The 110,384-nt window shown below is 40.5% G+C and overlaps 6 protein-coding genes across 7 annotated transcripts in view; 3 read left to right on the top strand and 3 right to left on the bottom strand.

The window, feature by feature from the left end:
- Window positions 1–6,821: 6,821 nt before the first annotated feature.
- On the bottom strand, window positions 6,822–12,322 carry ccna2 (cyclin A2). The gene is made up of 8 exons (XM_034182036.1): window positions 11,700–12,322; window positions 10,848–11,103; window positions 10,382–10,488; window positions 10,083–10,306; window positions 9,775–9,979; window positions 9,568–9,681; window positions 7,315–7,448; window positions 6,822–7,237 (listed from the first exon to the last, which is right to left on the bottom strand). Exons 1-8 carry the CDS (start codon window positions 11,907–11,909, stop codon window positions 7,186–7,188), a joined length of 1,302 nt encoding a protein of 433 aa, XP_034037927.1. The 5' UTR covers window positions 11,910–12,322; the 3' UTR covers window positions 6,822–7,185.
- A 1,364-nt stretch (window positions 12,323–13,686) lies between these two features.
- bbs7 (Bardet-Biedl syndrome 7) lies at window positions 13,687–45,319 on the bottom strand. Its single transcript, XM_034182034.1, has 19 exons — window positions 45,101–45,319; window positions 43,513–43,578; window positions 41,841–41,903; window positions 41,570–41,745; window positions 38,647–38,833; window positions 38,434–38,506; window positions 35,515–35,619; window positions 35,291–35,421; window positions 34,954–35,038; window positions 34,657–34,759; window positions 27,239–27,431; window positions 27,050–27,124; window positions 26,895–26,963; window positions 26,493–26,632; window positions 25,622–25,786; window positions 21,157–21,266; window positions 20,400–20,503; window positions 19,157–19,280; window positions 13,687–13,898 (listed from the first exon to the last, which is right to left on the bottom strand). The coding sequence occupies exons 1-19, from the start codon at window positions 45,134–45,136 to the stop codon at window positions 13,765–13,767; spliced, it is 2,139 nt and encodes a 712-aa protein (XP_034037925.1). The 5' UTR covers window positions 45,137–45,319; the 3' UTR covers window positions 13,687–13,764.
- A 1,305-nt stretch (window positions 45,320–46,624) lies between these two features.
- On the bottom strand, window positions 46,625–65,762 carry tmem33 (transmembrane protein 33). 2 transcript variants are annotated; one of them, XM_034182032.1, is made up of 8 exons: window positions 65,683–65,762; window positions 62,290–62,355; window positions 60,239–60,333; window positions 59,202–59,389; window positions 57,456–57,523; window positions 53,980–54,113; window positions 51,371–51,454; window positions 46,625–46,917 (listed from the first exon to the last, which is right to left on the bottom strand). In XM_034182032.1, exons 2-8 carry the CDS (start codon window positions 62,335–62,337, stop codon window positions 46,788–46,790), a joined length of 747 nt encoding a protein of 248 aa, XP_034037923.1. In that variant the 5' UTR covers window positions 62,338–62,355; window positions 65,683–65,762; the 3' UTR covers window positions 46,625–46,787. The 2 variants fall into 2 exon arrangements, with proteins under 2 accessions (XP_034037923.1, XP_034037924.1); XM_034182033.1 differs by lacking the exon at window positions 65,683–65,762 and adding an exon at window positions 65,607–65,611 and having other exon boundaries at window positions 62,290–62,353.
- A 13,422-nt stretch (window positions 65,763–79,184) lies between these two features.
- gar1 (GAR1 homolog, ribonucleoprotein) lies at window positions 79,185–83,091 on the top strand. Its single transcript, XM_034182031.1, has 6 exons — window positions 79,185–79,392; window positions 81,022–81,176; window positions 81,294–81,353; window positions 81,472–81,586; window positions 82,375–82,491; window positions 82,605–83,091. Exons 1-6 carry the CDS (start codon window positions 79,185–79,187, stop codon window positions 82,613–82,615), a joined length of 666 nt encoding a protein of 221 aa, XP_034037922.1. The 3' UTR covers window positions 82,616–83,091.
- A 2,179-nt stretch (window positions 83,092–85,270) lies between these two features.
- On the top strand, window positions 85,271–99,609 carry adh5 (alcohol dehydrogenase 5). Its single transcript, XM_034182029.1, has 9 exons — window positions 85,271–85,330; window positions 86,979–87,080; window positions 87,568–87,709; window positions 87,829–87,916; window positions 88,169–88,388; window positions 90,387–90,647; window positions 91,069–91,204; window positions 98,446–98,584; window positions 98,731–99,609. The coding sequence occupies exons 1-9, from the start codon at window positions 85,313–85,315 to the stop codon at window positions 98,753–98,755; spliced, it is 1,131 nt and encodes a 376-aa protein (XP_034037920.1). The 5' UTR covers window positions 85,271–85,312; the 3' UTR covers window positions 98,756–99,609.
- A 2,766-nt stretch (window positions 99,610–102,375) lies between these two features.
- The window catches only part of LOC117520728 (eukaryotic translation initiation factor 4E-1A-like), a 15,951-nt gene continuing 7,942 nt past the window's right edge, over window positions 102,376–110,384 (top strand). The window contains exons 1-4 of the mRNA XM_034182028.1: window positions 102,376–102,416; window positions 102,869–102,972; window positions 105,414–105,509; window positions 109,486–109,549. Of these exons, the coding sequence (XP_034037919.1) occupies window positions 102,399–102,416; window positions 102,869–102,972; window positions 105,414–105,509; window positions 109,486–109,549 (282 nt within the window). The 5' untranslated portion in view covers window positions 102,376–102,398. The remainder of the gene's footprint in view (window positions 102,417–102,868; window positions 102,973–105,413; window positions 105,510–109,485; window positions 109,550–110,384) is intronic.

Genomic DNA, 110,384 nt, shown 5'->3' with positions numbered 1-110,384 from the left:
GTTATAGCAGTTTCCAGTTCATGGCAGGCCAGAGCCTTGGTGGTTCCTGGGTTGTTCCTGAACATCCGAACCAATTTCCTCTCATCTAAGGGTGACAGTTTGGCTCTTCTTCCAGATCTTGGCAAAGTGGTGACACATCCGAGTAACTTATACTTACGTACAGTTGTTTGAACAGATCATCTTGGAATCTGCAGTTGTTTAGAAATGGCTCCAAGAAACCTTCCCAACTTGTGTAAATCTACAGTGCATTTGAAAAGTATTCACAGCGCTTCACTTTTTCCACATTTTGTTATGTTACAGCCTTATTCTAAAATGGATGAAATTAATTTTTTCATCAACATTCTGCACACAATACCCTATAATAACAATGTGAAGTTTTTTTTTTAGATTTTTGCAAATTTATTTAAAAAAAAAAAACCCTGAAGAAATCACATGTACACAGTAAAATCACCAGTGTTAAATTAACACTGACAGTGAACATAATGTCCCACTCTGACTAGAGTAGGACCATATGTACACTAGCAGTGTTAATTCAGCACTGTCAGTGTTTTTTACACTGGTGATTTTACTGTGTACATAAGTATTCAGAACCTTTGCCATGAAGCTCAAAATTGAGCTCAGGTGCATCCTGTTTCCACTGACCATCCTTGAGATGTTCTACAGCTTAAATGGAGTCCACCTGGGGTAAATTCAGTTGATTTGACATGATTTGGAAAAGCACATACCTGTCTACATAAAAGGTCCCACAGTTGACAGTGCACGTCAGAGCACAAACCAAGCATGAAGTCTAATGAATTGTCTGTAGACCTCAGAGACAGGACTGTCTCGAGCCAAAAATCTGGGGAGGGGTACAGAAACATTTATGCTGCTTTGAAGGTCCCAATGAGCACAGTGGCCTCAATCACCCTTAAATGATAGGAATTTGGATCCACCAGAACTCTTCCTAGACCTGGCCGCCCGTCTAAACTGAGCCATTGGAGGAGAAGGGTCTTAGTCAGGAAGGTGACCAAGAACCCGATGGTCACTCTGTCAGAGCTCTTGCATTCCTCTGTGATGAGAGGAGAACCTTCCAGAACAACAACCATCTCTGCAGCAATCCACCAATCAGACCTGTATGGTAGAGTGGCCAGACAGAAGCCACTCCTTAGTAAAAGGCACATGGCAGCCCACCTGGAGTTTGCCAAAAGGCACCTGAAGGACTCTGAGACCATGAGAGACAAAATTCTCTGGTCTGATGAGACAAAGATTAAACTGTCTGGTGTGAATGCCAGGCATCATGTTTGGCAGAAACCGGGCACCATCCCTACAGTGAAGCATGCTGGTGGCAGCATCATGCTGTGAGGATGTTTTTCAGCAGCAGGAACTAGGAGGCTAGTCAGGATTGAGGGAAAGATGAATGCAGCAATGTACAGAGACATCCTGGATGAAAACCTGCTCCAGAGCGCTCTTGACCTCAGACTGGGGCAATGAATCATCTTTCAGCAGGACAATGACAATAAACACACATCCAAGATATCAAAGGAGTGGCTTCAAGACAACTCGGTGAATGTCCTTGAGTGACCCAGCCAGAGTCCAGACCTGAAGCCAATTGAACATCTCTAGAGAGATCTGAAAATGGCTGTGCACTGACACTCCCCATCCAACTTGATTGAGCTCTAGAGGTGCTGCAAAGGAGGGCAAAACTGCCCAAGGATAGGTGCACCAAGCTTGTGCCATCATATTCAAGAAGACTTGAAGCTGTAATTGCTGCTAAACATGCATCAACAAAGTATTGAACAAAGACTGTGAATAATTATGTATGTTAATTTCTATTTTTTATTTTTAATCAAGTTGCAAAAAAACAAAACAAAAACAACTTTTTTTTCATTTTGTCATTATGGGTTATTGTGTGTAGAATTGAGGGGAAAAAATTAATCTACTCCATTTTGGAATAAGGCTGTAACATAAAATGTGTAAAACGTGAAGCGCTGTGAATACTTTCCGGATGCACCGTATACTTCTCCTTCTTAGATCTTCACCGAGATCCTTGGACTTTCCTATTTCTGAGTATTTGTTAGTCCAAGGAGTGCTGTCAAGCACATCTTTTTTTAAGCTGGCACAGAGAAACTATCAGTTGCAATCAATCATGATCACTAATAATCAGTTCATATTGGCCTTGACCTCGTCACGTCAAAAGACATTGTAGAACCTTCAGCACCACTTATTAAAAGCTTGAGAGCCAGTATGTATAATTTTGACTGTGTGGATTGGAGAAGATCCAAAATAAATTCAAACTTGGGCAGCCAGTTCTTCAAGCTGTTAATGATGTATGCTGTAGTCAATCCACCCTGGCAAAAGAACAGGTCAAAAACATCATTAAAAGCCCAAAATTACCAAGATACTCCTGCCCATGATGGGTGTATGTAAACGTCTGATCACAACTGTAGTTGCATTACTTTGACATTTTTTTGAAGAAAAACATTGTTTAAAGGAAGCCTATATATTGTGTAAATGGCATAATATGTGGAATTTCAGGCTACAACAGCATTTTGTAAAGAAGGCACAGCATAACTGTTACCTGCCTTCAAAAAAACCCTAGTAAAGGTGTGGCTCCAGCTGGGGAGCCCTCCTGAGTCCCCCCTTTGTTGACTGTTTTCAGTTTTATTGCCAAGTGTGTTGAGTAGAACATTCCGAAAAACACTGCAAACGCATGAAACACAAAAAGCATCAGAGGACACCATTTAAATAAATGCTCCAAACAGCCTTCGTAACAAGATCCAACATCACAAAATTAGTTCCTTCTTCCCTTTCTGGCAGGCATAGTTTAAGTTTTATCATCACCAAGCAACCAAGCAAAAACGCAATCAGGAACCGGATTCAGCAAATTAGGAGGGCTCCACAGTTCTGTAACAATATTTTCTTCTCTCCGCAGCCCAGCGGCTCTTTAATCTTCTCCTCGTCCCACAGGGCCTCTCTGCAGTCAGCACAAACACTGTTAGTCTTAATTGCAACGTCTTTACTCATCGCTTTTGTTTTCGGTTTCTGCTGTGGAGGTTAGGTGTGTCATCACTGGTGTTTTTTGTTTGCAGTATTATGCCAAAGATTTTTAGATGATCTCAACCACACCTGATGGAATCATGAATATTGTTATTGCTGCTGATCAGGAATCTATGGAAGCCCGTTTGTGCCACTTGAAAAACAGGTTTTTTGATTAATTGCGAGATAGTATCTCGCAATTCTGACTTATTATCTCACAGTTCTGACTTATTATCTCACAATTCTGACTTATCTCACAATTCTGAGTTACTATCTCGCAATTCTGACTTATTATCTCACAATTCTGAGATACTATCTCGCAATTCTGACTTATTATCTCGCAATTCTGAGTTACTATCTTGCAATTCTGAGATACTTTACGTTACGAAATGCATTGCCCCTACCCCACATGGTTATGGAAACCCGTTTGTGCCACTTAAAAAAAAAGGTTTTTTGATTAATTGCGAGATAGTATGTCGCAATTCTAAGATAGTATTATTTCGCCTGCACCAGAGATGGTTCCTTGCCAAAGTTCTTTGTAAAGTTCGGAGGCTTATTTCAATGTCATGCTCCTCATGTAATAGCATCCGAATCTCACTGTTTGTGAAACCATGCTGAAAATAGCTTTCAATGATCGAATCCATGGAATGACCATGTGGGGTAGGGGGCAATGCATTTTGTAATGTAAAGTATCTCAGAATTGCAAGATAGTAACTCAGAATTGTGAGATAATAAGTCAGAATTGCGAGATAGTATCTCAGAATTGTGAGATAATAAGTCAGAATTGCGAGATAGTAACTCAGAATTGCGAGATAGTAACTCAGAATTGTGAGATAATAAGTCAGAATTGTGAGATAATAAGTCAGAATTGCGAGATAGTAACTCAGAATTGTGAGATAAGTCAGAATTGTGAGATAGTAACTCAGAAATGCGAGATAAGTCAGAATTGTGAGATAATAAGTCAGAACTGTGAGATAGTAACTCAGAATTGCGAGATAGTAACTCAGAATTGTGAGATAAAAAGTCAGAATTGCGAGATAGTATCTCAGAATTGTAAGATAATAAGTCAGAATTGCGAGATAGTAACTCAGAATTGTGAGATAATAAGTCAGAATTACGAGATACTATCACGCAATTAATCAAAAAACCTTTTTTCAAGTGGCACAAACGGGCTTCCATAGGAATCAGATGCAAAATCTGGATTTTTTTTTTTTACCGACTGAAATTTTTATGATTTTGTTAAATTTCTCAAAACCCTTTCAGATGTTATTCACAAAATGATGGAATATTATAGATTGAGAAAACAGGATGTATCTTGTTGACTTTTACACAGTAAAATGGGACATTTGTGCAGATCAGTTGAGAAGAAAACAAAACACTGATCTTCATGAAAAATCATTCATTCACATCCCAGGACATCAAGACTGATGAAATTTTATGCAAATCCAGGTAAAATCTGGATAGGCCTGGAATTTGATAAGGTTCAACTGATATCAATTCCACTACCCATTTTCTGCAAGTTATCAGCATCAGTGCAGTGGTATTGGTTTTTGATGCAGTGTTCCCATCATGGAACTGTTAGAAAAACTCCACTGAATTCTGGAGATGATCTGGATTCTATAGATCAAGATTTCACTTTATATAGGCTTTGAAAGATTACGTCAAAACTACTTCATGGATTCTCACCACAGACAGATATTAGGACATGGAAGACTCCAATGAATTCTGGATGTGATCCAGATTGGCGGATGTCAGCTATCTCTGATTACTCTTGCTCTACATAGTGAGGTGGGTAGCTTTCCAGGATTTTGCAAAATTAAAAATACTGACATCTGAGGAAGCATTTCATTCATTCTGTGCAAATCCATATGAAGATCTGAGTGCTGCAGGGCCACATTGCTAATAGCTATAAACCTGTAATAATAAAGCTAATGCAGTATGGCAGATATACTCTCAGGGTGCCCTATTTTTTCCTGTATTAAGACATAATTGGACAGTGTTCATAGGTGGATGCTGAAGATGATACTGAGGTCAAAAGATCACACAACAGTGCTGAAGGGTATGTCAAAGCTCAATGATGGTGGCAACATCTATGCTTTTGCTGGGATTGAGCTTCAGCACCAGATGTCATTAAGACAGTCCTGTTGCTGAAGGCAACAGTCTGAAATAACCTGTGTGCAGATATGAGAATCCTAAGACAGTCTGGTTAGCAGCAAATAGTTTTCAGACAAAACAGCACCCGGTCAACCTCATTTCAATGCCTCAATTAAAGGCAATTTGTTCTTTAATGGTAAATGGCATGCAGTCAGACAAAAGTACTTTAAACCATAGATATGTGGCCATTTAAGATAATTAACACTCCCCTCAGGAGTTAAATACTGATCTACTCCCAGCCTTCAATCATAAACTCACCATCTTCAAGAATATTAAAGCAGTTTAATTAGCACACCAGCTCAGGAGCAGCACAACGGTCTCACATCTGTAGCAGATGGCTGAGCATTAAATAGCTTCCAGTGGCCCCTTTGGCCTCATGTCATTTACTTTGTCCCTTAACATTGACCAGAGAAACCAAATGGCAAAGATTTTATTGGCGGCTCATACGCTCAATAACTCTGCCGCCAATTACCCAGCGAGATAAGAGCGTAAATTGCTCCCCTGAATATATTGGTTTAATCAGCTTCATGATGATGCAGACTTATTCTTGTACCAGTTTTGCATTTTAGGCACCAGAGCTTGATAAATTCAGAGATTAAAGTCAAGACTTGTGCCTCACAAATACAACCATTTTAGTTAACATTACATTTTTGAGGAATCTCATACACAAGCACAGAGGTTTCACTCATGAGACTGCCTTTATTCACAGAGGACACGTTCTTACACAAATCTGCAAAAGGTACGGTCAAGCAACCCTTAATCCTAAAGGATGTCCCATTTCACAGCACATGCCGGCAGCTCTGGTGTAAACACGGCTGTCTGAAGGAGCGTGCAGGCTGCAGCGTCGATTTGAACAGAGAGTTCCTCAGCTGCTTCAGGAGCACATAGAGGAGCAACATCATGAGCAGCAGGAGCAAGATCAGCAGCCCCACATACAAGCCCAGGTTCCAGCCCCAGCTGAGTGCCAGCGGTAGCGAGGTGGACGCCACCAGAAACCTCCTGGGGGCAGGCATGGACCCAGGCACCAACCTGCCCTCCCCAACGCTACTGGAAAACTGCTGCTTCCAAGATGGGCTCACCTCAGGGGTAAGAGGACTGCAGGGCTGGAGCTAAAGTCTCACCATCCAAGCTGTGCCGCTTTCTCACTGAACTTCCACTTGTTCCCATTGTTTAATCCTCATTAGGGTCCAACCGAGCAAACCTGTTGATGTGCACGCTGCTCTCCCATCATCCTGGGATGAAACTGAAATCTGCCTGCAGATAAATTTGTTGTGCGCACTCTCTCCAGACGAGAGCAAAGCCAGCCTCCCAATTTAATCAGACAGACCAGCAACGCTATTGGCTGTTTTCACGTTGACAAAAATGAAGCCACCCATGAACGGAAGCAGAGATCACAACCATTTAAAGTCAATTTAGAGGGAGCACTTTACTGGCATTGAAATGAAGCACTGTCAAGCTTTAGACAAGAGGAATGTGACAAAGTACAGAACTGAGCATCCTTACTGTACCACATGGAGAACCTTATGTAAATTTAAGATATCCAGTACCAGTTTGCCAGACTATTTTGCTGCTGTAAAATCTCCCCATTGGCTTGATTTAAACTAGTCTTCTGCTGCCCCCATGTGTTAGCCATGAAGAACAACAAAAAAAGATTCTTAAAAGTTTTATTTACAAGAGCCATATTTTACAGTGCAGGGGACAATTTAAGCAGTCATCTTAGTTTAATTTACATCCCCCAAAGGCTGTGTAATTCAGATGTTACACCAGCAGAGATTAACTGAGAACATCTGCTCAACCTGTGCAGGGGAAGGTGAAAGAACTGAAAGAAGCCTCATGTCATGAAACCATGTTCTGCCTGATTATTCAACTTGTCACTATAGCACTTGGCATGAGTATAAAAATAGTTTAAAACTAGCCACTTAATGCCCACTCCAACAAGAGCAGCTCTCAAAATTGAGAGATGACCATTTATAAAAAAAAAAAAAAAAAAAAAAAGTGGGAAGACATCTAAACAATTCACTTCAGCAGCAGTTTTGTTGGGGCATTGATGAGGGAAACCTCATGGTATCTGAAGGACAAAACAGTAAGTTAGAAAACAATTCCATAAATTTACAGTGCATCCAGTCTGATTTACAGGCTTCTTACTTGCTGCTTTTGTACTTTTCCCGAACAGACTGCTGAGCATGCTGAGGAGCGTTCAGATGGGCTTGGTGCAGATCCTCAACGCAGGGCATCAAGTCCTCCAGGGAGTAGCCAGTCATTTCTGATAATGACATAGGCTGAGGAGATAGTGTTACTGTATAAGTATAGCTGCAACATGAACCTTTGTGTCCAGAACAGGTGCATGTCAGTCTTGTCAAGCTATAAACTGAGCCCAGTTAAATATGCCATGTTAGTGGAGTGATGTTTTATACCTGCACTTCTATAAATTTACAGCCATCACCATTCATGTAAGACACGCTTTGTAGACAGTTGAATGTCAGCCTTTCAGACTCATTACTGCTTTGAGGTTCACAACCAATAACAGTATTCAGAACTTTTCTTTAATGAAACAAAGGCATTGATGTCCAACACTTCAGGAAACAAGTTGACTATATGGAGTTCCTCTATCCTTTGACAGGTCTTGTTTTTGTCCTGCCACCTTCCTTAAAAATTGAAGTGCAAGTGGGTGAGCCAGTTTAGAGTCCAGCAACCCATCCATGCTGTTGTACTGCATTACCAGCATCAATGCTGAGTTGACACTGATTGTGTAGTATGTCACTGAAACAGTTCACTTAGGATTTGTGCTAAAATTGATTACCATTTTGGCTTCAGTAGGGACAAGACTGTCAGAAAACAATGGGTTTCAAATTTTAAGATTGCTGCCCCCTTCAAAGAAGGGGGCAAAGTTAGTACAAGTGGAAATTTGTAATCGAGTCAAATTGTGTTTTAATGTACACCAATATGTTAGTCTCCTTTTAAGAAGGAGAGAGGCCAGCTATCACCTTTTGTTTTTCTTGTTACTCAATGCTGACATCTATAATGCATGTTGTCTTTCTGATGTTCAATTCTGCTTTTTCTTCTGAGGGGTGGCTCTATCCAGAGATGGGTGTGATGTCTGCCTTGGAAACCCTCCTGTCCACTGACAACGTTTCCTTTATTTTTTTTATTGTTTTGCAATTTTTGTTGGTAGCATGGCCCAAGCAGAGGGTCACTGCATTGAGTCTGGTCTTCCTGAGGTTTCTTCCTCAAATCAGAGGGTGTTTTCCCTTACCACTGGCCTGTGCACTTGCTCTGGGGGTTAGTAAGGTTAGACCTTACTTGGGTAAAGTGCCTTGAAGCAACTTTGTGGTTTAGCCTTGGATAAATGAAAATAGATAGAAATTGACAAGTATATTTGCCTAGATTCCAAACTTTAAAGTGATATAGCCCCATAATGGTTCAAGATCCTGGGGTAAAATTTCCCCAAAACAAGTTTGATGAAACTGGTGACAAGTTATGTTGTCTCAGGATCCAAAAATGTACCATTGTAGTGTGTGGCACTTGGTTGGAAAAGAGGCAAAGTGTATTAAGGGTCTACAGGGGTCACCAAGACTCTGGATAGTTTACATCACCAAATCTGTTGAAATGTGTTTTCTGCTATTTGATGACCATGAACCTTTAAAGCCCTATGCCTGTGTAACTATTGGTCAGAACCTAGACAACCTATACCTTATTTTAATCCTCAAGACTGACATGACATTTGCATCCATTTGAACTTCCATTGTCAGTTTACCCCTGTACTAATGCTTCCCCCTTGCAGAAGCAGGGGTCTGAAAATTTGAACCCCAGAATTTTGATAGTCTAGGCCCCATTGAAACCCAAACAGAAGAAAAAAATTGATATCCTATTGGAGTACAGACCATATCACGCGTTTCTCTACTCATGACCCAGCACATGGGTGGGTAATCATGAGCCACAATGGGCCGAGACACTGCAAGTTTTCCTTGTAACCAGTCACCTCAGGTGATTTCATTGACGATCAGGTGTTTATATTCAGGGGAGAAGCTCATCAGCAACCCACCGGCTGAGGTGATTGGTTGCAAGGAAAACATGGTGTCTCAGCCCTTGCTGCCCACCCGACCTAGCATGTAGGTGCTGAGTGTGACTTCAGTAGCTGAAGGCCAAGTATAACAGCATTTTAATTAAACAGTCGGATTCCCCTTGTCCACACCAGTGCCAAGTCAGCTGCTAGACACCTAGCTGCTGACTTGGAACTGGTGTGTTGCTGCAGTGAACAGCACATGATCGTTTCACACTGAAAATATGCCCCAACTTTTACACAACTCAGAAACACACCCAACACGTCTGAGAATAAGCGCTTGCGCATTACAGGTTTGCCAGACATCCTCGATTAGCAATTTCAAGTCATAGCATTACCCATGAGCCACCAGTGGTGGTATTGTTTGCCAGGATGAATGCTGCAGCAGCCATCTGAGATGGCAGGTACTTCAAGAAGGGATCTGAATCCACTAGACTGAGCTCACTTAGGTACTGAAAGAAGGCAGATGTGAAACAAGTTAGATAACCCTGCAGTTGTGATTTGTTTCCAAAATGATAAACATCCAGCTGTAAGATACCACTCACCATTGCCAGGCTCTCAACCTGTTTGCTCACTGAGTGAGTGAGGAAGTACTGAGTCAGAAACTGGTTGATTGTTGGTGCTGCCAGATCAAATGACAGCACTTTGAGCACCAGATGCTCCATCTTCAACACCTGCTTCTTTGTGTAGGTGTCATCTGTAATGTAGACAAACTCTGCCACTTCTGGAGGGTAGATTTCTTCAAATTTCCTACAATTTAGATCTGAATGAGCAACTTCACAAGCCTGCTTACAGTGAGAACTGCAGTCTAATGACCCAGTGAAAGTTAACTGCAATGAAGTTGGATACATACGATGCAAGCAACATGGCAGCAGTCCCAACAAGCTGAAGCTTTCCTCTCAAGACTGACATTGATGAAAGGAAGCGATCAATATAGTTGACAGCCAAATATAGAGTCTCATTTTGGAGCTTGTACTCTTCTCCAACCTCAACCAGCCAGTCCACCAGGATAGCCCTCATGCTGTTTGTGATGTCAGGTTGCTTCTTCATATAACCTGTTTTAGGCCGAGTTTTCACCTGTCACAATATAATAAAAGTAAACATTCTGATGTTCATCATATTAAGTATCACTTTCTAAGGAAGATTCCTCACCTCCACACCCCTTAGATAGGAATGGATCTCAGCAGCATATTCTGGGGCCTCATTTACATCAACAGTTTTCTCTTCACACTCAACCACAGACATATCCATGGGAGAGTCTGGAAAGAAACAAAATATATTGTAAAAGTAAAGTCCAAAAATCAGATGACAAAATCAAAACCCAGCAATAGGAGTGAATTTAACATTTTTCATGTAGTACAGAGGTCTGAAAACTGTTTCACATAATGAATACAAGTCCACTTAAGTTTCTGAACGTGATTGAAAGAAATACCATCCACAACTCTTCAATAAATTAATTTTGCTTTAATTTGGAAAGGCTGTTGGTCAGGAATTAGTTTAAGGTCACATCTTCCACCCTCACATTACAGATCAAGAATTTACATTAAATAACCATCAATTCCCTCCATGAACTCCTAGTTGCCCCCACAAAGGAGTGCTTTTGATGGCAGAAACTTACCAAAACTAACATCCATCACAGATGGCATCTCGATAGTAGCAAGAGGCTGTCGAAGTCGTGCCACAGCACTGCTGACCTTCACAGCAGAGTCTTCAGCTGCAGGCTTCACTTTAACAGCTTCTGCCACAGATTGCTTCTTGCTGCCGGCACCATCTGGCTTGTCAATGTGAATTTGGAAAGGTGGCTGCTTGGACGTAGCCTTTTCATAACCGCTTTTAGTGGGCTCTTCATTTTTACAGCAGAGGCCTTGCAGTTCCTGGAATTACAATACATTTGAACATACAACAGCGATTAGTGCAGACTATACAGACAATCCAACTGCTAGGATCAGTGGGAAGCCAAACAAGAACATGAGGTCTTAGACAAGTAGTCGGGACCATGACTTTAACATGCAAACTCAAAGTAACAGCTGTGAATTCGACCCAGAACCTCATGTAGTTTTGTTAAAACTAAGGCTCAAGTCTACCCTTCTTTCATCTTGCATGTGCACGATGAAAGGGTGAAATGGCAGATAAGAGTGTTCATCTGTGAATGCAAAGGTCTTCAGAAAATATTTACACAGTCTTTGGCAGTAGTTACCCCCTTCACTTGAAATTGTAGATTAACTGATGCAGTTTTAAAGTAATCAGTAAACTCAACTGCGATTGAAATGGCGGACTGTGGTTACAGTTGAAGTTCCACGCAAGTATACTTAAATGCATGCAAAAGTGAGCCACAGCGCAACTTCCATATAAAAGTACGCAGGAGACAAACTGTTGCTACACGTTATTGAGACTCGATTTTAGCACCAACCAGCTGCAGCATCTAGCTAAGAGGCTAGGCTAATGATTTAGCATCATTACGCGAACCAACCTGCTTAGTGCCGCGCTGGTTCTGGGTCTTGCACCGTTGAACGTTCTGCAGGACTCCCAGAACGGTTCTGGTGGTCGCTTTGGGGGGCAGGTTCTCCTGGTTTTCGGCTGGAGGAACTCTGGCTTTAAGCGCCACGTTACTCCTCAGTCTGGACAACATGTTCTCCTGGTTGTGTCGCTCATTAGCCGCGTTGTTAGCTGCTGCTGACATGGTTCCTTTCAAACAAACTAGCCTCCCTCGGCTGTCGCCGCTTGTTCACCAGATGTGAAAGCGGTTACGCGTCGTTGTACGCGTGGGGAGGAAAATAAATAAATACGAGGTCACGTACAGACACCAGATGAGGCTAACATTAACTACGACTCCAATAAGGAAACTTAACGTTACCAGTATCACAAAAAGCAGCAGCGAGCGGAATCACGGCTCGAAAAAGAATCATTCGAGCATTAAAAAGAAAAATAATAATGACTGAGCGTAACGTTTATAGAGAACTGTGTTTTCAAGATGCCATTGTTCGAAAAATCTTTCCTTACCGACCAGTTACCCTTTAGCTAACACCAGAGCACAAACGCTCAGCTGTTACGTTCAATCAGTTCAAGTAGCCCGCGACTACTTCAACAACCAATCACAAGCCGACAAAGCCAGTGACGTCGGCACGTAAGGCGGCGCAATACTCACGTGATTACAAATTCAAAACCGGTTCGGCATTGTGCGCCAAACTGCAGCGTCAAATCCGATTTCATTGTTAATAAGACATCATTACAAATCCACCTTCAACACCGGTTAATATTATTTGATTATTACACATTTCACATTAGTTTATGCTGTAAATTCACATATTTGTTATATACTGACAAATGACTGAACAAAATAAATTTTTTAAATAATCCAAAAAATCTGTGGGTTAACTAAAGAATGAGCCTGAATTGCATGGGATATGCAACTAATACTGTCCCATATGGTTCATGGTAGAGTGGATTTCTTTTCATTCATAACCTGAGATCTCTAAATAAGATCACAAAGACGCACATATTCATGTGTTATATAATAGTGATAACAAATATTTTGTGAAGAAATACATGAATCAACTATCAATCAATCAATCAATCAATTTTTTTTATATAGCGCCAAATCACAACAAACAGTTGCCCCAAGGCGCTAGAAGGTACTCAGAGTGCATACCTCCACCAGTGCCACATACTTCCTCTGGATCTTAGCTCCAGAAATGATTCCAGCTCACCTCCAAAATGTAATAAATGATTTCACCATATATCATCTACTCACCAAAATTAATTGAAATACCTTCATCAGTGTTTGAGTTATCCTGCTAACAGAGAAACAAACCAGTATGTCTGGTATTTATATTTGTGTATTTATATATGCAAACTTTTTTTTCTTTTTGACTTTCACTTCTAATACTGTGTGCTTCTTACCCTGTGTGCTGCTATACAATGCTGCTGGAACATCAATTTCCCTGAAGGAGTCTTCCCAAGGGATCAATAAAGTTCTATCTAATCTAAACAAAGACAAATATAATGTATGAGCACAACAACAAAGTCCAGTAATTGCCCCATGAAAGCATCAGAAGTATTTGTCTTCCTGCAGTGTTTATGTGAAGTTTCATAAAAAGCAACAATTACGTTTTGCTTACAAGGTGAGCAGATGCACAGAAAACCAGACAAGTCAATTCTTAATACCTCCCCCCAAAAAATATAATACAAGTTTCTCCCATAAGAAGAATTACAGTTTCAAATATTTTATTTAAACAATAAAAATCTTAGAAACTATCAAGTGGAGGATGAACTGTATTTTGCTTTAAACTGGCTGACATTTGCTAACACTAAAAAAAAAATAAAAAAAATAAAATCAGACTAAACAAGAATTTTGAGACTTGCTGACAATCATTTTGAAATGTTATCAGTGACGCACAATTTCTTATCAGACATCACAATTTGGACAAACTATATGACAACATTGAGAAACCTATATATATAACATACATTGTATTTACATTACAAAAAATAAGTAACTGCAAAAATACAAAGAATGTGTTCTAATCTATTTGACTTTAGGCCTCGTTGAAAAAAGCTAACAAAGAATTCAGGTCGTAGTTATCCAGCATTTCCAGCAACAAGGACACCTTTGTTTTGACATTGTGGCCTTTAAACTTGAATTTGTCAATGAAGAGGTCTGTGATCATACCTGTGAGGGTAAAAAAAAGAACAAATAACAATATATATTATTCGTGAACAAGATCAACTTTATACCTAAAGGTTGATAAAGTAGGAAGGATAAAGTAGCTGCAAATTTGAATATAAAGTATCAGCAGATGTACATATCCTGTTGTTTCCATAAAACCTGCTGCATCATTGTAAAAATGTTGCAATTATGCCCCATTTCTACATGCACGGCTCACATCCACACATACACGCACACGCGCGCACACACACACGCATGCACACACAACCCAACCTGGCAACAAATGAGATCTGACATTCCCACCAGTTTGACTGATGTCAGATTTCTAGATTCGTCTGTTCGCAGATGTTTGGATACAGTTTTTAGAAATAATGAGAGAGGTTAATGGATACTAGATTAACGTAGTTTTGTCAACCTGTCTAATAATGCATGTGTTTGTTATCTGTCATCGTTGCTTCATGCTGCCAGTTTTTACAAGAGCATTAAGCTCATCAATTCATTATTCAATGATTATTATCCTGTTGTTGTCTCTGTGGAATCATGCACTGGGCTTCAAACAAAACAAAGAAAACCCTCAGGATTTAATTTAATCAATTTACTCAGGTTGGTGTACTGGGTACATGCTGAGGTTTTTCCAAAGCAAATGAAAAACTTCAAAACCCACTTGTAGACATAAACACTCAAAATTTTGCAATAAGAATATTTCACAGCTTTCTTTCACTCTGTCTCTCTCTCTCTGTCTCTCTCTCTCTCTATATATATATATGCATATATATATATATATATATATATATATATATATATATATATATATATTTACATGTGAATGCCGCGTAGCACTCTCATGGATGTTGAGAATCGCTGGATGATGACACATTTGTGCACACAGTGCTGAGGATGGATGTGGACTATTACTTTGTTATTATGTGAAAGAGGCTGTGAAAATCCTCCCAACTTTAGGCAAAAAAAAAAAGCACTGAAAATGACAGTAAGTCCCGTCAGCTGCTCCCTTGTTTTCACTTGGGGTCACCACAGCAGATCCAAGGTGGATCTGAATGTTAATTTAGCACAAGTTTTATACCTTATGCCCTTCCTGACGCAATTCCATATTGCATGGAGAAATGTAGCAGGGTGGACTTTGAACCTGGTACCGTCTGCACCAAAACCAAGTGCAGTCACCACTTGTAATAATAATAAAAAACAAAACAAGAAAAGAAGTGTCAACAACCACTCACAGACTTACAGAATGATGTCCAGGAGCTGTATCTGTCATCCTCGACTGACGTCCTCACAGACAATGACAATAAAAATAATAAACCCTGAATGCATTGACCAAATTCTCCACACAGGGGCAGCCCACTGTCCCTGCATGCACGGGGGGTCGTTGCAGGCCGGGCAACATTAGATTTCTTTCCATTGCGGTCCTCAGAAAAATAAATAAATAAATAAATAAAATGGGGAAGAAAAAAACAAAATACAGCAAATGCAGTTGGTGCGACTCCTCTGTGTCTGGATAGGACACATCCAGCATGCGTGCACAGCCGAACTGTGCATTCACAGCCGGGCCATGCATAAAACGTAGCTCCACTGGATGGCGTGGCTCCTCCTTAGCAGAACAGGATGTCTCCAGCATGCTCTCACAGCCGGGCTGTGTGTGGACAGCTGGGCCATGCATAAAACTTAGTTCCATTGGATGGCACGGCTCCTCCTTGGCAGAACAGGATGTGTTCAGTGTGTGTACGCACACCCGGGCCATGCATAAAACTTAGTTCCAATGAATGGTGCTGCTCTTCCGGGACTGAACAGGATGCATTCAGCATGTTTACACAGCCAGACTGTGCGCGCACAGCCGGTCCATGCATAAAACATAGTTCCATTAGATGGGGCCATTCCTCCATGGCTAGACAGGATGCACGGGCACCATGATCTTTTCGAAGTGCTCTGATAAAAATTCAGTTTAATCCATAATGTAGGGTATCGTTAATGCTCACAAACTGAGGGCATAACACCACTCTTAACAGTCAACAAAAGCAGCTGAATGGTGAAGCTTCATATCACAATCAACAGTCTAAAAACACCCCTGCCTTTTTTTAAAAATTCTCATTGGATCTGCATTGATCTCATATATGTCCTTTTGGCAACCAAAGTGATGGAAGTCCATCGTAGCGATGGAGAACTTTTATCTCTGCATTTATATTTTCGTCTTTTTCCATGAACTTTTTACCTCTTTAGTCGTGCCCTAACGGTTCTCTGGAATCTGGGATATGTGGGAGGTGATAGCTTTGTTGGTGAAGATTAAGTTTTCATTTCACTCCTTGAATCAAACCTGCCCTGGGGCGGGTAAAACTGCAAGTTCAAAACCACTACGTAATATTAAGTACATTAAGTGGATTTAAAGGGGGCTACGTTGTGCAAACGTGGTCACCTTAATAGGGGCGTTATTAGCCCCGCAACTCTATTTCTATGCATGTAGAACCGGCCTTCCAAGAAACAAATTTTGGTCCTGACATTTCATTTAAACTTTCTGTGAAGCACCAAACAGAAGTGTGTATCAACTCTGAGCCACGTCAGCTGAGCCAGTCTGTGCTGTGCATAGCTCGCCCACACCATCTGTGAGCGAGCAAGAGACAAATTGATGATCCTTCTCCAAAGGGTGATGGGACATAGTGAGCAGCTGTGCCTTTCAATTTAAAGTGACTAGCACAGAAACAGGTAATTTCTTAGAAACCTGAATTTATTTTACTTTTGGGATGCTTCACTTCATTGTCTACATGGTATTTTTGGCTACAAACAGTTCAAAAAATTGAACATGTATGGACAACTATTTCGCAACACATTTTTGTTAATTTATTTGCTGCAATTAGCATGCTACTCGCTGTGACACTGTGGAAAAATGTCCATTTTGGTGCCGGTCTGGTTAAAATCTATGTGCTTTAAGTTAGGAGTTAGCTGTGGAGCTCTTAACTTAGTTTAGCGTTCATTTCGTCAGACGAAACAAGACGAAATATGTTCGTCAACAAGCCTTTTTCCCATGACTAAGACGAGATGGTGACGAGACGGCACCAATGTTGTAAAAACACTGACTAAAACTGTGTAAATGTGTGTTATTGTTGACAAATAAAAACGAGATGAGAATGTTTTGCCAGAAACAAAAAATGAACAAAAACTCCCTCTCGTTTTCATCTACTACACAGGAAGTAACGCAACATCCAGTCCAGCTGTCATGTTATGTATCCTTGGCTGCGCCCACTGATAGTTTTAGTTTACCATATTATGGCTAAGATACAGGGTTCTCACCAGCATTAGAACAGCGTAATGTCCGTTATGCTGTTACAAAAAAAAAAAAAAAAAATGACACTGCAGTTGGGCCGATACATTGTTTTTGAGGGTGTGTAACGGGAAAATAATCATTTCTCTACATTGATTGTGGACCCGCTGGTTCTGATTAGAAGCACCGTGTCCACAATTAAAGATGTCAGTCATGACTCACCTTTTCTGCTGATTAAAGTCTCTAAACTGGACTCTTTTTCTGTAAGAATCATCAACCGCTTCACACGGATAGTTTTTATTCGTTCGTCATTAACATGCCTTTTTTGTGGGGCAGCCAATGACGTGGTTCTCTGCCGTGGACTGGAATGTTGATGTCTCCTGCTTCTCTGGTTCGTAAACTAAAGTTAGTGTCCCTCATGAAAATAATAATAATAATGATAATATCATCCACTCCGTGTGTGTGTTATGGGATTTGCTGCAGCTCTCTGCCTAGTAAAGGTGGAAAGACTGATCATTCCGCAATCTGTAACTTGAAAGCGAATTGCCATTTTAAATCAAAATTACATCTCTTTCCAAACGTTGTAAAACAGACAGCATACTACAATTGACCGAAGCCATTTTTACCCAAAACGAGACGTCCTCCGTTCCATCGGGGAGAATTTATCCCAGTGTCAAAGTCTCAGCACTCCAGGCTGACCACAGCAGCGCTGCAGATGTGAGTATTGTAGGGGAGATCGGGGCCAAAGTAACATTTACATTTATATCCCTCTGAATCTGCTCGGCTATAAGGTTCTAGCTCTAAGAATCATATTATTTAACACCAGTTTTTATTTTATTTTATTTTGTTGGTGTTTCTAGTAAATATAACACATCAGAACAAATGCATCATTTGTAAATGTGTATTGAATCATCAAACAAGACACTTTTAGCAAAGTTGCATTGAAGTTTCATTCATTCATTCAGTTCAATTCAATTCATTCAAGATATTTGTTATTCCAGACATTTAATCAATATTTCAGCTGTGGAACACAAGTCAACTGGAATGAATAAACAAAAATGATCTCTGAAATAAATAGAAAAAGACTAAAATGCTTTGACTAAAACTCAACTAAAATACCTTGAGTTCTCGTTTGACTAAAACTTGATTAAAATGTTGAGACTTTTAGTCGACTAAAACAAAAATGATGTGTGAATGACTAAATGTGACTAAGAATGAACTCTGACACAAGACTAAATTGAAAAATGGGCGACAAAATTAACACTAATTTCGTTGAGATCTCAGTTGGAGTGTAAGGAAGAGAGAAGCTTGATGTCACTTTAGAAAGGTCTGGTGTCATTTCTGTGTGTTTTCAGAGACTGTTTGCCTTTTTCTTCTTTTAATTGGGGTGTGTTTCAGTGAACATTTGCCGTCGCCTTTGCTTTAATTGTTGACCGTCTTCCTTCAAAGACAACTTTTTAAAAAATTTATACCATTTTCAGTGACAAAAATGAACACAAACTAAACATGCTGTGAACTCTCCACCAGCCACTGTCTTCAAATTAGCAGTGTTTAATACCCAAATGCCAAAGTAAAAAAAGCGCAGAGGGATTTCCCACTTTGACATGTTTGCAATGCAATAGGCCATAATTGCAAAACTCCAGAGACATCAACACATTAGCGTAAAATTGAGTTGGTCAGCAGCAAGGGCATCTGTCACTGGTGTGAGCTGACACACACGTGACGTTTTGCATCTTGCATCTAATCATGTGATCACAACATCGCAAGGAACGTGTACTCCCTTTACATATTTAATTTTTTGATATAGAACTCTAAATGGTGCAATTTAACAATGGGTGTTGAGCGTGAACTATTCATTTAATATATATTCTGAAAATACCTGGTGACCAGTATTTTCTTACTAAAATGGTGTATTGCGTAATCTCCACAATTCAATTGTCTCCATCATGTTGCTGAAATTCGCTAAAAGTATAAAAATGCAGCGATGACATACCATAAAGTCGCTCGAGGTGCGCCGGCTGCTTCTTGTACTCCTCCAGGAGATTAGAGGACTCATCCAAAATGTTGCGGTACTCTGGGATGAGAAAGTCTGCATTTCCCTCATGAAGTTGAAGCTCCTATAGAGAGAGTGGGCGAAGATACAGTGTATCCAGAAAGTATTCACAGCGCTTCACTTTTTCTCCATTTTATGTTACAGCCTTATTCCAAAATGGATGAGAAAAAAAAAAAAAAAAAAACTTTTTTGATGTTGTCATTATGTGGTGTTGTTTTAAACCTGTCTTTTAAGAAACAAAGTCATTTTCAGATGTACAGACATCATCAACAGGTACGATGATTGAAAGTGATGTGATCAAATTAATGCTCAGCTGAATGAGACACTGACTACGTTTACATGCCGTTAATATTCAGATTAAGGTCAATATTCCGGTTTCTGAATCATTAGGAATAACCCGTTTACATGCTAAGCAGACAGAGTTACTCCTGTATACATGGTCATTGGTATAATTTGGAATATCCCCATCTAAACAGCGATGCACGTCTTCCACCGGTGCTTGATTTGGTCTGGCGTTCGTGCAAATCCTGCTTCGTGTAATCCTGCCTCGTGTAAAACCCCTCACTACACACTTTTCTCAAACAGCCATTAACATTTTCTCATTTTTCTCTCCTGCGGGCTGCCTCCGCATCAAAACAGTGAGTGTAGTCTCTGGACCCGTTGCCAGATTTGGCGCAGCTCCACACAACAGCGAGGAGGGCGGTGTGAGTGGCCCGCTGCGGCGTTTACCGAGCCCGCAGACTCAGTAAGCGCATCGGAGGCAGAGCAATCATGGTGATGCCGGTGCTGCGACAGCCCACCTGATAAGGACACAGAACACAACGCGTTGTTTATCTCTGCTTCTGTGGTGTCCGGTGGGTTGCACGCGCTGCATACAAGTAGTTGCCGTACTCAAAAGACCAAGATTCCTTGCGGATAGGACATGCGCAGAACACAAAATAATGTTCCTTTCTATGGGGAAATCCCGATGCGCGTTGATATGACCTGATATTCGGGTTAGAAAAGGAGTAACCCAGGGGTCTTATTTGGGTTTTTAAAAACCGGAATATGAGCATATTCGGGTTTTTGTGGGTGTTTACATGGCCGTGCGCAACCGGGTTATTGCTAATATTCCGGTTATGAAAGGGTTATTGGCTGCATGTAAACGTAGTCACTGTGTGTGTTTCTCATCGTTATTACTTACTTTAAGTGCATCTATGAGCTGAACCTTTTTAGCCAGCAACAACTGGTACTCAAGCTTTGGATGGATCATCTTCAGAGTGTGACTCACAGATTCGTCATTGATGTCTGTGAAATTAATGAAAATCCAAACAAATTAAGTCAACTGAAAAGAGCTTAACAACAAAGAAATGTCTCGTCTCATACTATAATAACAATCTTGCTTTTTGTGGCGATGTAAGGGGCAGATGTTTGTGATGATCCATGGTAAATTTGAGGGGGGGCATTGAAGACCTCCACATTGCAGCTGAAGAGACTCATGCTTTGAAGCTGTAAAAACAGATATACTTGCTCTATTCTGTCCATATGAACATGACTGTGCAATACTTACCATATGAAATGTTCAAATTAATGTTATGATATTCTCTGGGCTCCCCCCCGTCTCCAGCTCCAGCTCTTGTTTCTTATTTCTGCACTATCCAGTATTTTAGTATCTCCCTGTCTTGTCACCTTTGTTGGATTGTTGTTTTCCATGTGTTCCCAGTGTCTTTTGTCATGCTATAAGATACTGCTGTCCTGTTATTGACCTTTGCTGATGACCCATGTTCCTGATTTTTTTTTTTTGCCTGCTGTTTTAGATTGATAGTTGCTGAACCTTTGCCCATTTCTGAATAACCCTTTGGTGCTTCCCTTCAAAAGGCTGTCACCTATTTGGACTGATAACCTGTTATATATATAGTTGGTCTATTCTGTCCATATAAACTTGACTGTCCAGTACTTACCATATGAAATGTTCAAATTAATTTTCCTTTTGGTAGCTTCTTTTGACAGGACATCACTCAGAATGGAGATAGTAGAGATATTGTCTGACTTGAAATGGCCCTCCCCTTTACTAAAATAACCAAAAAGACATGAAATACAACTTAAATCCATGCACATTTTCTTATAAATTAACAAGTTAGTGGGTAATATAAACAATTTCTTCTATGAATAAAGTACATAATGAGAAAAAAATTACACAGAATCTAAAATTTTCATAACTACTTCACTCGTGATGACTAAGGGCAGTCTCCCATTGCCAACTTTTAGTCCAATTTTCAACCCTATTTCAAAATTGAAGAAACTGAGCCAGATTCTTTAAAATAGCAGGCAAACATCCTATTACCTACCATTTTATATCCGCTAACATACAAGTGTAACTGATTATTGGCAAATACATTAGAGTATGTATGATTCTCATAATAAGTTTTTCCCAGACACTTTTCCAAAAAGGTAAAAATGTCTCTCTTAACATCTTAAAACTGTCTTCGATTGAGGACAGTTTAAAACTGTCCCAATTACTCATATTGTTCTATAATACTACTTTTACCACCAATTACACCAAATGTCAGGCTCCAGTTGGGTATCCAATTGTTTTGCACCAAAAATGGGCCCCGCACCCCAAGGCGCTGGATGATCCCCAGCCTGCAGCACAAATGACTGCGTGGTCATCTCAATAATTGCACTTTGTTTTTGATGCTACTCTGGGTTTATCTGTTTCTTCAGCTTGGTAAAAACTTTGTAAAAACCTTGTAACTGTTATACCCCCGTCACACATAGCCAGAATGAGTGAATGAATCCGAAAAGTGTCCAGTTGCAGTTCGAAAACGTTCTGACAGCCATTTGTGAGAGTCCACACAGTTGGTCCCAATCAGCTGGCGGCCCTGAGTGTGTTACACATGTTCAAAACCCTCCGGGTCCATGTGCAATATGAGCACCATCTGACCGCAATTTACGTATTCTGATGGTAGCCAAACAGGAACAGTGTCTACCTCCAATGTCTCCCTCAAACACCACGCTGGAAAGTGTATGGAGCTAAATCCAGGCCAAAAGTTTTGTAATCTGAAAATAAAAAAAAGATTGAAAAAAATAAATTTTGAAACTGAAAATTCAATGTTTGGTCTTGAATTTTATAATCATTTAAAATGTATTATCAAAATAAAAATAAGTGTAAGATATATATTTTTCAGTTTAAATAAATTTTTGATTCAGCTCTGTAATTTTTTTTGATCAAATAATTTATTTTCATTCATATTTCTTTTTTTCACTTTCAGATCTTATTTTTTCAGTTTCAAACTTTTGGCCCTGTTCTGGCATGAGAGGGCGTGGCTTCAATTGAGAGGGGCGTGGAAATGTGAGTGACAGGAGAGCAAACAGTCCTCACATGATGTTGCTTTTAGGAAACGTGGGTACTTTGATAGATAATGACTTAACACTTTCTCTCCACTGTATTCTCTTGATACCTGTAAATAAAGTGATGCTAAAGATGTCTATTGCAAGTAATTCTAGACCACTCTTGGTCATTTTTGATGTTTAAAAACTGGAAAATATGCAAGATTGTAAAGTTTAACGCCTATATCAAAAAAAAAAATGATGTGTCCCAAAGCCACACAAGACCGTGAACGCAGCGCAGCATCGCCGCATCGCCGCAAGAAAATGAGGCAGGTCGCTCATTTTACGAGGCTGCAGTGGAGTGTTACGAGCTTTCTAAGTGACACACAGAGAGACCTGGCTCAGCAGATCTGAAGAAAGCTTTAATATGGCCAGAACCAAACAGACCGCCAGTAAATCCAAAGCTGCCCGGAAGAGCGCTCTGGCTACAGGCGGTGTGAAGAAGCCTCGCCGTTACAGGCACGGACTCCGCTGCTATCAGAAATCCACTGAGCTGCTGATCCACAAGCTGCCCTTCCAGCACCTGCTGAGAAAAATTGCTCAGGACTTCAAGACCGACCTCCGCTTTCAGAGCTCCGCTGTGATGCTCTGCAGGAGGCCAGCGAGGCTGACCTGGTCGGCAGTTTGTGGATCAGCAGCTCGGTGGATTTCTGGTAGCGGTGGATCTCTCTCAGCGCTTCAGTGCCGGGCCTGTAACGGTGAGGCTTCTAAACACCGTGTTATCTTATATTTACGAGGTCTGTATCGGACCTTTTTATTTTTTTCAAAAACTATATGGATTTGAATCACGTGCGATTACATCAGACAAGCTTGAACCCTCGTGGGCATGCGAGAGTTTTTTCACGCCTGTCGGTTACGTCATTCGCCTGTGGGCTGGCTTTGAGTGAGAAGTGGTCCACCCCTCCCGTTGGAATCTCTTTGTCTGAGAACTTCCTGAGACACTGACGCTTTGCTTGATCAAAATTTTTTCAAAAACTGTGAGGCACATCGAAGTGGACACCATTCAAGAAATTCAGCTGGTTTTCTGTGAAAATTTTAACGGCTGATGAGAGATTATGGACTGTTGCTGTCGCTTTAAGGACTGCCCACGGAGCGGGACGTCGCGACGCACCCTGAGCCGCTGTCGTCAGCCTGTTTCGAGCTGAAAGCTTCCAAATTTAAGCCTCTGTTGACCCAGGATGTCATGACAGAACAGAGAACTTTCAGAAGAGGTCGGGATCAGCAGTTTATCCGGACATTCCACTGTTAAAGGAGATTTTGTAATGAAAGAAAGTGCGGACGGGTTCGCGCGTCGGGACGCAGCCGGCGCCGCCACAGGAAAAACACCTCCGTTGGAAGCCTTAAGGACAAGTTGGAACATGTCCAGCTGTTAAACAATTTCTCAGATACTCACTCAACTGAAAGCCATCAAAAGCCGCCTGGTTTTTACAAATGGTTATCAACACGGAGGTGTTTTTCCTGTGCCGCCGCACCGCGCCGGCTGCGTCCTGAAAAAATTTTGATCAAGCAAAGCGCCAGTCTCTCAGCAAGTTGTTAGACAAAGGAATTCCGACGGGAGGGGTGGACCACTCCTCACTCAAAGCCTGCCCACAGGCGAATGACGCAACCGACAGGCGTGAAAAAACTCACGCATGCGCACGAGGGTTCCAGGTTGTCTGATGTAATCGCACGTGATTCAAATCCATATAGTTTTTGAAAAAAATAAAAAGGTACGTTAGTTTTATCACAGACCTCGTAGTGTTTTCATTGTTATTGTTGTGTTTGACTAACATGGACGCCCTTTTCTGTTTGCTGCAAGTCAAATCTACCTACGGGTATGAATAAAGTAACCTGAACCTGAACCGCCGGTAGCCGGAGCGCTCTTCCGGCTTGGGATTTGGATTTACCGGTGGTCTGCTTGGTTACACTGTGAAACTGCCAGCCACTTTGTTACATCGTCATTAAATTCACTATCCGCCTCGTAATAGGCTTTATTTCTCTCTAATTTCTTTCACGCGCCAGCCACGTAGTAAATAAACGATGGAGACGGCAGCAGAGTCATTATCTATAAAAGGACCCACGTTTCCTGAATGAATCATGTGAGAACTGATTGCTCTGCTGTCACTCACAATTCCACGACCCTCTCAATCGAAGTCACGCCCTCCCACGCCAGAACAGGGCCAAAAGTTTGAAACTGAAATAATAAGAACTGAAAGTGAAAAAAATATCTGAAGGTGAAAAAAAGAAATATGAATGAAAATAAATTATTTAATCAAAATAATTCCAGAGCTGAATCAAAAATTTATTTAAACTGAAAAATATATATCTTACACTTATTTTTATTTTAATAATACTTAAATGATTATAAAATTCAAGAACAAACATTGAATTTTCAGTTTCAAAATTTTATTTTTTCAATCTTTTTTTATTTTCAGATTATAAAACTTTTGGCCTTGATTTACCTCCATAAACACAGGAGGAGGAACACAGCGCTCCCTCCCACTCTGTCCCGTGACATCAGGCAGTCTTCAATGCCTTTTATGGCTGTCTGACTACAGTCTGTGTCATCTAACTGTTGTCTACATATGCTTTGGATGCCATCATGCAGATATGGATGAGGTAGCCTGGATGTGTTCTGACACTGCCGACCACGCCTCTTTTGTTCCAGACTGCGTCCGAATTATGCCAATATTTGCTGTGTCGGCCTGGTTCCTGCACATTCTTGCTATGTGTGAGGGGGGCTTTAGAATGGCCTAAGCAGTGGGTCACCCATCTGAGTCTCTTCTGCTTGAGGTTTCTTCCTCAGCATCATCAGAGGGAGTTTTTCATTACCACTGTCGCCTGTGTGCTTGTTCTAGGGGTTGGTAATGTTCGACCTTAGTCGTGTGAATGCCTTGAGGGAGCTTTGTTGTGATTTGGTAGTGTATAAATGAAATAAATTTAATTAAAATAGAAAATGTAGACAATCGGGTATCACATTCTGGCAATGGGAGAGTATCCTAACTCGCAGATATCCATGAAAATGTAAGAGCTTTGCTGCTATGTGTTTACATTTACCAATAGGTGGCTTCCAGCTGTGTGCCAAGGAAAGTGTTTTGGAAATAGAAAGTGATGCGTTCCCCTGCTGGGGTTTTCTCAGGAACCTCTGGCAAACAGAAAACCACCCAGGAGTGAATCTCTGCAAAACTGAACTGTCCCACCAGACTGAGTCTGTTCATGGGCCTAAATAACAGACAAGAAGATAAGATTAGTCTGATTACAATGAGTAACTCTGTCAAGGCACAAATACTCTGTCTCATTAAGTTAAATCATTAAAAAAAAAATCAACATATTGTTTCTTTGTCCAGATACTCAAAACAGTTTTATGGTTACTAATCTTGTCAATGTGATTTGTTAAAATCATGTCATTAGTTTGTGAATACCGCTGTTGACAAATCAAGTGGACATGAGCAAAAAGACACCTTTAATTTGCACAATGTCTGAAAAAAAATTGTACGCAAAGTCAATGATTTGAAAAGAATTCTTGACCATCTACTTTCATTAACGCCAAGAAGATTATACCACAGTTTGTCAGCCGATCACTCAAACAGTTATGTCAATGTGAAAGCTGCTTATCTCTAATCTCTAATCAGAGCTCCTGGAATTAGAAAAAAAATAAAATTATTTGGCAAAGTCTTAAAAGAACAGCTAGTTAACAATGAGTCTGGAACTGTTTTTGAAAGTTTTTTTTTTTTTAGATGAGAGATTCAAGGTAGAAGCAAGACTGTGGAGTAAAAAGCCCAGTCAAAATGATGAGACTATCAGTGATCTGTTTCATTAACCCAGTCAAAATCAAATCAGGTTCATAAGGTTCCTTGTCATTCCTTCCTACCTTCTAGGAAATAAACATTAGAATAGATTACAAATAAGTGGTATCTGCAGTTCTTACCTCTGTTGGTCGATGCTGTGTGTGCGTTGGTGGAGGGACAGAGGTTTGATCGGGTACTGGCGGACTTGGCATGTCTTTGGTTGTAGTCTGGGAGTAATGTAAGCCTGCAGGGTGCCGTACTGTCCCTCGATGGACCTCACCTAGTTTATTCCAGATTAAACTTTATTATTACAGCAACTCTTACAATAAATAGTTTGAAACAAACAAAATAGGTTCCCATATTTTAAAATCTAACATACCCGATATTCTACGCGGTGATCTGTAGTGCTAAAACAATGACCTGACTGCAGCAATTTTAAGGACTCTCAAGGACCCTACTTTCAGAATTACTGCTTTATGCTATTATAAGTTTATAAAGTAAACAACACAGACTTGATCAATTAAACTTTTGTTGGAAGTCACCTTAAGCTCTAGTCTGGTGGTGTTGGCCTGGCATCTGTACGTAGCCAAGAGGAAGTTTCCATTCGGTTGCTGGAAACAGTGCAACAGAGTAAAATGTGAAAAATCACTGATATATTTGTGTATGTATGTGTTCTACAAGAGTTTACACTGCTCACCTCTGAATCACATTCACTGAAACTGACCACAGCAGAGTTCTTATCCACATCCAGCAAGTCTATAGGAACATCACTCTGCACAGGAAAACATCTGTCTTTCAAAACTGCACATTTATAGGTGCAACACCAGTGTTTAACATCCACTGTAATCAGGGCCCAGAACACTTTTTTATTTTTTACTGGAGTTACCTGGAGCAGCAGATTGTCAATGGCTGTCTGCACCTCCAGTGTGAGGCTGTAGCTGGCGTCGTCCTGGCAGAGCGTGAACTTATCATTGATGCTGAAAATGGGCAGAGCTGACACAGCAGTGTTTGACTGGGAGGTCTGCTGGTACTGCTCACGGCCCTGGGCAACTTTAGCCTGCAGCTGCTCCAGTTCTGTCCTGGAAGGAAGCCAGACAGAGTTAAACTTAATGACTTAAAAAGAGTAAAGAAAAACATGTTGGTTATGCTGTTTACTCCAACTCTGTACTACAATTAGTACTAGAAAAACACCAGTGTTTTGCATCACTGAAACACAAGAACTATGAACGTTTTGAAGATATTGTTCTGTCCCAAGGAACCAGCAACCATTTTTCAATTCAATTCAATTTATTCAACTTATAGAGCGCCAATGTTGTGTGGGCTGCTGAAGAGGAGGTACTGCTGGCCCACCACCAGAAGGCGTTCTGCCATGCGGGCACCTTTTGCCCAGAAGAGGGCGCACTGGCTTTGTGGCACCACCAGGTGCGCACCGCTAGGCTGTCATCAGCTGCACTTCATCACCTCATCACTGTGTCCATAAAAGCCTGGGAAAGACATCATAACTCTGCCGAGTTATCAGCTTACCACACAGGTAAACTATCTCAGCCGTTTTGTGCCTTTCACACATTCATTGTAACTGAAGTCTTTGCAGTTGTGACTTATACTTGCAGCTTGTAGCCGAGTTTGTGGGAGTTGGAAGAGTTGGCGTCTCCACTCCTCACTTCTGATTTACTGAGTATAACCTTTGACACTGCACGTCCTCCAGTTTTTCCTCTGCACTCTGGGAGTATCTGGATTTATTCCTCCAAGAGGATAACTGTGAGTTGCTGACTGTTTGCTGCGTGTACACACACCCACCTTAACTTGTTTTTGCTCCTGCCAGCAGTACCGGTCTGACAGCCTCGAGCGGTGGCCACCTGGGGGTACCAGGTCTTGGCGGCTCTGGTGTGTTGCAGGCCTCCGGCTGGCGGTGGAACTTCGTGGGTCCCGGCTCTTCTCTGGATAGGCGTCTCCTACCCTCGGGCCTGCCCACGTGTCACCATTATTATTAATTGGACTCAGCATATTTGGAATCTGTTTTGCACCTTTTGCATAATAAATTGTGATTTATTGGAATTCCTATTGACCGCTCATTTACGCCCCCTAACGTGGGTCCGTGCATTCACTTTCACAACAGGATTAACTCGGCCACGTCATGGACTCCGAGGGGCATTTCCCACCTAATGATCGATCAATGGAAGTGCAAGGTGCGCAGGATCCACCAGGAGGATCGCTGGGTGAGCTGCAGCACATTCTGTCTAACCTCACTGCTCAGTTGGATTTGTTAACTGAGCAGGACGCTCACCTCAGCCGTAGGATGGAGGCTCTCACCGTGCAGGTAGACACGTGCGCGTCAGGTGCGGCTGCAACCGCTCCCCCTCCAGTGGATCTGCCGCCAAACAGAGTTAATCCAGTGGTCGTTCAGGGATCCCCCCCTCGTCTCCCGAAGCTTACAGAAGTCCCCCGGAACTGTACGGTGGTTGTGTTGAAACGTGCGTGGACTTTCTGATGCAGTGCGCGCTCGTTTTTTCACAACGGCCCGTTAGTACGCGTCAGAGCACAGCCGGGTGGCTTACGTAATTAACTTACTTCAGGGCAAAGCACGCGCCTGGGCTACGGCGTTCTGGGAACGAGATTCACGGGTCCTCTCTACTTATACTGAGTTTATAAGGGAGTTTCGACTGGTGTTCGATCATCCCAACAGAGGCGAGGCCGCTTCTAATATGCTGCTGTCAATGAGACAGGGACGACGGAGTGTAGCTGATTACGCAATCGACTTCCGCATCGCGGCAGTCGAATGCAGTCTCACTCCACGCCGCCTTTGTAAACGGGCTGTCTCCGGCCCTAAAGGAGCATCTGGTGGCTAAGGATCAGCTGCGGGATTTAGATGGGCTTATTGATCTGGTTATTCGTTTAGACAATCGGCTTGAGGAATTCAAGCGGGAATGAGACGAAGGGCGTGGCCGGGTGCGCGCTGTCCCTCTCCCCTCCAGATCCGAATTAGTGCCGTCCTCTTCCCGCTCCAAAGCCAGGGCTCTCCACGCTGCACCAGCTCCCCATGCTGACGAAGCTATGGACAGGAGCAGGGCGAAAGTGAAAGTAAAACAAAGGAGGCTGGCATGTGGAGAGTGTGTTTACTGTGGCTCAAATGAGCATGCGCAGAATAAGGGGCCCCAGGCGGTTAAACACCAACGCTCAACCTTAGAGACTGGGCTAAGAGTGAGCCATACAAACCACACGGGTGTCCCACGCAAATGCACACGACTCCCAGTCACAATCCTCTGTGGGGATTTAACCCTTACCGCTCCTGCACTGATTGACACGGGATCGGAAGGGAACCTACTGGATAGTAGGTGGGCTAAGGCTGTAGGGCTCCCTCTGGTGGCCGTTCCTTCACCATTAAAGGTGCGGGCGCTAGATGGCACCCTACTACCAGAAATCACACACCAGACACAACCTTTAACTTGGTTGTCTCTGGGAATCACAGGGAGGAGACTGTGTTCTTTGTAACACCTTCTACCTCCAGGATTATTTTGGGATTTCCATGGATGGTAAAGCACAATCCCCGGATTGATTGGCAGTCTGGGGTTGTGGCTCAATGGAGTGAAACCTGCCACCGGGAGTGTTTAAGATCCTCGGTGCCACCTGGCGATGAAGTTCAAGAGGAGGTCAGAGTCCCCCCCAATCTCACGGAGGTGCCGGCTGAGTATCATGACCTTGCTGACGTCTTCAGCAAGGATCTGGCACTCACCCTGCCCCTGCATCGACCGTATGATTGTGCCATTGATTTGGTTCTAGGCGCTGAGTATCCGTCCAGCAGATTGTACAACCTCTCACGTCCTGAATGCGAATCAATGGAGACCTACATCTGGGACTCTTTAGCTGCCGGGCTAATCCGAAATTCTTCATCCCCATTAGGTGCAGGTTTCTTTTTTGTGGGCAAGAAGGACGGCGGTCTCCGTCCATGCATTGACTATAGAGGGCTGAATGAGATTACGGTTCGCAACCGATACCCACTACCGCTCTTAGATTCAGTGTTCACGCCCCTGCATGAAGCCAAAATATTCACAAAGTTGGATCTTAGGAATGCTTACCACCTAATTCGGACAAGGAAGGGAGACGAGTGGAAGACGGCATTTAACACCCCCTTAGAGCACTTTGAGTACCTGGTCATGTCGTTCGGCCTCACTAACGCCCCCGCTACATTCCAGGCTTTGGTTAATGACGTACTGCAGGATTTCCTGCACCGGTTCATCTTCGTATACCTGGATGATATTCTCATCTTCTCCCAGGACTTTGAAACTCATGTTAAGCATGTCCGTCAGGTCCTTCGGTTATTGGAGAACTGGCTGTTTGTGAAGGCCGAGAAGTGTGAGTTCCATCGCACTTCTTTGTCCTTCCTGGGGTTTATTATCTCCTCCAACTCCGTCGCACCCGATCCGGCTAAGGTAGCTGAGGTGAGAGATTGGCCCCAACCGTTAAATTGTAGGAAGCTGCAACAGTTCCTGGGGTTCGCCAATTTTTACAGGAGGTTCATTAAGGGCTATATTCAGGTAGTTAGCCCCCTTACAGCCCTGACCTCCACCAAAGTCCCCTGCACCTGGTCGGATCTGTGCGAAGCCGTGTTTAGGGAGTTGAAACTCCGGTTTTCGACTGCACCAGTTCTGGTGCAGCCCGATCCTAGTCACCAGTTTATCATTAAAGTGGATGCCTCTGACTCAGGGATAGGAGCCGTGTTGTGTTCCCAGAGCAGGGAGTCCGATAGTGTTCTCCACCCTTGTGCTTATTTCTCCCGCAGATTAACCCCCGCCGAATGGAACTATGACGTTGGCAATCGGGAACTCCTGGCTGTGAAAGAGTCCCTCGAGGAGTGGAGACATCTGTTGGAGGGAGCTGTGGTCCCATTCGTGGTTCTTACTGACCACCGGAACCTGGAATACATCCAGACTGCCAAGCGACTGAATCCCAGGCAGGCCCGGTGGTCACTTTTTTTTGGTCGATTCAACTTTAAGATCACCTATCGCCCCGGGACTAAGAACGTCCGGTCCGACGCATTGTCCCGGGTGCACGAAGAGGAAACAAAGACCAGGCTGTTGGACCCACCGGACACCATCTTGCCAGAGTCCACTATCGTCGGTACCCTCACGTGGGACGTGGAGAGAGTCGTCAGGGAGGCCCTGACCCGACACCCGGATCCGGGAGGTGGACCACCGAACCGACTGTATGTGCCACCAGACGCTCGGACTGGACGGTTCCTAGCTCTCCTGCCATCCAGGGGTGCGAAGGACCGTGGCAGTGGTCCAGCAGCGGTTCTGGTGGCCGTCAGTGGAAGCGGACACACGGGACTACATCCGGGCATGCACCACCTGCGCCAGGGGCAAGGCAGTACACCAGCCGGAGAAGGGGCTCCTCCAACCATTGCCTGTGCCTCGTCGCCCCTGGTCCCACATCGTACTGGATTTTGTCACGGGCCTCCCTGCGCCCCAGGGGAAGACAGTCATCCTGACGATAGTGAACCGGTTCTTGAAGGCGGCCCACTTCATGGCACTCCCAAAGCTCCCGACTGCCCAGGAGACTGCAGACCTCCTGGTCTACCACGTCGTGCGTCTGCATGGTATCCCCATGGACATTGTATCTGACCGTGGTCCTCAGTTCTCCTCGCAGGTCTGGAGGAGTTTTTGTAAGGAGCTGGGGGCCATGGTGAGCCTGTCGTCCGGGTATCACCCACAGACAAACGATCAAGCAGAGCGGGCTAACCAGGACCTGGAGCAAGCATTACGGTGTGTCACGTCTGCGCAACCCAATGGCCTGGAGTCAACACCTGGCCTGGATCGAGTACGCACACAACAGTCAAGTATCGTCCTCCACTGGCCTCTCCCCGTTTGAGGTCTGCTTGGGGTATCAACCCCCATTGTTTCCAGCCATCGAGGGAGAGGTCAAGGTGCCCTTGGTCCAGCCCCACCTCAGGAGATGCCGTCGGGTGTGGAAGAAAGCCCACTCTGCTTTCCTGAAGGCCCGGACGTGGGCTAAGGACCATGCGGACCGCCGACGAGCCCCGACCCCAGCTTACCAGCCCGGCAGGAGGTTTGGCTCTCCACAAGGAACATCCCTCTGCAAACGGACTCCCCAAAACTGACTGACCATTTCATCGGACCCTATAAGATCGTCAAAGTGATCAGCCCCGCCGCAGTGAAGCTTCAACTCCCGGCTTCACTGCGGATTCACCTGGTCTTCCATGTTTCCCGCATCAAACCGTATCACACTTCAGCCCTCTGCTCCCCCGGACCGGTGCCACCTCCTGCCTGGATCATCGATGGAGAACCAGCTTGGACAGTGAGGACACTCCTCGATGTTTGTCGGAGGGGTCGAGGGTACCAATATCTGGTAGACTGGGAGGGTTATGGCCCGGAAGAACGCTCCTGGGTGAAGAGGAGCTTCATTCTGGACCCCACCCTCCTGGCGGATTTCTACCGGAGGCACCCAGACAAGCCGGGGCGGGCACCAGGAGGCACCCGTTGAGGTGGGGGTCCTGTTGTGTGGGCCGCTGAAGAGGAGGTACTGCTGGCCCACCACCATATGGCGTTCTGCCATGTGGGCACCTTTTGCCCAGAAGAGGGCACACTGGCCTTGTGGCACCACCAGGTGCGCACCACTAGGCTGTCATCAGCTGCACTTCATCACCTCATCACTGTGTCCATAAAAGCCTGGGAAAGACATCATAACTCTGCAGAGTTATCAGCTTACCACACAGGTAAACTATCTCAGCCGTTTTGTGCCGTTCGCACATTCATTGTAACTGAAGTCTTTGCAGTTGTGACTTATACTTGCAGCTTGTAGCCGAGTTTGTGGGAGTTGGAGGAGTTGGCGTCTCCACTCCTCACTTCTGACTTACTAAGTATAACCTTTGACACTGCATGTCCTCCAGTTTTTCCTCTGCACTGTGGGAGTATCTGGATTTATTCCTCCAAGAGGATAACTGTGAGTTGCTGACTGTTTGCTGGGTGTACACACACCCACCTTAACTTGTTTTTGCTCCTGCCAGCAGTACCGGTCCGACAGCCTCGAGCGGTGGCCACCTGGGGGTACCAGGTCTTGGCGGCTCTGGTGTGTTGCAGGCCTCCGGCTGGCGGTGGAACTTCGTGGGTCCCGGCTCTTCTCTGGATAGGCGTCTCCTACCCTCGGGCCTGCCCACGTGTCACCATTATTATTAATTGGACTCAGCATATTTGGAATTTGTTTTGCACCTTTTGCATAATAAATTGTGATTTATTGGAATTCCTATTGACCGCTCATTTACGCCCCCTAACGTAGGTCCGTGCATTCACTTTCACAACAGCCAAATCACTACAGCGTCGCCTCAAGGCACTTCACAGAAAACAACTAAAAAAAATTTTTTTTTAGTTCCTAAACCAATTTTTGGTTGGGGTAAAGCACTCTCCAATGATACAGGAACTGGTGGGTGGCACTTACAAGAGTTACTAATCATTGATAGGTCAGACAGTTTCCCAGTCAAAGGCAGATATTTGCGCTCAACCACAAAACAGCATAACAGAAACCGGAAAATGACAGATAAAACTGAAGACGAGCATGACGGAGCAAACTGTCATGGTTCATATTTTGGTATTCAGGTCCGATCTCCATATTATTCTGTTTCTGGTGTTATTCTCAATTTTATTCTGTCTGTGGCATATTCCTGTGCTTCAATATTCTCTGGACTCCAATCCTTTTCCCACTCTCTCTCTGGTCTCTGGCTCCCTTGTGTGTCTTATTTCTGCACCATCCTGTATTTTAGTACCTCCGTTTTGTCACCATTACTGGATTGTTAAATGTTTTTCACATATTCCAAGCTACTACCTCTCCTGTTACTGACTTTTTGATGATGATTTTGATGTTTGTGATTTTTTTTTTTTTTTTGCCAGCTGTTTCGATTGATATGAAAACTCTTAGTTGCTGAACCTTTGCCTGTTTTTGGATAATCCTCTGCTGCCTTCCTTTGAAAGACTATCACCTATTTGTTCTGATAACCTGTTCTTGATCTTGGACTGATCCTGCCACTGTTATAAAAAAAAACTCTGAACTTAATAATCTGGTCCCAAACTCGTTGTAGAAACCATATGTTTTTGTTAGGCAAACGTACAGTATACCTAATTTAATTTTGAACTGCTAATATGAAATAGCTATTTTTAAATTCCTGGTGTTGTTCCTGTCAGTCATTTTACCATTGAGATTACTGTCTGCTGGGTTTTTTTATTTTATTTTATACTTCAGATGTTATACAGACATTCAAATCAAAAACATGAAAATAAAAGACCATTATTTTAGTACCTCAGTGCTTCTATTTTTGATTGGGTCTCCTTACTCATCCTGATCACATCCCCAGGGCCGGCCTCCACCTTCTGGGGCTCAGTGGTCAAACCAGTCACCCATCCTGAAACAGTTATTACCACTGATTCATAATCAATTGTATGTGCATATCATGTGATAATAACTCAGTTTTTGTCACTGAAGAATGCTGCACTTTAAGGACAGACTGATGGATGGTTAAACAGATGGAGAAACAACACTTTTAAACATTGAAGGAAAATACAAAGAGACTCAAACTTTGTGAAAGATACTTCTAACCTGTGTAAGTGGTGGTGAGGACCTCATCATAGGAGTCTTTCCCCACACAGCCACCCTGAATGGAAGTCACACTCTCAGACAATACCTGAAGCCAGGGAGGACACACCAGGTGATTAGAACCAATCAATTAAAACTATGAGACTATGGACTTTGAACACCAAGGAAAACTCAAGCTACAAGACTAAGGGGTTAACTATATTAACATACCACTGTAATCATCAAACTGTTTTCTTATTATTATCATGTCAACAAATCTGCATTATGGCTAAAACAACATTTATTCTAATTATTCTGAAAACTACAGTAGACATTGATATTACAGTTTGTGCAAACTCACCTGCTCAAAGCGTAATGCTGGCTCACCAGCATGGTCAAAACCATAAACCTCCACTGTCCCATCATCCCTTCCCACTAGAATGTCACTCACTCCATCACCAATAATGTCATGAGTGTCAATGCAAAGAATACCTGATGGGAGATGACACAGTGTAACTGCATGTTAATCTGAACTGAAGGTTATTGGTTATGATGGTAATAAATGTGCTCTTATGACCAAAATACCTCCTTTCTTTTTGTCATTGTCCAGCTCCCATTTGGGAACAGCTGAGTGTTCACCAATCTGGACCAAACCTATTTTGCCATCTGTAGTTCCATAGAGGAGTTCTTCTGTGGATAAATCAGTGACAATATGTCAGTGTTAAATGCAAAAATAAATCAACACTGGCTGTTATTTTGTCTGTAATGCTTTCATGGTTTTTTTTCTTTCCTACACAACACAAATATCAGACTGATTCACCCAAACTGTCTGATGGAGCAGTACTGGAGGTCCTTCCTTCCTGCTTTTTTCAGACTGTACAATCTGTACTGCTCTAAGTAAGTGTATATACTTACACTCAACAAAAATATAAACGCAACACTTTTGGTTTTGCTCCCATTTTGTATGAGATGAACTCAAAGATGTAAAACTTTTTCCACATACACAATATCACCATTTCCCTCAAATATTGTTCACAAACCAGTCTAAATCTGTGATAGTGAGCACTTCTCCTTTGCTGAGATAATCCATCCCACCTCACAGGTGTGCCATATCAAGATGCTGATTAGACACCATGATTAGTGCACAGGTGTGCCTTAGACTGTCCACAATAAAAGGCCACTCTGAAAGGTGCAGTTTTATCACACAGCACAATGCCACAGATGTTGCAAGATTTGAGGGAGCGTGCAATTGGCATGCTGACAGCAGGAATGTCAACCAGAGCTGTTGCTCGTGTATTGAATGTTCATTTCTCTACCATAAGCCGTCTCCAAAGGCGTTTCAGAGAATTTGGCAGTACATCCAACCAGCCTCACAACCGCAGACCACGTGTAACCACACCAGCCCATGACCTCCACATCCAGCATGTTCACCTCCAAGATCGTCTGAGACCAGCCACTCGGACAGCTGCTGGAACAATCGGTGTGCATAACCAAAGAATTTCTGCACAAACTGTCAGAAACCGTCTCAGGGAAGCTCATCTGCATGCTCGTCGTCCTCATCAGGGTCTCGACCTGACTCCAGTTCGTCGTCGTAACCGACTTGAGTGGGCAAATGCTCACATTCGCTGGCGTTTGGCACATTGGAGAGGTGTTCTCTTCACAGATGAATCCCGGTTCACACTGTCCAGGGCAGATGGCAGACAGCGTGTGTGGCGTCATGTGGGTGAGTGGTTTTCTGATGTCAATGTTGTGGATCGAGTGGCCCATGGTGGCGGTGGGGTTATGGTATGGGCAGGCATCTGTTATGGACGAAAAACACAGGTGCATTTTATTGATGGCATTTTGAATGCACAGAGATACTGTGACAAGATCCTGAGGCCCATTGTTGTGCCATACATCCAAGAACATCCTGAGGCCCATTGTTGTGCCATACATCCAAGAACATCACCTCATGTTGCAGCAGGATAATGCATGGCCCCATGTTGCAAGGATCAGTACACAATTCTTGGAAGCTGTAAATGTCCCAGTTCTTGCATGGCCGGCATACTCACCGGACATGTCACCCATTGAGCATGTTTGGGATGCTCTGGACCGGCGTATATGACAGCGTGTACCAGTTCCTGCCAATATCCAGCAACTTCGCACAGCCATTGAAGAGGAGTGGACCAACATTCCACAGACCACAATTGACAACCTGATCAACTCTATGCGAAGATGTGTTGCACTGCATGAGGCAAATGGTGTTCACACCAGATACTGACTGGTATCCCCCCCTAATAAAACAAAACTGCACCTTTCAGAGGGGCCTTTTATTGTGGGCAGTCTAAGGCACACCTGTGCACTAATCATGGTGTCTAATCAGCATCTTGATATGGCACACCTGTGAGGTGGGATGGATTATCTCAGCAAAGGAGAAGTGCTCACTATCACAGATTTAGACTGGTTTGTGAACAATATTTGAGGGAAATGGTGATATTGTGTATGTGGAAAAAGTTTTAGATCTTTGAGTTCATCTCATACAAAATGGGAGTAAAACCAAAAGTGTTGCGTTTATATTTTTGTTGAGTGTACTTATGTCTATACCAGGTCACCAAATGGTGCAATACTTTTGTTAAATGTTTTAATGTATGCACACTGGACCTACGCTACACACTCCATACAAAGGGTTTAGATGCAAAACCCAACAGATCCAATTTTTAATAGAGAAAAAGACAGATTAAATGGAAATTTATAGGAAAACATAGAAAATACACATATTTCCATAATTAAAATAAAAATGATATGCTCAAGTTCTTCAATATTTTGAACACTGGCCATTACCTAAACAGCTACTTATTGGGTTTTACATCTGAACCTTTCATACACTGTGTTTACAATAGAATAGAATCTTTATTGTCATTGTACATATACATACAAACAATTCTGCATTTAACCCATCCCCGGGCGCCTAAAGGCGACTTCTGCTCCTAACTGGCAATTAGGATGGGTTAAATGCAGTAAACACATTTCATTGTGCAGGGAACATTTTCCTTTCTGCATATGACAATAAAATTCTTTTGAATCCTTTGAATCCTAATTACAGTTAAACACAATCCAACCACGAGGAGCAGCGGGCAGCCACAGTCCAGCGCCCAGAGACCAACTCCAGATGTAGAGATGCTGCCTTGGTCAGGGGCAGAGAAAGGAGCAGAGCCTAAATAAGCATGTTTTTGACTGTGGGAGGAAACCCACAGAGACATGAGGAGAACATGCAAACTCCACACAGAAAGGGCGGGAATCGATCCCACAACCTTCATGCTGTGAGGCACTAGTAATAACCACTAAGCCAATGTATTTGAGTCCTACTTATAATGTACACTGTATTGTATTTTTTGATTCTGTTGATTTACCATGCCAAGAAATTTGTGTTTGCCATCTATTTGCACATTTTACTCTGTGACACTGCAGATTTCCCCAGGCTGGATTAATAAAGAAGTATCTTATCTTAATCATAGACTAACATGCCTCCATCTTTGGTGTACAGCTCCAGGACAGATGGAGGACCAGGGACTTCAATGTCATATGAAAGCTCAGACCCCTATAGAAGAGTTAAAACACACACACACACACACACACACACACACACACACACACACACACACACAATTATCAAATCTAATTCTGTGGAGATCTTGTTACTGTATCAAAATTAAAACACAACAAATGAGCTTGGCCCACCTGCAAGATTCTGAGAACTCGATCTTGGCATGCAAGGACCGGGACAAGATGAGTTAATTTTTCTGAGGACAAACAGGTGACGTCATTGATTTTGTCTCCAGACAAGTAATAATCTTGATCCTTGCAGTCACAGTAGTGGTTGTAGATGTAGCTTGCACACACAAAAAGGTCAGCACCTGACACATGCCTGAAAAGAAAAACCAACAGCAGCCATAATATTAACTTCATGTATAGTACAAGCAAAAAAGGAAAAGTTCTCCACGCTTCTGCCAAGCACAATAATTCGGTGCAACCAGGTCAGGACAAGCTTGAAGAGAAGGAAAAATGCCAGTGCAACACAGAAGTCTATGGAAAAAATTTATTGAAGGTGCAAAAAACAAAAGGGGTTAATGTTTCGAAACATTAGTCGATGTAGCGATTACGAGTACGAGGTCTATTAGAAAAGTATCCGACCTTATTATTTTTTTCAAAAACCATATGGATCTGAATCACGTGTGATTACATCAGACATGCTTGAACCCTCGTGGGCATGCGAGAGTTTTTTCACGCCTGTCGGTTACGTCATTCGCCTGTTGGCAGTCTTTGAGTGAGGAGTCGCCCACCCTCTCGTCGTTTTTTCATTGTTTAGGAATGGCTCAGAGACTGCTGCTTTGTTTGATAAAATTTTTTTCAAAAACTGTAAGGCACAACTGAGTGGACACCATTCGATAAATTCAGCTGGTTTTCGGTAAAAATTTTAACGGCTGATGAGAGATTTTGGTCTGGTAGTGTCGCCGTAAGGACGGCCCACGGAGCCTGACGGCGATCTGCGCTTCGAGGCGGCAGCGTCTCGCTGTTTCAAGTTGAAAACTTCCACATTTCAGGCTCTGTTGACCCAGTAAGTCGTCAGAGAACGGAGAACTTTCAGAAGAAGTCGGCATGAGGAGTTTATTCGGACATTCCATTGTTAACGGATATTTTGTAATGAAAGAACGTGCGGGCAGAGTCGCATGTCAGGCCGGACCCGACCGCGGGGGGTCGCGACAGGAAAAACACCTCCGTTAGAAACCTTAACGGGCAAGTTGGAACATGCCCAAGCTGTTAAACAATTTCTCAGTTACTCACTTGTTGAAAGCCATCAAAAGCTGCCTGAATTTTACAAATGGTTTTCAACACGGAGGTGTTTTTCCTGTCGCGGCGCACAGATTTGCCGAGTCGTCACGGAAACGACTTGGCGAATTTGCGCGCACGTCTTTCATTACAAAATGTCCTTAAACAGTGGAATGTCCGCATAAAGTCCTCATGCCGGCCTCTTCTGAATCTTCTCTGTTCTCTCACGACGTCCTGGGTGAATTAAGCCTTAAATTAGGATGTTTTCAGGTCGAAACAGGCCGCCGACGGTGCCTGGAAGCGATGCACGACGTCCCGCTCCGTGCGAAGTCCTTACACCGACAGAAACACCCCCTAATCTCTCATCAGCCGTTAAACTTTTCACCAAAAACCAGCTTAATTTCTCGAATAGTGTCCATTCGGATATTCCTCACAGGTCCAGAAAAAATGTTGATAAAGCAACGCGCGCCGTCTCGAGCAGCGTGTGAAACAAAGGAATTCAGCCGAGAGGGCGGGACCACATCTCACTCAAGGCCTGCCCACAGGGAAATGACGTCACCGACGCATGAAAAAACTCACGCATGCGCACGAGGGTTCAAGCATGATTGGTGTAATTGCATGTCATTCAAATCCATATAGCTAAAAAAAATAAATAAAAGGGTCGGTTTATTGTCTAATAGACCTCGTATATCGAAACTCTAGCTACGTTTCGATGTAATCGCTACATCGAAATGTAGCCAGCATTTCGATGCAGAGATTACAAGATGTAATCTCTACATTGAAATGCTGGCTACGTTTCAATGTAGGGATTACAAGATGTATTCTCAACATCGAAACGTTAGTCCCTTTAGTCTTTTGCACCTTTAATACATTTTTTGCACAGACTTCTGTGTTGCACTGGCATTTTTCCTTCTCTTGATGTATAGTACCTCAACACGGGTCAACAAGAGTTAAACCAAGTTGGGTCTTCTTTTCTCTCAGCTGTTTCTGTTAGGGGTTGCCACAGCAGATCATTCGTTTCCATCCCACCCTTTCCTCTGTATCTTCCTCTGTCACAACAACCACCTGCATGTCCTCTCTCAGCACATCCATAAACCTCCTCTTTGGCCTCCCTCTTCTCTTCCTGCCTGGTGGCTCCATCCTCAGCACCCTTCTCCCTATATAACCTGGGTCCCTCACCTGCACATGTCGAAACCATCTCAATCTCAACTCTCTGAATTTGTTTCCAAACCATCCCACCTGGGCTGTCCTTCTGATATGTTCATTCCTAATCCTGTCCATTCTCATCACTCCCAAAGAGAATCCTATCATCTTCAGCTCTGCCTCATGTCTTTTTGTTAGTGCCACCGTCTCTAAGCTGTACAACATAGCTGGTCTAACTACTGTCTTGTAAACTTAACCCTTCACTCTTGCTGACATTCTTCGGTCACAAATCACTCCTGCCACCTTTTGCCACCCACTCCACCCTGCCTGCACTCTCTTCTTCATCTCTCTACCATACTCTCCATTACTTTGGACAGTTGACCCCAAGTATTTAAACTCAACTACTTTCACCACCTCTTCTCCTTGTAACTGCACTATTCCACTGGGCTCAATCCCTTTCACACACACACACTCAGTCTTACTCCTACTGACTTTCATTCCCCTGCTCTCCAGAGCATATATCAACCTCTCCAGGCTAGGTTCAATTTGCTCTCTACCCTCACTACAGATCACAGTGTCATCTGCAAACATCATAGTCCATGGAGACTCCTGTCTGACCTCATCAGTCAACCTGTCCAACCTGTGAAACAAAGTTGGGTCTTGATTTCATTTTGCTACACATGATGCGTACATAGCATTAATGTTCTCCGTCAGGTTGGCTTCGAAGGTGAGGAACTGTTTGCCCTTCTTGGTGAACCCTCGGACTTGAGAACCAGAACAAACAAAGATCTTCTCCTGAGGGGTTCCTGTAGCCCCTCCAAGATCCATTCTGGTTATTTTTGGTCCTGGAAGTGTTTTGAACACTGGCTGAAAAAGAAAAGTCAAATTTCTTGCTCACACTAAGGCTCAAAATTCAACACACAGAACTGCAAGAAAGTCAATGAAAAAATATGATTACCCACCACAGCCTCTCCCTTCTTCATCCCAAAGCATGTAAGTATACCGTCATGATCAGCAATGGCAACCTGAAACAGTCATCAAATACTGGAATGTGAAACTGTTGAATGTAGACTTTAAATGATTAATCAACTGACTGAATATTACTTAAATATACCAGTTAATCATTCATTTCACTGCTGCTCAATGTGGCACTATATTTATTTTATATTTTCCATTTTTCCATGGTCTACCTTCACCTGATTAGCTCAGTCAGATGTTTTAAGCCAATTGAGAGCTGACTAATCAAATAGATACAGCCCATTTCACTCATCACATGTCACTAATGCGGGAAGAAATGGAAAAATAGGCCAACTGTGGTTCTGTGAAGCAAAACGGAGGGCTACTAGTTTAAGTCAGTGGTTTCCAACTAAGGTAGAAGTACCACCTGTGGTACTTGAACCACCAATGGCAGTGCTCTGACTTTTGGAAAATGTCCCCCAAGATTATCACTCTCAGAAAATGCTCCTTCAAGGAATGATGGTTGGTCCAAGGCGTTCTTCCATTACCAATCCAATTGCTTCCATTTATATAGAAGCATATATCTATAAAGTAAGTAATACAAATTTGCCTATTGTTTTAAAAAAAAAGTCATGATTTCCTCTATTTTGACATCAGGAAGGCAATGGGAAACACCCGGAAAGGCAGGTGCCCGAAACACTTTCTAAGGCAAATGGTGGCAATACATTAGGAGAACTAGTAGAACCTGGTGTGCAGGCTTTGTTTTTCTACTTTTGCAAGGTATAATGTCCATTATTCACACTGCAAAATTTAGATTAGATTAGACAGAACTTGAATGATCCCTTGGGAAGACTTCCTCAGAGAAACTGAGGTTCCAGCAGCATTGTATAGCAGCACACAGGGTAAGAAGCACACAGAGGATCAAAAGTGAAAGTAAAAAAGAATAACAGTTTACAATATAAATACGCAATATAAATAGCAGACATACTGATCAATACTGGTTTCCTTGCTACCACTGTTTCCCTCATTCCTGTTCCTTGTCTTCCTGTTACTCCTCCTCCTCTCTGAGTAAAGAGTTGCACAGTCTGATGCCCTGAGGGACAAAGGAGTTCTTAAGTCTGTTGGTCCTGCACTTGGGAAGGAGCAGTCTGTGGCTGAAGAGGCTCCTCTGATTGCTGATGACTGTGTGCAGAGAATGACTGGTATCATCCATAATGTCCAGCAGTTTGTCCAGTGTTCTCTTCTCTGCCACCATCACCAGAGTTCAGCTTCATGCCAACCACAGAGCCAGCCCGCCTGATCAGTATAACCAGCCTGGATGTGTCCTTCTGCCCCCCAGCACACCACGGTGTAAAAGAGGACGCCGGCTACTACGGACTGGTAGAACATCCACAGGCGTTTCCTACAGATGTTAAACAACCACAACCTCCTCAGAAAGTACAGCATGCTCTGTCCCTTCCTGTACATATGGTTGGTGCGGGTTGTCCAGTCCAGTTTGCTGTCCAGCCACAGCCCAAGGTACTTGTAGGAATCCACAGCCTCCACCTCAGCAGAGTTTTAGAAGAGGTGGTTGCTTTTAGAAGAATTTTGTCATTTTATCATGGAAATAATCTTTGGTTGAAGTCCCATGATTAATACAAAGCAACAGAAAACAAAATTAGCCACTGATTAACAAACCTTTTGGGTTGCCTTTTTTCCCAGAGGTGGAAGCAGTCTCATTGTTTTCTGAGATGTCACACCAACCTGAGGACAGTGGAGATGGAACACCATTATTTACCATTATTTGTGCCATGTTTCTCAGGAGGGGTGGTACAATTTTCCAGGGGACTTTCAGAGAATTTTGAAAACCGCTAAAACCCTCAGAGACGTTTTAAGGGGGAGGTGGGGAGGAATGGGATGTGTACTGCACACTAGACATAAGAAAATTAACAGAAAAAGCAATGGATGAACAGTATTCACATGACAAGCTAAAATGCCCTGAATCTGACTTTTTGTGAGCTCTGACACCCCCAGTCTTGATGGATCACATTTATTTTTGCAGCTATCCTCTATCTGGTCTCACCATTCATACTGCAGAAATCCGATGGCCAATACATACTTTTTTAATGAGTGTGTTTGATAACAGCAGCGCCTTTGTATTCAACTTCCCAACATGTTCAAAATGCAATTAAATCTGAACCCCTTGTTGAACCTTTATCGCAGCACAGCATTGGAGCACCAAGCATTTTGTGGGTTCATGTCATATTGGGATTTTCATCCCATCAGCAGTAAAGCCAGAAGGGGATACACTAATTTACTTTGTCAGTGCAGCATTGATATTTTTATACTGATATGCTTTTTTTGGTTTGTTGCCAAATTTAAAATGGACATTCCAGTGTATCTTGGAAGCCTTTGAATTTGAATATGCTCAGGTTTCACCAATAGGTTCTAAGGACCATCCACTTTCCTGAACCATGTTTTGATAACACACACACTAATATATATATATAGAGAGAGAGAGAGAGAGAGAGAGAGAGAGAGAGAGAGAGAGAGAGAGAGAGAGAGAGAGAGAGAGAGAGAGAGTGCACATTAAAATATTTGGATAACAACAAAGTGTCAACTTATTTCCACCTTGGTCCATAAAATCAGACAAAATAGGGTTAAATGACTTTGAAATAAAATGCAAGAAAAAATTACTTATGACAAACTAACTGTAATAACTGTAGTGATAATAAATGTAGTTAAGTGTAAATTATATACATATAGTTGTACAAGACAAACAGCACCAGCAGATGGCAGCTTTACACCTTGTACATTGTAAAACCACTAATCCGTATTACAAATGCCTGAGGAAAATTAGCTGCAAAATACGTCCGTTTTCCCAGAGAAAAGAACAGAAAATATCACTTTCCAGGACCAGAAAAGTCACACATTGCTTGGCATGACTGAGGGATCAAATTGGTTTTAAGGACAGACAGACACAAAAGTTAAAACAATCAATATATTTTGCAAAAGGCTTTTACGGGCATATCATGTAAGGGGCGCTATTCAATCACAGATAACACTTAATTTCGCAGGAAAAAATACTGAAAAGTGCTCAACGATGGAGGAAAAAGTACATTTATCTATGAGAGAAACGTCCTGACGTTGACAATATTCAGCAGCAAAACACAATGCTGAGACAATATATACAATGTATATATAGCATCTGATATATATTATACAATGTATAATCAGCACAATCCTAATAATCGTGAGTCAAATTTACTGTAGCCTGTTACACTACCTGAATATAATCAACTCGATTTAGGTGGATCTCCATCTTCTTTCTCTCTTGTGAAGGATTAACTAAAGCAAATTAGCTGGCGAGCACACCGACACCACATGCTAATGTTAGCGAGCGACCTAAGTATCCAACACGCTTCATGCGGACATCAACTACCGTCAGACAATAAACTCGATTCACACGCGAAATAAATTAATACACAAGTATCCTGGAATCCCCAAATAAGTCTGGGAAAATTCGTAATAACCGTTGCCAATGGTAACGCTATAGCCAGTAACAAGCATGTAATAAGCTGCGTTACCATTGGACAAAATCGGATTTAAGACATGCACCGATTGGTTAACTCCCGGAAATTTAGATTTTTTTTTTCCCAATTACACAAAATTTACTTATATTATGAACCAGCGTTAAACCATTAGGAGGATACAATCAACCACACGAAAAATAAAGCACATCATTTTTTGTTTTACTGGTTTATTTAAGAGATCATTTTATTCTTGTCATAAAAAACATGGCATTTCTGACAGCAAATAAACATTTTACATGGCATAAATCTCAACATGCGATAAGAAAGAAAACTACAGCACTAAGTAATGATGCCAAGTCAAACCGGCTTTGAAACTGGGAAACTAGAATGCACTGAAAAGCAGTATGTTTCAACATTCCTGCGTAACATGCAAAGTGCAAACCTTTTCAATTACGAATCATACAGAAAAACTTATGACAGCAGAATATATATATATGGGTTCCCATGATGCACTGTTTCTCTTTCTCTTTTTGCTCTGTATGCACTACTCTGCATTTAACCATTAGTGATTGATCTCTGCTCCCCTCCACAGCATGTCTTTTTCCTGGTTCTCTCCCTCAGCCCCAACCAGTCCCAGCAGAAGACTGCCCCTCCCTGAGCCTGGTTCTGCTGGAGGTTTCTTCCTGTTAAAAGGGAGTTTTTCCTTCCCACTGTCGCCAAGTGCTTGCTCACAGGGGGTCGTTTTGGCCATTGGGGTTTTTACGTAATTATTGTATGGCCTTGCCTTACAATATAAAGCGCCTTGGGGCAACTGTTTGTTGTGATTTGGCGCTATATAAATAAAATTGATTGATTGATTGATATATACAGTTTCCCACTTTAACGCCATTGCTGACATCATACCTGTGGACAGTTTGCATGTCTGATCAACAGTTACTGGCGTTGATAAAAAAAAATAAAATAAAAATACAGACAAATCAGAATCTAATGCTTTGCACAAGCATTTGACATGGCAGAAGCAAGACACGCACACAAAATCAATTTTCCATCCATATAAACACAGAGTTAAGATTATGTTAAAGCATACTGTAATTTAAATTAGCAATCTGAGAATTCATTTTTCACAAAAGCATACATTTTTTTATAAATAAATATGGTCAACAAAGAAAAGAGTAGATGAGATAAGCACTGTAGAGTCGCTGTGTGCCTTTCATTGAACGCAAAGTAAGGGGTGTTCACCTGTTAAGCAGGTCACAAAACAGGAAGAAAAAAAATAAGGATGGGTGTTACTGGTCGTCTTCTGTATTCAAATATAGGATGAAGAAGATACACAGATTCAGTGGTTGACAGTCAAAATGCCATTCTTTCTGATGACTGTCAGTCCATATCACAGTTTATGTCGCTCCTCAATCAGTGCCCCCACCTCCCAAAAAAGTGAACTCAGACTTCTGTGGGTGCAAGGCGGCTGATGAAGGCAATACTGCTGAGGCACATTCTCCGAAAAAAGTCAGGACAGGCAGGCCTCATGATGAAGTGCTCCAGAAGAATTCGAAGTTCTGTGAAAAGGGTGCTGGGGCAGAACGGAAAGGGGTTAATTTTCCAACTATGATGACACACTAGAACATTTATAAAGTTGGTGATTATCTGCAAATAGATGACAACAGTCACATGACCAAAAAGTTTGGTACGAGCTGAAATTATGTGATGACAATATAGGACAATACTGTGCAAAACCAGTGTGTTCACAATGTGTGTTTGAATAATTTATTGTTCAAGTTTTGTGCACAGAAGAATAGCATAAAAACACAGCGATTAAACACCACATAAGCAAGGGAGTCAGGGGTCTGTGGCAGAAAGCAAGTTTAGCAAACTTTGAGCCTAAATCTGGAACTGACCTGATGAACCCTGAGATGGGAGAGTCTGAGTTACAGTGAGGAAAATAAGTATTTGAACACTCTGCTGTTTTGCAAGTTCTCCCACTTAGAAATCATGGAGGGGTCTGAAATTTTCATCTTAGGTGCACGTCCACTGTGAGAGACATGATCTAAAAAAAAAAAAAAAAAAAAAAAATATGGAAATCACAATGTATGATTTTTTTAATAATTTATTTGTATGTTACTGCTGCAAATAAGTATTTGAACACCTGTGAAAATCAATGTTAATATTTGGTACTGTAGCCTTTGTTTGCAGTTACAGAGGTCAAACATTTCTTAGAAATCATGGAGGGGTCTGAAATTTTCAACTTGGTTGCATGTCCACTGTGAGAGACATAATCTAAAAAATAAATAAATAAATAGAAAAAAAATCCAGAAATCACAATGTATGATTTTTTATTTATTTATTTGTAAGTTACTGCTGCAAATAAGTATTTGAACACCTACCAACAAGCAAGAATTCTGGCTCTCACAGACCTGTTAATTTTTCTTTAAGAAGCCCTCTTATTCTGCACTCTTTACCTGTATTAATTGCACCTGTTTGAACTTGTTACCTGTATAAAAGACACCTGTTCACACAATCAATCACACACCAACCTGTCCACCATAGCCAAGACCAAAGAGCTGTCTAAGGACACCAGGGACAAAACTATAGACCTGCACAAGGCTGGGATGGACTACAGGACAACAGGCAAGCAGCATGGTAGAATCAATCAATCAATCAATTTTTTTTCAATTCATGAAGACAACAACTTATGATTATTTATTAGAAAGTGGAAGAAACACAAGATGACTGTCAATCTCCCTCGGTCTGGGATTCCATGCAAGATCTCACTTTGTGGGGTAAGGATGATTCTGAGAAAGCTCAGAACTACACAGGAGAACCTAGTCAATGATCTGAAGAGAGCTGGGACCACAGTCACAAAGATTACATTAGTAACACATGATGCTGTAATGGTTTAAAATCCTGCAGGGCAGCAAGGTCCCCATGCTCAAGCCAGCACATGTCCAGGCCCGTTTGAAGTTCACCAGTGACCATCTGGATGATCCAGAGAAGACATGGGAGAAGGTCATGTGGTCAGATGAGACCAAAATAAAGCTTTTTGGAATCAACTCTACTTACCATGTTTAGAGGATGAGAACAACCTCAAGAAAACCATCCCAACAGTGAAGCATGGGGGTGGAAACATCATACTCTGGGGGTGCTCTTCTGCAAAGGGGACAGGACAACTGCACTGTACTGAAGGGAGGATGGATGGGGTCATGTATTGCGAGATTTTGACAAACAACCTCCTTCCCTCAGTAAGAGCATTGAAGATGGGTCATGGCTGGGTCTTCCAGCATGACAATGACCCCAAACACACAGCCAGGCCAACTAAGGAGGAGCTTCGTAAGAAGCATTTCAAGGTCCTGGAGTGGTCTGGCCAGTCCCCAGACCTGAACTCAATAGAAAATCTTTGGAGGGAGCTGAAACTCCAAACCTGAAAGATCTAGAGAAGATCTGTATGGAGGAGTGGACCAAAATACCTGCTGCAGTGTGTGAAAATCTGGTGAAAAACTACAGGAAACGTTTGACCTCTGTAATGGCAGACAAAGGCTACTGTACCAAATATTAACATTGATTTTCACAGGTGTTCAAATACTTATTTGCAGCAGTAACATACAAATAAATTATTAAAAAAAAAAAAAAAAAAATCATACACTGTGATTTCCGGATTTTTTTTTTTTTTTAGATTATGTCTCTCACAGTGGACATGCACCTAAGATGAAAATTTCAGACCCCTCCATTATTTCTAAGTGGGAGAACTCGCAAAATCACAGGGTGTTCAAATACTTATTTTCCTCACTGTATAGGTTCCAGGAACAGCTGCACTGGTTCACTCAATCAATTCTGAGTACATTCACTCTCAGTGAAATGTGCACATAACTGCAGAAAGCCATTGTCTGCTTCAGGGTCAGCAGGACGGAGGTGACAGAGATAAAGTAGGGGTTTGTTAAAGAAAACCTGTCAGTGAGCAGGTTACCACGGAAACTGTTACCTACAATGCCTTGCAAAAGTATTCACCTCCTTGGGCTTTTACAATTGTAATTTGTTTATATCATTTCAAACAAAAAGTAATTCCCGCTTCTCTATATTGAAATTTCTTAAAGTATCCTCTTTAAACTCCAACTGAAAGCAAATCTCTAGAACCTGATCTAATTGAAATAAAAATATAAAAGCTAAGATGACTGGCTCCCTTTGGTGTATCACACGTAAATCATCAGTTTCCTTCAGACAAGCCAGGGGATGGATATATGAACATTTTCACTAAATATGTCTTGGACTTAATTTACATTAATCTTTAAGAAATACAGTGTAGTAGTGTATGCTTAATCTGCCTGAAGAAGGCAGTTCTCAAAAACTGAGTGACCCTGCAAGAAGGAGACGAGTGAGGAAAGCCACCAAGCCACCCAGACATCACTGAACACGTTATAGGCTTCTGTGGCTACGACTGAAGAACAGTGTATCTTTCTGGAGATGCCACTCATCTCTGGTTTAATCAGAGATTTAATTCAGGCCACTTCCTGAAATATAACCCAAATACACCCAGTGCACTCACACTGACCAACAGTCAAGGACACTCCATGAAGTTCACATTACACAGCATAAAACACATTACAAAGCAGGTAAGATCAAAAGCGATTCACCGGAAATATTTTTTGCTGATGTAAAATTGAAAAGGGCATGAAACCTTTGCACACCTTGCAAGTATTTTTTTTGTCTCCCTCTCTTCCATCATGTCATTCTGGGGTACTGAATTCTAAGAAAAAACATAGAACTGATATGATGTAATGTAAGAGTTGAATAGGACCTAACCACAAACACTGGCCTGATGACACACTGGGACACTAATTAAGCAGAAAAATAAAGAGCAGGGTAGCCTGCTTTACATGTCAGATGCAAATGTATTATCAATGTTCTGTATATTATTAGACCAGTAGATCTACTGGTCTAATAATAAGATGTCAGTCTGTAATGTGCTGTTAAATGAAGCTTTGATTCATGAAGCTTTTCGAGAAGTAATTGGCCATGACAGTTTTTTCTTTGATGAGCTTTGCCATTATTACCAAAAAGAACAGCCAGTGGCCACTAATATACTGTGCTTTGTTATCATTTACTTTTCTGACGTAAAGCCACACGTTTGACCCTTGATCGTCAACCATCTCGTATTTTTTTCAACAGCTGCATTAGCATGCCTTCTACCACGCAACTTAACTGCTGACAGCACTGTAATGGTAAAACTTACAATTTCTAACCAACATTGTTTATAAATACAACTATTAAATTCTTACTAACATTTAAATTCCTTCTAAACATTTTAGTTGCTGAAATTATTAATTATTATTATTCATAGTAGTAATAATATGAAAAAATGTATTCAGAAGTGGACCTCTAATCTAGGTTCGTTGTGGGGTGCTGCAAACAGAATGCAGAAAACACAACCAGACTGACATGTAAGAAAGTTTTATCAGCGTTTTTTATGTCATGTCATCCTCAGAAAGAGACTAGGTGCATTTGGGTAGAAAAAAAGCATTAGTATTTGTACTGCATCACAGATCAGCTGTCTTGAGTGAGGAGACACACAGCGGCACAGAGATTTAAAGAAAAAAAAAAAAGCGCTAAAATGTTTTTGTAAAACCATAGCTCTGAGTGTCGTCGTGCTTTGACAGACAACTGTTTTTCAACTCGGAGCTGCTGCACAGCGGATACGGCTCTGTGCTCGCTGAAAGTGGGCAATTCAACTGAACACAGACCTGCCCCTGCATTCGGGCCGGTTTTAATGCTGTGGTTGACCCACAATACTGTACAAAAATAATAGTAACGCACAGTGACTTGGAGAAGATTAACGCATTAGATTACTCATTACTGAAAAACACCGTCAGATTAGAGTAACACATTATTAAGTAACGTGTTATCGGCATCACTGGGTGTAACAAACTCAGAACATTAATTGTTGCTTAGCTAGGTTTTTAAAATACTTTACCATCGAGCTGCAATATCATTTTTTTGAGAACATTGTAAATGTTAAGCTTCATTAAAGATCTTACCGACAGTATGGATTTCTTCTCGATGCGTAGCGGAGTGTAAGGAACCGATAATAAATGAAAGGCAGCAACAAGCTTCCCTGGCCACTGTCAAACACAAACAGCAAATAAGTGGAAATGTGAGCCAAACATAAGCAATTTTAAAATACTGCCTTTTAAACAAATGAATTCATGCATAGGAGTTAGAACAGAAACTAAAGTTTACTTGTAACTGCATCTTTCTAAATATATTATATATATATATATATATATATATATATATATATATATATATATATATATATACACATACATACATACATATACATACACACACACAGTGGTGGGCACAGATAACCAAAAAATTAACTTCGATAACAGATAATCAGATAACTGAAAAGTTATCTTTGATAAAGATAAACCGATAAACCACCCAAAAATGTATCAGAAGTTACAGATAACCGATAAATTCCAGTATTGTTTCTAGTATATTTGCAACTACTAATAAACTGAATTTGAGTTTTAACACCACAATTGCTTCTGGAAACATCAAAGCGACAGCAGACCCAAACAATGAGCCCACACTTCTATGTTTGAACATCCTGCCTCCTGCTGGAAGTTCTTACTTACTACACAGCTTACAGTGCAGAGGCAAGCTGAGAGCAGTCACCAAGCCCAACTCTCTACCAATCACAATGCTCCGGTCAGGCGGAGGTCTTGGAAAATAAAGTCATACTGACTTATGGTTTGGTGCATAAATAAAATGAATACTGATAGAATAACTCCATTAATGTCAATTCTGTCATTTGTACAAAGTTAAAATATAACATATCTTTTAATGTTGAATAATGCACTAATTCTGAGGTTTTGTAACAAACAGATCGCAAAAGATTCTGGGTAAAATGTACCTCTGCTAAACACTGATTGGTTCAGTCATTCACTAAACCAACACGTTAATGTGACGTGTGTCGTGTGTTGGTGTTTACAGATGTGCTTTTGTAAAATATTCCATTTTTTATTTGTAAAAACAGGCATTTTTACAGAGCCCTGGAAGTGTCATCACAACATGTTTTGCATGTGGAGAGAATGTGAGAATGTTCAGATGATTTTTCATTCATGTGAGAATTTTTTGGACCGAGTTTCAGGTTAATCGCGCGTCCTGCATCGTGTAGTGCACATGGAGTAACAAGCTGCGTTTAACATCTCACGACCACCTTCTGATTGCTGATCGTATGGTCGAATGAAAATCAAACCTGTTTGATATTATTCTGGTGTGGGTTCTCATGAGGGTTTCCTGCTGCTGAATGAGGGGCAACAAGCGTCCTACCGCTTGCACTGTGCATGTGCAAACACCGCAGAGCTGTCGTGTAATGTTTTTTTTTTTGGTTTTTTTAAACTTTGTCTCCCATCGAGAGTTTTTGTAAATTAAGTTTGAAAAACTTAACTTGTGATTAAAAATATCATACAGCTTCTGCTCATCTTCAGGACGAATACTGCCATGAACACTACTGGCCAGTAGATGGCAGCAGAGGCCTTGAAATCTTTCCAAAACAAAATTCCAGATAATCCATATCTGCTGCGACATTTAAGATGTGTGGAATTTAACAAACACAAATACAATAATGTCTATAAACCCAAAGAATATATTCACGAGAGTTTTAGGCACTAGAGTTTAATGCTGTTGTCCGTGGAGCCTGAACAGAGTGTCTGAAATGCATTTGTCCTGTCGTGAACTTACTGAGATTACATAATCCTACCCATAATGCACTGCTCGGCACAGCATGTCCACACTAAAACTTTAAGAATTAGCACATTACTTTAAAACTAAAACATATATCTGTTATTTTCACTTTATAAAACTTCAGACATGACAGTAATTTTAAATAACTTGTCCAAAATTAGTTTGGTTAAAATTTGAACCATAAGCTAAAAATGTATGCCTCTGGATGACTTGGGTGATATTGCCAGTGTATCGGTATGGTGTTAAAGGAAATGATTTTTTTTTTTTTTTAAACAGTTTTTCCTTTGCCTGCAGAGGATAGTGTAGTTTTTCATAGAAACAGCTGTCTTCTGTTTGCAGAGGGTGGAACCATACATCTGTTAGGAAACTTTTATAAGGTAGGTGCTCAACTGATTTTCAATTTTAGAAATGTTTGCTGCTGTTCAGCTTTGTTTATTACGTTATCGGACAAAAATTCATCGAAGACAATTAGTCCGATAATGGTTTTTAAAGTTATCTAAAAAGATAATCCGATAATGAAAATATTATCTTCGATAATTATCTGTTATCGGAACTGTGCCCACCACTATATATATATATATATATATATATATATATATATATATATATATATATATATATATGCGCAGGTGCATATGAAATATATGCTAACACGTGAAAATAATCCATCAAGCTGCTCATCATCATTACAAAGGATCTTGGTAATGAGACACCATGAGATTGATAAAGCAAGTTTCCATATCAAACCAGCAATTCCACCATAATGTAAATGAATCCAACTTTATATCATAATACACTTTAGTGAGAGAAAAAGCACTACAATAAAATTAACATTTACATGAAAGGCTAAATTATGTAGGAAATTACCAACAACACTTTTCTGATCAGTTACCTGAACAGCATGAAAACGGTGGCTGGCATCAAAAAAATCTCATTGCAGGCGATGAACTTGAGGATGTTCTGCTGATTAGCAGTGAGTTTGTCCAGGAGGTTTCTGATGAACATCAGGCTGTTGGGGCCCATGGACTGGAAAGAAATAATACTCAGAACTGATAATAATGTCTTGATAAGTCAGTTTTCAACAACTTTACTTTATAAGTAATAATCTCTTTAAAAATAAAAGTGACAAATCTCAAATTTATTAGCCTGGGGTTATAAATGATGAACTTTTAACTAAAACTTAGTACATATAGCATTTGTAGTATTTTTAAGTGTTTCAGATTTGTGTATTAGTGTTAATAAATTTGCTGTTAAGATATTTATCTGTTTTGCAAGTAGAACGAACCTCTTCCATCAACTTTACAGCCGTCCCAGCTACTGTGTTGGAGCGAGGCACATCAAGCACTGATAGTTCCTTTTTCCAGTGAGTAGAGAAGCATTTCACATCTTTGGGACACTTAAGTTTGGATATTGCTAACAGCAGGTCTTCATAATCCATCTCTTAATAGTGTTGGTTAGAAAACCAGACACGTGACCATGTACAACCCCTGGCAAACATTATGGAATCACCGGCCTCGGAGGATGTTCATTCAGTTGTTTAATTTTGTAGAAAAAAAAAGCAGATCACAGACATGACACAAAACTAAAGTCATTTCAAATGGCAACTTTCTGGCTTTAAGAAACACTGTAAGAAATCAGGAAAAAAAAAAATTGTGGTAGTCAGTAACGGTTACTTTTTTAGACCAAGCAGAGGGAAAAAAATATGGAATCACTCAATTCTGAGGAAAAAATTATGGAATCATGAAAAACAAAAGAACGCTCCAACACATCACTAGTATTTTCTTGCACCACCTCTGGCTTTTATAACAGCTTGCAGTCTCTGAGGCATGGACTTAATGATTGACAAACAGTACTCTTCATCAATCTGGCTCCAACTTACTCTGATTGCTGTTGCCAGATCAGCTTTGCAGGTTGGAGCCTTGTCATGGACCATTTTCTTCAACTTCCACCAAAGATTTTCAATTGGTTTAAGATCCGGACTACACGTATTTGCAGGCCATGACACTGACCCTATGTGTCTTTTTGCAAGGAATGTTTTCAGTTTGTTTTTGCTCTTTGGCAAGATGCATTATCATCTTGAAAAATGATTTCATCATCCCCAAACATCAGAAAAGTGTCCAAAATATCAACGTAAACTTGTGCATTTACTGATGTAATGACAGCCATCTCCCCAGTGCCTTTACCTGACATGCAGCCCATATCATCAATGATTGTGGAAATTTACATGTTCTCTTCAGGCAGTCATCTTTATAAATCTCATTGGAACGGCACCAAACAAAAGTTCCAGCATCATCACCTTGCCCAATGCAGATTCGAGATTCATCACTGAATATGACTTTCATCCAGTCATCCACAGTCCACGTTTGCTTTTCCTCAGCCCATTGTAACCTTGTTTTTTTCTGTTTAGGTGTTAATAATGGCTTTCGTTTAGCTTTTCTGTATGTAAATCCCATTTCCTTTAGGCGGTTTCTTACAGTTCAGTCACAAACGTTGACTCCAGTTTCCTCCCATTCGTTCCTCATTTGTTTTGTTGTGCATTTTCGATTTTTGAGACATATTGCTAAGTTTTCTGTCTTGACGCTTTGATGTCTTCCTTGGTCTACCAGTATGTTTGCCTTTAACAACCTTCCCATATTGTTTGTATTTGGTCCAGAGTTTAGACACAGCTGACTGTGAACAACCAACATCTTTTGCAACATTGCGTGATGATTTACCCTCTTTTAAGAGTTTGATAATCCTGTCCTTTGTTTCAATTGACATCGTGTTGGAGCCATGATTCATGTCAGTCCACTTGGTGCAACAGCTCTCCTTTTTAGATGCAGACTAACGAGCAGATCTGATTTGGTGCAGGTGTTAGTTTTGGGGATGAAAATTTACAGGGTGATTCCATTATTTATTCCTCAGAATTGAGTGAGTCCATATTTTTTTTCCCTCTGCTTGGTCTAAAAAAGTAACCATTACTGACTGCCACAATTATTTTTCCTGACTTTCTATAGTGTTTCTTAAAGCCAGAAAGTTGCCATTTGAAATGACTTTAGTTTTGTGTCATGTCTGTGATCTGCTTTTTTTCTACAAAATTAAACAACTGAATGAACATCCTCCGAGGCCGGTGATTCCATAATTATTGCCAGGGGTTGTAGTTGCAATGAAATCACAAGTTACCCTCAGCTGTTCTCGCCAATTTGGAAGAAGGAAAAATGCAATAAGTGCAAAAATTTCTCATGAGTTCAACCTGGTACTGTGAAGTGTTGGCAGCTTGTGCCATTTGATGCGAGGCCATTTTTCCTCCATTTTGTAAAACTTGTATCCTTCAAAAGCTCAAAAAGGAATTTAAAATCATCTCTCCAGCCAAGGTTCTCATACTCTGGTATCACTTCTATGCCCATGTGTGCATTTTGCAAATCATCATACTGTTCCAAAATCTCATCAATAAACTCATAGTTAATGTTAGGTGACTGTGACCGTATAGGAAAAAAGAAGTCCAACACATTGCAGAACAAGATCAAGAATGTGGTGTTGGCAGCCGATGTACGTATTGAGGTTCATCGAATCCCTTGTCTCGAAATGTTCTCTGAAGCCTGGCTACAACACCATTTTTGCGACCAGTATTGACTGCTGTGTCAGAGATGATCATCTGAATACTGTTATATTTTATCTTTTATCAATTTTATCTATTTTACCTTTATTTCTTGTTATTATTGTTTATTAATATATTTTAGCAATACTTATTTGTATATATTTTCTTGTTATTTCTTGATACTTGCTAATTCTTTTCTTATGTTATTTTTAAAGTAGTATTGTGTAAACTCATGCATTTTTAAAAGTGATGCGGTGCTAGGTGCGGGTTTTTTCATGATCAAATGAAATAAATTTCAAAAGTGATCTACGGGGAAAAGTTCATCAAATGCAACATCAGGAAAATGAAAGTTTTGAAAAAGGTTTTGTAGTCATAACCCTAGTAGCCATCCTGAAAGTTAAAAATCTACCACATGCTCAAAACAGCAAAGTACCTAACAACCTACTTTTTTAAATTTTAAAATCATCCAAACATTAGTCCTACAAAAATATAAAGTACAGCAAGCCCTGTATTTTCCATAATTTTCTTGTTTAAATCAAATACAAATTTAATATAAGACAACACATATGTTGCAAATAATTATAAAAGACAACCATTAATAACCATGCAATATTAAGGTCCAAATCAACAGTTTTGGTCGAATTTTAAGTCCTAATGTTGAAGCTCTATTGATACATGCATTTTCCTTCATAGCAATGTTTTGAAGATGGAATTTTAGTCATACGACAATTATGAAATAAATAAATAAAAATCATTAGACCTGATAGCCACTGACCCATTACAATACTTACGTCAAGGACTTTCTTTGTGTAGGTCGTTGCATGAAGCAAAGAGAAGAGGAAGACTGGAAAGATGCTCACTGGAAACGGTCATTAAGGATCAACGTGACACCTTAAGCACAACAAAATTTACTGTGGCTACAAGAGCTGCATAACTGGCTCATGTGATCACTTAGAAAACAGAGGTTTTTTTATGTAATCAATGTTACTACCGATTCATAAGGAATATATTTTTTATGGTTTATGATACCATGTTGGTGAGCTCTCTTGCAAAAACATTTTTATTATTCACAAGACCTGCTTAAGTAATGATCAAACAAAAGCACAACTAAAGGAAAGTTTAACAATTTCATTTTACAATATAAATTAAAATGACTTGTAGCAAAGTGTTTGCTGTGCTTCCAGTCCTTCGTAAAGCCCGTCTCCTGTGTACTCTGGTCAGTGCTTCTATGGACAGGTTGTCTGGAAGAGTTGTGGTACTACAGTGACATGGATGTTTGGAGTCACTGACCTGGACATTACAAATGATGCCATGAGCTTTGTGGAGCCAGTGAATGTCGTAATCCAGTTCTCAGAATTGGACTATCTGAATTTACAATGCTCTTGAATCAAGACCAAGAACCAAGCTTTTAATAACTGTTACTGTATAATGAGTGCACATTAGCTGAACTCAATGAGATTCACTTTTTCCAGCAAAGACATTTATGTCTCCAAGAACTAAGCTTAAGGTCAGAACATGCCCGAGACAGGCTTAAGAAATGACAAGGTTACTGAACAGAGGTGGCTGGCCATGCAGATGTCTGCAGGATAAAGAGCCACGTGTTCATAGCTCTGGTGTTTGCAGTTCTACTGTATGGCTGTGACACGTGGATGCCAACCAGTGCTTAAAGATCATGGCTGCATCTCCTTGGTACTAAGACCCCTTAAAGAATGGAGTATCACCACAATGACCTTGGGTCAAGTGAGCACCTTTAAAGAAAAAGGAAAGAGGAAAAAAAAAAAAAAAGCCAGATGTCATGTACACCCAAGTCTCTCACTTTTTTTTTTGTATGAGACTGGGGTGCACAGCCAATAAACTCCTAACAGACACCTGAATTAGCAAATCAGCTTGTGGCAGTGCAGGGAGAGATGGAAAATGTGCAGGTTCAGGGGTCCTCGAGGACCGGCTTGAGAACCCCCGTGACCCGATCCCGGATAAGTGGTTGAAGATGAGTGACAAGTGAGTGATGTTGATATGGCACAAACGTTACACCAGATGCCCTTCCTGAATGCCACATTACACGGAGAATGGGCATGGGTGGTCTTGAAAGTAGAACCTTCTGTTGTGGAAGCGAGTGCACTTGAGCACCACAAAGACATCCGGGTTGGGAAATGATAATGTTTCATAATAATGTTGAATTTAAGGATGAAGATGTCAATTATAAAAGTATATTAAGTATTAAAAGCCAATTTGACCACTTCTTTTTGCTATAATTTTTTGTTGTTGTTGCTATATCCTAAAATAACTTAAGTTGCAGCTGACCCGACTGCAGAATGAAGAAGCCTCTTATCTCTCCAGAGATCATGAATACATAGACAAAATGTTACATATTTTTACAAGAAATAACAGACTACAGTACCATTAGTCATAATAATAAATGGCAGCCCTGGTGACAAAATAATCTTGCAGACACAGCCATATACGATATCAAACTTCACAAGAGATTCTGTGAACTCTCTTCTTGTATATTTTCTGATTTTACAATGGTGACAGGATACTTGTGATGGGGTAGGAGTTAACCAGGATGAGTGAGTAAAGCAGGTAATGGCAGCTGTCCTCCTGAAGAGCCTGGGCCAGGAACGCTCTGTTCAACTGGAAACGTGGAAGCCTCTGGTGTAAGCGAAGAGCACTGGTGAGAGCATTTGCTAACAAAGCCCGCTGATAGAAGTTAGCTACTGCATAGGGTCTGTAATGCACAAGTTGGGACAAATAATGTGACACAGTCATGACAGGAGTAGAGAGAATTGCATGAAAGAAATACAACTCAATTATTGTCAATCTATTTCATGACAAATCAATCATCTATAAAATGTATGCAAATAGTTAAAGATAAGCCTGCCACTTGCAAAAGAACTCACAGGCACATTTTTGCATTTTCTGCACAAATTAGTTATTCAATGCATCAAAATGATTGATCATGATGCTTCCAAGGGTTACAACTAATGATTATTTTCATAGCTGTTTAATTCACAAGTTGTTTGATCCATAAAATGTTAAAAAATGGTGAAAACTGTTTATTCAGTGTCTCCCAAAACCCAAATGTCTTGATTTGTCCGCAACCCAAATACATTCATTTTATTGCCCAAGCTGAAAAAATAAACTCATAAGGACACCAGAATATTCACATTTAAGAAGCTGACGTTAGAATTTGCTTAAGGAAATACTCAAAACAGTTTATCAATTATCAAAATGATCAGTGATTAACTTAAAAGTATATTCATCACAGTTTCACTGAGTTTTCATCACAGCACGATTTTGAACTAATTTGCAACTGCTAACAACAATTAAAAACTGTTCTGATTTGAACTGGCTGACACCCTGTCTTAAGTACAGTTTAAAATCGCCTGTCCTTGATGTGAAGCTGTTCAAAACCAGTCTGTCTTAAATAAAGCACAAAAGTAGCAAATCCTCACCTGAGACAATTTCATTGTAGATTTTTCAATTTTAAAATCATCACCACCAGAAAAGCTGGAATAAATCAAATTCTTACAACAAAAACAGTTAATAAGGTAACAGATCTAATGAGTGCACTCACCCCAAGAATGGAAGAATAAATATGACTGAGCAATAGACAGTGAAGAGGCGTGACAACCACATTGCAGTTTCCAGCTTGTTGCTCATTAAAAATTGCTGAGAGAGAGAGAGAGAGACCACAGATGAAGCAAAATAGTAGGGCTGCAGCTATCGAATATTTTTGGAATCGAATATTCTATCGATTAATCGGATAAAAAGTACCTTTGTGTTTCTAATATATTATTAAATTATATTATATTGTTATTCAATATCAGTAGTTGCAGGGCTTTCCCTAAAGCAGTGGCACAATGTTTCTGTGCCATCATGCAGATTTTTAAGTTTAAGGTGTTCCCTCTCTCTGTTTTGCCAAACCAAAAGCCCAGGCAGTCTGTGAAATCTTCAGTCTGTGGACAGTACATTCTTTTTTTCCTTCTTATTGCATATTTCGTATGAATTTTTTATTACTGTGATTTATTCAGTCTTTAGTGTATATTTATACATGCCGTACAGAGTGTAGCTCAAACCGAAGTCAAATTCTTTGTGTTCTGCGGATACTTGGCGAATAACACAGCCTTTGAAAAACGGCTGTGGATTGCAGCGTTTCCACTAAAGCTGCCTGTTGATAAAAACTCTTACCAAATCTGAATGAAAGATTTTTTTAAAAAATCATTAAAAATGACTCATTTAAAGTGTGCGTTCTTTCAATTCATCTTGCGGAGGTGGAGAACGGCCAGTGGAGCAAAACGTGTTTTTTTTTTTTTTAAATACATAAACACACTGCTTCACTTTAAGGGCGCAATAAGTCCGTTTCAGACGATCCGCGCGAACCGTTTCTCTTAAAAGACTTTATTTAACTCAGCGTGTGGCTTTGCAGACTTGTAGCATTGCCTGCTACATTGATTAGCACTATGGTCTTCTTCTGTATTTTTTGTGGGAGCGTTACAGCGCCACATACATGCCTGGCGTATGTACTACAGCTTTAAACGAAGCCTCGAGGCAAAGAATTGGCCTCGAACATTTTTTCTAATCGAATTATTCCAATTACTCGATGAATCGTTTCAGCCCTACAAAATAGAGGCAGATTATACAAAGTGCACCATCATTTACAACATAAAGACCCTGAAAAGGGATGGGTCACTTGAGAGTTGGCACCACATGTACTTTAAGAAATGAGAAGAGATGGAAAAACTGAACTACAGTGGCTCACTTCACCACTGAAAGTGAAAATGGTATTTTGAGGAGAGAGAGAAAAAAAAGCTCTCTTTCATACATGCTGAAACCAGATAAAATATGTGACAAAGACAAATTGTACATGGTAGATATAATACGGAAAAAAACAAACAAACAAACAAACAAGAACAACAAGGCCTAAAGCCAGGTCTTGAAAAAGCCATTTAAATAAAGAAGTCTTTGAGCTATGATTAAAAAAGACCTGAGTCAGAAATAGTGCAAAAATCAGGAGGTAACTTGTTCTACAGTCTGGCTTCAGCTACTGCAAGAGCATGATCGATCTAGAATTTACAGTTTGACCTCAGAACATCTACGTAAAGTTGACAGAAGCCTATAATGTCCTACTGTATTTGCGGAGAGTTAAAATTTCAGACAAGTCAGATAGTGCAAGGCCATTAATAACTTTAAAAACAAACATTAAAATCAGTTCTAAAACAAACTGGAAGCCAGTGTTTAAAATACAGGTGGAATATGCTCACTTCTGTTAGTGTTCATTAAAAGACAAGCAGTAGCATTTTGCACAAGTTGGAAGTGTTCAAGAGAAGATGAGTTAACACCAGCATAAAGCATTACAGTAATCAAATCTGGAGCTGATGAAAGCATGAATGGCCATCTCAAGATCATGTCTACTGGGGAAGGATTTTACTTTAGCCAGAAGACATAGCTGGGGAAAAAAAAAAGCTTTGACAACAGAGTTTATCTGCACTCTGCTCTGCTCACTGTATGATGAAAGTGTTTTCCCACAGTGGGTGGGTGGGGGAATCTGAAGAAAACCACAGAAATGTTTAACTTTAATGGTACACTAGAGTGGCAAAAACATGCAGTTTCAAATAGTCAACATACCACAGGTCCCATTGGGGGAGGAGTGTTCCGTTGGTTCGTGTCAGCCATCTTTGGGAGAGTGTGGCTCTGTTTAAAAACAACACTCAAATTACACTATGTAACAAATTTTTATTTTTGTTTTGTTCCTGGGTACACTGTGTTTTCCTAACCTGTTATGCCTTAAATAAATAGAAAATAGCAGTTATTCCACAGAAACTTTGCTTCTGTGATCAGGACAATGATATTTTGAAATTTGTTTTCAAGAATATTCTCGATTCGCCTTCACTACTACTGAGTAGTCTTCTAGAATATTCTTGAACTGCTAGAACTGTCCAGAGTTTTCTAGAAGTTTCCAGAATTATCTAGAAATTTCAAGAATCTTTTAGAACTTTCTAGAACGTTAAAAAAAATAGAATGTACTCATTTTCCCATAGACTTTAGACATAAGCAGTTGAAATATAACACTTAGAAGCCAGGAACAAAAATTGTGTTACACAGTGTTATAAAGCAACGCTTATTTTCGTGGTCATCTGAACAAACTTTAGCTGTGGTAGTTCAATACCAACAGCGGCTGATCTCTAATTTTCTGTGTGCATAAATGACATTTAAATACAGACACATGGATGTTCTCTACTAGAGATAGACAGATGTTAATCCAAACACAGCAGTCTCACATTTCATAAAACAAGCCCCTTTCAATGCGAAGAAGCAACTGCTCTACTCTACTCAGAGTGAATTCAAGTTTCTTTATATCGTGCCAAATCACAGCATCAATTGCCCCAAGCCGTTTCACCAGAACAGGGTCCAATAATGGCGGACTCAGCTCAGTTGAGTGGCCGTTCGCTCAGGCCATCACAATCCAAGACCCTCCAAGATACTGGAGCTTCTCATCCTGTCCTGTAATCCCAGAAACCCAACAAAGGAATGTCATTTCTGTCAGTTGTGTCCGGGACCTTGTTCTCTCAGACATTACTCAAACCAGACAGGTGAGGGTTCAGAACTGGGCCCAAGATAAAAGTAAGTCCCTTCTGCTTCTCCTGTGTTTGCACTCTGGGTTGCCACAACAGACCCAAGGTGGATTTTGCATGTAGATTTGGTACAAGTTTTATACTGGATGCCCTTCCAGACATAACTCCATATTACATGGAGAATGGGCAAGGGTGGTCTTGAAGGTATCAGGTCAACTTGTATCAACCAGGAACCTTCTGTACTGGAAACAAGTGAACTTAACCACTACCCCTGGCAGAATGGTTAATAGACCATATCGGAGTTCCGAGTGCGCATGTCAGAATCCACTTCCATTCGCCACTATCGTTACAAACAAACCCACATACGCGCACGTCAGGCACTGCTTTCTGTTGCATCAGGCTTTGTTTACATCAGCAATTCATGCATATTTCTCTCTCAACACTTGGACTTCAGTGATACACAGCTCCCAGACCAGCAGCAGATGTTCAACTGGTAGTACGTAGAGGCAAGATGGGCAGGATATGTGCAGTGAAAGACTGTGGGAATAGCACATAATCTATTGAGAGATAGAAGCAGAGAGTGTGTGGACTACACAACTGCAGGTTTGCATCTGGGGATTGTGATTGCCCAACGCCATTTCAGCTATTCCCATTCCCAACTGAGCCAGCCAGGAGAGCAGACTGGACAAAGTTAGTGAACAGAAAGCAGCTGGGCTCTGGCAATGTAAAGAACTGGACACCCAACAAGAATTCTCGTGTCTGCAGTGTACACTTCACTGATGGGAAGCCCACAGAACTGCACCCAAACACAACACTTCAACTTGCCTATGAGCTAAAGCAGGTGTGTGATAATAAAGCTTGTTTCTTAATGATTTTTCTGTTTCAGTGCTTGATGATCCCTCCTCCACTACAGTGACATTAAGCTTTTTCATACGCCTGTTTTCGTGCAGGCTGGTGACCAGTTTTACTTGCCTGAAGAAGTTTTTCACTTGCACACTTTTTCATTTCCTACCAGAAAAGCTTCTGAATATCGTTTTGTTGTCAAATTGGTGTGATTTAGATGCAAAACGTCCTTGAAGAGCGTGGGCTCATGAGCGATATTGAACTGTTTTACCGAAGCGAATGAAGCACGGGGGTTTGTTTGTAACACTGGCATCCCATCAACCCCTGCGCACGCGGAACTCCGACAAGGTCTATAGAGGGTTTTCAATCACGTGACCGATTTGCTGCAGGACAGGTGCCGTCGCCATTCTGGATTACAAGGAGGCTGGCGTGTGATAGAAAAATGAAGAGAATGTACGGTTATTATGAGGCTTTAAATCCTCGAGATAAAGCTATTTATCGTGATAGATGTGTAGCAGTTGGTTCAGTGGATCAGTATCTTATACCAGATAGTGAGTTTAGTATTAATGTAACGAACTGGCCGACCGTGTCACACTGCGATACTGTGAACTAGGAAGCCGCCTACCAGGTCAGCCTCGCCGGCCTCATGCAGAGCATCACAGCGGAGCTCTGAAAACGGAGGTCGGTCTTGAAGTCCTGAGCGATTTCTCTCACCAGGTGCTGGAAGGGAAGCTTATGGATCAGCAGCTCGGTGCTCGAGGACCACAATGTAAATAAGCATCCGTATTGGAAGCTTTCTTGTGTTATTCTCTGCAGTATTTTTATGTATTGTTATATAATTTTATTGCAGAATAAAATAAAATAAAATTCTGTGAGCAGTGGATTTCTGTTAGCGGTGGATCTCTCACAGCGCCATGGTGCCGTGAGGCTTCTTCACATCGACGTTGAAACTTGTGCAATTGTTCGCCAAATGCACAAAGTGTAATCACAGCGGCCACCGCGTTGTAATCCAGAATGGTCACGGGACACAAAATGACGTGACCGATACGTCACATGAAAACCCTCTATAGTGCACTCACCCCAAGTGAAGTCACACCACTCCAGTAATACAATATTTCAATTCTGATATGTTCATGTAATAAATTATTTATACACACCAGTGGTATAATATAGTGTTCTTAAGTTTTCTTAGCGAGATGATGTTTTAAGGTAAGGGAATATAATTGTCAGGTAAAAATTCCACTGATGGGAGAAGCAGGGAGCACTGTACAGTTCTATACATCACACGGGTAGGCCCCTAACTTTAGTCATTCTTAATTGTTCTTTTTAAAAAACCCTGACAACCAATGCCCTGGAAAGATTAAATACTGATAAACGTGAATCGATTAAAGAACTACTGTGGTAATAAAGCTAATGTTAGCTGTATAGAGGTCTAGAATGTTCTCCCTCGTTGCTAGCATGTAGCACCTCAGCCACCAAATGTAAGTACTTTGTTAGCTACTTAAACAACGTTAGCTACCTCCGTACCTTAAATAATCGTACAAACCATATAACTGGACTAATATAATGTAAAAATAATACAAAATAAAACTTTAAATCTTACCGAAGATTTACCGCGTCGTTCAGTTGAGGGTTAACGCTGAATGAGACAGGTCATAAGTGCCCATTGGGAACTGCTGATCAACTGACGTGAAGAAGAAAAAAAAATCAACTGACGTGAATTTGCGCAATATCGCCACCTTCTGTTCCGGGGTGTGAACCGCGGTAAGATATTAAAAAAAAAAAAGAAGAAGACGAGACACGATTTAATCAAGAAGAAATTTTAGATTAATTTTAGAAATACCTATGTACAGAAGAACTGTGTGTGTGTGTGTGTGTGTGTATACGTGTGTGTGTGTATACGTGTTTCCGAAATGTGCATTTGTCAGTAGGGGGTGAGCTACACGAGAGCGGACTCTTGTGGAATATTTAAAAAAATAACTAGAAGAAATAGTACGAGTAGTAGACCATGGAAATATAGGCCCAGTCCCAATACCCACTACACCCTACGCCCCTGTGTGAAGTGTACACTCAGAAGAAATGTGCATTAGGGTTCGAGTGTGCAGGTCACAAGTGTCCAAAAATTGCAGGATTGGGACAGCGTTGGCAAGCAAATTACCTTATACTTTTTCTTAAGGTTTTCCCTTTTTTTCTTGCATTGCTGAGGAGTTACCTTTCCCTCCAGGTCCATAATTTTTATGATTTCGCTGCAAGTCATTAAATAAACAATTATACTTTTTTTTTTTAACTTACTTAAACTTGTTTATATTGTTTACGGCTGTAAACTTACTCATAGCCTTGAGTTGAAGCATTCCTGTGACCAGTGAAAAGATGGTCATTTTCAGACAGGAATGTAATAAAATTAAATGTCATTTAATCTGTCCCCGTGGAATAAAAAAACAAGTGTTTAGGCAATGGCATCTTGACACACGTCTTCAGAAATGTAAATTAGTGATTGGTCATTTATTTAAGGTAGTTGTTTAATTTTTTTAATTTAAATGAGTGGGTAAATAACCGGTAAATGTTTTAAATAAATATTAATATTTTTATTTGGCTGTTAAATTGGTTGTTTTATGACATGACTACAAAAAGTAACGAAATTGTTCGCACGAATGTCCGTAAATACACACCAAAACGTCATGGCAGAGCAAACGTCCATTGTAATTACACATGTTAAGAATAAAATATTTACACTTGAAAATACATTTTTTTCGACACAGGAGCTCGATCGCCATCCATCTTTTTTTCCAATATTTTCCGCCGTTTTGCTCAAATACGTCACATGCAGAAATGAATTGTGGGTAATCGCCTTCGGCGAAGTTCGCATCGATGCGGACTTGGCCGAAGTGCAGACCAAGTGCGGAAACGGGGCGGGGCGAACTCCTCTCCGGAGAATTGGGACACTTGAACCCCTAGCGGGAACGCGCATTTGAGGGGCACAAGGGTGGAAGTGCGGGTATTGGGACAGAGTCATAGACCTGGAATGGACGTGCGCGCCTCCTATTAGCGTCGCTCAGGACAGGAAGCGGTCATTACTAAGGGTGGAGATGTGCCGATCATCAATAATAAACCGCTTTTTTGCACTAGCGTCGCTATTTCTTAACGGATTTTAATAAAGGTAGGCTTGTTTTAAAGCCATTTGAAAGCTCTTTCTAATGAACCTATGCATGTATGGGTGGAAAAAAAAAGTTTTTGTAAAATGCAGAAATTTGGGGAAATTATGACAAACTGTGCTGCTTTTCTATTTCTATTGTCGTTATTTGTTAAGAGATTTTAATAAAAGTAGGCTTGTTTTAAATTGTTCTTTCTAATGAACCCATACATGTCTGGGTAGAAAAAAATGTTTTATGTAAAGTGTGGAAATTTGGGGGGAAATATGCCATTCTGTTCATTTACTGTGATTGTTTTTTTTTCCTGTCATCATAATTCTTGATGGATTTTTATAAATTAATCCTTGTAAGTTGTATTCATGCTGATTAAAAGCTCTAACGAACCCATACATGCCTGGATAAAAAATCCTTATGTATTAAAATATCAATCTGAAGTATGCCTTGCTATTGTGCTCATTTACCTTGCTGCTTTTTCCACTGTAATATTATTGCTAGTCTTTTAATGACAACAACATATATATATATATGATTTTTACTAACATTTTATTCCAAGTAGATATAAAGCCATTCAGAATTTGACTTCTGACCCTCAGTCAGGGTAAAAAGTGCCAACCCCATCCCCTCCAAACACACTGTTAAAATTTAAATGCCGCCTATATATATATATATATATATATATATATATATATATATATATATATATATATATATATATATATATATATATATATATATATATATATATATATATATTTAAACATTTTTGTTTCCATATCTGTATGCATGTGAACGCAGCTTAATGAAAAGAACTTATGGCGTTGAGTTATACCAGTATAATGATATTAAATTGCGACATAACGACTTTAAAATAGACGTTTGTTTTACATAATTACATTAACGCTATTGTACAGTTCATTTTAGTATTGGAGAATCTGTTTTTGTAGTTGGTGCAGTTGATGGTGAAGCACTGGCTGCCTTTTATCCCCTCATTTCGCTTCTGTTTAACTGGCTCAAGGTCTCTCTCCACCCTTAGTAATGGCCGCCGTGCGGCACGCCGCTAGTCACGTGACGTCCATTCCAGTCTCTATTTCAATGGCATAGACGCCCCATCGACCGTGGGGCCGCCATCTTAGGCCGGTCATCCGACCCGCTCCACTCAGTGCTGTTTGACAGGCGAAACTGATTTATTTATTTATTTTTCTGCAAACGTCACACCTGTAGCTATGATACAGGACAAATGGTTCGTCGTATTTTAATATTCATAGTGGGATTAACAGTAGTAGAATATTCTGATATAGACTGTAGGCAGGTATTTAGCAAACACTGTGAACACACATTACACACTAATATCATGGGGTGGTGGCCAAGTGGTTAATGCGCTTGGTTTCAATTCGGAAGGTTCTGGGTTCAAATCCCACCCCTGCCACATTTCTCCATGTAATGTGGAGTTGTGTCAGGAAGGGCATCCGGCGTAAAACCTGTGCCAAATCAACAGGCAGATCCACCTTGGATTTGCTGTGGCGACCCCGAGTGCAAACAAGGGAGCAGCCGAAGGGACTATCTATCTATCTATATATATATCTATATATATATATATATATATATATATATATATATATATAAAATCCACTTTGACTATCATTTTTTAAAAATCTGTAGCGTGATCATTGTTTTCTGGCACTGTAGGTGACAGAGCTGAACTGGGCCAATCTTAAACGTTGCAAAAATGATGTCAATCGCACAATTATTGGCAAACCTATGACATTTGACTGTTTTAAGACAACAATTTGTGTCTCAATCCTATTTATTACAATTTTACAAAGGTGCTGTTGAAAAAATATTTGTTGGGGCCAATCTAAAACACCTATTCTGAACACCTCACTTGTGATCTATCAGAACATGGATAGAATCATGACTTTCAATCGCTCTTCTTGTTCCAGCTGTATTTTATTGCTATATATGAACTTTTCTGTCCAAAACGTGTCCTCTCTGAAACAGGCTAGCCGTAGAGAGATAAGTGGTAGTGTGATGGAAATCATCCTGGCAATTAAATTGCTTATTTCTGAGCTGCAATACCACAGAAGTTCACTGAAATACATAGATGCTTATTTAGGTAAAAAGATGTTTATGTTGCTCAAGGTTGACATTCTGTCAAAAAAAAAAATGTCCTCTCCCAAAAATAAAACAACTTGATGCCATGACCACAGTGAATAAGCTATCATAATATCAGAGCCTGATACATAAGTGTTATGTGAAATACTTTTCCAGTGTGATCACTTTCTTTCTCTTGTGACTGTTGTTTGTTAATGGGGGCCTGTCAAAACAAAATGTCCTCTCCGAAACAATTCCACCAATGTGCCAGTTAATAGATTAAAGGGCGTTAACTACTAGTTTGCCTCCAATATTCATTTGTGCTGCTAAACAAATGCCAATTAGGTAAAATTATAGCAATATTAGAGGGAAACATGTTTTCAGATGGTCAAATCCTCTAAATTATATATATATATATATATATATATATATATATATATATATATATATATATATATATATATATATATATATATATATATAGTAAGTCCCTTTGGCTCCTTCCTTGTTTTGTACTCAGGGTTGCCACAGCAAATCCAAGGTGGATCTGCATGTTGAATTGGCACAAGTTTTACACCCTTCCTGACACAACTCCACATTACATGGTGGAGAAATGTGGTAGGGGTGGGATTCGAACCAGGAACCTTCCGCACTGAAACCAAGTGCAATAACCACTTGGCCACCACCCCTACCCGTGACCCTGAGTACAAAACAAGGGAGGCGCTGAAGGGACTTACTATATATACATATATATAATTTGTTGAATCTTGATCTACCTCTCTGAAAGGTACCAGAAAGTTTTTCAACTGATATGGAAGCAACAAATGGTTGCAGATGTTTTTTTTATTAGACATAATAGAATACTTGATTGCTGAAAAAACTAAGCAAAGGTAAAGAGATTGAGTATTATCCTGGTGTACTGAGATTTGTTTTGGAGAGGACATATTTTTGGCATCACATATCTTGCTGTCATCACATCTCCACTGATCACGTATCTTATTGTCCTAACTGCTGTGTGCTTGTATTTGCATGCTTTAATGTATTGAATTTTAGTTTTCACCTGCATGGCTACTTGACATTTCAGGTTTCCCCCCACCTCTGCTTTTGGTGTTAGTCTGCAGCTTTGAGTGACTTTTCTATTTACCTCTACTTTTCTGACTCTCCTGAAAAAACTCTGTGGCTGTGGGATAAATAGATGAACATGTCACAAACACTGAAGGTTTCTTTTTCGTGGAAGCCACGATCTGTGAGTTGTCGCAGTACTGCCAGTGTCCCAACTGCGTCTAAGGCAACAAAGTACCGACAGAAACTATGAGAACAAAGGCCAGAAGTCTACAATGAACTGAAACAGAGAGATGCGCAGAGGAAGAAATGTGCAGATCAGAAGATTGGTGAGATGAGTGCTGAGGTACCGAAGAAACAGAGACAAGTGGGCATACAACAAAGTAGTTAATACTTATACCATTTGTATTTTCACTGGCATATTTCAGTCAACGCGAGTGCCCAACTTGGCAAGCATAGCACCTTATGACTGATCAAGTAAACAAGTTCATTGCAAGCCAAGCTTAGTAGTCTTTTTCATGTTTGCTAAACATTTAGAGATAACATGCTCTCAGTTTATTCACCCAATAAAGTTATTAGAGGGTGTAATTGCAGTGTTTATTGTTGTCAAAAACAATGTCCTCTGCGAAACTATTATACAATATTGCAGCTCATGTTTGAGTCAAAGCCACTTGACAACGCTTCAATGGAGAGGCTTCAAATTTTCAATGTCGATGTACTAGTGTTATTCCTTTTTAGAAGGCACTGAGGAGTTAGAAAATTGTCATTCTGAGAACTTGTAAGAAACAACAATTGAAAAGGCTACCACAAAAAGCGTTCAAATTTCAGCTGCTTTAATCCTGCTTTCAGTGCAAATTGCATCTACAGTCAAATTTATACATGTATTAACCTGCCCATGTGGAATGGTACTTCATACATAATTAACAATGCATTAGATGTACTTCTTGCACAACACAAATACAGTGACTCTTTTTTCTAAAATAATCATAAAATTCAACTTCAGAGTCAATTTTTTTGGATTTCATGAAATGTGCAAGCTCCAAAAAGTTGAAAAGCCTTATCTGTCATCTGTTGGCTTGTTGGAAAGCTGAAAGTTGTTCACATCAAGACACTTTTATTTTGGACCCCCTGTGAGATTATTTAGAACCCCTGATTGTAAAACTACCCATATAAACCAAATACTGACTAATGAATACATTATATTTCTATATAAAACATAACAGTAGATATGATATTTAAAAAAATATATAAATATATATAAATCAGAGTATATATATGAATGATATTGATATTCTATGATACTCTGATATATAGATCACATTGATACTCCATATATATATATATATATATATATATATATATATGGAGTATCAGTATAATCAATATATCAGAGAAAAATTGTAAAATTTATAAATTATATATAGGGTATCAATTTAATTCATACATATATATTTTAAAAGTTATTTATCAGGAAATGATAATATATATAATTCACATAGCATATCAATATACTTCATATCAGGACAGAGAGAGAGAGTTTCAAGGCTGTACAAAGCAGAGAGAGAGAGAATAAAATGTAAATTGTCAAATTAACATAAGAACATGACGTTCTCGCCCCAAACCATATTTACACATGTACAAACTTACTCGTGAAAGTTTTCCAGCTAAAAGCCCTAAAAGAGGCTTGTATACACAAAGCTCTCTGCAGCTACTAATAATAAATGCATTATATTCATATAACGCTTTATACAGTGCTAAATAAACTTTATAGAACAGAAGAACAAAGAACAAAGCGACTTTAATACAGAAAGATTAAAAAAATAATAACAGATCAAACCTTCACTGTGCCCTGTGATAGAATCGCTAGGATGACCGGCCCAAGATGGCGGCCGTATTTCTTGCCCCTCAGCAATCAAAGCGGCGTCTACCCTCTATAATGGCTATGAGTCACTGAACTTCTAGTGCTATGAGTAGTCGGTGAACACTCTCACGAGCGCCACTAGCTTAGCTGTCGGTCCAATGAGAGCGGCACTCTGGGCAAGGTGTAGTCGGTGGGCCCTGTTTTCGCGCATGCGCAGAAGAAATTTAGCTTCCGGTCGCACGTGCTGTGCTGCAGTGAGTGAGAGCTGCAGCTCCTCGTTCAAGTTTTGTGAGTATTTTCCTCCTGATGTTTGTTTTATTATTTTGAGCTTTTAAATAGCGGTTGTCTAACGCACCTCGATTACATGCCGATCTGTTTCGAAAAATTGTTTTTTTGTGGTCTGAAGGGTTGATTTGACATAGCATGCTAATCCTTGTGTGAGCTTGTCATGTTGCTGCTTTATTTGTTTCTGAATCTTTTATGTTCTCCGTCACGCAAAAACCCACAAACCTTTACCACTGCTACTTTTTCATAGAGGTGGAGTTGTAGTTTTTACCTTTAGTTTTGGATTTTGGACTACTTGGACAAAACAAGATTTAAAAGTTACTTTACATCAGAAAAAAATATAGCTTTTTCTGACATTTAGTCAACAAAAACGTGTACTATGTATGTACCCATTACCCGTGTACGGGCCCTGTCCCACTGGCGTTTAGGAGGATTTGCATATGGATTGCGCACAAAATTGGCCCATATTCGCCAAACATCCGCAATATCCGTGTAACATGCCTGTATGAGTCGGCCGTCATCCGAACACGTCCGTGATCATCCGCAGAGGCACGCATGTCCGCAGCCAGCATTTTTGAGCTGTTCAAAAATCTGAATGCGGATGACATCCGCCTTACATACTCCATATATACTCAATTCATACACAATACATACTCACTCTATGCGCTGTATATCTGCCGTTAACCGCTGATATCTACAACTGACAGGGATTTGCGGCTTGGCAGTGGACTGGGACAGTGTGTAAAACAGATACATTGCGTGCCCATCATGTCCACATCACAAACTAAAATAAGTTGTAGCAAATGCATACAAATTGGCCATGAATAAAGCGTTTTTATTACATCTGCTTTGCAGCTGATTTGCGGACAATCTGTGAATGCATAACAAACACGTGACGTAAACCCGAAGTATTATATGTGACATGCCGGTCCAGCTGTGTGGATCCACAAAGACGTAATAGCTGCTGCAATCCAGGACTTTTAACACCAACAAAAGGAAGAGTTGCTGTCCAGCCATAACTCACGCTAACATCTGTTTTCTGTGACACTCTCAAAAAACAAAACAAAACACCGTCTCACACCCTGAGTGGCTTCCCCCCTCCCGCTCCCCAAACTCATGAACAGGGGCCTGTACTACGAAGCGGGGTTACTGCCTTATCAGGGTAACTTCGGGAGTAAGTTGATGACGTGTGGAGTAACTTCCCGGTTAACCCGTACTACGTAAGGTGGATAGGTTTTGATCGAGGTATGCTGCCATGGCAATTTATGCTGTGTGCCAAACCTGCTCCGAGCAGGTTATGTTCTTGGTTAGCTTGAAGTTTTTGCTTAACCACTCTCGTCCATCCACCTTCAATCACTCCGAAGACAATGCCGGCCTACCTGGATGATCCATTTGATATTGGGGCACAAATTGTGAGGGGCTCTCTTCGCAGGGCGAGGGTTTTTAAAGACCGCCAGAATCCGCTGACATACCCGGACAATATTCTCTATGAAAGATATAGATTCTCAGCCGAGGGAATCGTTATCTTTGTCAGCTGATCGGGCCAGAAGTCTGTAACATCACCCATCGTACACTGTAAAAAAAAGACTGTTGTTTTTACAGGAAAACACTGGCAGCTGTGGTTACCAGGGAATTCCTGTAAAAAAATACAGCAGTTAAATGTACAAAAAAAGAGAGCTCTTGTTTGTAGATTTAACAGTTCTTTTAATGTGCGTCAGCCGTGGTTCATTCACTGTAAATCCATATACATATTATGTCTGTAATGTTATCTACTGTGCTGCTGTATTTTTACAGGAATTCCCTGGTAACCACAGCTGCCAGCGTTTTCCTGTAAAAACAAGTCATTTTTTGCAGTGTAGCAATGCCCCGACGATCGAGCAGATAATGTGCCTTGTGCCTATTTTGCCAGTGGACAATTTATGTATTCCATCGGTGATGCTGAACATCTGAGCAAGAATACTGTATGTCGTATGATTCGCAAGGTAGTACTTGCTCTATCTAAACTTTTGGATGCATTTGTCGTTTTCCCTGGCCATTTATCTTCAATGCAAATCAAAGAAGGGTTTTATGCAATCGCGGGTCATTACTAATATCAAAATAGGTCTAATGCATGTCCATTAATTAGGCGAAGTGGGGCTTATCAAGCTATGAATATAAACCTACCATTCTGAAGGATGTTTTTATATTTCATCTTCACCTGCTGCCAGGTGTGTTTGGCACTGCTGTTGAATCTGAAATATTGACAGGATTAGGAATAGCAATCATACAGTCAAGGTAGCCTATTTAGGAAACATTAAATTAACCTAACATTTATTAGGAGGCCTATGCCCTCTTCTGAATCGTGTTGAATCTGGGCGTAATTAATGAAAGAAGGTCATTTTTTTTACACACATTGGGCCTCGTATCAAAGGTGCGTACGGTGATATTTGAGTGTATATGGGGTGTACGCCAAAACGGCTGCGCTACTTGGCATTTATCAATGTGGTCCTTGGCATACGCTGCGCTGAAAATATACACCAGGTCGAGAGGTGGTGTAAATTATACACCAAAATGAACCAGCGCTGGTATCCACATAAAAATGAAAATGATCAACATGATAAACAGTGCCATCATACAAATCAATGCATATGTTACATAAATAACACTTTCCTGATTATACTACATAATAATCAATACAAATCCCACTTTTGCGGGATTGCTGGTCTATCGAGCGCGATCAGTGGCCACAGCGCTGACCGCAAAGAAAGCGCTGCTCGCCTTTTTCTCCAGACTTCGAGCCTGGAGCCAGAGCAGCGCTGAGCTTAACTTTATGTGGTGTGATCGTTTTAGACAATGAAATTAATAATTACAACTGTAGTGTTGTCATTCCCTTAATTCGCCCGTGCTGCAATCAGGTTGTGTCATCTCCATTCGTTTGTCACAGTAAAATAAGAAATACATTTTAAGAATAAAGAAATCTGAAAAATTAGGCGTCTTATTAATTGAGCGAGCAAATATCGCCGTTTCGCGGAGTATTTAGTCCAATTTTGCATGCCTTTTTTTTTTTTTTTTTTTTTTTACAGTGTTTTGTGTTCTGCGTATCTGTTTATAAGAATCTTCTCGCCCAGAAGAAAAAAGAGCGCCAACAACTACTCATAACTGTGTTTGTCACTCGGAAACAGACACCTGCAGCCAGGTGTGAGTGGAAAAAGGCGCGGCGTCAGGATGCAGAGGCCCGATCTGTGAAATACTGGTCAGTCACTATTAATAATTTCTTATGTGTCCAACCTCGTACGTTGATTGTTAAAATTAAATTAATTAAAATAAATTCGTTAGTTCTAAAAGCCATCATATTTATTTATAGGAAAACGTTCTATTTTTATTTCTCAAACAAATGTTTGGGCCTGAAAACAGGTTGGTCTTATTTTTCTACTAAGGTTTAAACTTTGAGAGTGTTTACACACAAGAGAAAAGTGAGAAAATGTTCATGCCTGATTGAGAAAGTGTATAAAGTGGTTTTACAGGGGTTTTACAGCTTTGAAATGTCTATAATTGTAAAAAATAACGCTGACTACGTCGCGGTTTCGCGTATTACGGGCTATTTTTAGAACGTAACTCCCACGATAAACGAGGGACCACTGTAACACTTTTTTGATTATACTACAAAACAGTTAATATGACGGCCGCTTTTGACGCTCTGTTGGCACGCGTCGTGATTGGTGGAGTTCTTTTTCTTTCCCGTCTTCCTGGCTTCCATGTTGTAAAATGAGGGTGTGTCTGAATTGGAGTTTGAATATTTATGGGCATGTTTATTATAATTACGATTGTTTTCACCTGCCGCATTTATCAAGGTCACGTCAGGCGTACGCTGAAAATGGGCAGGTGCGCACTGCTTGATACATGTCACGGCAACTTTGGTGTACTTCAAATTTACACCGTAAATTTACGCCACAAGTGCGCAACTTAGATACATGAGGCCCATTAGACATTCCATAGGTTAATCATCTGTAACAGATTTGGGGAACAATTGAATTGTACGTACACATTTACCCGATCAGCAATACGTTGCCAACAAGCCTGTCTTGCTTTATTGGCAGATGATGTGTTCGATTTCCCCCTTAACATTAATTTAAATAATCGTGCATTCTTCTTCGGTAAAGTAAGGTGACCGCGCCATCATTGAAAAATGGTGACTTGTGCTGCAACCTGCCCCTTTTGTGTGAATGCGCACAAACTCCAATTAGGTTAACACAGGTTCAACAAATCAACATCTTATTCAGCGTCGTAGTACCGATTAACACCACTTGAGAAAACCAGGTTTTGTCAACCCCGGTTTAAGAGGTTGACCCTGGGTTACATCTGAGTAAGTTAACCCCGCTTCATAGTACAGGCTCCAGTTAACCCTCGCATGACAACATGAACAAACTCTGTGATCAACTTGTCCAAGTCCAGCAAATGCTCCAGAGGCTGTATTGTTGGTGTGAATAGTGATGCCGACAGCCCGAGTGTGTTTCTTTTATGACCGCAATGCAGATGCCATGCTCGTGCAACATGTGCGCGATGCATTCATAATACACCCGTAATACTGCCGTGATAATCTCAATGTGTCGGATCAGTTTCCTCACTACATGCTTTATATAACCATGATTGTTCATCATATATTCGCTATATATTATTAATATATCCGTAATTCATACTGGGACATTTGTCATTTTTGGCCATTTTTGTTGCGGACGACAACGAACGCCTGCAATTTGTATACTCAATTCATGCACAATTAATTCTCTCCCCAGTGGGACAGGGCCCTCAGGTGTAGTTGTGTCAGGATGGGCATTTGGTATAAAATGTCTCTTATCAACATTTACAGTGCATCAGGAAAGTATTACTTTTTCCACATTTTGTTGTTATAACCTTATTCCAAAAATGGAGTAAATTAATTTTTTCCCCTCAAAATTCTACGCACAACACCCCATAATGGCAGCATGAAAAAAGTTTCATTGAAAGTTTTGCTGATTTATTAAAAATAAAAACCTAAGAAATCCCATGTACCTAAGTATTCACACCCTTTGCACAATACTTTGCTGATGTACCTTTGGCAGCAGGTACAGCCTCAAGTCTTCGTGAATATGATACAAGCTTGGTGCGCCTATCTTTTTGCCCATTCCTCCATGTAGCACCTCACAAGCTCCATAAGGTTGGATGGGGAGCGTCATTGCACAGCCATTTTCAGATCATCTTCAGAGATGTCAGTCAGATTCAGATCTGGGCTCTGGCTTGGCCGCTCAAGGACATTTACAGAGTTGTCCTTAGGCTGTGTGCTTAGGGTCATTGTCCTGCTGAAAGATCCTGATTAAAAAGTCACCCCAGTCTGAGGTCAAGAGCGCTCTGGAGCAGGCTTTTATCTAGGATGTCTCTGTACATTGTTGCATTAATTTTTCCCTCAATCCTGACTTGTCTCCCAGTTCCTGCTACTGAAAAACATCCCCACGTAATTGCCCTTTTCGGGATCAATAAAGGCTGAAGACAGTATGATGCTGCCACCACCATGCTGCACTGTTGGGATGGTGCCTGGTGTCCTCCAAACATGGCATTCACGCCTAAGAGTTCAGTCTTTGTCGTGAACTGTGCATAAACTGTGCGAGGCCCTGTGTGCAATGTCACGCAGTGTTTGCCAATAGGTTGCGCAATATTCACGACTAGTTCACGCAAGCGGCACAAAATTTATGTGTCAGAAATTTTGAACTTTTCAAAATTTTCTTTGTGCACTGGCATGCACCCTCACACAGTTTACCATGAGTTTACTCATTGCTGTGATGAGTTGTGTGCCAGTACGGGGATCAAATTTGTGCATGTCATCTTTAGGTAGAGGTTTTCCCAAAGAACTCGTAAGAAATTACCTTTTTTGTAGAGCCCGACTGCTATATCGGCCGATATAAGCCCTTTTCAGAGTACTCACTATCGGCCGAAATTTTGCCGGTAGAACGCCGATAATTTCTCATAAACAGAACAGTTACTGAAATAATGTTTGTCGGCAGTGTAAAATGTCCTTGCACTGTTTGTCCAGTAGATGGAGCTCTGACTCCATTCAACTGAGAGCTGCTTACACCCCTTCTTAAATGTGTTCCTTGCCGGCCCCCGTAGTTTGCCGTCATACTGCACTGTTTGGTTGACAAAAGCATACAAGTAAGTTTATAAGGATGTTGTTTGTAATAACTTTGCAATTACATTCACCCCACATTTCTCCCGTTTCAGTTCAACTCAGTTTATGTAGTAATGTGTCAAATGTGCTTCATTGCATCGGCCACGCTTTTTATTAAGGCCACATTGTGTAGACCTTATTTCTAGCATTAAAAACGTTTGTTTACTGCTAAGAGGTTGAAACATTCAGCTGATCAGCTGACTTATCGGCAAATCAGCCGATTTATCGATTATCTGCATTTTTTCCATCCAAATATCGATATTGGCATCGGCCTCAAAAAATCCATATCGGTCAGGCTCTACTTTTTTGTGCCCAGTTGTTGTTTGGAAATGTCAAATCGTATTTTCTGACAAAACTGAAGAAACTGCATTTTACTAAAAAAAAATTTAACTGCGTGAAAATTCTGCACAGCTCTTTTTTAGTTTAACAATGCAAATTGTTCTTTCTTTTTCTTTGTTTTTTCACAGAAATTTAAGAGGATGTCTTTCAGAGGAGGAGGTGGACGAGGTGGTGGGCGCGGGGGAGGGTTTAACCGGGGTGGGGGAGGGTTTAACCGAGGTGGTGGCGGGTTTAACCGGGGTGGCGGCGGTGGCAGAGGAGGATTTGGTGGCGGCAGAGGAGGATTTGGTGGAGGTAGAGGTGGTTTTAACAGACATCAAGATTATGGTCCTCCAGAACATGTTGTAGGTAAGATCATCAAAACATTAAAAGTAGGTTGTCAGTTTTTGAGAACTGTCTGGTCCAGACAAATTTTACCATATACTATGTATATGTATGTATGTATGTATATATGTACTTGTTATATTTCTTAGGCCCCAGTCACATACAGATCAGGCTGTTGGTGATTTTGGAGAGTTGCTTACAGGGGTCACAGTCACCAGTGTTTTATTTTAAAAAAATAAAATAAGTTGAAGTCATATAAGACTGTTTGTTTTGCAATCAATACAAAGGTGCTGTGGTACAACATGGGCACAATGGTGGTACCATTGTTGTAGGATGGTTGCAGGTATGAGCTATGGATTTATAAGACTCTTTTTTCTTCCAGAAAATCACTTGACTGGCAGGACTTTCATGCACACTTGCACATCGTGAGATTCTTTGCCCTTCCAAAATCATTACAGCAGCTACTGATATATGCACCTACATTCAGTAACCTGGAGCTGTTCCACTAACCCCTAATTTGTTTAAGGAAAACTGGTTGTAAAAGAGGTACCATGTATTAACAGTAGGGATAGACCGATAATCGGCTGGGCCGATAATCTGCATCGGCCGATAATCTCTCTGGATACTTTGTAGGGATAGACTGATAATCAGTTGAAGCGATAATCGGCCTGGGAGATTATTTAAAATATGATCTCATCATTGCATAATTTCATGTGCTCAATTTGTGTGTCGAGTTAAGCTGTTCATGAGAAGAGTTTAAAATTTGCTTAAAACCTTGTTTGTGTAAATGCTAAACTGATTTGGTTTGTAAAATATAGCAGATTTGTCTGTGATAAAATTCAGAGTTAAAATTTGTAACTTATGTATGGAAATTTGTTAACTTAAATGTTAAACCATACGAAATAAAAGACTAAAAATAGATTCATTTATGCATTTTTATTGAGGAACAAAGGTTTCTAAAGTGTCTTTGCTCCAAGGCGATTTCTCGTCTTACACACCAGTTCCCCTGCCTTAGAAAAACTCTTTCACAGGGTACAGATGAAGATGGTGAGCATAAAATTTCAGTGCGAGTTGATAAAGGTGTGGATATGTTTTCTGGTTATTCTTCCAGAATTGTAAAAGAGTACAAACATATCTTATTGGAAAAATAACAGTGAACAATGCCCAAAGGAGAAAAAGATTTATCTTATTTGGCGTCAAAAGATCAAAATTATTCCAGACTGGGGAAACATCTTTGAACGATCCATGAAGTCAGTGGAACAAGGTGAGGGCAAGCAAAAATCCAACAGCAAAACTCCATCCAACAAATCCGCAACATGTCCATACAGTTTGTTTCCTTATAAACACAATTTGGCGCGGTGCAGCCGAACAACACAGTTCTTGTATCGGTCATATGATTTTTTTTCCATAAAGTGATACACGCACCAATAAGGGGTTTCACTCTTGTGTGCTCGGCACAGTGCTGATGCACCAGTGTTGTTCATCCCATCACTAGTGTACAGATGCAAAATTACAAAAATTTCAGGACTTGATTGTATCTGATAGAAGCAACACTGATCCTGTGTCAATTCGGCTCTAGTTGAATAAAGTGAACAGTTGGTGGCTGATGCTGTAAACATTTGTCACTTTTAACTATGTCTTTGTGTTCTGCAGCTCTGGGAGAGTTCATGCATCCATGTGAGGATGACATTGTTTGCAAGTGTACGACAGACGACAATAAAGTTCCTTACTTTAACGCACCAGTCTACCTGGAAAACAAGGAGCAGATAGGGAAAGTTGATGAAATATTTGGCCAGCTGCGGGATTTTGTATCCTTCCTGTTGTTTGTGTTTATCTCAGCTGCATTACAACTTGTGGTGGGGAAACAATTATCTGGTGGAATCTGCTGCTTAAAATACGATTCAGTCCTTAACCCATTCTTTTAGTATTTTTCAGTAAAACTTTCTGAAAATATGAAGGCGTCTTCATTCAAAAAGTTACAGAAGGTATGAAAGTGTATTTTCCCCATCATTTTGAATTGCTGCTTACAATATTTTATACATAAAATATGATTAAATCATTTTCCACTATATCAAGGCCACAATTAATTTGAAACTTCTTCAGTTTTACATAGACCCAATGAAGCTCCTCCCACTGCAGAGATTCCTCCCCAGGCCACCAGGAGAGAAGGGTCCACCAAGAGGAGGTCGAGGTGGAGGAAGGGGCGGTGGTCGTGGAGGTGAAGTGTCCAAACATGCATAATAAAAAAAAAAAACCTGTTGAGATTGTTGGTTATGACTCAGAACTTGTGTGTACATTGTGGTGTCCCGATGCCATCAATGAGTCAGCACTCACACAGTGTCCACAGCAGCCGGGCTAATTATTATTTGATGTAGTTTCAGTCCACACTTCTTCAGGCAGATCTCTTGGTACATCTGGCAGCAGAACACTGTGTCTCAATTCGGGGGCTGCATCCTTTGAAGGCTGTTTAACAAGATCCAAGACGGTGGAAGCTGAACCCTCTTCTGAAATGAAAATGTTTAGCCCATTTAACATTTTTATTTATTTATTTTTAACCAGCCATTTTGTCCATGTGGTTTTTTTGGGGGCGGGGGGGGGGCTCATTCCCATGGAAAGAACTTTTGATTCCATTGTAGAAAGTACAGTGTGATTGCAATCAATGGTGTTTTGATTGGCATGACCCAGCATGCAGGTGCCTCAGTTTTGAGGACCCCAGTGGCTGGAGAAGTCCACAGGGATGTCCACATTTCACCAGAGTGTAGTAGATGGATGGTTACTTTGAGGAGGTGGTGATGGACTTGTTCTCTGCTTGGATATTTGCCATTCTGAATCCGATGTGGTTCTGTAGCGTATTGGATGCAAAGGAGCTCCAACCCAGTACCAGCACGGTGTCCCAAATGAAGTGTGTGTGTGTGTGTGTGTGTGTAGTGGCAGCACTTTGTGTACGCAGTCCCTGCTTTGTAACATGGGACATATTTGGTAAAATTCTTTACTTGTCTCTTTCAGGCGGATTTCGTGGTGGCAGGGGCGGAGGTGGTCGTGGTGGATTTGGACGCGGTGGAGGAGGGGGCTTCAGGGGTAGAGGAGGAGGAGGAGGAGGTGGAGGTGGCCGGGGTTTCAGAGGTGAGCCCAATTTTTGTTGCTTGTTACATGTTCAGTCATCTCTCCTGATGTGTAGATGAGACTGTTGTGTTTGTACTTTTAACACTTGATTAATTTGTTTTGTTCACCTGCAGGTGGGAAATGACTTCACAGTGACGTCTGCTGTCGTTCCTGTTTCTCCAAACAGAAGGTGTGCTTAATCAGACTGAGCACAAGAACATGGACATTAGCTCGACTTCTTGGGCTTGAGCGGATTTCCTCATCTTGTATTTTTGAAGGAATTTTGTGGATGAGTGATGAATGTTTGTTTGTTTTTTTTTTGTTTTTTTTATTGAAATGTTAGAAATAATGCCTGTGAAATTTGGTTAACTACAATGTGTCATGAAGTGTTTTATGTTCACTTTGGGCTGATTGTAGCAGAATGCTCCACCGTTAAAATTATTGGAACAAGAACATTTCTGTGATGAGCTTCAAACAGTGGAATGTGTGAAGGCACATTTTAAATTTTAAAGTTTGTTTTCAGCATTTGTAATACATTTAGTACTAAGACCATTGCTTTTGTTGTTTCCACTTAAATGGACCATAGAAACAACTTTATTTTAAATACAGTTGGGTTCATAAGTATTGGGTCAGTGGTATTTATTTGGTGATGTAACGGCTGATGGAAGTAGCATTAATGACTTCTGAAATGTAACAGGGTAAAGATTCAGATGCTGCCAAACTGTTGGAGCTTCAACGTGCACATGCTTAATGATACAAAACATACAGCAAACACCTTTTCAAAGCAAAGAAATGGAATGTTCTTCAGCAGCCAAATCACCTTAATAAAATAAAATGATTTTTATTTAAATCCATGCGACATTGACATTGCAGTCAGTTATTCTATTCAAGGTTTTCATGATATTTAAATGGCTCATTGAAAATGATAACAGCACCGACGAGCCATAGGATTACCATCATGCAATACGGTGAATGGACTGTGATAAGCTCAATAATGAAACTCAAAGCAATGTTACTTTGATTTATGTCCTGACTCTTGAACTGTAGTGATGTAGATCTTTGTCCATCTGATGTCGATGCTCAAAGCACTTCACGATGAAGCCTCACATTCACCCATTCACACAGATGTCACTCAGCTGCACACTGGGAGCAGTTTGAAGATTGGGTCCCCTGTTCAAGAGCATCTTGGTGCTTTTATTGTCTAATGGGGAATCTGCTTATTTGCTTAATTTTAAAATCTTGTACTTTTTTATTATTTGAAATACAATCCATACAGTGCTTCTGGAAAGTATTCACAGTACTTCACATTTTCCACATTTTATGTTACAGCCTTACTCCAAAATGGATGAAATTAATTTTTTTTTTTTGCCCTTCAAAGGTCTACACACAACACCCCATAATGACATGAAAAGTGTTTTTGTGGGACTTATGCAAATATGTTAAAAAAAAAAAAAGTAAATTACTCAATGTGCACAAACCAAGCATGAAGTCAAAGGAATTGTCATCATCCATAAATGGAAGAAGGTCAGATCCACCAGGACTCTTCATAGAGCTGGCTGCCATCCAAACTGAGTGATTGGTGAGAAGGGCCTTAGTCAGGGATGTGACCAAGAACCTGATGGTCACTCTGTAAGAGCTCCAGCATTCCTCTGTGAAGAGAGGAGAACCTTCCAGAAGGATAACCATCTCTGCAGCAATCCACCAATCAGATCTGTATGGTAGAGGGATCAGACGGAAGCCACTCCTTAGTAAAAGGCACATGTCAGCATGCCTGAAATTTGCCAAGCGGCATCTGAAGGACTCTCAGACCATGAGAAACAAAATTCTCTGGTCTGATAGGACAACGATAGATTGAACAATGGTGCGAATGCCAGACATGTTTGGAGGAAACCAGGCACCATTCCTATAGTGAAGCATGGTGGTGGCAGCATCATGCTGTGGGGATGTTTTCAGCAGCAGGTACTGGGAGACTAGTCACAATTGAGGAAAAGATGAATGCAGCAATGTACAGAGACATCCTGGATGAAAACCTGCTCCAGAGTGCTCTTGACCTCAGACTGGGGCGATGGTTCATCTTTCAGCAGGACAATGACCCGAAGCACACAGCCAAGATATCAAAGCAGTCACTTCAGGATAACTCTGTGAATGTCCTTGAGTGGCCCAGCCAGAGCCCAGAACTGAATCTGATTCAACATCTCTGGAGAGAAATGAAAATGGCTGCGCACCAGCACTCCCCATCAAACCTGATGGAGCTTGAGAGGTGCTGCAAAGAAGAATGGGCAAAACTGCCTAAAGATAGGTGCACCAAGCTTGTGGCATCATATTCAAGAACACTTGAGGCTGAAATGCCAAAGGTGCATCAACAAAGTTTTGAGGAAAAGGTGTGAATACTTGCATACATAAGTGATTTCTCAGTTTTATTTTAATTTGCAAAAAAATAAATAAACTTTTACGGGTTGTTGTGAGTAGAATTTTGAGAGAAATAATGAATTTACTCCATTTTGGAAAAAGGCTATAACCATAAAATGTGGAAAAGTGGAGTGCTGTGAATACTTTCGAGGTGCACCGTAGCCTTGACCTACACCCTTGATAACTCAAAAGTAATGCTGCACATTTGTTCTATCATGTTATAAAGTTTGCATGCACAAATACATATATTTTTAATGCTGTTGTGTAAACATCGCATTCATTTTATAGGTAAACTTATTAATCACAGAATGCATGCGTATTCATTCATTCGTTCTCCAGCAAGATGTCACCGTCTTCCTTGTTTGTGATTGGTTGAAACGTGAACTTCTGAGGCGTGCTCGTACCGCCCCCTTCTCTTTTGCTAAGATTGAACATGGAGACAGTTGGTAAAGTAAGTACAATTTCTGCAAAATGCCAATTCGGAGTGTTCTGAATTGTGTTCATATCATGTTTTGTGTCGTCTAAAGCGTCTTTAATCTTATAGCCAGGGAAAACCGTTCTCAAATGTAACGCGTATTCATGCGCCTCCAGTAAAGAACTACAAAGGGGCGCTTGTACATCGAGATCTCTGCTTAGCCCGTCAGAAATCCAAACTTAGCAAGTTGCTGTGGAGCTTTAAACTAGTCAGTTATCGTGCAAGGTTGACAACAGCCATGACTTATCCTTTCACTATCGGAAATTTAAGAAGTCTTGAGCATTTGCTAAAGTTAAGCTAACTGTTAGCTTACCGTTGCTCATATTTGAATCCTGTCCAAAGTTGACTTGTCAAGTTGCCAGATCTGTTACAGTTGCTGCACGGGTTCAACAGGCTGCAATAACTCATTACTGTAGTATTTTTAAGTGATTTGCGGTACTGTATCTATATGTATTTTATTTATATATAAGTACTGTATTTGCAGAATAGCACCATCACAATAAAACAAATTCCTTGCTGATGGAAAACCCACATGGCACTAAAGCTGCTTCTAAAAGATGAATGAATGCTAAACTTGAACTTGTTAGAGCAACTCAAACCTGAAACTTTAAATTTTCTCTTATTTAAATTTCAGGTTTTGTACTTGCGGGCAAGTCGATATAGTACATATTCATCCTGGTTTTTCTGATAGTTTGTCCCCTTGAAACACAAACTTAAAGTTTGGATCTCAGGGGGTTAATGTTCATCTATAAAAGTCATTGCTTGCAGATTTGTTCTATGTCATAGTTAATTGATTACTGTACTTTTGGGCTTGGATTGTAGGCCAGAGGAAATAAGGTATTTCAAGGAATTATTTTGGTCTCTAGAAAATTGATGATACTTTTTCATTATTATTCTCTGTTGTCTATTTGCATAGACTAAATGAACAGTTGGAGAAATAATTAGGGTTTAAAAATACAGTGCTGTATAATATAAAGGCACATACTGTGAGTGCTCCAACACAGACTTTGAATTATATTTGTCATATTCAGATATTTGTGTTTAGACAGTGGCTAGCCTTCTGGCTGCTGGAACAATAATTGCCTATTTTTCTAGCTGCTGTTTCATGACCATGTTTACAGTGGTCAGTTACTTTTTCACACCTGACAGAGAAATACACCCTGTATAAAAATAAACTAACACTACACCAACTTTAAACTAAACATATGAAACTGTGCAATCAACAAAAACGTGACGGTGTTGTCAGCAGAAGAAGGTGAAGTGACAGGATCACAACTTCCAGCTTACGGCTGGAAAAAAGAGACTGAGTCTAATTCTTTTGGCACCACGGAAAGCAAAATACAGTGTAAAAACTGAACGTAGGTTGTTGAGAATATGAAAACTAAAGAGCCACAAGCTAATTGTTGAAAGATTTTAATTGATATTATGACATCTTTTGATGTATAAGCCTTTTGTTCTGTACTTGTCTGAGGAAACTTGATAGGAATGTAATTTGAACTGTACCGTGACTTTGAAACTGTTATTCATACTGAACTGTGAGGTGGGGGCGTACCATTGCACCTTCAGAAAAATAAACTGCATGCTGATAACAGTCATGCAGTCATGTTTACATTGTTGGCCGCAGGTGATCAAGTGCAAAGCTGCTGTTGCTTGGGAAGCTGGGAAGCCTCTTTCCATTGAAGAAGTGGAGGTAGCCCCACCTAACACCCATGAAGTGCGCATCAAGGTAAAATACAAGCACATCAAGAGGCTCACAGTTTAACTGGTTAAGAGGCCAGTAAAATATAGTGAATGTGGAAATATTTTTGGAACTTTACCTCTGTCCATCACCATGGAGATGATGTGAAACACCCAGGGTGTCTTGCAGTGGTGACTTTCTTTTTTTTTTTATTGCACCAAAGAATTTCCATACAAGAAAACTGGTCAAATCTAGTCTTGATTCTCGCATCTGCCTTCTGGCAAACAAGCTGAACTGTCACATCTTTTAAGAAAACTGATTATAGTTTGTTTTTGCATGAAGCTATTGAGCCATGAAAATTCAGTAAGGTATATCTTATATATTATATTCCAATTCTAAGGTGGAACTATGCTAGTATACAAAGGTACGTATATCTAAATATCTAAAAAGGAAGAGTAAAATAGGAGAGTAGAAAAGAGTAGAGTAGAGCCACTTAGGTGCCTGGTCTTGAGAACCTTCTTTCTTTTTCTCTAAGCTCTTTGCCACAGGTGTTTGTCACACAGATGCCTACACTCTTAGTGGCAGTGACCCTGAAGGTCTCTTTCCTGTTATCCTGGGGCATGAGGGTGCTGGGACAGTCGAGAGTGTTGGTGAAGGTGTCACCAAATTTAAACCAGGTAATAAACTGCTGGAAAAATGGCAAAACGCCTATTTAGTTGTTAATGCGCGATTATGAAATGTGTGTGTGTGTGCGTGTGTATATTTATTATTATTATTATTATTTTTCCTTGACAAGGTGATACTGTCATCCCATTGTACGTGCCACAGTGCAGTGAATGCAAATTCTGCAAGAATCCCAAGACTAACCTCTGTCAGAAAATCAGGTAATGCCAGTCTAAAAATGTATATCCCTAAACTGGTGACTATTATGCTGCTATCTGTCAGATTGAAACTGAAAAACTAAAGTTTTCACGGAACTGTCAGTAAATCACCTTAAGTACTACAAGTGGCCTACTGCATGGGTTACAAATCAAACCTCTGTAGTTATTAGTTTCAGCTTCTGCGTGGTCTGCGTCACTGTGTCGAACAAATGTAAACAGGCCGTCTTTAACATGAAACGTGCTTCTGCCCGGCAGAGTAACTCAGGGCCAGGGTGTCCTCCCAGACAAGACCTCACGCTTCACATGCAAAGGAAAGCAGGTCTTCCATTTTATGGGGACCAGCACCTTCTCGGAGTACACCGTGGTAGCTGACATCTCGCTGGCAAAGGTGAACGAGGGTGCTCCACTGGACAAAGTGTGCCTTCTTGGATGTGGCATTTCCACAGGGTATGGTGCTGCAATTAACACTGCCAAGGTGGGTGTTAATACTCTCCCCTTCCTTACAGAAATAACAATGGAAAACTGTTGCTTGAAAACTGAGATATTTAGCTGTAAACTGAGATATAAAATCTTCAATTACACCTTTCATTAATTTTGTCTTGAGATGTTTTACATTTGCTGAAAAATGTTTCAGTGTAAAGCTTTAAACTGTTATGTTGTTAGCTATTGTTTGTATGTGTGTGATTTATCAATGAATAACACTGGATATAAAGCTTAAAAAAAGTAATTTTAGGTTTACCTTGAGACTAATGTGCTATTCTGAAACTACATGTATTGCCTTGAAATGGTAACATAGATATGTTAAATTTAGAATTATAGAAAATCTGTATAACTCATAAAACCTTCAGATATGTGACATTACAATCAGAACTTTGTTTTAACTGATACAGGGTTCTCCCCAGACAATGGAACAATGGCGTTGCGCCATACTGCTGTTATGACAGTGCCGTTATACTGCACCGTGCTCTAAGATATGTTTTTAATCCAGCCAGGCTGTTTGTGCTGAACGGACTGCTGCCTGCTCGCCCCTGCTGGCAGCCGAGTCGAGCACAGCACAGCGCCGCAGCTCACAGTGAGACAGCACATGGTTTCTCAGTGAAAGAACAAAAACTCTGTCAAAGTCTTCCAATTAAAAAGAGCTCCTTCTGCCTGTGTAGTTAGTGACACATTAAGGCTTTAATTTGCAGATGAAAGCCTTCATGTTCCTAAGTTTGCTCAAATAAGTCGCAAAGACGGTGTGAGAGTGACGAGTCTCTCGTTTGCTCACAGAGGGGAGAGAGGAAAATGTGTGAACAGCAGACGCTACACGCTGTAAAAAAGCAGCAAAGCAATTTTAATCAACGATCATCTTCACCACACAGCCTCAAGTAAAACAGTAAAGTGTGAAAAAGTGGTTCAGAAAGTCTTTCCATCCAGGGTTTCATCATTAAAAGAGCAAATCTACTTCTTTACTTCTTGCAGAAGTATTTTTTTTTGTTTTCTTTTTATTATTGTTGTTTATGCACCAATGACACCAGATCAAATTACTTGTATGTGAGAACTTTCTTTGCAATAAATTCTATTCTGATTTAACTATCAAATCAGTCCAGGTTTAGCAATTAGGGGTTATATTGTTTAAATAAAAAAAGTCTACAATCCCACTCAGAAATGGTAAAAAGAAAAAACTAAACTGTCAACATGACGGTAAAACTCTGCCTGCCTTAATGGATTAAAGGTACAGTGTATCATTTTTGAAGAGGAGAGAAAATGTTATGTCCATCAAACTTTAATGTGTTTTTAAACTTTTCAATGTTATTTATTTTATTAACTTAGACAGAAACATGCAAAAAGAACTTTGATATTACAACATAAGTGTCATTTTTTTGTCTATTATTGCTTTCAGTGCATCTAAAACAAGTCAGAATGACTCGCAAAGCATGCCGCCTCGGGTGATAATTGCCAACAGCACTGCTATACTAAAAATTTCTGGGGAGAACTCTATGATATATGATTTTATCAATGAACAGATAATCAAAACAAAGGAAATCCTTAATGTATGTGATAATTTATTTGTGTTTTGTCACAATTTAAAGTGGAAGAGTACCCATTGGAGTGCATGCTTCCATTAAAGCTTGAAATTTAGCTAGACAAAAGGACTTTCTTGAGTAAAGTAATTAATGGGATGTTTGATTTATATATTTGTCACTCTTTATGAGTTTATTGTTGTAATACATAACTGATTATATTGCAAGAAAGCTTTGTTTTATTTTAGTTGTTTTTATTTTATGTGTGTGTGTGTGTGTGTGTGTGTGTGTGTGTGTGTGTGTGTGTGTGTGTGTGTGTGTGTGTGTGTGTGTGTGTGTGTGTGTGTGTGTGTGTGTGTGTGTGTGTGTGTCACTAGGATTTAAAAAGCTAAAATTCCCAAAATTAATTTTTCTGTATTTGTGCATAAGTTCATAAGTACCTGGCTCATTTTTAATTTGTGTGCACTCAGGTTGAGCCTGGTTCTACATGTGCCATATTTGGCCTTGGAGCTGTTGGTTTGGCTGTTGTTATGGGTTGTAAGGTTGCTGGAGCAACCAGGATCATTGGCATTGACATCAACCCTGAAAAGTATGAGAAAGCCAAAGAGTTTGGTGCGACAGAGTTTGTGAACCCCAAGGACCACAGCAAGCCCATACAGGAGGTTCTGGTGGAGATGACTGATGGGGGTGTGGACTATTCCTTTGAGTGCATTGGAAATGTTTCAATCATGGTGAGACTGACAATGCAACCAAATCACTGTGCTGCTGTGCAGTAAGTGTTTGGTCACAGCCAACTGTAACACCACACAGTCTGTGTAACATAAAGGAAAATTTCTGGTGAATATGGAACTGCACCACAAATTACTCACCATGTTTGGCCCTTTTGGTGGTTGGATCCAACATTTTCGGATGATTGCAAATAATTTTATTTTCACCAAATACCTGAAAAGGCTGACTTACAGATTTCTGTAAATAAGCAGTGAATGTTGAAATTCTTTATTTTGCACACTAATGGTGACCAAGCAGCTATGTAAGTGCATGTTGGTCTCAACTGAAAATTTGTGGTTTGGGGCAGCAGGTGGCGCTAATAGCATGTGAAGTACAATGCATGTTTCAAACACACTGAATCCAATTGTGAATTACTGGTTTTAGAGAGCGGCTCTGGAGGCGTGCCACAAAGGCTGGGGCGAAAGTGTCATTATTGGTGTTGCTGGTGCTGGACAAGAGATTTCAACCAGACCATTTCAGCTGGTCACCGGGCGGGTGTGGAGGGGGACGGCCTTTGGAGGTGAGATTGTGTCCGTTAGCTGCATCTCAGACCACCTTACATAAAGTTCAAACTGGAATAAAGTCAAACACTTCACTAAATGTGTGACTGAATTCAGGTTTAAAACATAGAAACCCCATTTAAAGTATATTTTACATTATATCTTAATGAAACGTGCCCCAATCATGCTCATATTTGAAAGTTAGGTGCAGACTGGCACTCACTATCAGCTGACAAAGTTTGATCTGGATCTGATCCAGATTGTGGATTTTTTGGACATTTGAGTTTAATTTTGAAAAGCCCATTTGGTGTACATTTTTCATTATATCTCAATCATAAGTGCCTCATTCACTCTCATTTGTGATCATGAGGTGCAAACTGGCACTCTCAGTGAATAGATTAGTTTGATCTGCATCTGATCTGTATTGTGGATTTAGTGTATGTTTAATTTTAACATTGACAGCCCTTTTGATCTATGTTTTAGCTAATGAAAAGACACTTCTTACTGGACTTTGACCTTGAAAATGTTTTCCAAAGTAAAAATGTGTGGAATTGGAAATTAGTGTTGCCGGAGGTTTGCGCTGTACAACCCCTGGCAAAAATTATGGAATCACTGGCCTCGGAGGATGTTCATTCGGTTGTTTAATTTTGTAGAAAAAAAAAGCAGATCACAGACATGACACAAAACTAAAGTCCTTTCAAATGGCAACTTTCTGGCTTTAAGAAACACTATAAGAAATCAGGAAAAAAAATTGTGGCAGTCAGTAACGGTTAGTTTTTTAGACCAAGCAGAGGGAAAAAAATATGGAATCACTCAATTCTGAGGAAAAAATTATGGAATCATGAAAAACAAAAGAATGCTCCAACACATCACTAGTATTTTGTTGCACCACTTCTGGCTTTTATAACAGCTTGCAGTCTCTGAGGCATGGACTTAATGAGTGACAAACAGTACTCTTCATCAATCTGGCTCCAACTTTCTCTGATTGCTGTTGCCAGATCAGCTTTGCAGGTTGGAGCCTTGTCATGGACCATTTTCTTCAACTTCCACCAAAGATTTTCAATTGGATTAAGATCCGGACTATTTGCAGGCCATGACATTGACCCTATGTGTCTTTTTGCAAGGAATGTTTTCACAGTTTTTGCTCTATGGCAAGATGCATTATCATCTTGACCTGACATGCAGCCCTATATCATCAATGACTGTGGAAATTTACATGTTCTCTTCAGGCAGTCATCTTTATAAATCTCATTGGAACGGCACCAAACAAAAGTTCCAGCATCATCACCTTGCCCAATGCAGATTCGAGATTCATCACTGAATATGACTTTGAATATGACCTGCTCTGAATATGACCAGTATGTTTGCCTTTAACAACCTTCCCATGTTGTTTGTATTTGGTCCAGAGTTTAGACACAGCTGACTGTGAACAACCAACATCTTTTGCAACATTGCGTGATGATTTACCCTCTTTTAAGAGTTTGATAATCCTCTCCTTTGTTTCAATTGACATCTATCATGTTGGAGCCATGATTCATGTCAGTCCACTTGGTGCAACAGCTCTCCAAGGTGTGATCACTCCTTTTTAGATGCAGACTAACGAACAGATCTGATTTGATGCAGGTGTTAGTTTTGGGGATGAAAATGTACAGGGTGATTCCATAATTTATTCCTCAGAATTGAGTAAGTCCATATTTTTTTTTCCCTCTGCTTGGTCTAAAAAAGTAACTGTTACTGACTGCCACAATTATTTTTCCTGATTTCTTAGTGTTTCTTAAAACCAGAAAGTTGCCATTTGAAATTACTTTAGTTTTGTGTCATGTCTGTGGTCTGCTTTTTTTCTACAAAATTAAACAACTGAATGAACATCCTCCGAGACCAGTGATTCCATAATTATTGCAAAACCAGTGTGTTCACAATGTGTGTTTGAATATTTTATTGTTCAAGTTTTGTGCACAGAAGAATAGCATAAAAACACAGCGATTAAACACCACATAAGCAAGGGAGTCAGGGGTCTGTGGCAGAAAGCAAGTTTAGCAAACTTTGAGCCTAAATCTGGAACTGACCTGATGAACCCTGAGATGGGAGAGTCTGAGTTACAGTGAGGAAAATAAGTATTTGAACACTCTGCTGTTTTGCAAGTTCTCCCACTTAGAAATCATGGAGGGGTCTGAAATTTTCATCTTGGGTGCATGTCCACTGTGAGAGACATGATCTAAAAAAAATAAATAAATAGAAAAAATCCAGAAATCACAATGTATGATTTTTTTTAAATAATTTATTTGTGTGTTGCAAATAAGTATTTGAACACCTACCAACCAGCAAGAATTCTGGCTCTCACAGACCTGTTAATTTTTCTTTAAGAAGCCCTCTTATTCTGCACTCTTTACCTGTATTAATTGCACTTGTTTGAACTTGTTACCTGTATAAAAGACACCTGTTCACACACTCAATCAATCACACTCCAACCTGTCCACCATAGCCAAGACCAAAGAGCTGTCTAAGGACACCAGGGACAAAACTATAGACCTGCACAAGGCTGGGATGGACTACAGGACAACAGGCAAGCAGCATGGTAGAAGACAACAACTGTTATGATTATTTAGTAGAAAGTGGAAACACAAGATGACTGTCAATCTCCCTCGGTCTGGTATTCCATGCAAGATCTCACTTTGTGGGGTAAGGATGATTCTGAGAAAGCTCAGAACTACACAGGAGGACCTGGTCAATGACCTGAAGAGAGCTGGGACCACAGTCACAAAGATTACATTAGTAACACATGATGCTGTAATGGTTTAAAATCCTGCAGGGCAGCAAGGTCCCCATGCTCAAGCCAGCACATGTCCAGATCCGTTTGAAGTTCACCAGTGACCATCTGGATGATCCAGAGGAGACATGGGAGAAGGTCATGTGGTCAGATGAGACCAAAATAGAGCTTTTCGGAATCAACTCCACTTACCATGTTTAGAGGATGAGAACAACCTCAAGAAAACCATCCCAATAGTGAAGCTTGGGGGTGGAAACATCATACTCTGGGGGTGCTCTTCTGCAAAGGGGACAGGACGACTGCACTGTACTGAAGGGAGGATGGATGGGGTCATGTATTGCGAGATTTTGACAAACAACCTCCTTCCCTCAGTAAGAGCATTGAAGATGGGTCATGGCTGGGTCTTCCAGCATGACAATGACCCCAAACACAGCCAGGACAACTAAGGAGGGGCTCCGTAAGAAGCATTTCAAGGTCCTGGAGTGGTCTGGCCAGTCCCCAGACCTGAACTCAATAGAAAATCTTTGGAGGGAGCTGAAACTCCAAACCTGAAAGATCTAGAGAAGATCTGTATGGAGGAGTGGACCAAAATACCTGCTGCAGTGTGTGCAAACCTGGTGAAAAACTACAGGAAACGTTTGACCTCTGTAATGGCAGACAAAGGCTACTGTACCAAATATTAACATTGATTTTCACAGGTGTTCAAATACTTATTTGCAGCAGTAACATACAAATAAATTATTTAAAAAAAAAAAAATATCATACACTGTGATTTCCGGATTTTTTTTTTTTTTTTTGATTATGTCTCTCACAGTGGACATGCACCTAAGATGAAAATTTCAGACCCCTCCATTATTTCTAAGTGGGAGAACTTGCAAAATCACAGGGTGTTCAAATACTTATTTTCCTCACTGTGTAGGTTCCAGGAACAGCTGCACTGGTTCACTCAATCAATTCTGAGTACATTCACTCTCAGTGAAATGTGCACATAACTGCAGAAAGCCATTGTCTGCTTCAGGGTCAGCAGGACGGAGGTGACAGAGATAAAGTAGGGGTTTGTTAAAGAAAACCTGTCAGTGAGCAGGTTACCACGGAAACTGTTACCTACAATGCCTTGCAAAAGTATTCACCTCCTTTGGCTTTTACAATTCTAATTTGTTTATATCATTTCATACAAAAAGTAATTCCCGCTTCTCTATATTGAAATTTCTTAAAGTATCCTCTTTAAACTCCAACTGAAAGCAAATCTCTAGAACTTGATCTAATTGAAATAAAAATATAAAAGCTAAGATGACTGGCTCCCTTTGGTGTATCACACATAAATCATCAGTTTCCTTCAGACAAGTCAAGGGATGGATATATGAACATTTTCACTAAATATGTCTTGGACTTAATTTACATCAATCTTTAAGAAATATAGTGTAGTACTGTATGCTTAATCTGCCTGAAGAAGGCAGTTCTCAAAAACTGAGTGACCCTGCAAGAAGGAGACGAGTGAGGATAGCCACCAAGCCACCCAGACATCACTGAACACGTTATAGGCTTCTGTGGCTACGATTGAAGAACAGCGTATCTTTCTGGAGATGCCACTCATCTCTGGTTTTATCAGAGATTTAATTCAGGCCACTTCCTGAAATATAACCCAAATACACCCAGTGCACTCACACTGACCAACAGTCAAGGATACTCCATGAAGTTCACATTACACAGCATAAAACACATTACAAAGCAGGTAAGATCAAAAGCGATTCACCGGAAATATTTTTTACTGATGTAAAATTGAAAAGGGCATGAAACCTTTGCACACCTTGCAAGTATTTTTTTTTTTTTTGTCTCCCTCTCCCATCATGTCATTCTGGGGTACTGAATTCTAAGAGAAAACGTAGAACTGATATGATGTAATGTAAGAGTTGAATAGGACCTAACCACAAACACTGGCCTGATGACACACTGGGACACTAATTATTAAGCAGAAAAATAAAGAGCAGGGTAGCCTGCTTCACATGTCAGATGCAAATGTACAACCCCTGGCAAAAATTATAGAATCACCGACCTCGGAGGATGTTCATTCAGTTGTTTAATTTTGTAGAAAAAAAGCAGATCACAGACATGACACAAAACTAAAGTCATTTCAAATGGCAACTTTCTGGCTTTAAGAAACACTATAAGAAATTAAGAAAAAAAGATTATGGCAGTCAGTAACGGTTACTTTTTTAGACCAAGCAGAGGAAAAAAATATGAACTCACTCAATTCTGAGGAATAAATTATGGAATCACCCTGTACATTTTCATCCCCAAAACGAACACCTGCATCAAATCACATCTGCTCGTTAGTCTGCATCTAAAAAGGAGTGATCACACCTTGGAGAGCTGTTGCACCAAGTGGACTGACATGAATCATGGCTCCAACGCGAGAGATGTCAATTGAAACAAAGGAGAGGATTATCAAACTCTTAAAAGAGGGTAAATCATCACGCAATGTTGCAAAAGATGTTGGTTGTTCACAGTCAGCTGTGTCTAAACTCTGGACCAAATACAAACAACATGGGAAGGTTGTTAAAGGCAAACATACTGGTAGAACAAGGAAGACGTCAAAGCGTCAAGACAGAAAACTTAAAGCAATATGTCTCAAAATATGAAAATGCACAACAAAACAAATGAACGAATGAGAGGAAACTGGAGTCAACGTCTGTGACCGAACTGTACGAAACCGCCTAAAGGAAATGGGATTTACATACAGAAAAGCTAAACGAAAGCCATCATTAACACCTAAACAGAAAAAAACAAGGTTACAATGGGCTAAGGAAAAGCAATCGTGGACTGTGGATGACTGGATGAAAGTCATATTCAGTGATGAAGCTCGAATCTGCATTGGGCAAGGTGATGATGCTGGAACCTTTGTTTGGTGCCGTTCCAATGAGATTTATAAAGATGACTGCCTGAAGAGAACATGTAAATTTCCACAGTCATTGATGATATGGGGCTGCATGTCAGGTAAAGGCACTTGGGAGATGGCTGTCATTACATCATCAATAAATGCACAAGTCTACGTTGATATTTTGGACACTTTTCTGATGTTTGTGGATGATGAAATCATTTTTCAAGATGATAATGCATCTTGCCAAAGAGCAAAAACAAACTGTGAAAACATTCCTTGCAAAAAGACACATAGGGTCAATGTCATGACATAGGGTCAGTGTCAACCAGCAGGTGTGATTTGATGCAGGTGTTAGTTTTGGGGATGAAAATTTACAGGGTGATTCCATAATTTATTCCTCAGAATTGAGTGAGTCCATATTTTTTTCCTCTGCTTGGTCTAAAAAAGTAACCGTTACTGACTGCCACAATCTTTTTTTCCTGATTTCTTATAGTGTTTCTTAAAGCCAGAAAGTTGCCATTTGAAATGACTTTAGTTTTGTGTCATGTCTGTGATCTGCTTTTTTTCTACAAAATTAAACAACAGAATGAACATCCTCCGAGGCCGGTGATTCCATAATTTTTTGCCATGGGTTGTATTATCAATGCTCTGTATATTAGACCAGTAGATGATCTACTGGTCTAATAATAAGATGTCAGTCTGTAATGTGCTGTTAAATGAAGCTTTGATTCATGACGCTTTTGGAGAAGTAATTGGCCATGACAGTTTTTTCTTTGAGCTTTGCCATTATTACCAAAAAGAACAGCCATTGGCCACTAATATACTGTGCTTTATCATTTACTTTTCTGACGTAAAGCCACACGTTTGACCCTTTATCGTCAACCATCTCGTATTTTTTTTCAACAGCTGCATTAGCATGCCTTCTACCATGCAACTTAACTGCTGACAGCACTGTAATGGTAAAACTTACAATTTCTAACCAACATTGTTTATAAATGTAACTATTAAATTCTTTCTAACATTTTACTAACATTTAAATTCCTTCTAAACATTTTAGTTGCCGGTGATTCCATAATTTTTGCCAGGGGTTGTACGTGTGCAGTGCTCTCGTTAAATACTCATATGTTGCTTCTCTTTAATTACCAAAACTGATCCTTCAGTTAAATTGTACTTTTGTACTGTAAACAGTCTGACCTCAACAGTTTTTATCCCCGCTGGCCAAAGGCCCAAAGTGGGATTATGTCATGGTATAACCGCTCTGAAATCAACTCCTCTCAAATTTTTAGGAGGAATTTCTTGAAACTTGCTACAAGTGCTTGTTATCGGTTGGTAATATGCATATTGCCATGTTGTTTGAATTGGGCTCTTGATTAACAATTCTAGACTCTGTCAGTTTCATGAGATGGTGCCTGCATTCTGAATTCAACTATCGCATACCTTAAAATATTATCAGAATGTAGCAAGCACTTGTACCAAAGCAGCAGTTGCTCGCGGGGGATATTGTGCTCTCAGAGCACTCGTCTTTCTTGGAAAGCTAAGGTGTGGCTCGTGAAGGGGGGATGAAAGAGGTTGTTAAACAGTTTTTGTTTCCCTGCTCTTTCCTCCCACAACTTCAGGCTGGAAGAGTGTGGAGAGCGTTCCTAAACTGGTGGAAGACTACATGAGTAAGAAGCTGAAGGTGGATGAGTTTGTGACCCACACGCTGCCCTTTGACAGCATCAATGAGGCGTTTGAACTCATGCATGCTGGAAAGAGGTGAAAAGAATACTTCATTCCTGTTGGCTTTAGGGGATTTTTCATGTTTGTTTTTTTTTTCCTCACTGTCATAATTTGTTCTCATGCTCTCTCAGCCACAGTTAGTAATTTTGTGATTTCATTTTTCTTCTCCTTTTTTATTGCAGTATCCGCACAGTTCTGACTTTCTGAAGTGCCTGAAATGTTGACGTCCTTCACATCTGGCCTTTTTCAATAACTTACTTTCTTTACATGAAACGTGATAAATTTTAGTGTTTTATTAACAACAACATTTAAATCTGAAACTGACTTGTTGTCATTACTGTTTGATTTTACTTGAAATTGTACTTGTTTTCTGTAATGGGGTGGTTGCCTCCTGTTCTTTATTGATTAAGCTGATACATTATAAAACATTACTACACAAGCATTTAGCTGCTAGTTAATCGGTTTTGTTTGTCCAGTAAGTGTTACAATATACACAAGCATTTAGCTGCTAGTTAATCGGTTTTGTTTGTCCAGTAAGTGTTACAATAACTTCATTTAAAATACGCACTTACAACTTTAGCAACCACAGAGCAGGCACAACCTCGCAAACCCCCCTGAGAGAGGTTTAAGCCAGTGGCAGGCTGTGCATTTTACACTTCAACCATCACAACAATCATCCGGTAATAAAACACAGTATCACATCATAAATCAGAAATCACAGACAGGGTTGTGTGCGCGTGCGTGTGCATGAGAGAGCTGAGAGATTTGTTTTTAACAGCAGATGGAATCACTTAAATTCTGAAGGTTTTTCACCCAGAAACAGCAGGAGGAAATTCAACTGGATAAAAAGAAGCTCTCATCCAAATGAGCTGATCTGGGAGAAGTCCAGAAATCATTTCATTGCTATAAATAAATGGAATGATATTTGTCAAATACATATAACATGAATTAAAATGTACAATACATTTTTTTACACTGACCATATCGAGGCCTGTGCAGAAAGTCACTGCATTAAAGCTGTAATGGTTTAAAAAAAAAAAAAAAGGGAAACAATTTGTTGATGGCATTTTCCAACAGCAGATGAGCCTTTCCAGGTGTGAGGAGGTGCGGTTCCCCAGACATTGCAAAGTACTTTTTTTTTTGTTTGTTTTTTTTTTCCCGCCTGGGAGACTAGTATCATCCTGTGAAGTGGAAGAAAGGACTTGTTGTCCTACTCTGGAAAGGGTGTTCAGCTGGATTGCAGGAAAGATTCATTCACGGCTACTTGGTGCTCAGCATTGCACTCTGGCTTCGTACCCAAATCAAATCAATTTTATTTATATAGCGCCAAATCACAACAAACAGTTGCCCCAAGGCGCTTTATATTGTAAGGCAAGGCCATACAATAATTACGGAAAAACCCCAACGGTCAAAACGAGCCCCTGTGAGCAAGCACTTGGCGACAGTGGGAAGGAAAAACTCCCTTTTAACAGGAGGAAACCTCCAGCAGAACCAGGCTCAGGGAGGGGCAGTCTTCTGCTGGGACTGGTTGGGGCTGAGGGAGAGAACCAGCAAAAAGACATGCTGTGGAGGGGAGCAGAGATCAATCACTAATGATTAAATGCAGTGTGGTGCATACAGAGCAAAAAGAGAAAGAAACACAGTGCATCATGGGAACCCCCCAGCAGTCTAAGTCTATAGCAGCAGGAGACCCAAGAAGACAACCATCAGTTCCATCCTAGCGCTTGAGTACTCATTGAACAAAAGAATGAATATTGACCACTTATTTGTAGCCTCGGTTGATTCTCATAAAGCATTTAATGTGGTTGACAAGGCTGCTCTCCTGGAGGTCTTGATTCTCCATTCGTGTGTTCCCAGTAAAAAAAAAAAAAAAAGCTGTCATAGCGGTCGTTATAGCAGAATTCCTGTCATCTGTAGCTATGTACTAGACAATGACGTGCGGTGATTATTTTTTTTAAAGGTAACGATACAAACAATAATTTATTTAATTGGAAGATCTAACAAGAGTTTTGGCATTTTGTGCAACATTATACGTCATTAAAACAGGAAGCCCTTATTCTACTGTTAACTTTTTCTGAGTTTATAGATTAATTCCTCTCTGTAATATCAGACAAATGACTCGCGTTTACCTGATTAAAATCACTCTGACTCTGCACTTACAGAATTTGTCTCATTGTCTTTTTCCTCTTTGTTAAAGATAAACCATCTGGTTTTGTCCTTTTTTGCTGTGGTAAGTGGTAAAAGTTGAAAATTTTTAAGTTTTGATGACAGGAGCTGTTGCAGTACACAGCTGCCATGGTTACAGCCAGAGATGGCAAAATTTTTCTCTGGTTTCTGCTCGAGATGCCTGTGAATGAAGTCATAATGTTGCTGGACAGCAGTGTTCAATACTGAGACCATGGCAGGTCAACTTTATACCATCTCCAAAAAGCATTTTAAACTTAAACACCGAACGTGAGCTCTGATATCAATTTAATCCATATGATCTTAGCTGTGTGGTGCTCTCAGACAAAAGGTAAATACTTGATTTCAAGGATTCTACTTTGAATTGTTTGCTGTTAACTCATTGAAGTCTACTGAACTTTCACTGCAGGTGAGGCCAAAAAGAAGAACACAAGGCTGAAAGAACCTGATAGTAAGTCCCTTCGGCTGCTCCCTTGTTTTGTACTTGGGATCGCCACAGCAAATCCAAGGTGGATCTGCATGTTGAATTGGCACAAATTTTACGCCGGATGCCCTTCCTGACGCAACTCCACATTACATGGAGAAATGTAGTAGGGGTGGGATTTGAACTGGGAACCTTCCGCACTGAAACCAATGCATTAACCACTTGACCCCCACCCCTACCCTGAAAGAACCTGATAAATGTGGAAAAACATTAGGTGTACCAAAATGAAATTGCATTATTTGAAAAATTAGTCAAAAAAAATGGTGAATTCAGGATCCATCTATGCTCTGGAACAGCACGCACTGCATGATGGATTCTTCCTTTGGTAATCACAATGGTTGACCTATAGGAGTGTATCTAAATGGTAAATGGACTGCATTTATATAGCGCTTTTCCATCTGCATCAGACACTTAAAGCTTTACAATAATGCCTCACATTCACTCCAATGTGAGGATGCTGCCATACAAGGTACTACACACCGGGAGCAACTAGGGGATTAAGGATCTTGCCCAAAGGCAATTTTCTGTTAAGGCTGGGATTTGAACCGAGGATCCTCTGGTCTCAAGCCCAACGCTTTAACCACTAGGCCATCACCTTGCCCACAAATGTCTGACCACACTCTGCAGAATACAGATGGTGCCCTGCAAAATTAAAACCCAGATGGACACGCCCACTCTGAAAATGTTCCAATAAGGTTTAAAAACATGATTAGAAGTATAAAATGTTAGATTAGGAAATGCTTGTTTTAAATAAAGGTTACGTTAGCTTCATAGACGATTGATTACTACAAGATAAAACTGCATGCTTTAAAGTAGCTTAACTTTTTAAACTATCTAAAATAATTAATCTTCAAAAGTAAAGCATTAAAAACAAAGGATGAAATTTGTCACTATGTTTTAGCTTCATTATTAAAATCATAAACTATTCCAAACGCAACATCGGGTGAAAGTATTAAAATTGTAAGATAGGTATCTTTTTAAGGGGGAAAAATAAAGTAGCTGGTATTTTTATATATATATATATATATCATATCTATTGACTAAGTAATTATTAAACCATAAAACTTGTTTTTCAAACAGCGTTTACATTGGGGTTCATTGCGCATGCGCAGACTGTTTCCCAGCTGGTCCAATCAGGTACTTTAGCACGAGCCCCAAACATTGACGTGTAGTTTGTTGAAGATGGCGACTGTTTTGGTGGTGAGTGGACTTCAAACGGACTCGTTCAACTTCTAAACTTCTTTCCCCCCCCCCCCCCCTCCTTATTGGGCGCAGAGCAGAAGGGAAGACAGTGGCTGCTTTGACAGACGTTTTTCTGATATAACGTCAGACTCCTTCCTCTCTTTAATCTTCTTGTCAACATCTCTGGCAGCTAATGTCACGTTGGCTCGCTAACATTAGCCAAACAACTTTAACATCTCTGCTTGAACATATTAAGTATGTATGTATGTATGTATGTATGTATGTATGTATGTATGTATGTGAGTGAATGAATTCTGGAAGTGTCTTACAGTAAATGTAACGTTACAGGTTGCTGTGCAGGAGTTAAATGTCACTCTGTACTTATATGCACTTTTGTAAACATCAGTACACTGGGGAGCTTGAGTTTTGGGGAAAAGAAAACTAGGCATGTTTGTATTTTTTTTGTAAAGGTGGCTACTTCAACAGCTTCAGATTCTAAAAAAGAAACATGTGAGGCCTCTAACCAGAAGGTTGTGACTCCTACAGTGCACATAAAGCATCCGTTGCAGAACAGGTGAGACCACAGGTGTCTATTAGTCTTTCCACCCAATTTTACAATTTCTGAAATAACTCTTGGGATTATGGTGTGGTTTGCTTTACAATGGTTCAACATTTAGCAGGCATTAGCGTTAAAGTTGGAAGAGTGCTCATTCATCCATATTCAATTGCTAACCTGAGACATACAAGTCTGTTCATTTGGATGGAATGTTTTCAGTCCTACACCTGCTGCTAACACCAAGAAAAGTTTACAAATTAAAACAATTCTTCACTTGCCTCTCTACTTTCGTGTGCTGCGTCCTTACTACAGTGTGTTTGGAAAGTATTCACAGTGCTTCTACATTTTATGCTTTATAAAATGTATGTTTTACACCAAAATGGGGTAAAAAAAAATTTCATTTGCAACACCCCGTAATAACATGAAAAGTTTTTAAGTTTTGCAGATTTATTTAAAAAAAAAATGTGTGCATTCACAGCACTTGGTTAGTGTGCTTGGTTTCAGTACAGAAGGTTCCTGGTTCAAACACCACCCTGCCACATTTTGCCACGTAATGTAAGGTCAGGAAGGGCATCCAGCCTAAAACTTGTGCCAGATCAAAATGCAGATCCAGAGACCCAGAGTGAAAAAAACAAGGGAGCAGCTGAACAGCTTTTGCTCAGTACTTTGTTGATGCACCTGTGGCATCAATTTCAAGTCTTCCTAAATATGATGCCACAACCTTGGTGCGCCAGCCTTTGGCCAGTTTTGCCCATTCCTCTTTGCAGCACCTCTCAAGCTCCATCAGGTAGATACGTGCATATGACCTAAATATGGCGTCCGCTGCTTGGATGTATCAGCTGCTTCTGGCTTGAGACTTCCCAGGCAGTAGTGCTGAGTTTGTTTCGAGGAATGAGTTTACTTTTTGACAATTGGGAATCAACCTACTTGATGTAGATTATTGCAACGGCATTCCTGTGACGAGTAGAACTTTGCATATTCTGTGAAAAATTGAATTGGAAAATTGCGTCAAACATTCGCTTGTGAAGGTAAGATCGGTTTTCAAATAATATAGAACATTTAATTCATGTAATTTATGTAATTTGCTGTGAAGTTTGGTGGTAACTGACGTATTTGCATGGTGAAATAGCAGTTGTGTGTGTTTTTTAAGCTTGGCAACTACTGTCAGAAAACTGACAATGAGACACTGGTCACAGCTTTTCCTTTTCAGTCTGAGGTCAAGAGCACTCTGGAGCAGGTTTTCATCCAGGATGTCTCTGTAGATTGCTGCATTCCGCTTTCCCTCAATCTTGACTGGTTTCCAAGTTCCTGCCTCTGGATAAACATTCCCACAGCATGATGCTGCCACCACCATGCTTCACTGTAAGGATGGTGCCTGGTTTCCTCTAAATGTGGCACCTTGCATTCACACCATTGAGTTCAATCTTTGTCTCATAAGACCAGAGAATTTTGTTTCTCATGGTCTGAGAGTCCTTCAGGTGCGTCTTGGAAATCTTCAGATGGGCTGCCATGTGCCTTCCACTAAGGAGTGGCTTCTGTCTGACCTGTACCATATAGGTTTGATTGGTGGATTGCTGCAGAGATGGTTGTCCCTCTGGAAGGTTCTCCTCTCTCCAGAGAGGAATGCTGGAGCTCTGACAGTGATCTTGAGGTTCTTGGTCACCTCCCTGATTAAGGCCCTTCTCCCCAATCGCTTAGTTTAGATGGGCAGCCAGCTCTAGGAAGAGACCTAGTGGACCAAAACTTCCATTTACAGATGATGGTCACTGGGACCTCCAAAGCAGCAGAAATGTTTCTGTACCCTTGCCCAGATTTATAACTCAAGACGATGCTGTCATTGTTGGTTTTGCTCTGACATGCGCTGTCAACTGTGGGATAGGTGTGTGCCTTTCCAAATCATGCCCATTCAACTCAATTTACAATTTCAAGAATGATCAGAGGAAATGGGATGCACCAGATCTCAATTTTGAGCTTCATGTCAAACGTATTCACATGTGACTTCTTAGGGTTTTGTTTTTGTTTTTTAATTAAAAAAATCTTAACTTTTTTCACATTGTCGTTGTGGTAGTGGGTGTAGAATTTTAAGGAAAACAAAGAATTTTGTGAAATAATTTTTGAAATAATGCTGTAACATAAAATGTAGAAAACGCGAAGCACTGTATACACACCAGCCCATCTACCCATCCTTTGGTAAACAACTGCCAAACACTTTTTTTTTAATTTCTTAATAAGGAGGTAGTGCTCAGCAAAAGTCATCATTTGCATTGGGGTGTAAGTGAGCTGACTAAACGGTATTGTGGACTCGAGACCCATTAAATTTTACAATCACAAATGTAGACTTAAAGTTGTTTTTGTTTTTTTTAAGAGGCTGATCCTGTGTGAGTCTGATGGGCTAGGGGACCCATATGGCTGGAAAAGTATGATTAAATACATTTTGTGTATATGACCTTAATTTGCAGATGGGCTCTTTGGTTCTTCAAAAATGATAAGAGCAAAACCTGGCAAGCCAATCTTCGTCTTATCTCCAAATTTGACACTGTGGAAGACTTCTGGGCGTAAGCATATTGTTTGATAAATCACTTTGTTTGCAGTCACTCTTGTGGTGTTCAATACCAAAGTCTATATTTTGTTAAATAAATTGCAGATTCCCTAAACTTTTGTAGTGATTAGTGATGGACGCTACAGGATTTTTTAAAACTAATTTTTGCTGATATAAACATTGAACTGATACTTACAGTGATGGTTGATTTGTTGTGATTGCGTAACTGCAGTTTACAAACTCAGTTGTGAAAAAGAAGAATTTAAACTTGTACGAAATGTAAATTGTGTGCTGGTGCCACATTTTGGTTTGGAGTAAAATTAAGACCCCTGTGTCATTATCTGAATAAGACTGTAACAGCCCAGTGGCAGTCAGCTCTCTATTGCACAAAATAAGATATGTTTTAAAATAAAGCTGAATGTTTTCTGCTACATGAACTGGTTTGTATCATTCTTCCTTGAGATAATCCATACAGTTGAAGTCAAAGCCTCATTGTCAGGTCAGTGAGCAGGACTGGTCCCAAACTGCATTCATTACAATACAAAACCAGTTTGGGTTATGTCTGGCAACCAGTCAATCGCCAACTTTTGAAGGTAGCAACCTATCACGTAAAACGTGGACGTGTCCTTGACCTTCTCTAGCCCCTGTGGCCCTCAACATTGACACACCTGCGTGCTGGATCATGTCCAGAGAAACTCACCACGTCCAAAATGCCATAACTGATGTTCCTGCACAATTAAAGTGCTGCTCCTTCTCACAAATTTGAAATGACTAAAAAATATTTTTTTAGGGCCCACAAGGCTGGAAAAAGTTCCCCTGACTAAAAGTCCAGCTTTGTGTGATTCAAAAAAAGGCACTGTGACAGTTGGCTCTCCACAGGACGACAGGCAGGAAATAGATGAACACACGTAACGGTGAGTTTATCAAGGGATAAATTGTGGATTTACAGGTGTTGGAGTGAGAGAAACCTGTAAATTGATCAGGCTTGGACTGGTGGAGAAACTCTGGGGCTTTACAATGTTTAACTCATTTGCCACCATCTTCAGCTCAGTGATGCTGATGGGCAACTTCGGCTGTTGCTGATGGGCACAGGGCACAGCTTTTTCTTTTACTGAATTTAACATTTAAAAAAAAAAAAAATTACATAAGCACCAGATTCAAGCTAAAGTTAGGATTGCATGGGCAGCAACTTTCAAAAGTTGTCATTTCAACACTTAATGATTGAATCTCTGCTTTAATTTGCTCAGGTCATTCAGGGTTTGAAACAAAACTTAACGCTTCTCATCAGGCCAGTGTGTTAAATGCCATATACAGTGAGGAAAATAAGTATTTGAACACCCTGCGATTTTGTAAGTTCTCCCACTTAGAAATCATGGAGGGGTCTGAAATTTTCATCTTGGGTGCATGTCCACTGAGAGACGATCTTAAAAAAAAAAAAAAAAAAAAAAAAAAAATCCGGAAATCTGTTTTGGTTTTTTATAAATATTTGTATGTTACTGCTGCAAATAAGTGTTTCAACACCTGTTAATATTTGGTACAGTAGCCTTTGTTTGCAATTACAGAGGTCAAATGTTTACTGTAGTTTTTCCACCAGGTTTGCGCACACTGCAGCAGGGATTTTGGCCCATTCCTCCACACAGATCTCTAGATCAGCCAGGTTACTGGGCTGTCGCTGAGAAACAGAGTTTTAGCTCCCTCCAAAGACTTTCTATTGGGTTTAGGTCTGGAGACTGGCGAGGCCACTCCAGAACCTTGATATGCTTCTTAGCCCTGGTTCACACGGCAGGTTAATTAGGCCGATATCGGACCCGATCTTCCCCGGGATGCCCCGACAATCATAATGATGCTAAAGATAATCTTATCAGATATTCCTGCCATGTGGTGTGTTAAGAGCGCTCTGATCTGCTCGGAACAGTGTCAGGAATGCTCCGATCGCAAATCGGGGATATTCAACATGTTGGTTTTTTTTTTTTGTTGTTTTTTTTTTGTGTCCGGTGTGTGTGTGGCGTTCTCCAACCACAAATGAGCACACAGCCTGCTGAATGTGACGTGCAGCCAATCAGAAAGAGAGGTGACGGACGGAAGGAGCGGAAAATAAAATCAAAACAGCTGTTCTGACTTACCAGAAAGTCCGGTGGTCGCGCTGTCTCCACTTCTTTAAAGAACACTTTCTTTTTGTATCGTTTTTTTGTTTTCCCTCTGTTTTAAATAGTCCACAAAGTACCTCCATTTGTTTACTCTGAAGTCACGTTTAATCTCGATTTTGAGATTTCCTGTTTGAGCTGTGAATGTTTGTGTGTGTGACATCTGTTCATGTGTGGTGGTGTTGTCCTTACCGTGTGGCTGAATACCACACACTGTACGACCAAACCTGTTAGAGCCATGTTTTTTTTCTTTCTTTTTTTAAATCTTCACATGTGTGGTCTCTTAAGTTTTGGAAACCTAAAGATAATTTTAAAATCCTGTCATGTGAACCAGGCTTTACGGAGCCACTCCTTGGTTATCCTGGCTGTGTGCTTCGGGTCATTGTCATGTTGGAAGACCCATCCACGACCCATCTCCAATGCTCTAACTGAGGGAAGGAGGTTGTTCCCCAAAATCTCGCAATACATGGCCCTGGTCATCCTCTCCTTAATACAGTGCAGTCGTCCTGTCCCATGTGTAGAAAAACGCTCCCAAAGCATGATGCTTCCACCCCCATGCTTCACAGTAGGGAGATGGTTTTTGGGATGGTACTCGGCATTCTTCTTCCTCCAAACACGGTGAGTGGAATTAAGACCAAAAAGTTCTATTTTGGTCTCATCTGACCACATAACTTTCTCCCATGACTCCTCTGGATCATCAAAATGGTCATGGGCAAACTTAAAACAGGCCTGGACGTGTGCTGATGTAAGCAGGGGAACCTTCCGTAACCTTGGAAACATTGGTACCAGCTCTCTTCAGGTCATTGACCGGCTCCTCCCGTGCAGTTCTGGGCTGATTCCTCACCTTTCTTAGGATCATTGATACGCCACTAGGTGGGATCTTACATGGAGCCCCAGTCCGAGGGAGATTGACAGTCATGTTTAGCTTCTTCCATTTTCTAATAATTGCTCCAACAGTTGATCTTTTTTCACCAAGCTGCTTGGCAATTGCCCCGTAGCCCATTCCAGCTTTGTGGAGGTCTCCAATTTTGTCTCTGGTGTCTTTGGACAGCTCTTTGGTCTTAGCTGTGTTAGTAGTTGGAGTCTCACTGATTGTGTGGAGTGGTGGACAGGTTTCTTTATGCAGCTAACGACCTCAACTAGGTGCTTCTAATTTGGAATGAGTGGAGGCGGACTAACGTGTCTTTGAGGGCCAGTATTTTTGCTGGTTGGCAGGTGTTCAAATACTTATTTGCAGCAGTAACATAAATTATAAAAAAAAAAAATATCATACATTGTGATTTATGTATTTTTTTTTTTTTCTTATGTCTCTCAGTGGACATGCACCTAAGATGAAAATTTCAGACCCCTCCATGATTTCTAAGTGGGAGAATTTACAAAATTGCAGGGTGTTCAAATACTTATTTTCCTCAGTGTTTCCTATAATGCGTTTCCTTGGCAAATCGCAACACAGTTTGTCAGCCACATGTCTTGAAACAATAACGCGCTTTTAAAGGCAGAGTTACACATGCCCCAGGCCTAGCCACAGTTGTCTGAATATGTAAAGTTATCGGGCGTTCTTATCTATCTTATATCTGCGGATACTGATTAACTTTTTGTGCTTGTATCGGCAGATACAGATATTATGGTGCGTCCCTGTAACGTTAAAGTACTGCAACTTTGCTTTGGTTTGTGTGTGTGGTTTTTTTTTTTTTTTTGGCACACATCTCAGTTCTGTATGGCTCATTTTGGATTGCCACTGAACACGCTATTTGCTTAAAGCTTTTTCAGGTACTTGATGACAGTCTTCTTAAGTTTCCCTGTTGTTGGGTTTGTTTTAATCTACCCCCACCCCCCTTCTCATTCCAGACTCTATAATCATATTCAGCCTTCGAGTAACTTGATGTCTGGCTGCGACTACTCCCTGTTCAAGGTAAGATTTAATACTCGTCTTTCTACTTTAAATATCCACAAAGTGTGATGTTGTGACCTACTCTAGCTTTGAATGCTAATGGATATGTACTCCATGTAACTGAACAGCACTCCAAAGGAGGGATGTCCCGATCAGGTTTTTTGGCCCCGATCCGATTCCGAGTCATCTGATTTTGAGTGTCTGCCGATACCAAGTCCCGATCCGATACTTTAAAAAACTAAATGAACAAATGCTAAATGTATAATTTCATTTTACTTATTTTATTATTTATCACTTAAACAGTGCACTTCTCCTTGAGGTAGCTTGAACAATCAAGTAATAATCTACCAGACTTAAAAAATGTAAAAATTTCCATGTTGTTTTATGTGTCTAAAAATGTCAAAGGTTCCTTATGTTAAACAAGAAATTATCTAATCTGAAATAACAGGTGGTTTTAATTTATAGATGAAAGGTTTCTAAAGAACCATTTATTGATTTAGCTATTTTAATTACAAGTGTTCTAAATTTTTTAAACAGTAATCAGAAATTTTGAGGTAACAAACAACAACAAAAAACATTTCCAAGGATTTCTTCAGACGTGGTTTTTGCACTGATCTGTGGTTCAAATCCCTGCCTGACTGGAAAATCACTAAGGGCCCTTGGGCAAGGTCTTTAATCCCCTATTGCTCCCGGTGTGTAGTGAGCGCCTTGTATGGCAGCACCCTGACATCGGGGTGAATGAGGCATAATTGTAAAGCGCTTTGAGCAGCTGATGCAGATGGAAAAGCACGATAACTGAGCGCATAAATACACCAACAGCAACGCGCGTAACTCCCCCCACCTCTGTCCGGTTGAA

The sequence above is a fragment of the Thalassophryne amazonica genome, chromosome 11, assembly GCF_902500255.1.
Source record: "Thalassophryne amazonica chromosome 11, fThaAma1.1, whole genome shotgun sequence".
Lineage (NCBI taxonomy): Eukaryota > Metazoa > Chordata > Actinopteri > Batrachoidiformes > Batrachoididae > Thalassophryne > Thalassophryne amazonica.
Note: the sequence above shows the minus strand (reverse complement) of the source record. Positions and strands in the feature narration are given on the sequence as shown.

Bases quoted from the DNA above. Each gene is read 5' to 3' on its own strand.
- bbs7 (XM_034182034.1), bottom strand. From the start codon at position 45,136: ATGGAGATCCACCTAAATCGAGTTGATTATATTCAG. The intron at 27,125-27,238 runs GTAACTCCAGTA...TTTCCTGTGCAG, and splicing joins TTGACAATCTGCTGCTCCAG to AGTGATGTTCCTATAGACTT. The intron at 20,504-21,156 runs GTAAGTACTGGA...TTAATTTCACAG, and splicing joins TAATTTGAACATTTCATATG to ACATCAATGACGAATCTGTG.
- ccna2 (XM_034182036.1), bottom strand. From the start codon at position 11,909: ATGTCAGCAGCAGCTAACAACGCGGCTAATGAGCGACACAACCAGGAG. The intron at 10,307-10,381 runs GTGAGGAATCTT...ATATTGTGACAG, and splicing joins CCTATCTAAGGGGTGTGGAG to GTGAAAACTCGGCCTAAAAC. The intron at 7,449-9,567 runs GTAATGCTATGA...CTATCTCCTCAG, and splicing joins CCACCACTGGTGGCTCATGG to CCTATGTCATTATCAGAAAT.
- tmem33 (XM_034182032.1), bottom strand. From the start codon at position 62,337: ATGGCTGACACGAACCAACGGAACACTCCTCCCCCAATGGGACCTGTG. The intron at 59,390-60,238 runs GTGAGTGCACTC...TGTGCATTACAG, and splicing joins TTTATTCTTCCATTCTTGGG to ACCCTATGCAGTAGCTAACT. The intron at 57,524-59,201 runs GTATCCTGTCAC...GACCGTTTCCAG, and splicing joins TAACTCCTACCCCATCACAA to TGAGCATCTTTCCAGTCTTC.
- adh5 (XM_034182029.1), top strand. The intron at 87,710-87,828 runs GTAATAAACTGC...TTCCTTGACAAG, and splicing joins TGTCACCAAATTTAAACCAG to GTGATACTGTCATCCCATTG. The intron at 87,917-88,168 runs GTAATGCCAGTC...TCTGCCCGGCAG, and splicing joins AACCTCTGTCAGAAAATCAG to AGTAACTCAGGGCCAGGGTG.
- gar1 (XM_034182031.1), top strand. From the start codon at position 79,185: ATGTCTTTCAGAGGAGGAGGTGGACGAGGTGGTGGGCGCGGGGGAGGG. The intron at 81,177-81,293 runs GTATCCTTCCTG...CCATTCTTTTAG, and splicing joins TTGGCCAGCTGCGGGATTTT to TATTTTTCAGTAAAACTTTC. The intron at 81,587-82,374 runs GTGAAGTGTCCA...TGTCTCTTTCAG, and splicing joins AAGGGGCGGTGGTCGTGGAG to GCGGATTTCGTGGTGGCAGG.